Genomic DNA, 127,322 nt, shown 5'->3' with positions numbered 1-127,322 from the left:
AGTCCCTGGGATAAACCAAATATTTCATTGAAAGAGGGACAAAATAGATAGGTGGATCAGTGAATTTTCTTTCTCCTTAGTTCTTTAAAGCAATAAGCTGCTAATGCAAAGACACATCTGACATTAAATCAGACCTTCACTGTTTTGGATTGGTTGGAGATACCAAACCAATTCAGTTCTAGGAAAAATAACCTCATCTCCTCCAAGAACCATATTAAGGTTGGACCTTCTGATTGTGTGTTATTGTTTGAACAGATCAACACGGCATCTTTGAGCATCTGGAAATTAGAACCAAGACTGAAGACCAAGTCGTTTGCAGCTGTACAGTTATCTTCCAGATGTAACTGCTGACTAACTGATGTTAAACAGACAATAAGGCGGCATGGCAATAGTGTTAACATGTCAATAAACAGCTGCCATTAAAATAGAGATGGAGAATGTGTCAAACGATGCAAAATGTAATTAACTATTAGCACTGCTATTTACTGTACTTTGATGATTACTTGAAAACCTTCCACAGTTGTGCTCACACCAATACGAACTCACATTCTCCAGCTGTGTTGCTTATGTTTTTCAAGTCAGAGGTAATCATGATGTAATCTCCAATAACCAACCAACCAAAAATAAAAAAAGGCACAGCTTCCCTCCCAGCAAGCTCAGAAAAAGAAGGGATAAAGCAATGTTTTCCAAACCCAGATACTCTGGAACAAAATGTGAATGGCATATTTTATTTATGAACTATACCGCTGTGATGTATAAATATTTTTTTCCACGGGGTGATAGGGGCTTGCTGTGCCAAAGTCAGCTAGGGCTGATTTGCAATTTAGTTGTGGCAAGAAAATCCAAAAGTACTGGATTTGACATTGAGGAATAAACTGCGTATGAGACCTGTGATCGCGCCTGAAGATGAATAGGATTACCTTTTGTGACTGACTTAAAAGAAGAAGAAAAAAAAGGAAAATCAAATTAGTTTACTTGAAATTACAAGGAGGAAAAACTGTTTTTCAAACCTTCACCTGGTTAAACTTCATTTTTTCCCACCTCAACTCATTTACATTATTTACGACGCATACTGCAACAACATAATTGCAGAGTTAGGAGATTTAAACATGCAATTTTTAACAATCCCCATCCTTCCTTTCAGGGGTAAATTAGTAAGAACAGAGCCATAATAGGGGCCTCTTGAAAGGTCCACTGCAAGAACAGAGTAATTGGGAGAGAAGGAAAAATCATTTCAATCATGCTGTAGAAGAGGCAGCTTAACTCTGTCTTTGTTCTGTCTATTGATTCTGGTGTAGTCTGGGCTCTGTGTGCCAAGCTAGCGAACCACCCACCAGCTGTCCTTGCAATGTCAGAGATGTGAATAGCAGTTTGATAAAGCCACATATGGCATGCTGCTCCAACCTTTCCATGAGTGCCGTTTCTTTCTTTTGTGTTGTTGCACAAATAGGGCCGAAACACTTTCTAAAGCTGGAACTGAAAAGAATTGATTCGGGAGGAGAGGACGGATGTTCTCATGAAATTAATAATATGGAATTAGTGATGCAGGGAGGATTCGCCTCACTGAATGAGTTCAGTAACAAATGTCTTGAACCTTTAACAAGAAAACCTTCACTTCTTTTGTTGACAAATAAGTTTTGATAGAAGTATTTTTGAGACCTCTAACTTTACTTATTCTTTGAACTAATTACTCTATTGAGGGCATATATATATATATATAGCTTACTGTATTTTAAGCATTGTGTTGTACATTAACAAATCAAATGGGCATGTTTGTTTAGTTATTATAATTAGCTAAACTGAAAAGTCTAATGCATCAACTGTGATCTAATAACCATAAATTAGAGTGATAAATTCAGCTTTAAAGTATTAAATTGTAAATCTCTCAATGTTCTTTGACCGTTCTGACAGTTAACACACCAACTATGCAATGCTACTATCAACAATCTGCCTTCAATGCATCAACATTGATTTCATTTTCTTTATAAGCCTCACTGTGCCCTCTCAGTGTAAACTGCACTGCACTTTTAGGTCGGCATATCCATTCATTCAGGCTGCTGGATCACAGCAGATAACAGGAAGGTTAATCAGAGTACAGTATAGGTGCTCGGTTTTATAGTGTCGCATTTGGAAATAAAGAACTGCATTGTGGGTGTTTTTTTAAGGTCTTTTTTAAAGGATTTTTTTAAAGCTTTGAGATGTATAACAAGTGGAGATATACCACTTTACATACACTGAATAAAAAGACATATTTACATTTTTTTTTTCTGTTCAGTTAGAATTACCAAAATTACTTCTATTTACTAAATGGCAGAGAACTTAGACAGAGATGTTTTTAGATAACTTTCTGTAATTATCTTTGAATTCAGATGTTGACACATATTTGGTCAGAATCAGAGATAACTCTCTTATAATGCACGAGTTGGGTTAAACGGTTTCTTTTCGCAAACCTCCGACAGTTTAACTGGCACATTCGAGTTAATTTAAGGCACACTGGTGGATGCATTTTAAGACCAAACCTGGAGCACAATGCTTTCTTGTCTGACACGATTGGAAATTCAAAAGAAATCAGCCGAAGTATCAGGAAGAGAATTGTGGACCTGCACAAATCTGGGTCATCCTTGGGAACAATTTCCAGATGGCTGAATGTATTTTGCTTCAAAATGTACAGATGGACCCCATAACAAAGGCCAAAGACCTCGTGGAGATGCTGCCTGAAGCTGGCAGAGCAGTGTCATCCTCCACAATATTTGTATTTCTATGTGGCTTTTGTAAACTTCTGGTTTCAACTGTAAACTGAAAATATGTTTTTTTTTCTTTCCTCATCTGAATGGTTGATCATGATTCATATTAGAAACAGTGGCAATGTCATTTCGGATGAAGTGAAGAAAAGGTTTTTCCTCACTTAAAACAATGAGTGCTAGAAAAAAAATATTTAGAATTGTTGGTAGTTATAGTTCTTAAAATGAAGTCAGATAGTTAAAGTCGGTAAAATTGCTTTTCAAAATTGGAGATCAGGAAAAAGCAAAAAATAATAGTAACTGATCAGTTCATCTCTTGTGGTTTAGCTATTAAACCTCAAACATATTATATTATGTTTGAATCCACTAGTTTAAATATGATCCCTTCTTTCTCAAACAACTTCATTGTAACAATGAAGAATCTAATAATAAACGTTAATAAATAAATAACTACATACATTACCTGATGTTTGAGGTTTATGACAAAAAAACATTATTCTTCAGAAGCAAGTTATTATAGGGAACAAACTGTTGTAAAGCAAAATGGGACACACTGTCAGTCATTTAGCCAGGAGACTTGTCCATGCATCCTCCCAGGTCTGGTCAGCTTGCTTCAGCCAACTCAAAAACAAAGTTTAATAGGCAACAAATTATTTATTTTGAAAGAGGTTTGCATACGGCTCACTCATACACTAGAAATAAAGTGAACCTGAAAGGATTTAATTGTGGGTTATGTGCTGCAATGTAAAATAATTTCGTCCCACGAGGACAAATCACCTTCTAGCGCACATGTGTCAAACTCAAGGCCCGCGGGCCACATGCGGCCCGCCATGTAATTTTATGTGCCCCCACCCCCCAGCATTTTATAGGCCGATGATTGACTTAAAATAGGTTTTGAGCACGAATTGACTACAAACTACATCTCCCACAATGCATTCCGATTGTTACCAGCCAACATTACGGCTTCTCGCCACTAGAGAGCAGCAGAGTCACCTCAAACTGCTTATTGGTTTTCCCAGCGAATAAAACATCGACAAGCTAACATCAAAACGTCAAAGTAAAGAAAAATCGATTTACAAGTAAGACTGTGAATGAAGATGTGTGAGTTGGTGTCAGGGCGGCAGGTGACGCTAGACTTTTTTTTTGTTATCCCTTATCTTGACCGACAACATAAAAAAATCGGTCATGTACTATTTTTATCCGTGAAATTACAATCATATTAACATCGGCCATTTAGCCGCATTTTATGCGGTTTAGTTAATATCACCGTGAATCCAGATCCCATCACAAATTAAGCAGATAAATGTATCTACATTTTTCTCCGTAGTGACAAAATCCACCCCAATAACTTTTAATAAATTAAATTAAATTAAATTAGCATCACTTCACCCGCTGGGGTCTGAACGCACTTCCTCCTGGTTCCCATCTGCAGAAAAATCTGCGCTAATCCATCAGTCAGTTGGATCTGTCTGATCCAAACAGATTAACTGAACTCTGAGTGTTTTACCGATTTTTTATTTTTTATTTTTTGCGTGGTTTCGCTTCTCCAAAACGGACAGATGTTACGTCTGCAGCTCCTCCAGAGCGCCACTCTCCTGGGTAACGTGAACCCAGAAGGCTCCATTTGTTAAATCCGCTGGATGAGTTACTTCCAGCGGTTTCTAATTCTTCGACGTCCAGTGGTTGAGCAGCGGACTGCGCATGTTACAGTCTAATCAACTTATGCGTCGTCATTTATTTCCTCAAGATAAACTGCCGGCTCCTCAAATGGATTAACACTCTTTAGTTTTCTCTGGTCTATCATGGAGACTTGAATTTAACACGTCATTTCAACAAAAGGTTTGTAATGTGCTTCCTAACCATTTTTTATTTGTAAGTATTGATTTTATTTGTTACCAGTTATACATTTTGAACTGTTGATTTTATTTTTGAAACCTTTTTTATTGTAAAGTGTTGATTTTATTTTTGAACCCTTATTTATTTTGAAGTGGTGATTTTATTTTTGAAACCTTATTTATTGTGAAGTGTTGATTTTATTTTTGAACCCTTATTTATTTTGAAGTGTTGATTGTCTGAAAGACCTTAGACATGAATTGCCCCATACGGGGTTTGAACCGATGACCTCAGGATTACCAGCACCGTGCTCTAACCTGCTGAGCTAACTCACCTACCTTACAAACTGTTGAGTTTCCATCGATTTAAGAAGAACTTACATTATTTTACCACAATGAAGATTTGATAAAAGTGCTTATATTCTAATGTTTTTCAAAACAACATACATAATATTTTATTTTCCAGAGATTTTGTATTTTGAAGTGTTGACCATTTTTAATTTTCAAGTGTTGATTGTATTTCAGAGATATTTTTATTTTTAATGTGCTAATTTTATTTTTGAACCATTTTTTATTTGTAAGTATTGATTTTATTTTATAGCCATTTAGCCAAGTCTCTGTAGAACCATTTGTCTCTGCTAATGACATTTTCAATACAATTTTTTAATCCCAGGCTTAGTTTATGGACTGTAATGTGAAATTAGGCACAATTATAAGTCTGACAGTTTGTTCACTAAGTTACTGTGCTCTCTGAGAGGATCTGTAAGTATTTGACATTGTTCCATGCCCATCGTTGACATTAGTCTCTAACAAAATGTGGATCATCTACCAGGAACACTGTAAAGAGCCTGAGTTTCTGTAGTGTAGTGGTTATCACTTTTGCTTTACATGCAACAGGTCTCTGGTTCAAAACCAGACAGAAACAGATTTTGTATGTTCTATTCATCATAGGTGTTTACTAAAGGTCAACAAGGGTTCTGTGGCGTCATGGTCTGTACTCTGAATCCAGGCATCTGAGTGCAAACCTCAGTTGAAATTTTCATGCGTTGCATCTAACATCATCAACTTTGGAACCTCAAACTGAACCAAACCAGAGAAGTTCAGTTCCTGTAGTGTAGTGGTTATCACGTTTGCTTTACACGCAAAAGGTCTCTGGTTCAAAACCAGATAGAAACGGTTTTTGTCGGTTATGCATCTCTTGGGGTGCAGTGAGACAACAAGAGTCTTTCTCTTTCATGATGGTTCATTTGCCAATCGACTTCAATGTCGGCTTCTTTGAAATCGAAGCTACTTTACTTTAATTACCAATTGGCAGTTCAGTGGCGTAATGCACAGGTGTCAAACTCAAGGCCTGCAGGCCACATGTGGCCCCCAGCATTTTATAGGCCGATGATTGACTTAAAATAGGTTTTGAGCACAAATTGACTACAAACTACATTTCAACCAAAGGTTTGTAATGCGCTTCCTAACCAGACGCTCCAAAGCGTCCGGTCCATAACTCTTCAACTCGCTGTCAGCTCCCGGTCAGAAAGACGCATTTAGTTCAGAGACCATGAGATGATATTCAGAAAGGATTTTTAAATTAATTGATTTCAGTTGCCTCTGCGACTAAATCTATGCGTAAAGTCTATAATGTCTGCCCATGTGACTTGTTTTTATTATTTGTTTGCTTACCTTTAAACAACTGATTTAAATATTGTAATTTTTAAACTGAGCAGTAATTTTACATCCATGGAAACTCAAATGTAATATTTAAACTTCAATACATAAAATCAGTTATTTAACAATATGAGGTGTTTAATTTATTTTTAACATTGTATTTTATACATTTATGCTAGGGGTGCCCAAGTCTAGTTTTCCAGAGCTCCCATCTGCAGCTTTAGATGCGTTCCTTCTCTAACACACCTGGACCATTGACTCATTATAAGCCTCTACAGAACTGAATGAGGGAAGTCAACCTTTTGTCTGGGGTGTTTTATCAGGGATGCACTCCTGATCTGTACCGTCAATGTGGCCCGTTGAGGGGGGCCAATATGCTGAAGTGGCCCTCGGTGAAATTGAGTTTGACACCCCCTGTTCTAGCACCTGTAAGGTTAAAAAAAACTGGACCTTTTCAACAGAACTAAAGCAAGAGCTGAGAACTTTTATACGAGAACATCGTCGATGAAACTCCGTCTCCCTACTCTAAAAGTTCTGTACAGTGCTTTTAATTTTGTGCATGCAAACATTGTGCAACCGTATGTAACTTCTTCCTCAACTCGATGCCAGCATTTGCAAAGAAACTTTCTAGACAAACAAACTGACAAGCAAACAAATAAATAAATAAACTTTCATTCCCAGGCAGCGCACGCTCTTTGAGACCAGCTCGAACAGAAAAGAAAGTCTTTCTAACAACTGCAGCTCTCCATATGGAACCAGGCTGTCTTTATTTCTTGTCTTTCAGCAGGCGCTGAACCAAGGGGAAAAGTTTTTCCTGGTGACAGGGTCATGGACGAGTTCTTGATGAGTGAGAAATGAGAGCTGTGAGGACCTGCAGCCGCTTAGCTCCAGTTCTTCAGCGGGCGATGTAGATAAACATCCTGCTACTGGTGACCTAAATAGAAGCTTTGGTTTCCTCCAATCCTCTGATTTTAAACAGCTGGTGGAGGGGCTTTTGAAGGAGCGCTTCTGTCTCTATTTTAAGTGTGAAAACAATTAATATTCAAATTCTTGGCGATAAGTACAAAAATTTGATACGCTGGCACTTCTTACACGTGCCTTACAACGGTACTATTTACGGTGCTAAATGCTGGGAGAGGTTTCGCTTCTGTCCCAGGAGAGTTCTCGGTTCTGCTGCAGGCCATCTTCACCTCGGCTGAATATTGATATTGATTTGCAAATGAGCTGAGTGCTCCAGTCATGTTGCTGAGCCTCCTCTTTCCCAGACACTGAATACCCCTGAATGTCTTCTGTTACGTAACTTTTGTGCTGGTGCCACCAGCGCTGACGGCGGCAGAACACAAGGACTGCCTGTGTCTAAAAGTGTCCTCCTGATACCCCCTCCTGGGTCTCAGATGTGAAAAGAGGAAGGACAAGGAACTGCTGTGACACGGAACAGTGGGGAATGCAAGAGGTAAACAGAATTTGGTCTCTTTTTGTGGGGGGATGAGGGAACTCTGAATGTAGCCCCTTGAAAGAAGCCTCTTGCTGCATCTGCAAAACCAGAACAAATTTATCAAGCAAAAGAAATATTTTCAGCGCTGGCTCAAGCATTCTTTTTAAGAAAAAAAATATAAAAGCGTTTAAGTAACAGCGCACATGTTTCATCATATGTTAATGGTGATAAATTCATAAATTCCCCTTTCCTTTTTCACATCTTGTGACAGCATAACGAGAAACTTCGTTGTATTTTGTCGGGGTTTAAAAGAACAACACAAAAGAGTGTTCAACTCTGAAAGTGTAAGGATGTATGGGTTTGGATTTATTTTCAAACTAAAAGTGTGAGAAGTGCCGTATGGATGCTCGGTCAGCTCCCAAGAGATTTAGATCCAGAAATGAATGGAGGACATCTGCAAACACAGGGTCAGAGAGGGTTGGACAGCCTATTTCCCCTAATAAGAAAAACCATCATCTTAAACCTGCTTTCTGTATTTATCCAGGGTGTTTTAATGCATGACATTAAAATCCGTTTGATGATGTGAGATATTAAGGTGTGACCACAAAGCAAACACAAAAGAAATTTGTGAAAGTGGGAAATGGGTTTTATAGCAACGCATGAATAATTCGTCTACCACTTTTGCAGCTGGTAAAATGCAGTGTTGTTGCAGGTCAACGCTTGCAGCCAAAAGGGAAAAATGAATCTTAAAAATATTACTATTTGCACTATAAAAGACGAAGACCTTCAAAATGCTGCAGCAGCTTGTCCACTTATTGATGTTTTTTGTGCAGTCGATTGTCAACAAAGATACTGACTTCCAAATATGGCTAAAAGTTAAGCAATTAACCACAGTTTGGGTTTTTTTTCTAATTTAACGTCTGACCTGACAATTACCCCTAAGACATCCCTTAAAAATCACACAAATATGGATGTTGAGCATTTATTTATTTTTTTAAATAAAATGACAAACACATATTTATTACTTGTGTTATCTTTTGTAGATTTATGTTCATGACCAGCACTTGGGTTAACGCTTCCAAAAAAAAAATGTCACGTTTTCTTAAAAAATAACATCCATCCCTTTGTAAGTGGTTTTTATACAGTGGATTAATCCATGACAAACAGAATTTCCTAATCTCCAGAGTCTCATTCACAAAAAGGCTACTGCTTTCTATCAGAGACAGTGACGTTTAATGAGAGGCACTTACATTAAACTCTAGCACAATTAGGCGTTCCATGACAACCTCAGGAGTAAAATTAATCCCTTGAATAAAATTGGTCTCAGTTCTCAATATGTCACCCCGTGGGACGCAACGTCATTTCTATTCATTGACCCTCCATGAATTAGAGCTCATTTCCGGAGAGCACGGCTTTGTGGCGGCTCCCGCAGCAGGATGCATGGCTTTCATCTGCAGGAGCTCGGGAAAAAAAAAAAAAAATTCCCTTATTCTCGTTTGATTCGAGGATTAGATCTGATTACAGATTTGAGCTGGACAACCTCTGCAACGGCCACACAATATTCTTTCCTCCTCTTGTTAAATTTACATAAAACTGATGGGATTTCAATCCAGGATTCCTTCATAAGCACAACAGGGATGTGTTACAGAGGAGCCTGCTTATTATCAGCATCTGGTGCTTCAGAGGAATAGTCAATGATCAAAATTGATAGCTTTTAAACATCTTTTAAAATGACATTCAGTATTTGTAATTTGCCTGCATTTATCAGTGGACAATAAACAATTTTCTTCTTCACATTTTGTATCAAATGTTATGTTTCTGCCTAATAAAATTACTACTTTTCAACAAGACAAAAAACATGTTTTTTTTTCTTTTGCGCTTTGGTGGAAGTGTATTTTGTGGGCGTGTATGTAAACAAATTCTGACAGCAGCTCTCAGGCAACGAGAGCCATGTGTCCCACAAGCAAAAAAAAAAAAAAAAAAAAAAAAATAGTTTGAACACAACCAATTTCCTTAGTCACTCTTAGCCCACGTCTACTGAAGGACTGGTCAGCAGCAGTAGAAAACAAGTAATACATCATTTTTTTTGTTTGTTTTGCATAATCATGAAAATATCTGTTTTATAGAAAATTAAATACACTTACAGTATTTTACAACTTTTTTCGGATACATGTGAGCTCAAGCAATACTACAAAGCTTCTGAAAATGAAAAGATACTAGACTGGAAATTGTAGGGAGGGATTGGTAGTAATACATGTGCAGCTTTAGGCAAAACAACAGACACCCTGCAGCAGCAAAGTAAAATCACTAGGGCCACTAAAGCACAGGAAGGACTGGGGGCCTGATGGTGCTGGGCGGGGAGGCGGCCATGGTAGAAATGGAAGTATGAAAATGGGAGGCAGTGAGGCAAGATGTCGTAAAGTGATAGTTTAGATTTTTTATTTTTGGTGAGTCAGTGTGAAGACATTACCAGTAAAAGCTTCCATTCTTGCAGGAAACAGATTGTCATGTCACCATAATTTTTGTCAGAAAAGTGAGGAACTACTTAGAACAATGAAAGGCTAACAGCTAGTTAGCAGGGTCATCCATTTTAGCTTTTTAAAAAAATATAATTTAAAACATCTCCTGTTAATATTATTTGTAATTCTGGAATAAAACTGTGACTCAAACTGGTATCATGCGTGAATAATTGTATCAAACAAACAGAATGTCTGTTTGAAGGTTTTAATATCTTCAATACCTGATTTCAGATGTTTAGTATCATTAGCAGGACAGTGTCTGTGGTACTACCTAAAATAAAGTGGCTGCCTGCAATTTCAGATTGCCTGATCATCATCACCTCACCAGTCTGGTTAAAAGGGTTAACCCTTTTACACCTAAGTTTCAAGTGTCTGCCTATATATTTCTTTCTTATTTTAATTGTAAGTAGTTCTTTAAATGTCCTGTGAGATATTTACCCATTTATCCATAACAACTGGAACTTTCAATATCCAGCAAGTTATTTTCGCAATTTACCGTCTATTAAACGAGTGCCCCCCGGATTCATTTCACTTTCTGCAGCTGCAGCTGTGAAATTACCATAATAACCCGATATAGGCTGAAAGTGCAACGTCTCACCTTTCAGAAACCGTTGGAATTTTTCAGATAGCGCCAGGTGTGGCGGAATTACGGTACTGAAAATTTGGCCGTGTAGTCGGCGACACATTCCGGTTTAGAAAGGTTAAACTAGACAAGAGTTTGAGTAATAATTTTGATTTCCTGTCAGGCTGTCACTCGCCGCCTTAGTTTTCTGTCTGGTTAGCTTTTAGCCTTATTCATTACTTGCCATCCAACTTGTTTAACTGTGACATCAGAGTTCTGCAGATAAGGATACTATTACTTAACTACTTCAAAAATACCCAAACTATCTTTTTAAGAGATCTTGCTTCACTATATTTTCTCATTATACTTTAGATGATAACTAGGAATCTTGTGTCTTGTTTTTGTACAGTTTGTCACCAGAAACGGACTTGCGTCGTCTGAGCAGAGAATCTTCAGTCTCTCTAAGATGGGATACTAGAGAAAGACATTATCACAAAGCAAGAGCACCTACAGTCTTTTCATGTGAGGTTACAAAACAGTGTCTTTTTTTCACTGCGGTTTCCAGAAATCTTTTCGTCATTAAACCTGCTGCACTACTTTCTTCTTCGCCCACCAACTTGGTCTTGGCCATACAAAAAGAAGTTGCTTATACTGAGCACATTGTCCACACATTCTTTGTTTTTGTTTTGTTTGTTTTTTTTTCGTGTTCATAAGGATGAGAGTTCCTTCTCAGCATTTGTGGTCTTAGGGTTTTATTTGGAGGATTTTGGTTCAAGCCTCTCAGCAAAGAGAAACAACTGAAAGCAGGATCATTACAAGGGGAAAGAACAGCCGATGCTTTATGGGGTGATGATGGAGTGCTGCCCGTCCAGATAGCTGGTCATCACACTCTCCGGGACCCTGGCATCTAGCTCTCTCACACAGGACACCCGTGAAGCCCGGGGCACAGTGACACCGCTGGTGGTGGTGGCACGTGCCGCCGTTCTGACAGCGCAGCATCGCGTTGTCGCACACCCGAGCTGGAGAGACAAAGCAGAAAGGGCAGGAGAGGTAGACAGGAAGGCGTGATTAATAGATCACTCAGTGAAAGGGGCAGAACAGAACATCAACAAGCAGGTTCATAGGGCACAAGCTGCCTCTTCCTGTCCTGTCTGCACAACTCGGGAGTCCTTACTGAGTTGCAGGCAAGTCAGGAAGGGCCAAATCAAGGACAGCAAACAGTCTTGAAAAAGACAGAACAATCTTTTGTTTCCCTATGGGAAAATATTTGCACTAAACAGTTGTTGTTCGTAGAAGAATGTTAGCGGTAAACATCTTTCAAAGAAAGCATCACTGCATAGTGCAGCAAATACTTTCCTAGAAATTAACAGGTACTTTCCAAGAACTTTTCTGGAACTTTGCAGATACTTTGGTAGACCTTTTTGTGAAACCCACAGCGTAGTTTTCAAAAATCACCGCATGATGCCAGGAACTTACCAGGTACTTACCTGGAACTCACTGCACACCTTTCAGGAAGTAACCTGGAAATACTGTGCAATTTCCAAGGAAGTCTCCTATAAGTCTATAAGAAAGTTCCAGCAAAAGACTTAGTAGGTTCCTGTAAAGTTCACGAGTAGTACCTGATATATTTCAAAAATGTTCCAGGAAAGATCCAGGGCTGCACCTGGCTAACTTCAGAAGAGTTCAAATACGGTAGTTGATAAGCTCCAGTCTGTGCCTGGAACATTCGTGGAAAGTACCTGATGGTTGTTGTAAAGGACCCACAAGAAATCAACTGGTGAGTTTGGGGAAAATTTCTAGGCAAGCAGATATGAAGTTTCAAGAAAACTCTAGAAAGCCGTGAAAGGCTTTCTACAGTGGACTACATCTGTATGTGTAGCACTCCATAATATGGAGGTAAGGACCAGTGAATCAAAGGAAGTAGGGCAGGTTCATGTATCTACTATACTTTACAACGTCTAAAACAACAATATTGTGAATACTGAATTTAAGTCACAGCACTTCCTGGTCTATACATTTTTTGTTAAATGCTCAGTTTCTCCTAGCAATCTTGAATGGATCATTCCAAACCAACAGCCTGTCTGTGGCTTTGTGTTGGCTTTGAATTGTTAAAAATCACTTCTACTTTTGAGTTATGTGAAATGACGTCTACAAAGTGAATTGATTTTTTCCTACTGTTGGCAGAACATTATAAAGACGGTTTTCTGTATGTATGGGATAACCACTAACAGAATACTACAGCCTTTCCAGCTGGTGTTATTTTCATATTTGTAGTCAAGCTTTCAACAAAAAATACCACATTGTTAAAAAAAGGTTCCATTCCCAGTAATGGATTGCCTTAGTGCCCATCAAATCTTTATTTATTTGAATATAGAGCGAAGGGGATTACGTAAGATGATGCTCACGTTTTTCTTTTTTTAGATAAAACCTCACAACTCAATTATCTCAGGAAGCCTTTCCACTGGCAGAGGTGAAATCCGGGAAGAGGTAATGTTTGCACAAAGATTTCAGTGTAATTGGATATCTCCTCCTGCATAAATAGTAATCACATTTTTGGTTTTCAGTAGTGCAGCTCATGCATCAAAAAAAAAAGAACAAACAATCATTTTTCATGCCAAAACTGATTAAAAAGGCATTGGGGTTGCATCTAACTCAAAATCATTTACTAAGACACTGCTTGTGTTGTTTGCATGAATGGAAATTCCACCTGTGGATCCAGGTTTCTATCTTCAGTATGACATTTTGTTGTGTGCGATGATGGATGATTTTTCTGTTTTTATGTGTATTGAAATTTTATTTATAAAGGAACTGCATAGGCAAATATTGCACTATTTCCAGTCTGTCTTACTTAAAATGCACAAAAGTGACAGATTCTTTTCAGCATAATCCACAAACAGTGGTGCAAAATAATGTGGTTGCCAAGACAGACTAAACCAGACACCGAGACAGACACTTTGGACAGATTTAAACTATTTAATACCAAACTGTAAATGCTAAATAAGATGATAAAACATGTTGTTTAAATAATATAATTCAGCCTATGGGTGAGTGATGCTCTGTGTGTCCTGTGGCTGTGCCTCAGGACAGTGGTGTCCCTCAAAGCTGCCTAAAAATAGCTTTTGTCGTACAAGTCCATGTCAGCCATTTGGCTGGTTCTGTGTTAGAGGATGTAGGGAAATGAAAAAAAAAAAAAAAAGAGTGTCACTCAGAACATGATGTACATATCAAGAATTAAAATGTAAAAAAAAAATATACCGTATTTTCCGCACTATAAGGCGCACCTAAAAACCTTCAATTTCCTCAAAAGCCGACAGTGCGCCTTATAATCCGGTGCGCCTTATATATGGACCAATATTGAGCCACAACAGGTCCAGCAACGGACCTTACCACAGGGGCCGCGTTTCATTGGCTAATGCCCATTTTAGGTCACAGTGCAGCTACCACGTGCGTGACCGTCTCACAAACACAAGCTACAGTAGTAAACATATGCTAATGTACATTGTGGACCATCAAAACCATGAATGCCGACTTACCCAGCCTTGCAAGAACAATAGGCATCAGTGATCTTGTCCACAGCTATATTTATGCTGAGGGTGTGAGGATCTGCTGTTTTCCTCATCTATCGGTAGCTTTTAGCTGTGACGCGGAGGCATCCAGTGGCTCAAACACCTTGATGTTGTCCAAAAAAGATGACATGAACTTGTTGGTTCCCCTGTCCATTGCCGTGGCTGATATGTTGTGAAAATCCGGCAGAAATGCTACGCTAATTAACTCAGATCGAAATGAAAGACGTCATGTTTACACAGACATGCAGTAGGCTGCTTACGTAGTTGGTCCACTACGGTAAGCAGCCGCCAACTTCTTTTTCCCCCGTAGAAGAAGTAGTGCGCGGTGCATGCTGGGATAGTTGTCAGAACACTGGTTTGTTAATAAAGTTTGATAATACATTTAAAGGGGGGGAGGGGCAGGGGAAGAGAGACAGAGACTGCAGCGGCAGCTTGTCGGTTGGTCTGTGTTACCCAGAAAGCAGTTGGGCATAATATCGCAACACCAACACCGTGAGTGAAACAACGACTGGGCCAGCCTACTATATAAAGTACTCGGGGACCATTTCTTTATTAATGTGGATGTGTAATAATAGAGTATGAAGCGTCTATTCTATGCGCCTTATAATGCGGTGCGCCTAATGTATGAAAAAAGTCCTAAAATAGGCCATTCATTGAAGGTGCGCCTTATAATCCGGTGCGCCTTATAGTGCGGAAAATACGGTACATATAACTGCTAGATAAGGTCACAGATGAATGGAAGGATAGCAAGTTATTTCATCGTGAATCATCTTCCGTAGATCAGATGGACAATGAAATAAATAATAAAAAAAAGTCCTGTGTGAAATATAAAATTAATTTAAAACTTTGTAATGTATAGTGTTTGACACATTATGTTATTTAACTTACTTAAAAGGAAAACTACTATTTTTTAGGGTTTTTTCATGACTACAATATTTCAGAAATGGTCTGATTGTCTAAAAATCTAATTCTAATTGTCTTTTTGATGCATCCCAGAAGAACTTCCTAAAACCTTGAAATGACTATTTGATATGTTCAACTTTAGTGATAACTTCTAAATCTGCTGTATAATTTTTTTCTATAACTCATCCTCTTTATTACTGAACTGGAAACAAGTTGTCATGTGATTTTCAGATATGCCCTAATTTACAGCACAACAAAACTAGGCTTTTCAATAAAAAATAGACAAATATTGCATATTTACTTGAATTACAATCAGTATAGAATAGGTGAATTGTGTTTTTTTGACACAATGTTTCTGCTTGAATTTAAGTAAAATAGCTTTTTAGGACATTATTTACTCCTGAACTGGTGCCGGCAGCAGGGGAAGACAGGACCATGCAGCACACCCTCTGCAGACATATGTGTGCCGCACACCTCTGTCAGATGTGTGACATTTTAACAGTGTAACTGTTGTGACAGATCCGTCCTCGGGCCTCGGCGGTACATGAAGCAACAGGGAGAAAAATTCTCTACAGCAGCGCCACAACAGTGACACGAAGGACAAACATCTGACGCAATCGGAGGGCGTGTGTTTTAAATGTCATTGCATCTTGTGCACTCGGGTGTTTCTCCTTCGTGCAAAATGTTTTTGAGCCAATTAGAATAATATTGACTCATTAATAACCCAAATAAGTACATTTTGTGTGTTGGGAGGACAGGAAATGTTTTCAATTTGACAGATTTTCTAATCTTCTCATCTTTCTGAGGTCTTGATGTCCTCTGATACTCTGCAACTGAAGTCAGAGAGATACAGTGAACCACGGTATGATAAGAGGCTGGAAGTCACAAATCAATGCACTCAGTCATATCTCCTGCAACTCTTCTTTTTTCTTTTTTTTTGCAAAAGATCATGATCCGATGTGACCAAGGAAGTTATGTTGGCTACATGTGGCAAGCCGAGTTAAGTGTTTAATTTCAAAGCAACAAAACCAATATCATAAGAATCAAGTCTAATTCGTGAAGCTTGAAAAGGATAATTAAAGACAACCAAGACCCCACAGAGACAGCAGCACCTCCATTTAATTACATGTAAAAGGCAAAGTTAAATCATATCCACGCTGACGCATTTAATAAGTTTGAAAGGCGTTTATAACTACAGATTCACCAGTACAATTAATCATAACTGGAGATATTTTTCAGACACAGGATCTGCTAATTATATGCTTGGAGCAAGAACAGTGTTGCTTCAATTACACCCGGTCAATATCTTTTGCCATGATGTCGGTGTAAGCTGAAACGTCGCCGTCAGTCTTGCCTCCTCTTATTATATTAACATAAAGGCTTCATCATTAGTCAGTGATTTAAGGCTCTGAAGTTCAATATGCACCGCCAGTGTTATGATACACCACTTGACTGCGGAGGAGATATAAAATATCATCTCTAAAGACAGAATAGCAAATGCTTTCCATTTTTACGGGAGCGCTGCATTGGCTAATGCGTTTTAATTTGAAAGTGTGCATAAGTAAAGTTGTCTACTTCGTTTATGAGCAATGAAAAAGCCCGACACAATACAATTTTGTTTTAAGAAAGGGATCAAAGGAATACATCTATTATGAAATGCTGTGTTTTTTGGGGGGGCATGGGGGGGGATAATTTCTACCTTGGATTTAAAGTGAGATATGCAAAAATGTTTCTAAATGGCCAGTTTGGTTTAACATCAGAGATCTCATGCTTGACTGGCATTGTCCAAGCAAAAATAACAATCACAAATCCATATATTGGAAGCACATTTAGTCTTGTGTATTGGATTTTATTCATGGTGTTTATTAGGAACAAAAATGACATAATAGACACTTTGAATCTCAACTTGAGGCCTTGCTACTTTGCTATTTGTCAGAAAAAGCAAACAACACCAAATGACACACATTTCTTTGACTATTGATTGCTGTATTGTTTAGCAAGTCAACAAACAGGCACATCAGAGGAGAATAACTCACATAAATGGTCATGGTTATTACTATAAACTGACTGAACTGAGTGTATTTTTGGTAAAGTGCCTCAATTCAACATTTGTTGTAAACCTTTGTTATACAAATAAAACCGAATGCTGCGATTTCTTAGTCCTTTCAATATTTTTTAGATCATTCTTTGTGTCTTTTTATTTTGTTATGTGATGAACATGCATCATTTTAGCACATAATGGTGAAATGAAAATAATAAATGGTTTCCACAATTTTTCTCTGTGAAAGAAAATGTGGGGTTAGTTCTTTTTAGTTTGATGCCTCTAAAATAAATTCAGTGCAACCAAATGCACCAGAAGCAGCCTAATATATAAAAAATAATCCATCTGTGTGTGACTTAATCTGGGTATACAAACAACTGGAAAACATAATACATGGTGGAGGCAGCATCATGCTTTGGGGATGCCTTTCCTTAGCAAGGATAGGAAAGTTGTTCAGATTTGATGGGAAAATGAAATGAGCTAAATCCAAGGCAATCCTGGAAGAAAAGCTTTAAAAGCTGCACAAAAATTATGGACTAGTCAAAGTCTTAATCTAAACTGAATTTAGAATTTGTGGAAACATTTACAAACTGTTGTTTAATGTGCAATAACACTGCTGGTTATTAAGCAAACCGAACAAAACCATCATTCTCCAGATAAACCAAGCTGATAAAGACAAGCCCCAACAGATTAGCAGTTGTAATGGTAACGCAAAGTGATTCTACTAAGTACTAAAGTCACAGTGTTGGTATTAAATAACTCCACATTTTACATATTTTATGTCTTCTATTACTTTGTGTTGTTCTGTCAGATAAAATGTGAAAAATTATTTAAATTTGTTTAAAAAGTGTCTTTTTTATAGCATGTCACAAAGGCAGGTGAGAAGAAAGAAACATAGAATTTGCCCAGTCGGGTCTCAGCAGATTTTTATTTCTGAACTAGAAGACTCGGGGTCACACAGCCTACAATATTCATCAAACCAACTGAAGCCAACTGAACGCTTCGTTCTCACGAGGGCGACAGTTTGAAGCAAAACAAACTGACCTGCAGATATTAGAAGGCATCTGCAAGAATAGAAAAGACTCTACACATTCAGACAGACTGTATTTCTGTCCCCGACTACATCAAATCAAAGAGACGCTATTCAAAATAGGTACAGTTTATGACTATGTTTGTTTTGTAATTAATTTTACAATTTCATCTCATTCGAGGTTGTTTGCGACTTTTGTAGGAAGTTCTAATATTAGTTTTATTCTAAAAATTGCTTTTCAAGTTGCAGGATACTGGCTCTCGGGAACGGAAGTTGGGCAGCCGTGGTGTGGTGCATCTCCAGCTTCAAAAAGGTAATACACTTTGAAGCTCACCAAAGCTGACCCTGGATTTCTTCAAACTATTAGCCTAGTTTGTGTCACAATCTCTTCAACTTTAAATTTAGTTTGATATTTTTAGTCTGCTCGTACTACCTGTGTTTTTCATCCCTGCTTACACTTTTCTCTGTACCAGAGCCTCATGCTCAGTCACAGCTGTTCCTCATGTGTTTATTCTGCTGTATAGGATTCAGTAATCAGAGTAATCAGGTCCCTCCCATCGTTGTCTCAGCTTTTAAAACGACAGTTTTACATTACAGTCCAGTACAAACAGCTCTCATGCATCCCAAGTGGCTGGAAACCAGTGGAGGTGTGTTGTTTAAATAAAAATTGACTGTATATTATGATGGACATAATTGATTATTCTTTTAATTAGAGCACCTTTGACACAGTTTAACAAAGCAAATAAGCAGATTCATGTTCAGTTGATGTGTTGTAAATACAAGAAACAAGCAAATGTTAATCAGAATGAAGAGATTTTGGTTGATAAGACTGCATGTTTTGATCTTCACACTTATTTACATAGATCTATGTGGGCTTGCTGGGCTTTTGTTTGATCGGTTCATTTCGAAACCACACGCACGGAAATCCACATACTCTTCGGAGCTGTTTATAATTCATGAACATGTGCTAATTTGCTTGGTTTAATGAATCTGGCTCATATTTAATTTAAAGAACTCTTCTGTAGCACAAATAAAACGATTAGCTGTTCTGCTTTCATTTGAAATTCAAATATACTAGCTTTGACCACAGAAATGTTGTTCACTCTGAAATGTTTGGTGCATTAAGTGATAACCTCATCAGTTTGCTTTGAAAAAGTATGCACAGGAAACTTTTAGATGAATAATATGCCCTGACACCTTATGTTGAAACAATAGATTTAGAAAAATAAATAAATAAAGGGGAAATTTGTAGTTCTGTCAACACAACATTGTATTATCTACAAAAGCAAGATGAAAAAAAAGAACCCCTCCCTTTATTTTGGAAATCCTTAAAGTCTTAGTTTAATTTTTCTCCCTCCTCCTAGTTGTGAGAGCAGTGGTGCAGATGCGACTTAACACTCACTACACAGGATATCTGGGCCTGCGGATTAGCTGGAGATAGCTGGAGATCAATCTACATAAACCTCCCTGAAGCCTCTTTTCTCCTTCCTTCTCCTTCTCTGCGATTCCTTTTTTTTTTTTTTTTTTTATACTTCCTTTTTCTACCTTAAGAAGAAGGCAGAAAGGGTGCATCCCCAGAGAGCATTCTGGGTAATTAAAAAGAGGGCATGATCAAAGAGGTTAGAAGGCTGTGGACTCGGTGATCCTGAGGCACGCGGCCCGTTCCCTGCAGTGTTCTCACAACAAAAAAAGGTCTGCCTTGTAAGGACCAGCGTGTGTCTGTGGCGGCAGGATGAAAGGCAGCTTTGGTCAAAACAGCCTACTGATTTCTGTAATTTCCATTCCCACACAAAGGCTTTTCTCCGTTTTTTTTTTCTTTTTTAAACAGCCGATCAATAAGCAGTCAATTCTGTCTGTGAGTTGGTAATGTCATGCTGAAGTTACAAAACCTATAATCCTACCTTGGTTACGATTTGCAACACCGAGAGATGAAGCATTTGCTCGATCTGCGTGGAAATGGAGAGGGTATTTATTACATCAATTGTCATATAGTTCAACTTTCTATGCTTTTGAAAGCGGGGAGGGGGACAGCATGCATAGTCCAGTTTTATTTATTTATTTTTTTACAGTATTCTACATCTCATCTGTTTTATATCAGTTATTTGAAAGCTACAGCAGGACATTGGGGGTAATAAATGAGTTAATGCACAGACAGAGTAGCGTGCATGCAGCCAAAGTGAATTTTCCACAACAGAAAGGCAGGGAGGTCTATGCAGGGAAGTGGCTGTTGTTATTCAGCATGTGGAGTCACCTTCAGGCATCAACATGCATAGGGATGCGCGGCTGGAGCCACGTCTTCATAAAGAATGGCTTTTTCTTTGCTTTTGCTTTGGGCACATATTTGCGTGTGTGTGTGTGTGTGAGCACGTCTGAGTGTGTTTGAGCAAATATTCAGGAGTGTAAAAGCAGATATCTTTCTTTGTTGTGCTAATGCAGGGGCAATTGCAACATTAAAAAGAAAAGCTAATTAGTGAACAATGTACATTTTAACACAACTCAAACACACTTTTTGACTTTTTATAAAAAAAAAAAAAAAAACTAAAGTAGATGTAACATCCATGTAGCAGCGCTCTCTGAAAGTATGTACACCGTTTTCATCCCCCATTAGGTAAAAATGATTACTATATTTAGATTTCAAATAGAGCAACACAAAGTAATCCATTTAAAGTTTGTGACATGCATTTGTATTCATCCCCACAGACTGCAGAACAAACTTTCCCTGCAATAAAAGCTGCATGTTTTATGGGTTTGTTCTTTACAAAATGAAGGCAATATTTGCAAAAGAGCTGTAACTCTGGAAGATTTGCTACTGAGCCTCAGTAGGCAGCAGTTGTCAGGTTGCCATAGATTCTTAATTAGATGTAGGGTTGCACTTTGGTTGGGTCATTCTAAGGCATGAACAATTCTATTGTATCTCTGGCTTTATGTTCAATCATTCTTCTACTGGAAGGTAGCTTTCTCTTTAGTCTCAAGGATTTTTTTTAACATTCTCTAGATGTTTTTGTCCAGAACTTCCCTGTTCTAAGCTGCTCCCTTCAGCTCTGACCAGCTTTCTTGTCCGTGCACAAGAAAAGCATCCCGATGGAAAGATGATACCAACGTCATGTTTCTCAGTGGGGGTGGTGCATTCAGGGGGTTGGTATCACAGCTCACGTAGCATTTTCCATGGAGTCAAAAAGGTTCAATTTGATCTCTACTGACATCAGAACCATCTCAAACATGGCTGCTGTGTTCTCTGCATGGCTTCAGTCATTCAGAAGTGACAAAAACTTTTTGTCACTTCTTCCAACAACCGCTTTTTCTTGTTGGCACTCTTGCATAAATTTGCATAGTGCAAAATTAATTGTTCTGTTGAAAGACTATCCCACCTGAGCTGTTGGTCTCTGCAGCTCCTCCAGAGTTGCCATGAATTTCTTGACTGCTTGCCAGTTCTATCTGGTTGAATACAAATGCACATACCAATCAAACTTATTAGATTTGATTTATTTCTGGTTTATCTTTTTCAAACAAGAAATAACTTACCCTCTGCTTCACTGTTATTGTAAATACCATTTTACTAATTGAATATATAAAGTCTGATCAGAAGTTTGTGGTTGTAAGTTGACAAAATCTCAAATGGTTCAAATGGTATTAATACTTTTTGAGGCACTAACAAAGTCATGGTAAAGGCTTTGACCTAAAATCTTTTTTTCATTTATTTTTGTACAACAACAAAGCTATGAATTAAAAAATAAATCTTTATATGTCATCTGTTAATCCACTGTTTTCAGGCTCCATCATTTTGCTTGCTATTCTCCATAAAATTGTTCTGCTTTTATTTTCAAGAGGCTCAAAATGCAAAATTTTAAGAATAAGAAAGCCTGTTTACAGGAATTATCTTTTTTTTATTACATGGAAATATATAAGATCTAAAGCAAATCTCTCCTTTTTAAAACTTTTTGGGGTTTTTTAATCATTCCGGGCTTAAGTGCATATTATTCTCTTCATGAGAAGCACAAAAAAAAGTATTTTCTTCCCTCCATGCATTGGTCCACTTTCATTGATTAGCTGGGATATAAAATGTGCTGTTCTACAAGAATGTCTGGTGTAAATGGATTTTTCTGACCGTGTAAAACATGCTGATCACTGCTACACATGTGCCACAGTTTCTCACACCAACATCATCAGTTCAACAAGAGTTAGTCATGACTGGGGGAGGAAACCCATTAGTCAGCATGCCAATTAAAAAGCTCGAATAACTTACGCACTGGTCCATGATTGCTGGGAATGCCTGCGGAAAGAAAAGAGGGTGAGGGGGGAAATAAGTGTTTCATTCAAGTGTCAGCTTGTTTCACTTCATGTTTGATACATTAGTCATAAAATTGCAAGAGAAAGCATTTGGATGGTGTTTTTTTTTTTTTTTTGCCCTGCAAAGCCCAATGACACAACACTTATCCATTTGGCTTCTGCTGTGTCTGCTGATTAGCAGCAGTTCGAGAACCTGCTCCAAACTCCACCTTCTGCTGATGATAATTACGGGTCGGCCAGAGACAAAATGTCAAAGAATTCAAAGGCTCAATATAAAATAGAAATCTTTTCACCAGCATTTTTTTTTTTTTATTCATGTTTGGAAAAGTTCCTGGAGCATCCCTGCAGCATCTGTTTGCTCCATATGTTGTATCAGTATCTGGCTGTGGCTTTACCATCTCTGCATTGCATAATAATCATCAGTGAGTGATTCCCGGCCTACAATTAATTCAATTTCTGATCTTTTCACTTTGTCTTTTGCCATTTTTCATTTTTTATTTTTTTTTTGGGGGGGGGGAGGGGGAGTGGTTATTTTATGTTGTTTGTTTCCCATTCATCAATTCATTACCCCTCTGCGACTGGTGCAACAACTGCTGGCAGGAGCGAACCAACGCTGCAACCACAAATGGCCAGAATTTAAAGTCCAATTTGCAAGCCACTGAGCGAGGCCCAACAACAAAATAGTTCTTCTGTGTTTAGAGATAGAGGGCAAACAATGTTGACCTTTGGAGGTGTTTTTATGGTTTGATCAAACTCCTGCCTCAAACCCCTCTTAACCTCTGAACTTGTTTGGCAAAACAAGATGAGTTGACGCTGCTGGCAAAGTGGACTGTCAACAAAATTCTTGGAGTGATTCTTCTTTTACAAAGGCAACAAATTTATTTTCTTTCTTTCAGGGTTTATGCAAGTTTCAATGCAAAAAAAAAACAAAAAAAAAAACTTTTTGTGATTAAGTTTAAGACCAATAAGCTGTAAGACAAATTAACCTAAACGTTTACTCAATAACTTATTTTAATAACTTCAGCAAAGTAAGTGCTACTTTAATTACAAAAAAGCCTTATTGCAATATACAGCATGCTTTATAAGTTATTGATGTGTTTTAATCTATTATTTTACAACAAATGTACTTAAATCTCGTGAAATTATCCATACTCCGTGATATTTTCTATAATTTTTTTCCCCATGTAACAACCACAAATGTTGTGAAGAAGAAAAGTCTGAAAATACGGACATGCATTTTCCTCTCATAATCCTCATTAAAAGCTCATTCAACCGCACGCCTTTGGAGAATCTGTCAACAGCAAAACTATTAGTGGTGTACTCAATTCTGAAACTTGCAGGGCACAAAAAATTCTGACGTACAAAACGATCTACATGTGATTGTTTACACCTCGTAAACCATCAGAATCATGAAACTGGACCTGTTTGGAGTTAACCTGCCGATCCGAACCTCTTTTCTACTGCAGTGAGAATGAAAGTGCCTCTGAAAGGTAAAAGGATGTGAGAGCTTTTGCAAGTCACTGTACACTCGTCAATATGGTGACAAGGAGTAGATGGTAGAAAAAAATAACAGTATTTGATTTTAACTGCCTAAACACACAATTTCAAGCTTCCTTTCAGAAGCAGAACCAGTTTATGGTGATTGTGTTGTTTTTTTTTTGTTTTTTTTTGGCAGATACTGATTTCTGCAGCTTTTTTTTTTGTAGTTCTGGCTTGGTGGTTGCAATTTTGACCTATTCCTTTTTATTACAAGGAATACTGGATGAAAAGCGTGCAGCAACTTTTTGAAAGGAGTAATAGGTTTGAATCTATCAGATACTGAAGTAACTACAAGATTATCCCCACTGACAGATCAAGCATAAATGTCCCTGACCTTCATCTGATTTTTTTTATTAAACTAACACAAAAATAGGCATAAACATAAATGCAGTCGATTGATATGTTGACGGATTACAAACGTTGGTGAATTTTAGTTTTGATGGATTTAACAAACAGATTTCTCAGTATTTGAGCAGCTGATCACTGATCAGAACTGATCATGGAAAAATGTGTCCGATTCTGATCTCTAACCGATTGATTCAAGCATCTGGAATTATAGGATTTTTTCCCTCCAGTCGGTGTATAAAAACACTGGAATGTGTTCAACATGTTCATTTTTAAGCAAGCAAATAAAATTGATAGAATAAAAACTATAGTTTCAGACCTAACGTGGTGCATTTTGATACATTTCAGTGTTATCTTAAGGGATTGAAGCAAAAATAATAAAAAGTTTAAACTTTGTTTCTTTTTACAACCCTACTGATCCCATAAACCTTGAATTTCAGTCTTTCTTAGTCATGTCCTGATGCTGAAGGCTATGATTTTTTATTTTTTTTTCTGGCTGTAACTCATTTTATACCAGGCTTCCATGTACAGGGAAATAAATATGTAATAGACCCTACCCAGAGATTAATGACTGCCATGATAAAAGAGGAAGAGTTGCTGACAGATGAAACCTATTAAACCATAATTACGTGTTGCATGTTCAACGTATTTGTCCTGATACGAGCAGCTGTGTGTTTCATTTTGTTCATACCAAGCACTCTATGTAATAGATGAAGGCATGTTAAGTGTCTGAATCTGTTCTCAAGAGAAATAAGAATAATTCAAGACAAAATGTCCTCATTCAACACCTGGGGGACCAATATTGTTGCGTCACCTCCATGTATAATATTATTGCATTTTATGCCACAGCCAAACAAGCGCTAATATTGCTTTTGATATGGCTAGACCTCGGTTTCATCAGTTCAGGGCAGATGCGTCCTGGTGGTGGATTTTTTCTTCTTTCTTTTTTTTTTTTTTTAATAATGGCCTGTCAATCTGACAGCAAGCTCCACATTGCAGGGAGGCAAATAAGACAGAGGAGGTACAGGGGTAAATCCAGCAATATCTCCTTAGAGTTCAGCGTTTCTCGTAAACAGACTCCCGCACACAGTCTAGATGTGAGCACACTCAAAGGTCTGCGCACAAACATGCAAATGATTCATGGAGCATATATCCATACAAATCACTAGATAATTATCCGATTAATCAACATCAAATTAAAAACAACAAGAGCAGCGTTGCAGTAGGGGATCAATAGTAATATCATTTCCCCTTCAAACCTAATCAGAATTCAAGTCAGACGGTCAAAATGAGCAACTGAAAAACCTGCTATAAATCCTGGAGGACTGCTGCTGTGAGATTTGCAGACTGCAAGGCTGAGAAAAAAAAAGGGCCAAATCTGGGACTAGAGGGCTGGATCTTCCACCATCTGGCCACGCCTGGCCATCTACTGCCGCAACCCTACATAGCTGTGTTAGATTTATTGAGGCAATGAGCTTCCCTGCCCCCTGGCATGGGATTTGATAAATGTGACTCAACTCCTGTCCAAGATTATAATGGGGATAATGCAAAAGAGCACCTTCTGCCTAGTAGATACCTTGCAAACTCTTGTACCTTTAAGCTTGGGTTGCAAGACCTTTCTATTCAATTGATTAAAGAAAACTGTTGACCAGTGACGCAAAGTCCAAAAAGGCGACACACATACGTTGGACAAGTTTCATAAGTGGATGGTAATCCGTCATATTTAATGTTACCAGGAAACCAGCAGTAGTTACCTACTTGGTATTGCGCTCGCTTTTCTCAATTAACTAGAAAAACTCAAGGTAAGCACATAATAATTCTGGTTAAATCTTTCATTCTTTATACAAGGAAGAGCAGATATTATTTAAATTGCTTAGTTACTGCTATAAACTCGGTTTTGAAATACAGTGAATTTCTTTTTTTTTTATTAAAGTCCTGGCTATTTCAGAGGCTTAACGTAACACCGATTGATAACTCTAAAAAATAATAAAAATTAACACCTACTTACTGTATGTGTGAGTAAATAACAATAAAGCTGTTTGGCTACAATGACCAGAGGGAAGTTTAGAATAGTCGATGCATGTGATTGGGTGTGATTGACGGCACAAAAACCCTCCTGGCTCTGATTGGTTGTTTCTGACCTGAAGTGATCGATTTCTGCAAACGTCAGTAGGATCACTGCGAGGAATCTGAAGCACTTCACTTTCTTTTTTTTTTTTTTTTTACAAATTATTTGTTTGATATTCTGCTGTCAGGACATAGTGAAGTTTTAACAAATATGTAAAAAATAAATTTTTCTAAAAGTGACCTACTGCAGCTTTAAAGCCTCACTTCAAGTCTTCCAAAAACATTTTTCTGTCTTTATGGTCATAGAGTTAAAATTTTTATCACCATTGATCTTAAAATCTCCCTTCAAAAAGATTTTTTTATCTTGTTCACAGGTTTTCATTCAAATTTTATGTAACACTGTCCTTTGAGAACTGACACTGGACATTGACGCCTTAGGTGTAAATAAATTATTAATTTTTTTTGCTCGTTAACTTAATTAGATTCTGTGGTCTTCCACTTGAACATGATGTGATAGCAAAGGATTAAAGTCTGACACAAATTTTGACAAAACCTTTCTTGCTTTAGTTCATGTAGGATTACTAAAATGAATTGTACTCACTAAATAACAGAACAATGACACAAATACCTACATTTTAAAAATAAAACCACAGAACATATGAGCCAAAACGAAGCAGTTTATTTATCGCTGAGTGGTTTTTCAGCAAATGTCAGATGGGACTCGTTTCACTTTGGATAAAATCACTTAGCAGCTCTTTTTTAGAAATTGTGTCAAAGTATAGTCTAGATTTCCGGGCGTCCTTAATTATCTTATCTCATCTGATTTCTTTTCATTTTTCCTGTATGTCACATAATGAAGCATACAGTCTACTACTGTACTGTAACAGAAGCTTGACCCTGGTCATCTGGGCTAAAATGTTTAAATGAATAGTAACCTTAGAGGTAATGGTAAACGTCTGAATTTAAACAAAGCAAAGAAAGATTATCAAGCGAGTGAGATTTAATAACAAGCTGTGAAAAAAAATGCCCTTCTATGTAGAGCATAAAACTGTCTGGTTTTGATGGTAAATAGTCTACAGAGTTTGTCTAGTAAGATGTGACTTGGAGTCCCTTATGCATTATGGCTTTGCAGAAAACTTTGACACTTTAGTGGTTAGATATTTCATTGTCATATATTAGTACCGGCAATAAAAAAAAGACTGTGAATGATGTGTATTCAGCCAGTAAATTAGTTGCATAAGCAGTTTTTGGCCTACAGAAGACAGATATTTTCTACTTACATATATTTGCAGTTCCTTTGGGTATGGGGAGGTAGGAGCCCACGCTCCAGGCCCTGCCATGGTAGTGCCTCTTGCAGCGGCTGCAGTCGGGCCCTGTTGTGTTGTGTTCACACTCACAGCCCAGCTTCCCCTTGTCAAACACGCAGCTGTTGGCATGCAGGTTGCACTTGCACCTGAGACAAAAGAAAAAGCAACAAAAGACAAAGACTTGAATAGGCACTGAGCTGAATCCACCGAATCAATACGTTCTGTGGGGAATATACAGAGTCGGCCCTCACGGCAATTTTTATTTGTGCCTTTCAAATTTCTTTGACACGGGTAAATTGAAATCCTGGTGGGCTATCTGACTTGGATCATGCCTCCTCAAAGCTTCATTATACTCTCCTTAAAAACAGAAAACAAGACTTCATTTGTGGGCGCCCCAGCGGAGAGAACAGCATTGCAAATAAGGTCACTTTTGCCACTGTGAAAGCTAAATAAAAGACGCTCTGTTAGATTCACTAATTGAGCTTAAAACACGGCCTGTTAGAAAGATGATAGAAGAGGGGGAAAAAAAGCTGGGTATCCTGGGAATTTTCTTTGTTCTTTATCTTTAAAGTTGCATTGTTCGTTGAAGCCAGCCTTCAGCCTGGAAACTCAGATGGCGAGGCTGGTTTATTAGACTGAACTGCAGCAGAGCTGACAGACGCTCCTGCCAGGAGAAGAGAGAAGGCCTGACAGTTTTCTACAACGTCTTGGCCGAGTGAGAGAGCCATGCTTCCAGGCTTAGGTGAAAAACAAGATAGCTGCGGTTTCATTTAGAGTGACTTCAACCGTCGGAATAAGCAGAGAGCAAATTACACGTACTCAAAATATAACCTTTCTCCGCTGTGACTTGTGTTCACTCCCACGGAAAAGCTTCATCAGAGGCAGAGGAGGGCTGCGCTTGTTGCTATAGGAAAGATTACAGTTCATATTCCAGATATGTATTCCAAATATAGCTCTCTGTGTTTACAGTTACTCCCAGTCGGGTAAAAGGTTACACCTTGTGACCTCAGCTTCTTGTGAGGTGGGAGGAAAGTGAATCAGTTGGGAGGAGAGCATGAAGTGGATCTGACACTGTAGACCTCCCAGGAGGCTCGGGCGGCTCACGGTTTCACATCAAGCCCATGTTTGTTTTTACAAAGTGCTTCCGAGGGAAGACTCTTCCCGTTTAAGACCGATCAGGCTTTTTTTTTTCTCTTTTGCCAGCAGTGAACATGAGACAGAATAATGACAGCAGGAGCCCGAAATAAAGCTTTCTAATTGACTTCCTGGCCTTACTGTTAGATCCATCTTTATTAATGGAGGACAGGGAATGGAGCTGTACGCATGATTCATGGTTTGGTCTAGATAACAGCAAAACGAAGGAAATCCAGAAGGCTCCGTCTCTCTTCAGTTGTTCTGAGCAGAAAATTAGCCTCGCAAAAACAGACTCCTCAGTGAGGAAGTGAGGTAGCAGGCTACAGGTTGGTATCACTTTAAAATGTTAATAATGTTGGAAATATTCTCTAGAATGCTCTATGTCTAACCTAGAAATGGCAAGTGATATTAGGATATAATCGGGTCTTAAACAGGTTTCAAAGCTACTGAAGTTGTTGTATGAGATTTATTGTATGGAATGTAAATAAGTGACCCTTAAGAAAAAGTGTGTTATATATTTTTAAATCTGTAAGGTTTGATTTAGCAAGCCTTTTTTGGCTATTAGCACTATGGTACAACACATTAATTCACTGAAGGACAAAGCAAAATACTTTCTTTTTTTTTTTTTAACAAAAACAACAACAAAAAAAATTCTACTTTCCAATTTCTATTTTCATTTTCCAAAACTATTGCTCCAGTGCAGTCTCAGAGGTGCTTCAGGGAGTTGATATCTTTTCATCCGTTCAATAGGCTTTTCTCTTGTATGATCCGCTGAACAATACTTCCTTTGTTCTCTAGAATCTTCTCATTTACAAATGCGTCTGTGTGTGCAATGCCAGCTGCAAAGCAGCAAAGAAAACACTCCAAAGGGTCATGCCCACTGTCCAAAAGATTGCTGCATTCCCCGTTTCATCTCTGGATTATCTTTACTATTTCTATCAACTAAAAAAAAGGGAAATGACTCAAGCCGACCTCAGAGGCTTATCCCACCTTGGAGGATGCATTTCAGCAACTTCCCATCGGTACAGGAATAGAAAATAGATGCTATAGGCCAAAGGTGTGAAACCTTTTGGGATGAGATGTTCAATGACACATTTAGATAATCTGAAATGGAAAACAGAGAACTGCTTTCGTTTTAATGTTATAGTGAGTAGAGTCGTATGCATCCAGTGAATTGTGCCTCAAAAATAAACTTGGCCACACCCATTCAGTAACCTTTGCTACAAACAGCAAGGGCTTTCAAGGAAAGTTATCACTGGTGTTGACTAAACAAATGGAAAACATTCGATCCAAGTTTTATGAAAAACAAAAAAGCAGCTTTTATTAAGGCCCACAGTCCACAGGTTTGGACATACTAGAATTACCTTTTGTAATTCTAGAGTTTTCAACTCTGCCAGCTTTGGGCATCCAGAGATTGAAGGGTTTGCCAAAAAGTCTTTACAAAACATCTTAGCTTAATCAGAAAGGATAGAAAACCGATGGTCAGTATAGTAGAACTGCCATTTTCAAGTTATCTATGACCTAAACCCTGACCTATTTGGTCTGCTTCCTGTTCTTTGTGATTTTTTTGTTCACTGGTGTTCTTGAAATTAAATGTATAAGTATTAGAGTAAAAGGGTCTTAATATAGAGATGAAATAGACATTTACGTTTGAACATGAGGGGAGTGATCAAATTCATTTTGTCATGCTTGGTAATAATAAAAATAATAATATGTTTTAGAAGAACAGCATTAGAGTCATGAATAACATAAATCAAGAGCTGTAATACATAAGATTCATAAGCAGCATGGATTCTTACCCTAACAAAATACTCTTGTTACCCCACGCTCCCCATTGTCCTTAACTTTTTAATCAATTAAAGTCCCCGCTCCATAAAATTAATGACTGGGTGTAGCTCCTCTGCCATGCAGACAGCAGCGGCTCCCCGAAGTCAAGAGCGATGAGATTTGACCTTCCACTTAATTAAAAACCAGCAAAATCTGGCTCATCAGGCCCAACCGGCACGGCGAGCGGGCTGATAGAGGAGAGGATGTGGACTCAGGGGAGCTCTGGAATGCAATGCTTTTGCCGCCGGCATTGTCATATTGAAATCGGAGAACTTTTTTTTTTGTGTGGCTGCTGATATTGGTCACAAGAAGGGAGACATCCCTCGCCTCTTCCTTTGCTATTAATGCTATTCACTATTCAGACTCCAGCGATCGTGTAAATGCCTGCAAAACTGCCTGTTTTAATAAAGTCTGAACACACATTCATTATACGTTTAGCAAGGATTTTATTTGGCGCAACAAAAATGTTTGTGATCATTTAACCTTTCTAAAAAAGCACAATTTATTCAAAACTAAATGAGCCAAAACTCACTTAGTGGTTCCAACCGACTGGCACAAATTAAATTTAGTTCATAATAATCTGTTGTTGCTATACTGTAGCATAAAGTGCATTGCAAAAAAAAAAAAAAGTGTATCCTGTGTTTTTTTTTAGTTTTTTTTACAGCTTGTAAAAACAAATGTAATCCCTTTGTTGGGATTTTAAGTGACAAAACAACACAAAGTAGTTCATAATTATGAAGTGGGAGGATAATAATATGTCGTTTTTAAATATTTTCAGAAAAATATCGAATCTAGTGCAACTAATTTACCTGCCGATGCTCCCTCATGGATAAGAAGTCTTTTGTGCAAATTAAACTGCCGGGCTGAGCTAAGCTATAACTCTTGTGGAGTGATAGCAATCCACAGCGTGATTGCGTCTATTATCAGGACAACATAGTTGTGCACTTTACAAAGGAAGAGGAGCAACCAGAGAGATACTTTTGTAAATAATCATTTGTCCTTAATAACTCCTCTGGTTAAATAATAAATAAATAAATAAATAAATAAATAAATAAATAAAAAGTCATGAGACGTCTCGTTTACAGTTTGGTACAAGCCACTCTGGGATGTTGTGGACATATGGACATATGCTGCTGTCAAAATGTACAGTTTTGGCCTAAATACAAAAGTGTTTTGTAGTGTGTATTAACACTGCACATCATCCGAACACAATACCCCAAAGCTGAAACATTCCCCTTTTCATGCTCTGTCCGGGGCACCGGGGGGGATTTCTATGACTGATGAAAATCCAGGTTTTCATCGTTTCTCGGGGGGACCGATAGGCATACTTAAATGGACTGGCACAATGCTCGGAAGACGACAGCCTTTCTTTCATTTAACATCCACCAGGAGCGGCTGCCGGGTGGTTGGTTTGGAGTGAACGGCGGCAAAGTGGGTGGCAGAGCAGGTAGCATAAGGACCAAAAATCTATTTCAATTAAAAAAAAAAAACCTCCTTGGAGTAAACAGGAGATGCTTAACCTAGTAATCATATTGTTTAATCCTATTAGGGAAAATTAAGACGCAATGCAACTTGTTTTTCTTATCCTAACAGGTATCCTGCAAGTTTTTCTGCAAAACTGGACAAATTCATTTAGACAACTGAGGTGACATTTGTGTTGAGTTTGTGAAGATATTTTGAAGAAGACGGCAGAGGTGTCCTTTGTCTTCTGCCACCTACCAGCTGGCTGTTAGGCACTTAGCAGTGTGTTAAATGGCTCCCAGTGTCAAACACAATGTTTCGTCCTTGTGATAGATCATAAACTCCCTGATTTAAGACACTACAAAAAAATAAATAGACCAGAGAACTAGGAGTTCAAGAAAACTTTCTTTGTGCTAACCTCCGGGTCACACGTACACTGAGCTCCAAGGAAAACACTGATGGGTATTATTTAAAAAAAAAATGTTTTCCTAAATTATATCAGACACCAATGTCGCTAATTTATTACAAATGAAGCATTTAGAAATTACTGAATAAATCCTTTGACACAATAGTGATTATACATTTAGCCTAAGGTCATCACTTAAGAGTCAAACAACATAATAAGTAGATCATTTAAGACCAACGTATTTTTTTAAACACTAGATAATTCAAAATGTCAAAATCCAGCCAATCAGCATTCTTGGTGCTGATTGGCTGTACCTCCAAAAATGGAGTAGAGGAGCTTTGGTTCCTAATTCCCTCAAACACTGGGGGCCCACTGTATATTTAAGAACTCCCACTGTACAGTTAAGTCAGAAAAACAAGCATCGAAAGATATTTGTAATAATTTAGTTAATATTTGTGAATAACGATTACCAAACAGCTCTAAAGTGTCAAAGTGCAACAATTCACATTTTTTGTTTGACCATTTAAACTTTCTATCTTCACATTTCAGCTAAGTTGACATAGGAATTGTTGCATTTTATTTACGTACATACCGAGTTTAACTTGGTTTCTTTATCCCCCTCAGAAATGTTTTATGGAAATTCATTCTTCTTTTTACAACAGTGGAAAGATTTATTTGCCTAACCTTCCTCAGAGATGAAGCACACATGATGACAGTGTGCCTTTTTTTTTTTTTTTTTTTTTTTACAAAATCTTTATGGATAAAGACAAATAGGGAAGAGTAGCAGTTATATAAAAGAATTATATTTACTGAAATGTGTCGTCTCAAACTTTTTGTCTCAAAGTTGCGATATTTATGGAGACAATTGCTTGAAAAAAAAAACAACCTAATGTGCCCATTTTGACATTGACAGTATTTTTTTTTTCTTCAGAGATTCAACCCATGGCCGCCTCTCTGACTGATAAGAATGAGCGAAACAGCTTCCCTCAGGTCCGTATCTCACCTGCTCCCTCGAACAAGTCACCCATGGTCAGAGCTTGTAATGTGCCTCCATGCTGTATAAATACATACTGAGTTTCCCCGAAACTTTTCTCAACCAGACACTTCGCAGAGGCTCAGATATGCTAAGCAGTGATTGCTTTGAAAGATATGAAGAGATCAAGGCTGGTGAGCACAACTTTAACCTTGCTGCAAGTTTTAGAGTGTCAGTGCGTTACCTTGGACAAACTGGAGTAACTTGGCAACTCCTACTGGGTAACGGAGCGATGCTTTTGTCTCAAAAAGAAAACAAAAGCACTGTAGCACATGAAGCACTAATCAGTTTCAGAATTAGAAGGTGCTCTTGAGCATCTACTGAAAGTTTAAGCTGGCTTGCTTCTGCATTTTTTTTCCCATTAGCAACATCAGTATAATTTTGTGAGTCAGAATCTCAGAGAACATTTCTCTGTTTATCAAGAGTTTATCTTTAGTATATATCCTTGTTTAAATGTTTTGATGACGTAAATAAGTGCTCTAAAAACATACTTACATCTTTACAATGTGTTTTTTGTTCCTATTTTAACTCATGTGATGCAGCTCATCAAAAGAAAAGACAAAAACCTACCAAAACAAAATAAAACAACAAAAAAAGAATAGCAAACCCTTTTTTGTTGAATCATGAATTAATGCAATCCACCATATTTAACCACACTGGTACTGACTAACCAGTTAAGGAATCAACTCAATAGTATCTGTCAGACAACATGACGTAGGCTAAAAAACATCTAAAGTCATCACACACTGTCCTGATCTGAAGAAATTCAGGACAAAAGCAATATAAAATCATCATTTGTATGGCTTCATGATTCCAGCAACATGCACTGAGAGTCATTGTCCAATGAAATGTATATATACAAAACCATTTTCTCATTAAGAACATAGATTACTGTTCAAAAACACGACTCTCCAAGCTTCTATAAAACTATATTAGGGATAAAATGGCTTCCTCTTACAAAAACACGGATAATTTAAATTGTTCTTTGAATGGAACAAATTCTGTGTTCACGTTAAGACTCTGTTCGATACTACTCCCATCACTAGCATCAGACACAAAGCCCCACAACTCACAGGTGATGGAATGTTAATGATGATCAACAGTTTGTCTCATCAGATCAACAGAGACTAAAGAATTTGGTTTAGATTTGTTTAATAATTAGAATCACTTAGACAAGAACAAACTGTGGGCAATGTTGCAATTTTACCCCATTTTTTTATATAGATTGCACAGAAGCATTTCTAAATTTGATGGTGACTCACCAGCGAACCTTTAGGTTCACTTCGATTTCTTTGAGAAATAAACGTAGAATTTGCAAATATCTTTGAATCTTTTGAAAAGCGTGTCTCCCAAACGTCCACCTTTCTGTTCCGGTCCCGTTTGCTTTATTCTGGACCCAATCAGGACGATCAGCATCCCAACACCAACAGAGACGATTTCTGATTCTCGCTGCAAAACCACTCCAGCGTTTGCTGGTTAAAAATTTATATTATTTGAATTTGCTGTATGGTTACAAATGTTACATTTTTAAAGTTTAATCAGTAGACATTATTTACCTAATTTGCCTTCATATCTCTTTACTCTAAAACCCTAAATACATTCCTAATGTCTCAAAAAGATCGTGTGAATTTGATCTCTGTATAAATACCTCATCCCTATGAAGACATTAGAGGTTTATTAGTCAAAAATCCTGAAATACAGCAGACACATCAGGGATTGAACTCTGGAGAGGTTCTAGTAGTCAGATTACTAAACAATATCCCACGAACCATGAAGATTTATTAGAGAAGTGTTCAATCCATCAGCCAATCATATGAAGAGCATTACATCAGCCAAACCTTCCAAGAGATGACCAAATGGCCCATGGTAACTCTAGAGGAGGTGTAGAGATCAACCGCTCAGGTGGAAGAACTGTTAACTGAGCGTGCCACAATCCTAGCCTCAGGAAAATTGGCAAGAAGAAACCAGAAAGAAAGAAGTTCTTCCATCTGGTGTCCTATGGGAACCTACAAACATGTCATATTATGCTAAAAAACCCCTAACATCATGTCCAAGGTAAAATATGGTGGTGCAGCAGAAGGCTGAATAAACAAGCATCTCACATAAATATAAAATCTTTGTGTTCGTTTTCTTCCAGTTCACAGTTACACACTCCTTTGTATTAGTCTACGTAAACCACAGTTTGTTTTTGTCAGTTATGGCGCCTGTTTGATACTTTCCATCATCAAAGGTATATATTAAGGAAAGACATAAAACTCAACTTTCACAAAAAGGCTTGACAGCTCCTCTTTGCATTGCCTACTTTAACACTGCGGATGGTGTTGAGACGAGAAGGGAGAGTCACCTCATTACAGCAAGGTCTGTTACCGTGAAATTGAAGAGTCCGATTAGGTTTGTTTTTGTCGCTCCGTGTTGTGGCCAATTTTATCATCCTTGGTGGTGTAACGCAGTATCAGACAAATTGTTTGAGTCCCCCATCGACATATAAAGTATCCCCGCCAGAGCTCGCCAAATTATTGCAGAAATATTAGGAATGGATCACAAGTTAATTCCCCCTGCTCCAATTTTCTACCGCAGCAAAATGAAACCTAAATTTGCATAGCTCCGGGCCCTGCCCTCGAAAGCCTATGATTTGTTTCAATGACAGGAGCTATTATTGAGTAGTGCCTTGATGTAGTCGTACAGTATTCCAATGTCTAAGGCCCTAATCCCTCCCCAGCGATCGCAGTGGAGGGTTGTATTATTTGTGAGGTGATGTAGGCAGCTGAGAAGAGAAGGGAGCCCTGGAGAAATCAGCAAGAAAAAGAAATAGTATGTTAAGATGAAACTCGGAGGTTTTCTGAATGCGGCCCTGCCTACTGCAGATTCTTCAGCAGCAAGATTGAAAATACGAGCCGCGTGGAAAGTATTTCAATTTTGGAGCATGATGGGAATAAGTTTGTCACTTCATTAGAGAGTAAACACCCTCATAAACTCATGGAGGGACGTGCAGCACTAACCGTTAACAAGCCCCAACAAGCTTGTCTGCTTCACTTCGAGAAAACCTTGATCACAGAGCAACTGCAGCCAACGAGCAACTTGATGATTTTACAATTCATGGCTGCTTCCTCTTCAGAGACAGCTTATGTTGATGCACTTTCTCTGGCACCCATATATTATTTACAAAGACAGCCCGTCCCTTAATGAGCACTAATTAAACACTGGAGACTGGGAGATGACTGGCAGAAAACATCACAGCATGTGACAGACATCTGGTGGAAGACAAGTGATCAGATGACGGAGGAGCTGCAGAGAAAACTTACGGTGGAAAGCAAAAGCAACACTGGAGTCATGTGAACCTGCACTTGAACCTGACTTTGAAACTCTGTCAATCAAGCTGGCTACAGCTGTCATGGTTCATAGGGCATGAGCTTAGAGGACTGGGTATGTGCGTGCCGCATGTGAGAACCTGAATACGAGCCAAAAAGTGGTGTGTGTGTTTGTGTGTGTGTGTGGGGGTGTGTATGTGTACAGTTTGTGTTTTCCTTCTGTGGCGATATAAAGGGCAAGTCTGACAGAGGAAAGAAGAGTGAAACCTGTGCTACGTCTCAAATTCATCATTTCAGATTTAAGTCTGAGCTCACTTTGTTTTAAAGGTTTTTGAAATCAGATTTCGATCACGCAGCTAATAAATTAATAAACACAAACGTCACAAAACTGTATCAAACCTGGATGTTTAAATATCTGGTTTTACATTTTGTTTTCTTCTAAAACATTAAAGCTAATTTTTAAAGTGAACATACTACTAGCCTAAACAATTTAAACCCACCTAAAACCTGCTCTCTGCACAGTTTGCATATATTCTACTATGAAAGAAATCCTCTTCAACTGCAAAGAATATAGCGGTGAGAATTAGGTTTTAAAAAATGGCCCTAAAGGAACCACAGGCACCAGCTGATACTTTCCCAAAGCTTTTTAGTGAAAAATATTAGATTTCTATGTACCATAGTCCTGCTTGTCTTACAGTCTTTATAGATGTTTCAAGCTATACCGAGGTCTAAAAATGTTTCAGTTTCAAAAGTTTGACATTTTTGTCACACAATTTCTATAGTTTAAAGTCCTTCTAATGAGATTTCAGAGAAAGTGTCAAATTAAAATTATGCAGCACTGGACTCCTTCCCCATCTGTTGCTGAGCACTATCAGTCAGCTGGCTGAAAGCAGGCTAAAGCTTTTTCCCAATGCTTAAAAAAAACAAATTTGACTATTTAATAAATATTTTTGCAACAAAAAATTATGGGTATTCATAATATGGCAAGAAAAGGAACAACTACTATTTATTTCATGAAGCCGACAAGATTTTTAAGACGTTGAGAAACTGAGCTGCATATTTTAAGTAACTACCTAGCTGAGCCAGTAGACCAGCTAATTAATATTTAACTAATAGATCGTTATAACGCATATAATGGTGTTATATATGACATTATGACAAAAAATGTACCTGATCAACTATTTTAGCAACCATACATATATTTATTTTCTTTTTCTGTCAAATCATACATTTTTGTCTCAAATATTTGTGTCCATTTTGTGATCACTTGGTATTTCTGCTCAAAAGTTTAAACCATGGGAGCCATCCCATACATTCATGGCCTGTAAGAAATCTGAGATTTATTTTTTCCTGCAGTGTCTGAGCCAAATGGAGGAGTGAGAATCCAAACACTAAATCTAAGACATAGCTTACATTTTGCAAAATAAGCTGGCATAACACTCCATATATGAAGTTCTGAAAAAAGATGCATAAGATATAAGAAATTACTTTCATCAGAAGCAATCCAATGAAAAAAACAGAAGAATATTGGCATATTTTCCAAGTCAAATCCAAGTTTTACCAAGCATTTAAATGTGTTTTCTTAGTTTGTCCACCAATTTTCTGGTAAAACAACAACAACAAAAACCCAACACAAAACACATTATTTAATATATAAACTTATAATAAAAATACTTATTCTATAAGTATTTTTTAATAAAGCAAAGAGTCCATTTTGTAATCAAATTCTGAATCCACATTGAATATTTATTAGAAATCAAAAGTAGAAACCTTTTGCAATCAAAATGATCAATTACTTAAAAATACCACCAGTAAGATACTAAAAATAAATGTTAAAAATTACTTTCTCATCTACATTTCCATTTTTAAGGATAAAAACTGAATTGAATCATTTTGTATTTTTCTAGCAAATCTTAGTCTTTTGTCATCCAAAAAGGAAATCGTTTTTTGTTTGGCTCAGACTGAGTGACCTACTACCTTCCAGACCGCTAGAAGACATTCATAGGAAGGCCATGTGAACAACTCAGACACACTGAGTGGCTGGATGTTATAGTGTCACATCATTGTTTCAAAAACCCTATAATCCAACTTTTTGCATTACTTTGCAAAGCAAGGTTAAACCCCAATTCTTCTCAAAGTCTCAAAGGCTTTGGTGTGGGAATGAAACGCAGCTAAGAATGAACAAAATTTCCATCACGGTTCTAAACAACATCCTTTACAAAAACTGAGGAGGAATATTGATTGCTGTCCTCTTGCTGCATTCTGTCCTGCATTATAAACTAACAAGCTTGAAAGGAAGAATAAGGAAGACCTGTAAAGACAGGATGGAGGGTAACGCATCCAGATTGAAGGTTATATAGATGTCAGAAGTTAAAACAAGGGAAAGAAACGCTGGAGGACATTATACAGGAGATGTGAAGACTGTCCTTATAGTTTTCTGAAATCTCAGAGTGGATCCTGTGAATATGTAAATATCCTCAGCATCGAGGTGTTAAGGACATCGTGTAAATTCTCTGGCGAAGCTATGCTGAAATTTAGGTTTTCTTTAAAGTGCAACATTGAGCTGAAATCTGTAATGTAGTCTATTAGGATATTGGGGAAGCCATCGCAGTGGGAAATGCTAATTTTGTGGCCTGAGGAGAACTTTGGAAGCACAAAAACACAAGTAAAATGTTTCAAACTCTATCTTAAACCATTTATATATATATATATAAATGGTTATATGGTATATATATATATTTTTTTTTTTTTTTTTTTTTTAAGTTTACCATGAATTCCAAAGAGGGAAATTCCAGATGGAATAATGTTTTTGGTTTAAGAGGAGGTGTAACATCTGATTGTAACAAGTCAGCAGGGAATAAAAAAAACAAAACAGCCTTAAATATATTCAAGCCTGGAGTTATGTTGACATTAGACACTCAGTCGTTTTTATAGTATAAAAAACAGCATTTATATATTTATTTTTTCTAGTACTTTCTACTGCAGCTTTGTAGAAAGATGGTAAAAACATAATGACCTTTACTATTGCAATTTATTAGACACACTAGGCGTTAATAACATGGTAACAATTTTAAAAAAACTTTTAAATATATATTTAGTTTCAATGATGAATAAATGGCCATATAATAAAACTTTCTAACTTTACAGCTCTGTTGCATGATTGCTACTTCTGAATTTGGTAAGATTTAGGTGTTATAATGTTGGTTAAATTAGATAATATCATCTAGCAGTAGAAACAGTGGCTCAGTAACTTTATATCTCTTATTCATGGTTATCACAAGGGGAGCACCATACATATTTCCACTTCAGGTGGAAATGTGCATTTAATGCTTTTTTATACCTTAATGCAAATTTTTTCTATATTTGAATGGCATTTATAATTTTACACTCCTTTTTGCGTTATAATAACCATATTAAGAGTATTCCTAAAAGCCCTTTACATTTGCTCCTTTGAGGTATTTTTACATAACACCTACATACCACCTAAAAGACAAAATATGAGGAGACAAAAAAAAAAGGACAGACAGATTTGTAAAGGAAAAAACAAAAAGGAGAAAAATGACATTGGGGTGGAGCGAGATAAATAGCACATTAGCACTTATAGATTAACTGCCTCTTATTCCCAGGCACTGCTGCAGCCCTGCAGATGTGCAGCACTGACCGCACAACTACCCGGCAGCGGTCATGTCTTAATTAACAAGCCGACATCTGATCAATAATTGAGGAACAATGAAGGGGGGATGTGAGCGCCGTGACAGACTGCATGGTTCAAGGTTTTTGGTTTTCTGTTGATGTGAAATAACACCAGAAATCAATAGCGCAGACGGCCCCAACACACACCGACTTCCGACACGACATCAAAAAACAAACAAAAAAAAGGGATTATCCCAAGTGTATTCTTTTGCTCTCTTTTTGTCATGAAATATTTATAATATTTGAAAATGTATGAAACATTTGCAGCCAAATTGTACAGGGGGATTTCATGGGAAATTATAGATCAGAGTGCCATTTTCTAAATAGCAGGAGATATTTTCTCATGTTGCTTTACTAAATACTGTAATTGGAGATTATTTTAAAATTCTGAACTGCTTCAGTTCTGTGGCTAATTTCTTATGTTTGTGCAGCCAATACTGATTCCAGCCAATTTTAGCCAGTCTCCAACCATACAATGAAAATCCCACTGAAAAATAAATGTCTAGCTTTCTTACACCGCAGTTGTCATTAATTATTTGTATTAAAAGCACATTTTAAGTCAAAGACAAAATGGTTACGTAGTTCACATTTGACAAGTATTTACTATTATATTATTGATTCAGAAAGGCTAAAATTATTAAAACAGCTGTTTATATGACCCCTAAAATAATAAGCATCTACAAAAAGGGATAACATATCAAAATAAATTGTTTTATAGCAGACAGAAGTTAAAAGCTTGTAATGTTGAGAGAACAACTTTGCACCGAGTCCTTCAGCCTTTTATCTGTTTGAAAGTCTTTCTGTCTTTTGTTTTCTAGCTTCCTTAATGAACTGCAGACATTGCTCATATCATGCTGTATCAAATTGATTTTTTTGTAAATCACTTCTAACATTTTGATCCCTGCTCTGATCGTCATGATCCACCAGTTGTGATTTTGTTCTCTCTTGTGTTTGTAGTTACGCGTTTTAGTCTTATTAGTGTTTCTCCATATTAGTTTATTCTATTCCCTGCACTTTGGTTTATTTCTTGTGTTAGTTCTTAGCTTCTGGCAGATCATGTGTGTTTGATTCAGTTTCTCCTGTGCCCATTATTCAGCCTTCCCTCGGTCCCTGCTTAGATTCTCCCCCAGATGCTCTTCATTATGTTGATTGTATTTACCTGGTTTGCAGGCCACAATCGCTTCTCTGCAGCATTTAAGTACTAAAAAGTCATGATGTAGTGCTTGGATATCATGTGTTAACCGTTTTAACAAGAAAAACAGCATATTTCAGTTTTACCTGAGCTATCAGTCAGGGCCTGAATGAGTTGCAAATCAGCTGATTCCTGTCACTGGCTGTTTTCTAAATACATCTTTTACCTCAACATTAAAAAGTTTGTATTGTAGCAGCACCATAAGAAAATCAAACTGTTGAACATTTTTTGGCTTATATCAATCATTAACTTCTTCGGGTGTTTACGTGATATGAAATGACACAAGTAAAGAATAATATAGTCTGAGAGGCTTGTAGAAAAGCTGTTTTTCACTCAATCTACGGGACAAACGTGCATTTTTAAGTCATTCTTCTAAATACCCGCTGTTCTTAAAGCCTGGAAGGCCTGAAAGCTAACAGACCTTATTACATAAGACCTGTACCGGGACCAAACGCCATTTTGATTGAAAGGTGAAAATGAGTGCAGATTTCAGGTTAATATGACAAAACTTTAAGCAAGTGTGCACACAGTGGCAGCTTCAAAGATGTGTCACCTCTGCTACTATAAATCTAAAAATATTGAAGAAGTACCGAACAGTATTACTAAGTGCATTAGATTATGGTTACATATCCCAGAGCTCTACACTCATTAAAAGAAGACAAGACAGATGAAAAGGGCAATTTCATTTGGTTAGTTGCTTTGTGCAATTTTTGAATAGAGGCTTTTTAAAAAAAGAAGAACAATATACATAGGTATGTCATTGTTAGGCAGAAACACAAAATCTAATTTAATCTTAAAACCACCTAGTTTTACTTTTGTGTCTTTCAGACAGTGGAAAATGACAGAGGGAACATCTGCACTGCGTGGTTCTGAACGTGTTAACCAAAGCTCCATGTTGATAGAAAAGCATGTGACTGCTCGGATAAAGCTGTGAGGATGCAGTGTTACTTTATAAACCTTGTCAACACAGTGTTTAATTATCCATCCAACACAGAGTCATTTGCTTTTCCTTAAAACCAAAGGCCTGCATGATGCCCTTTTCTGCACAGTTGCCTGGCAGCCAGGAGGTTTATCCCCTTCTGTGTGGAATTTGCATGTGAGTATCTGTGGGTTTTCTCTCATCGTCTAAAAACTTGCATGATGGGAGACTGTTTTGTAACCTAACCTTGCCTTAAACTTCAATAACTATATCCATAACATGTTGGCTGTGTTTTAGTCTCCCTGATGCTGTTCATTCACTAAAGTTCTCTAACAAATCTTAGAGACCTTTAAGAACAAAGAGTAAAGTGACCTGAATGAAATGAATGACTGACTTAGTTTCTAATTGTAAAAAAACAAAACCAAAAAAATATTAAAGTGTTTTTTTTCTTTGTTTTTTTTTTCTCTCATAATTTTACTACTAGAAATAAAAATCTGAAACTCCGAACCATGGAGTTTACTTTGATACCCTTGAATAAAATCCATTGCAACCAAATGTCTTCAGGAAGTCTCTAAAACAAATAGGATCCAACTGTTTGTAATTTAATCTCAGCATATCTCAGTTTAAATCCAACTGTTCTCTGAATGCCTCACGGGATTGTTAAAGAACCATGAACAAACATAATGAAGACCAGGGAACAAAGCAGGCAGTTCATGGATAAAGATGTGGAAAAGTTTAAAGTATAGTTAGGCTATAAAACGGCACAGGGAGCTTTAATCATCTCCCAGAGCATTACTTCATCATCTGAAAATGGAAAGAGTTTGACACAGTTGTAGAACTACCAAAATTTGGCTATTCACCAAAACTGACAAGCCTCAAAGGAGGCACAGAAAAAGGACTTGATTGAGGACTGACAGTGGATTTTTTTTTACCACAAGCCATGGAGAGAGCGCACACCAGAAGACTCTGCTCTTGTCGGCCAAAATTCATGCAACATACTATATGTGATGGGAAAAACAACAACAAAAAAACAGTTTAAACAACAATTCCACTAACACAGCCAGAATGAAATACCTTTGATCAAAGTATAATGAGTCAAAATGGCCTAAACAAAGTAAATACATACCTATTTATGGACTGAGCTTGAACTGATTTTTAAATAATATTTAGTCTCTAGATATGTAAGACTGATATGGACATATCCCAAAAAAACTGTCAACTCAACAGGCTGTGAAGCAGGGCTCTGCGAAGTACTGACTCAGTGAATACATATGCATGTTGCACTTTTCTTGGTCTGTATTTAGCTTTATCTGTTGTATAATCAACTCTGATCAGCTTCCCTTTCTCTGGTGAAGAAAAGAATCCCTGCATCCTGAAGGGTGAATCTCAATACATTTGTAAAAAAAAAAAAAAAAAAAGAAGAAGAGAAAAACAGCAACAACACACAATTATGCACTACTTTGTCTGTCAAAAAAAAAAATCTCCAAAAAATCTATTGAAGTTTTGTGGTTGGAAAGCTACCAAATCTGAAAGTCTAATAGTGTGTGTGAGTCTTGCAAGGTTGTTTACTCTGGTGCTTCTCACTTTTGCTTCAATAAATAAATAAATAAATAAATAAATAAATAAATAAATAAATAAATAAATAAATAAAACATCTGGTTCAAAAACAACATTCATACAAACCAGTTATTTATTTTTATGACTGAAAATCTCTAAATCTCCACTGAAAGAAGTTCATGGCCTACTTCCAAATTTTCCTTTTGCAGTTACATTGCTTTTTACAACTTAATGACTTACCCCTTCCCAAACAGTCAGAGCCCTAGCACCCAATTGCTAAAAACCATCTGCAGCAAAACTGGACCTGTAAATATTCAGCTGTGTCTGCAAGGGAAAGTTTATCAGCCTTTATGGTATATTCTGGGAGTTTTCAGACAGGATGGCCATCCTGTGATAAGCCTTTCACATTCGGTGGTAGCCAGAAGGCTACTGAGGCTGCTGGAAACTCTAATCAGGCTCTGCCCACCTGCCTCCATCCTGCTCTTTCAAGTGAGTAACTGATCCACTTCTGGACAGAAATCATATGTTTATTTCCCTTTCTTTCTCATTGCAAACTTCTGCTCGAAAATTGAATTGGATGCCCTGGGGCAGGATGGAAAATTGTGCAAAAATAACTTATTTTCCCTACACTCAACCTTTTGCTACCCTAATGAATGGCAAAATAAGATAACAGTGGGATATGCTATTCCATGTCAGCTAGCCATCCTTTCAATTTAGAGCTCATCAATTCATGTTTAAAGTGGAAGCATCAATACTGGAAGATGGTGTGTGACTGCAAGAACATGAATCCCTCATGGAGGAAAATAAAATTACACTGTACTGTTATGCAAAACTTCTCCAGACATTAGATCAAACACATCAAATGCCACGAGACCTTGTCAGAATGTTTGTTGCACAGCATGGCAGCTCATTTTCACCCCGTGATTTAGTCAGATCAAAATTTATTATTTAAAAGCAGGAACATCATTGATTAAATCATAAATCCCCTCTTTACTGAACAGGGCAAGGGTAAATTTGGAGCCATAGTCTGGCAGCTTTAATATCGTCACATTTCACTGATGTGTCCCGGATAATTAGCATTTAATCAGCTGCAAATATTCCTAATTACAAGATTAATCTCTAACCAATTAGCCAACCTGCTAATGGTTTTACTCTACCATAGAAGTACACTGAATTCCAATTAGGGAGTAACAACCCTAATTTACCTAGAGGCCCATCTGATGGGTCATTACCAACCCAGTTACTTTCTGTATAAACTGAAGGCAGCAAGCAGCACAGATCCCATAGGAGAGCAGCTGTGGAAGCTTTATGGCCGACGTGTGAGGCATTTCCATGCATCACGGGACAATGTTTCTACTTTCTGAAAATAACAGAGTCATACTGATGATTCACTAATGAATATATGACGCTCAGCGAAACCGCAAGATCCGGAAACTAACATACGCGCTGGATTTGATCTCAGTTTAGTTCACTTACTGGGTGTTAAGTGTGATATTTGTTAATATAAAACATAATGTCGCAAGCAAGAATGGGGTGCTAGTCAGTAATTTAAAATTTAATTGAGTACAAGCACAAAGAGCATTAGCGTTTTATTAGTCAGCAGTACTACAGCTGATATCCAGGTCACTTTTGACGCAAGTGTTTCTGAAGTTGTGATTTGCCCCCAAAAAGTCTTGAATTATTAATCTTTTCCAAAAGCATTCACAGATTTTTTTTTTAATGAAGCTATATATTTGAAATAAACAAAATAGCAACTAAGTGCAAGTCTCAAAGACTTTTTAGTGGATCTTACCTGCCCTGTACCTTGATATCAGATATTGCGTAGAAGTATCTGGATAAATTGTTCTCATCCACCATGGTGGCTCCAGTAGCTGGCTTTAGTAGTCTAATCCTCAGATCTGTGATTGTGAAGAAATCTCTCAGGTTCTTAGTGGTATCCAGCTGGCCGTATAGTGAAGCCATGTTGTGTAGCCGAGGTCCAGCAAATAGAGCGAAGCGGTCCTTTATCTCAAAACGTACGGTCTTGTCGTTCTTCCACACGTAGCCTCGAGAGTACTCCTCAGTACAAATTATGTCCAGCAGGGTGCGCTGGGACAGGTCGTTCACTGTCTTGGGCTCCATGGTGAAAGCATCCAGGCAATCAGTGGCGTAGAACTGGTAAGGGGTCCAGGTGCGACCGTAGTCGAGCGACTTCTCCAGGACCATCTGCTCCGGCCGGCCTGACTCAAAGGTGATAACAATGTCATCAGTTAGCTCGATTGTCTTGTTCCAGGACAGCGTAATGTTGACTTGCAGAGGCTTTGGGTATTTCTTCCATGATGTCGATTGCCAGAACGTTGTGGGATTTCGACCTTCGAAGTCAAACATTAACTCAGGAGGATGAGCCAGCTCCTCAGTAGCAGCATCGCATTCGTTGTTGCACATGTAAGGATTCTCCTGAACGAAAACACAATAAAAACAAAAGTAAGTGAATTGTTTATAAAGTTTATTTGATAAGGACAGATACAAGAAACATAGATCAAGATAATCCGATCTCTGTAATCTCTGTCCCACAGGGACCGCTAACACTTTTTAACACAATAATTACATAAAGTGTTAAAATAATTTCCTCTGCTTTATGTTAGTGCTGAAACTGCTAAGTTTGACTTAAATGCAATTTTTACAAATGCTCTTTATTTTAATAAACGCAATGTTGGCAAAAGTTTTGAGTTAAGCTTGTAGGGATTAACATTAAATAAAAAAATAATTTTGAAATCAGATAAAGAAAAAAATAGATTTTAATGAAGATGAAATCCATTATTCTATTGTCATGGAGGTAATGTTGATCCTGGGGGATATAATGGGATATATATATACTGCTAAAAAAAATAAAGGGAACATTTCACTTTAATTTTGTGTGTGGCTCCAAATCCAGGCCTCCATTGGTTAATAAATTTGATTTCCATTGATGATTTTTGTGTGATTTTGTTGTCAGCACATTCAACTTTGTACAGAACAAAGTATTCAATGAGAATATTTCATTCATTCAGATCAAGGATGTGTTATTTGAGTGTTCCCTTTATATATATATATATATATATATATATATATATATATATATATATATATATATGTAGTTTGTTTTATTTATACTTTTTTTTTTTTTTACAAAAGGAGTTGCTACCGAGTTTGCATGGCCATGTTTAAACGTCTTTGATGAAGAAAGTGGTGAGGAACTATGAACTGTTCCTACAGCTACCTGAAGAGAACATATGTAACCACTCAGCAAACTAATAAAAGATGGATCAGAATTGATCGGAGCAGGAGTGAAAACAACCAAAACCCGAGGCTCAGGTTCAAAAACTAAAATGTTAACATGTCAATATGGTATTTAAAAAAAAAAGAAAGAAAACACAGAAGAAGATGAATTTTTGTAGCTACAGGAAATAATACTAAAAAATAGAATTACACAACAGTAACTAAATTTTTAAAAAAAATTTAAACTCAAACTAAATATTGTTCACTGTTCCTTTGCCTTGATGGTTTACAACTCTGCTCCACACAATTTCTATTCCAGTAAAGCCCATGTGCATGTCGTAATCTAGCAATGTCATTTCTAAGGCTGCAGGAGATGGTGACCCTCTCATTGAGATGATACTGTGGATACCGTATTCCTGATGAGCACCGTTCCAGCTCCGACCTGCCCCACAAATTGCCTGTGTAATTGATATTCTTGTGTGGTATTTCAGCTGGGATAGGAATGGAATCCCGATGAGCATTTCTTATGAAACACGCAAAGGGACATGCATTTTTCATGGGCCCGTGTTTGGTTTCTGCCATAGACATCCAGCGAGTTCGGGTGTTTGTGTGAGCGAGTTTGTGGGGAGAAAGAGCTGCGCTCTTGATGTGTTTGTGTTTGTTTGTGACAGGGATAGAGAGCTGTGAATGTGTTTGCCCATATGTGTGCACACAAGCGGTATGCACTGGTGTGTGTGTGCGTGTGTGTGTGGGTGTGGACAGGGTAGCAAAGGAACGATGAAAGAGCGAGAACTGAATTGGGGGCAGAGAGCACAAGGCTCTTTTCTAAAGACATTCCTCTCACCTGTTGGTCCAGGAACAATGAGGTTAAGTACCAGGAAGATTCATATCAACTGTAACATGATTCAATAATGAGCAATCATCTGGTACTCTACTCTGAAAATGATTTAAAGAGGAGAAAAGCCCCCCAAACTGTCAGGTTGTTAAGAAATTATCCGATTCCTCTGTGCCCCGGAAAAAATTCACATCACAGTCCAACAAAATATTTTAACCTTTAAAAAACAAAGTGACTAAATATCCAGTCTAAAATATTACTAAGACGTATATATTCTAATTATACCCAGTAGCACATACTGTACAGATTTAATAAATGCTACAAACATGCAAATAGTCAGAATTCAAACCCTGAATAGAAATAGAACATAATTCTGTTTAAGAGGCTTGAAACTAGTGATTTAAGGCAAAAACTTAGGAACAAAGCACTTTGTTTTTTCTATCTATCTATCTATCTATCTATCTATCTATCTATCTATCTATCTATCTATCTATCTATCTATCTATCTATCTATCTATCTATCATAGGTGAATTATTGCCTCCATCTCATGCCCCATGATGGGTTTAGGTCAGGCCCACCATTACATTTTTATCTGAAAAGACCAGTGGTTGCATTTGTCTTCAAGTGAGTTGCAAAACCTCTATTTCAGAAAAAAAAAAAAAAGTATTTTAAGGTTTATCTTCCTCTGAGAAAACGGTACGAAGACTTTGTTTAGATACACATCTCCAGAGTCTGTTTCATTTCCTATGCTATGCTATCTCCGACTTACTCTTCAGCCTGAAGAGATATAGCTGTGCTATCAAGAAGGACAAGACTGCAAGATATTGGTTCAGCTGACTCAAAGGAGCATAACATGATCCAATTAGAAGGGTAATGAGGGTTATGCTGCTAAGAGAGAATGTGAGAATAAGAAAGAGTGGGAGGTAGTGTGAATGTAAACCTTTTTAAGGAGCATCTCAGCTGCTAAAAGTATTCTCCTTTCACGCCCATGCACTCCCACACACATTCAACACTAACCCAAAGCTTAAAAGGCCACAGTGCAGCCTGAAACCAAAAACATAGGAAAAAAAATGGAGATTTCGAAATAGAGAGTTAAGGGGTAATAGGGAAAATGGTTGGCTGCCTGGGTTTTGCCACAGGGACAATAAATTGTACTCAAGTTCTCAGTTTACTGACAATGTGTTGCTGAGGGTCATTATAGTCACTGCTTTAGGTCTCTCAGAGAGGTTGATGGTACAGAGAAGGAGGAAAAGATGGAGTTTGTGAGAGGCACTGATTCACCTGTTGTTATTCAAGAGCATGAATTTTCAGTTATTTCTTTTATTGGTTCTTCGGTTTGGTTTCGTGAACGGTGGGGTGGCTGCCTTCGCATCAGCCGAGCAAGGACTCTTATTCACAGATGCTATGAGGAAGTGTGTGACAACAGCATCAGAGGATAATGGGTAAGCAATTTTCTAACAAAACAACGAGAAGAGCAGTAAATAGAAGCACTAAGCAGCAAAGTTTCACCAAACACTTCACCACGTTTGGCAAGTAAAGCAGCAGAGAGAAGCCACAAACTCTTGCAACGTTTTCTTGCTGTGTACGTCGACTTCAAACCTTCGGGGAAGCATATCATGTATGGTGCTTATTTGCTCCTCCTGAACTGCAGCATACCGTTATGCCTTTATACAGTCTAGTTTATGTGAAATGGGAGATTGAGAGAAATGTCAGCACCTTTTAGCAGATATCCTGTGGTGGTTATTTAACAACAAAAACAGTGCCCTATAAAGATCAATACCTTCCATGGTCATTTAAGACCAAGGCCTTCAGTGCTCTGCCAGGGGGCAGCTATTGAAAAACAATAAACCCTCTCAACTTGATCCTTTACCTGTGATCGTGGCTGTGGGAGAGGGGAAAAGTCAGTGGAGGATGTGAAAGAGGCAAGAATTTTGGACCAAAATGAAATATCGACCAGCTGAAAAATAGACTTGACCTTAAAAATAAAGAACTGCCATGTATTGGAATGTTGCTAAAGGGTTAGCTAAGCATTTCTTAATACCAAGCAACATATTTATGATGTTATACAGCTATTATGAAATGAACATGCAGAAATATATATATATATATACATATATATATATATCAAAAAACTGTCCTGCAAAGATATTCAATGTGTTTCATTAGGATTTTACAGTATAGACCACCAGATTAGAGACCAGATCAGGTTAAAAAATATATTTTAAATATAACAACCATGATGTAATATTTTAATGTTAAATGTTGTGCTTCAATATAATTTATTTCTCCATTTTTGACAGCAATTAACAGAAATTAATTAATTAAATCAAGGAATTTATAATCACGTGCTGATAAATGGTGACCAAAAAAGATATTCAATACTTATCCACTGTAATAACCAGTTAATAAATTGATAGTCATAAAATAACTGCGTCTGCATTTTTACATGGTAAGATTACATTTGTGAATTATAAAATAATCAAACTTTACCAGGAAACTCTTAGGTTTATATGAAACATACATTTTTTTGATTTCATTTTCACTGATTTGGTTTTACTTTTTTTTTTAATTCTTTCTGTTTTTGACAAAACCTAATTCCTCCTTGGCTTCCAGTCAGTATGATTCTTGTAATTTTGATCTATCTTTATTTAACCCACACTCCAAACGCCAATAAAGCTCACAGAAAGACAATCCATTTTATACCCAGTAATATATCTCCTTGCAATTCACACCAATTGACATACAGATCATGCCAACTTTGTGAACCTCTTAATGGCCCGTGTCTTATTGGTATTAGTGACATCTACATTCCTCCCATGACTGCAGTGTCATAGAGCCCAGCTGGCTTTATCTAAGCAACATGATCCATCCAGGGTGTCTGCTCGGTGCAGAAGACCTGAGCAGTGAATCTGCAGCTAATTATGTCCTGATCTGCAGCCCATAAGGTCAATCCAATATCAGGGACTGAACAAGGGGCACAGACAGATACAGGAGCTGCGGTTCTTTGTCATTTACTAGAATGTAAAGCAATCTGGACACTCAGCCATTCATATTGTCATGAAGGCTTTGTGGATGTTAAGTACCTTTCACGGTTGTCCTCAATGTTTTTTATTACATTTAGTATGACTGAATCAGCATATCGTACTAGTTTCGTACAAAAATCTGTGCAATATTCATTATGTATACCACATGTAATGCTCAGATTTTTACTCTAAATTCATTGTGTCCACTGAAAGAGCAAATAGTGTTTTACCCCCTTACGGAATTCTTGTGGGGGGTTTTTGTGACAGTTAAATGTTTTAGATAGTCAAACTAATCAGAATATCCAATGAGGTTATCAAATGATAACTTTATTTATTAAGAGGAAGCAAAAGAATCCAATCCAAATCAACCCGACTTGGGTGACAATATATTCCTCTCCTTGTTGAATCATGAATTACCTTTACTGTTATTATTACTATTATCAAATTGTTTTATATATATATATATATATATATATATATATATATATATATATATATATATATATATATATATATATATATATATATATATATATATATATATATATATTCTCTCTGAATATACCCATGGGTATCTTACTCTATGACTTCTGTGATTCCTCTGTGGCTGAGAGTAGTAGAGTAGTCATTCCCTCCAGACCAGAGGTGTTGCTAGATTAATCAGCCTATCATCTTGACCGGCCTTACACCTTCTAACCTGCCACATGACACCTGCCGACCTGTCACTGGCCCACTCTCTATCTCAATCACACCTCTGGATGCTCGTCCTCATTCATGGGGTGGGCTGGCTGGAGAGGGAGGAAATTTCACAAGTGGCTATTCAAGCAGCTGTTGGATTCGGTGTGTAGGGATTTGCTTTAGATAAACAAGACTAACAAGAAATGTTGTGGAAATGGGGTAATTGGTCCAACTAAGTAATACTCTGAGTGTTTTCCTGGGGACACTCAGGGCCTTAAAAATACAGGAAAATCTTGTTATTTAGGTACTTGACTTAAGTCAACATGCTTTGCATAACACATATGCCTCATTATAATTAATATGTATTAATAAGTTATAGATAACTATTTAAATAGCACCAATCTGCTGTAATAAATGTTTCTGTCATAGGAAAGACTTGTTAAAGGCTAAAAAAAATATGTTATATGTAAGTTTAATTAACACAGACATTCACAGAATCATCATCTAGAGATTTGGAGTAGAAGACTTTTGCAGAAGGCAGAATAACATTCTTCACTTTCTGCCTTTTTATTGCAGTTGAACTTGTGAGGTTTAAATACAGATGTATATGGATTTGCTTTTCAGTGCCACTCTGCTACTTATTCTTAGTACAGGACAATGATTTGAAGTATTGTGCCTGAATAGGACAAAATATACTGCATTCCAGATACTTCTAAAATGTCTTTCTCAGTGCCTCCAGTCAGACTGATCTGACACTAGGGCTGCATGGTGGTGAATTTGTTAGTACTGTTGCTTCACAGGAAAAAGATCAAGGAATTGCTCTCTCAACTGGGGCCTTTCTTTGTAGAGTTTGTGGGTGTGGGTTTTCTCCAGGTACTCCGGCTTTCATGCGTCATTCAAAAGCATGCAGGATAGGTTAATTGGCCATTTTAAATTGCCCTTGGATATGAGTGTACACATCAGTCCATCCATTTTTTATACTTGCATGACTGTGTGTGGGGATGGGAACTGGTTATACCTGTATTATTTAAAGGGAGAAAAACATTTCAGCCGGTGAAGACAATAAGAGTTGAAGGGAAGATTTATGAAGCTAAATAAGACACACATTGGAACACTGGCCCTAAACATGCAGCCAAATCTACAATGAAAGGGTTTAAATTAAAAACACTAACTTGAGAAATCTGTTTTTAGTACTGGCTCAAAGCTTATTTCCTTAGCTGTGTTTCTTTCCTGTATGTAACCAGAAATAAACCTACTTTCCATCAAATCTGCTTTAACATATTTAGCAAATTACACAAGCATCATAGGTTCTAGGTTTATTATTGTGTGTGTGTCTTCTCAAATCCAAAATCACTTGTGCCAGACAGCCCTCACATTGAGGCTTCTGCCTGTTGTGAGTTGTTGTTTTTTTTCTCACTGGTGACAGATACTTGCTCATGACCTCATTTGATAAAAATTTAAAAAAAAATTACCAACTGGCATACAAAAATAAACTAAACTGCATTACATTATGATGAGGATAAATTCACTTAAATCAAACTATTTGAATGTGTACGTGAATTTATTCAATGTAATAGAACAACACAAAGGTGTGTATACAGACAAGATTATGAAAATGTTTTCATGAATATGTATTTAACCCCCTTGCAGAAATACCTGTAGAAAAATCAAGTGCAACCTAGCTCCAGGGGTAAGCATGCTTCTGCAAGGCTAGATGATTTTATTTAATATGTAATGATGATTGTTTTGAACATCGGCAACATGGTCAATAAGGGTTTCCAATCAGGCATTAACGTGAACCTACTCAGTAGTGCTAGTGTTAGGGGTTAGGAATGTGGGAAGTGATACGGTGAGTTTTGTCATCTAATAATTGAATTCAATTTGCATTATTTATATTGCCCTATTCACGGCACATATTGTTTCAATGCAACTGTTTTGTTTAAATGGACATGAAGGCTGCGGGGCACAAAATAAATATTGTCAGAAGTAAACGATCATATTTTTCTAAGAATATATTGAGTTTGTCAACAGACTTAAAAAAGGGGAGTAAAAAAAATGTCATATTTATTTGTTGCCATGCTAGAAAGTTGTCGCTATGAGTGTAATGGGTGAGACTGAATAAAAATAAAATGAAAACAAATTCAGAAGGCAGGCATTTTACCTGAATATCACAGGGTGTAGAGGTGATTTCTGTAACCAGCTATTGAAGCTGATGTTTGATCAAAAAGAAAACACAAATTACTTCAAGCATTCACATTTCAATTTACTGCATGCCAAACACGCCGCCCTTTGGAACACAGCCCTCGCCAAAGCAGTCCCTTTGAGGGTTGCAGCACAGCCAGTCTGGCCTTTTGAAGTGCATCACTTGGCAGTTCAGCCGCACCAAGATGCAGGGCCGCAGCCTTGATTTGGATTCACGGGGCGTCAGCAAACGAGAGGAAACACACTCCACATTAATTAACACCTGGCCTCATTATCTATCCCATGTGGCAGAACTCCACTGGGGTAAATTTAACACCAATTTATTAAGGAAGGTAGTGCTGAGCTTTCATTAGTATATGCACTTAATCATGTGCATAAAATGTATTGCTTGAAGTCCTGAATCAAAGATATTTTGTATGTGTGCATTTGTTGTCACTGCGAGGATGTCACCTGTGTTTTTCCTCTTTATTTTTTGTGAGAGTGAACCAACACAATTTGTGTTGGCTTTGCTGCACGTGGACTTAGACTTCCCTTTCTGTGAACATCAAATAATAAATCTCAATATTATAACATTGCAAAAAAAACATGTCAACATCTGGATGTGTGAAAGACAAAACTTCACCAAGATTTTCAATAAGACAATTAATTTGTCAACTGCATCTCAGGTTGAAAATGTAACTGATTTGCATCATTATGTAATGAGTTAAACTACATCTGATCCTCTAACAGCAGACATGCAGCCACTCACTCCAGGAGGGATTTTATAACACACATCTTTTTACTGGTGTAAGAGAAACTTCAATTCCTTGCCATTTTGTGAGGTTTGCTCCACATAATTGACTGGAGAGCTAATTATATAATGAATTATTACATTTTTATGTGACTGTTAAGATATCCTGCACAGAAAACTTGCCATGTGGGTAACTGTGTTTGAAAGAACATCTCTGCTAGTTATGAACGTTTAATTCTGCCAAGTACACAGCTGTCCTGGATCATAAGTCTAAATGTCATTAGTGTCAACCTTGGCTAAAAACATGCATTTCCAAGAACACAACAGTAAAAAAGTGGTGAAGAGGGCTTTTGAGTCTTTGGCTCTGAATAAGTCTAACTATGCCTAGTAGTTATACACATATAGATTCTAGTCCATTTTATTCAAAGAACCAGAGTTTATGTATGAATTAAAGCTTAATTTTGAAGTTACATAAATTATTTGTCATATTTTCTTCAAAACTGAAATCCCTCTATCACTTCATCCATGGTCTATATCCACTTAGACCTTGCAAGGTCACAAGGTTTCTCTCTAGTGGTGACTGGGTGAGAGGCTTGGTAAACCCTGTACAGGTCACCCATGGTTACATGTACATCCATGTAACCATGGATATAATGCATGTAACCATGGATGCACACAAGCATACATAGGGGAATTTTAGAGAACCAGTTAACCTAATGGTGATGTTTTAGGACTATAAAAAGAAACTTGAAAACAAACAACGTGCAAATTCCATGCAGAAAAACCCTGAGCTGAAATTCAAATCTATCATCTGCCTGCTGCAAGGCAACAATGCATGCTGCCAGGGGCCAACAATTGTGTTGGCCCCTGGCAACTGAGCCGGAGAGACACTGAGAGTAACAGTGAAAGAGAGACTAATGAAGTGCATCATGCTGAATCTGTTCAATTCTGACACTAAAGAGGACAACTTTAGTGGTTGTACTGTGCTTAAGAAAAATGACTTTTCCCGGTAGAGGTTGCATTAAAAAAAGTATTTTCCATTTTTGACCATTTTTTCTTAAATTGTGAAAAATCTAAAGGCTATTTTGATGGATTACAAATCACATAACCGCTCATTTGATGCAGATGTGCAAATATTTCCAACTATACGTACAGAGTACATAAAAGAGGTGACTAAATTCCATCAATAAAGAAAATTCCCATCTCAGCTAAATGCCTCTTGAGAAGACTGTCAATAATCTGTATGCACAAAACATCTGTTGATGCACAGAAAAAGACACGGTAAGCTCCATTAACTGAAGAATGCACATATGACATATGATGTTATATGTACAATAAATGGAAGTCCAAATTCATTTATTTCTGACCGTTTTCATTATAAAAATCTTTGTACTTGGTAACTAAGATGTTTCACCAAGCTTAGTTTCTGATTGATTTTCTCAGTTTCATTACGATTTGGCCCTATAGTTTAAAACTAAATTAAAATCTAAGCATAATCCATCTGTCATCCCAGTATGCATTCAATCTAACGACGCACTAAAGAGCAGCCTCTAAATCGATGCGATATCGATTGTGAGTTGTTAGTTTCATTTAAGCACCTTCGAATCACACAGAAATGTTTCACTGGATCTGAGCAAATTGTCATTCAGCAGAAAATCAGAGGACACCCGCTCCGTCTGAGCCGTTTGAGATGCAAGGGTCATCTCAAATAAATTGATAGGAACTGGGATGAAATTGAGAGAGTGAAAGAAAGAAAAGCATGAGGACGAAATTGCGGCATTGTTCGTCAAGGCGCCAGCTCACAGTGTGTCAACTCGTCCTCCATCTTTTCAATCTGCATAGTTATTAGTCTTTTTATTAATTTGAAATGCCAAAGTGAGGAATAAAGCATTGCTGAAATGTCACCCATTCACTGAGAATGATAAAATCACACCATCACCTCTTTTGGTAACGAACATTCTTCCTTCGCTGTGTTTTCATCCCAAGCTCTCTGGCTTCTCTCCCTTCTGAAGCGCAGCCTCTTTCACTCTTTCTCAGAGATCAATATGGCCTGACAGCATGATGGCTGGGTTTCCTAAGGGTAGGTGGGTCGCAACAGTTGCCTGTCATCTTGCTACTATTTCTCCCTGTCAAGTCTTGCTCCTTTGACTTAGTGCATGAGTAGAGCAAAAATATTATAGATATATTCCAAATCAGTCCAGATTTCTGACCTTTTCAAATTTAGGATTTTACAGTAAACATGAAATGGTAACATGCTTTCTACCCGATGACTAGTTTTCTATTTCATTATTACAATGTATTGTATGTTCTCTGATATATATTTTGCAAAAGCCCGCCCAATGGACAGTTTAGTTCAGGTCTACATATCTAAAACAACTTATCCAAACACCTTCTAAATGGACTTTACAGACACAGGTGGAGTTTAAACCAGAGAATAGGGTTGGAAGTATTGCAGAGACAATGGCTACGAATGCAGAACACTATCCCCCCAAATAGGTTTCCAAGTAGATTTAGGTCTTTACTTTGATTAGACTGGTCTAATACATTAATATGCTTTGAGTTAAATCATCAAAATACCATCAAAAAGTAGAAACATGCAAAAAGCTTGTTAGTGCTTAAAAATGAGGTTTGATTGCAATAATCCTAATAAAGATTTTTCTTTTGATTATTGAAGAGGGTATACATAATTTTCAAAATCCTGTTTCAACAAATAAAAACAGACACCGCATTGTTTCTGTTATCTAAATGCTTCATCTAACTCAACTCTGAGACAAACACATTGGTTAGATAAAGCTGATTTTTTGATCAAAAAATACCAGGAATATGCATATTTTTGAGATTAATGTTAAAGTTAAATCAAACAAACATATGTATTTAGTAGAGCCATATAGTTTTGAAATATTTTATTTTCATTTGTAGGACCTAGAACACATAGAAGTATATTTGTGTTCTTAACTGAACACACAAGATTTGGAAAAAAAAATATGTGTTGTAAGTAAAGGTAACTTCATCAGCAAAGACTTGAAGCATTAAGAATTAAGTTAACATTTTACAGTGAGAAAGCAACTTGTAAATCAAACAAAGAAACATTTGGTAAAATTTACCTTAAAAATAAATTGATGAAGCACATGCTAATAATGTAGCAATGCGAACAGATTCTCAGTGAGGAAACATGCATTTAAATGTTAATCTTTCTTTAAAAGGTCTTTATGTCGAAGCCCGAAGCCCATCACTTTCTTTTATATCTCCATGCATAATTCATCTGTCTTTGTATTTACAGCCATCGAAGAATTAACCTGTCACAGAACCCAGAAAAGAAATGTCGGCATATCTCTATCTGTCAACTGCTCACCTGATATAGAGCAGCGAACCCCGACGTGTTCAAACAAGACTTGGATATTATGCATCATCAGCTGACAGAAAACAAGAAAGTGGGAAATTAAAAAGCCAGGAGACAATGAAGGTGGCAGCAAGTGAAAGAATAAATGATGATTCTCCCCCCCGTCCTGGAGCCAGGGGACATGTTGCATGTCATCTCGGTGTCTTGGTACGCACTGGTGCGGTGATGATGTGCTGGGCAGGGCCAGTTCACAACAGAGTCAAGGGCACCAAGGTGACGGCAAGTTAAACGCTCCAACTGTTCCCTGTCTCCAAACAAATACATGGATGAGTGAATCTCCCAGCGAGGAGAAAGGGTGCAGGGATCAAAGAGGGGCAATGACAGTTCCGCATTTAACCTCTGACCTGTTTGACATTTCAGCAGCATGAGGTAAACACACAGGTCATCATATAGACACTCAAACTGGCTTGAGGTAAAATCTGTGAAAGATTACAGTGCCCTGGAAATATATTTATACCTGTTAAACTTTTCACATTTTGTTGTGTTACAACCTACAATTAGTGCATAACTGTTAGGTGAATGTACAATAATGAAAGGTGTGCCAAATACAATCGCAAGTCCATTGACGTCCATCTTTACCAGCGTTGAGCATTCAAAAACCAAAGTTTTTGCCCATTCTCCTTTGCAAAATAGTGCGAGATTTCCTGAATAACATGTGGACATCAGCTTCCAATTAGATTTGGGTCTGGGCTTTGACTGAGCCAAGCCTAACACATCCGTCCATTTAATCTGACCTGCCGTCACCAACATGTTTCAGGGTGGGGAAACATGTTGGTGACGTGTTTTTGTGGTTTTGTTGTTGCAGTTTTTGCTTTCCTTCAAACATGGAAATTTGCACGTAAGGCACAAAGTTTAATTTTAGTTTCATCTAAACAGAGCACATTCTTCAGCATGATTGCTGTGTTTCCTACATGGCTTTTCTTCAACTGCAAGCAGAAGTTCTTATTGCTTTCCATTTGCTACTCTCCTGAAATAAATTTGAGATTTGTAGAGAGCACCATTAATAGGTTGGAATAATTGTTTAATAACCTACCTATCTTAATATTTTACCTAGATAAAGTTCAACTTTATCCCTGTGTCCTTTACTATTCTTCAAATTAATATACAAGGTTTTATTTACTACCTCTTCGGCTACAATTTTACAATTTGTAAGAAGGCATCTATATCAAAAGGGAAAAAGGGAAAATATAAAACAAAATGAACTTTTTGGTTATGAAGTAACCAAAAGATTTTAATAATTTTGCAAGACACTGCAAACTCTAAACATTAAAATAGTTTTGTATATATGAAAGGGGAAATGAATTAGCTGGGGAGCAATTTTCGACAGAACTATGGTTTATTAACAAGAGAGCCTGACGAATGTGACCAATCTTTCCATTTATTATCATCTGAGCAAATTAGTCAACCCGTCTCCTGAAAATGATCTTCTTATGCAATACAGAAGCAATAACAGTGCCGTTCTGCTTTGAGCTGGAAAGTCAATTTGTGTGTATTTCTTTCTTTTAAGCCCTGCTCTGATTCTCTCCGACAAGAATGTGTCATTGTTGCAAGTGTTTGGTATCTAAAAAGCTTTTTGGGTTTCAATGGCCGCACAACGGCCTCCTGGCCAGAAACAGAGGTTCAAGGGAGATGCAGTCCCTTGAATTTAAAATGGTTGACGTCTTCAAAAACTGAGAACATGATTGAAATTTTTTGAGACAAGTGTGATAAAAAAAACAATCTAAAATGAAAATGAAACCATTGCAACAATCTACAGTGTGCTTTCCAGAGGTCCACAAATCTTCAAAACCAAAATATGGTGCACTGGTGCAGTCAGAACCACCTGGAGCTTAGTGATGATGGTTGACCTCTGGAAAACACACCCCTCACTGCCTTCCTTAACCTTCCTCAACAACACTGGCTGCACTTCCATTGACCTGAAAATGGCACAAATTGAAATTATGAAAATAAAGTAGCATAATGGAAACACAGCAATTTAAAAAAAATAAAATAAATAAAACGTTTTTCAATAAAAAGTTTTTTTGTGCTACAATGAGATGGTATTTCAGCTGTACTGAAATTGGTTTTTCACAAAACTTCAATGGAAACACCTATTTGCATCACTTTACTTTGGAAAGAAACTGTGATAGGCAACATATCACGCAGCAATTTGTTTCCATAACCAAATGTAACTGGCAGAGCTCATACATAACATACATTCTGCAAATTTAGCATTTCTGTCAGCAAAGCTTCCAACCATTTTCTACGGTTTATAATCTATCTGTGCCTCTAAAGTCTATTTAGAAGATGCTAACATTAGTTGTTGTTGACATGTAAGACAAAGACTGAAAGTTCACAATGACTCCTTGTCAGAGATGAGTCGTCTGCACAGACGGCCAGTAATGTGTCGTCTCCAAGGAGCTTCGGGGAGCTCTCATTTCGCCTTTACATCTACAGACACAGCAGGAGATGTTGGAGTGAATTGGCAGCTACTTCTCTTCTCATCTATTCTCAGATAAGTGAGTAAAGTTTGAAAGAATTATAGGAATTTATTTGGTTTCATCCAGAGTAGCTGCCATAAGCATGATTACTTATACAGCCTTAGCAATGTTTACACAACTCCCTCAGTGACGTGAGTCAATGTGGCAGAGAGTTATGGAAAACACACGGGAGGATGATGCTTGAGTTTCAGCTCCCATTCATTCATTCATTCATTCAGTCTAGTTTCACAACTATAATGCAGGAAGGAACCAATTTGATAACTGCTTTGCCTATATGCATCCATGTGTGTCTAATTAGACTTTTGTTAATAATGAACATTTGAATAACTATTTTAATTACTTGCGACCAAAAGATGATGAATAAAATGATGAATTACATTCAACAGAAAAGTTGAAAAGTGCTTAGCACACCCAGTTTATTGGGTACTTTTTAGTTAAGTTGTAGTTTTGAGCTATGGACTGTATGGATCAGATGCGCAGCAGTGCAGATCAAAACTATATTGTTATTGCAGGTATTTTATGAAGGGGTTTATGCAGTTGAGGAGAACAAGTATTATGAACAGTGGCTGAAGGCCTTTGTCTAAAAAAAAGAGCAAATAAACAAATCAAATACGTTTTCGAATGGAGATTAACTACTCTCTTAGTGTTCATCTTAAGTTAGTACACAAAGTACCCTCAATGTATGGTTGGTGTTTTATGTAGTTTTTAGAACATTACACTGTAAACTCTGTGCCTTGCATTTCCGTTCATCCAGAGTTATGAGGGAACATGTTCATGTGGCTAACGATCACAGACTATGCTGTACTTGCTCCTCCTCCTTCAGCCAACTCTTCTCCTTCCAGACATGATTTGCGATCTTGCGGGTTCTGTTTCTGCACTGAACAACACCAGTCCCAAACTCCTACTTTTATAGGTGCCAATGAAATAAAAAGCAACAAAAGATCATCAGCCTTATGTTGAATTCAAAATAAAATCACTTTGTATTCGCAACTTAGTGATGAGCAGAAAGAGCTCATCTGCATGCTCCTCTCATGTCTAACACTGGTCACTTTCCGTTGGTGGTCCCTCATCCCAGAGGGATAAGCTCACTGGTGCCTGTCTGACTGTATGCCAGCAAAGTATACAAACAGATTAAACACACAACATCCATTTAAAGCAGTCCATATTGCTTTGTTCCTAATCATCCGATCAATGATCATTTCAAATCCATCCAAGTTGTAGAATTAGTCAATCTTGGCTTCTCTACATTTGACAGAATAAAAAATGTTCCTTGCGTATCTTAGTTTCATATTTTTCCAATGGTGAAACATTTGCTCATTTGAACGAATCATTTGAGTGACTGAACTGCTGCAAGTCACCAACCGATTTGTTCATTTCTCAGTTCAGATGAGGTCAGCGCGAAGAGTGGAAGTGGAAGTTTTGTGTTCTGAGAATGTATGAAAAAGAAAATCGCACAATGATGTATTTGCCTGACATTGTTAACAAACAATGTCAGGCAATGTCTGGCCTTTCTCTATGGACCTGGCTTGTCCTCTTTGTTCATGCATGAATTCTTACCAGGTACTAAGGCTTTCAGCCAAAGTCCAAATGTATGTACTTATATTTAGGCTAGTTGACATAATACTGCATTAGAGAAACATTTTAGTCATTTAGAAAATATTTCTGAGCACAATGTATTTTAGCTATGCCTGATATTATTTTATAATGCACTACTTAACTACTTAAGACTGTAAAACATGGAAAATTATGTTTTTTGAGACTAAACATCCTCTAAGCAAATGATGTTGAAGATTCTGACTCTTACCATAACCTTCTCTGATGCATTAGTGAGAAATGTTTTTAATCTTGGCCTATCACTTATTTTTGTCATTCTATGAAAATGCATTTCTTTCTTTTTCCATACAAAAGTTATTTTATTTGAGATATTTTTGTATCATAAAATACATTATGATATAAACCTGACTAACCTGAAGAATCAGAAATACTGAAGAAATTACGAACCATTACTCACTAATCCTCAGCCAACCCAGAATAACAAGGAAAGCACACACACACACGCACACACACACACACACACACACACACACACCACACGCAGACCTTCTCAAATAGCATTTTTGACACAAGCAATAAAATAACAAAAATCTGAATTCTTGCTCAATATTTTCACAATGTATTGCACAAACAGCTGATGCAATCTCACGTAATTACCTTCTTGTGTTTTTACTAAGTGATGCAATAGCTAGAGAGATTTTACCATAATACACTTTACACTTGTATTGATTAGAATAACTGTTTAAACCAGTTGAAAACGTAATGCCTCATAAACGTATTCACACCCCTTGAATATTTGGGCATTTTGTCACATTATAACCACAAACTTTAATGTATTTAGGTGGGCATTTTTGTGTGTAAAACTCCAAGTGGTGCCTGTGCTCAGCCTCCTTGACGCCACACTTTATATCCATCTTCCACTGGAAATGCTGCTGTAAGGCTCTAAGCTTATGTTCATTTACTTATCATGACCATATGACATGGAAAAGAACAAAAAAACATCAAATAAGAACAAAATGTAGCAGCAGCAGAAAAAATTTGCAATGGAAACCCAGCACCACTAAGAGTAGCAAAGTCACAACAATATTTTAGCACATTTTTCTCAAGTCAAACATAAGCACACACAGAAAATAAAACTTCCACCTATTCTTCTTGGGTAATGTATGTGAAGGGCAATCTTCAATTTTGCCGTTGACAACTGCTTTGTCTCTCAAGCTATATTAGAGGTATCGGAGTAAAGGGGTGTAAATGCAAATGCATGTCACATTATTCAGGACTGTATGTGCTAAAAATGCAAAAACCTTGTACCTTTTTATTTCATCTTTCACGGTTACGCACTGTTTTTGTTATTAAACTATCTGACTACGTAATTAGTTTATTGCACATACACAACAATGCCTAAACAAAATAAATGAAATAATTTCATAATTGTAATCACCAAAAATTTGGGGGAAAAAAAAGAAAATGAAGAAAGAAAATTGTACTAAAAGCATCCAGCTGGATGAGTAAAATTAGGAGGAAAAGGTCTTCATAAACTTGGCAACGGTATTCAGCTCTGTTTTGCTCATCCTGCTCCTTGTGTTGCGTTAATGTTGCACATTCAGATAAATTTACTGGGATGATGAAGGTTACACAGCTTGTTTTGACACAAGGCTCCAAAGAATATCACACATGAATACACCAGACTAACTCCTTTTTCATCCTACGGTGGCATTAAATGTCTCAATGCCATCTGGTGCAGGGAAAATAAAAAAAAAGTTTCACTTTTAAGGAAGACCATCCTAATTGGTAAATGTTTACTTGCTGCAGCTCTCAGTGGGCAGGCACACAGCTTTTAATGAGTCACTAAAGCCTATGGGCTCTTTAAGCTTACTTTAAGTGTGTTTCCAAACAAACTCAACCCGGGGATGAACTGTTGATAATGGCTTGTAAGGGGTGAAACACAGCACTGAGTGATCAAGCACGCACACAAGTACAATTACCCTTTTACTACTGTTGTGTGTGTGTTTTAGCAATTCTCACTTTGTAAGACCCATTTTCCAACAATTACTGCATTGTGAGGACCCATTATGGGGCAGAAAGCCCGGGCCCCTTAAAGAGAAGTTCTATTTTTGGGTTAGGGGTTGGGTTTAGAAATGAAATGGGAGTTAAGTTTAGGTTATGTGAAGGGTCAGGGTTAAGCTATAGGAATGACTGAACAATGAATGGAGGCCAATGCTGAGTCCTTGTGAAATTAGAAAGATATACTACATGTGTGCGTGCGTGTGTGTGCGTGCGTGTGCACAGTTTTGTTTGGTATTAATGCATGTCTTATAATATAATTCCATTCCCTGATGTTCCCTTTATGCTCTGGAAAACAACCGTTGGTAAGGGACTTCTAAGCATCTAAAGCAGGGGTGGGCAATCCTGGTCCTCGAGGGCCGGTGTCCTGCAACTCAGACGTCTCCCTGGTCCAACACACTTGAATCCAACAGCTGAATCACCTCCTATGTGCAGTCAAATTCTCCAGAGTCCTGCTAATGACCTCATTATTTGACTCAGGTGTGTTGAAGTAGAGACACATCTAAAAGTTGCAGGAGACCGGCCCTCTAGATCAGGAGTTGCCCACCCCTGATCTAGAGACTCCGACCTATCGTTGGAAGTAACAAAATCACCTGTATTATCCTAAAAATGCATCTGGAAATTCAAAGACAGTACGCTCGAAATTGTGTAATATGTTGGTTCATCAAAGAGTAACCTCCAAGTTATGAAATGTAACAAACATTTCAGTAAAGTAACCCTTTATTTCAGGAACGTAAACCTGTAACTTTTGGAAAGTATCCTTCAGGAAAAGTAACACCCGCCCAAGCATGGGCGATAACCTCTATGTTTTAGGAAAAGACAAGGTTATAATTCACCTCCTCAGTGTCAAAGAGCAGTCCGTAAGAGGTTGAGTAACCACGAAGTTAAAAAAAAACAAACAAACAAAAAAAGCATGGCAAAAACTTCTACAGGAGTTTCTTTTACGTTCCTGCAGTGCTTCCTCTAATTTCCATAAAGTTATATGTTGCAGGTAATAAAATCCAAGTGTGTAAATTCAGAATGTAATAAAACTGATTGGAAATAGAGAAAATCTAAATCCTAAATAAAGTTTGACAAAAAAAAAATAAAATCAAGTATTTAATGTGAACATACATTGTATCATTTCCTATTAACAGCTTTGTGAAATTACAGTTTCAACTTATGCATTTATGGTTATGTTTGCTTACTGTGCCTCAAGTTATATAAAAGACCTCCTCTAAATTGGGATCACTTACATCCGTCAGTATTTGCCAATTTATCTGAACTCATCTTTAATCTGTGTTTACGCATGTGGAAACGTGCGTATGTGCGCTCCGGCTGCACTTAGAACTTGTTTCCTATTGCTCACCGGGTCTATACACATTAATCTCTGCCTCCACGGCACCGTATTGCCTCATAGGCTCCGCTCTCTATCCCTGACCCAATATGCTGTGTGATCCTGCCTACAGCCTCATTTGTCTCCATCAGGGGACAAGCGAGGTTACGACTCACCAAAGCGCAGTACGTCTCAGGCGGATCTCCACACGTGATGTTTGGGGGGTCGAGGGCCACTCGCAGGTACTTTGTCATGTCGGTGGCTTCTGGTTGACAGGCCATGTAGTCCCATGCCAGGCCCTCCTCTGTATAGATCTGGGACTTGCACACGTCATAGTGTCCCCAGACTGCAGGGTAATGTTGCATAGCATGTGTCACACTGGTGCACACAGCCTGCAGGGTGAGTAATATAGGCCAAAACATTGCTGATCTTTTTCTTTGTGGCTTTTTTAGAATTCCTCTTCTAAGTTTTCTTTGTCTTTAAAGCTGCAACTGCCTCTTTGCTGTACCACAGGGAAGGCTCTAAATCACTTGAGGGTCTGAATGGTGCGATGAAGCATTTCGGAACAGTGGAAGCATCTTGAACTCGTGTGTGTGTGTGAGCAGATTCGGGCAACTATTAACGTCCACGTCGTTATTCTGGCTTTGATTGGCAGCACATCTGACTGGCTGATGAGATGTGCCAACAAGTGAGCTTTCTCAACAGTGCTGATCACTGATGAAAAGGTCAACAATCGGTCAGATGTGATGTTTAGAGAGGAGCAACACTTCTCATATGTCAGCAGATTCTGATCTTGATCGTCCGTCAATTGTGGGGTTTGCCACTGGCAGCATCCTAAAAGACAGGAGACGAAAAAAAAAGACAGTTGGAAAATGTTAGCACACTAAAATACTACAGACATAAAACCCTCATTGCCTATCCTCACATAATCATAGGGTGGTAAAACACAATCCAAGGTTCTTCTATCTGTACGTAATGCTCAGTAATGACCATGTCGAAACCACTGCATACAATTTAAATCGAACTTGCTCCGTAAAGCATAATCTCCATATGATTTTCATACAAAAAGCCTTATTTCCATGTCTCAAGTCCCTGAGTTTAAGTTATAGCTCTTTCCGACTCCTTCGACACCCTTTGTGCAGAGCAACATCTGTCTAAGCCCCGTTAGACGCATTTGGGATGCATTAAAGTAAAACAGTGAGACAGAAATGGTTTATTTGAGGTATTGTACGTTTCCCACAGCTTTCACAAGCCATCAGTCAGATGATGCAACTCATCAGGCAAAGGTGACTCGCAGCAGTCTTCAGAGACCTATATAATCTTAACATAAAGAGTGCATCAAGAAGAACAACTGCCTCTGAAATAGGAGATTTGGACTAGTGGAGTTATCCTCAGGGTCGTTTTGCTGTGATGAAAATGAGTTCTATATATTCAGTGCCAAAAACATAATTTTAGTAGCTTATTTTTACCACAGAGAAATTTAAATGTGAATTTTATTTTCATTTGGAAAAAAAATCTGATGCTAAAAAATAACAGTTTTCAACAAAGACACTAACTGTTGGCACATGTGACATCTATTTAAAAAGCTAAACGTGTCCATATCTAATGTTAGAACAAAATGAACATGTTAAGTAATGCTGCCCGAAGACCTGATGTTCCTGTCATCATGCCATGAAAGGACAGTAAGATGGCTATGGAAATCTCTATCAAGGGCAAACACATAGTAACATAGCCATAGCAACAAATAGGTGCTACCTGCTATCAATCTATTTGTAGAAAGCATCCCAGAAAAAAAATAAATAAATAAAAAATCTGCCCTACCTTTTGGTATTTGGCCAGATGAGGCCAAGATTAAGCATTTTTGGCAACAAAGACTTCAGGTTGGATAGCATGAAGCAAAAAATGAAGATGTGGAAAAGTAGCTTATGACCTTCTGAAAAAAAAGTAGCTTATGACTGTAGTTGGGAATGTGTTAGGCTATGAGTCTGTCAGACCTAAATCCTAAATGAAACTTGTGTGGTATGCTGAAAGAGCAAAGTATTGGTGAGAACCCAAAACTCCAGATGATGTAGTGAGATTGTGCAAAGAAAAATAATGAAAGCATCCCACTGTGCTCCAACCTTAATAAACGACTAAGAGTGTTTGTACAAGGAGACGGTAAAAAATAGCAGTATCAATAATCATGCCACCAGAGATTTTGTTGAAACAATAATTCATCAGTCATCTTAGCCGACTGAATATATGTAATCTGATTAAAGGTTGGGTTGGAAAAACTAATAGATCGTTTCAATTTAAGGTCAATTACCTCTCGAGTCTTTCACAGCATCTAAAATGTTTTCTTCCTGCTTTGCTGTGTTTTTAGCTCCATCTATCTTCCAATAGACTCTGATTAGCTTTCTTGCCCCTGCTGAATAAAATAATCCTCCAAGCATAATAATGCCAGCCCGATTCATTGGCATGATGTGCTTAGGGTGATGTGGAGTCTTACTTTGTCTCTAGACATGTAAACATTTTGGCCACAAGGTTCAATTTTGGTTGCATTTGCCCAGAGCACTGCCGGTCACATTTTCAAAGTCTTTATACTGAGAATGACTTAAAAATGTGCAGAGCATTAATTGGGAGCATGGACCTTGTTGAAGGATTTGATTTAAAAAATGAAGAACAAGAACTTACAACAACAAAAGAACATGGAGACAAGGGGAATGCAGTGAGCCAGAGTAGAATAAAAACCACAGGAATCCAAGAAATAAAGAGTGGCACAGAAACTACAGCAGGGATAACGAGGCATAACGGGAGGAACCAGGAAGGAGAGTGAGGAACAGAAGTGTTTAAGTAATGGGAGAGTGATCGCGGAACAATGGACCTGGGCTGATTGGCTAACGGCCTGCAGGTGTGAGGGGAGAGAGAGTGAGAAAGTGGCACAAGGGGCAACCGAGAGTACACAAGGCTCCAAGTCTAGGAAATGAATCTAACACTGAAGAATAACAAGACCTGACAAGCATAATTAAACTAGATGAACAAGGAATACCTGGACACAAGAACCAAAGTTCAGAGAGGACTGAACCAAAGTAAAAAAAAAAAAAAAAAGAAACATGGTCAGTCTAATCAAAGAAAAGGAACTAAACAACACAGGAAATAACAAAACCCAAAACCAACTCAAACGTGAACCGCAATGAAGTATGTTTATTTGAGTTATGAACTAGTGACAGCTGGCTAGACATGTCGATCCCTACAGGATTAAAGGACGGCAGCCTCCATTCTGAAAAGGAGAAAATCAGCCAAAGAAAGCCGAAAGAAATTTTATTTTAATATAGCTCCTGTCAAGCGAGAGGACACCCAACAAGAGGCCTGCTAGAAATTTGATAACACAGCTAGAACTCTGAGTGATGAATGAAACTCCCCATGAAAGAAACTTTTGCATTATTTTCAATGAATATAAATGTCAGTCTCTGATCATCGGAGATGCGCCACAGGATCAGCCTCTCTCATTTTCAACACACAAATATCTCTTCACACTTCATCAGGCTGCTTCATAATCCTAATGATGACGTTCACAATGCTCCATGTCAAATTAGGTATCAGCTGCGTGTAGGGGTGGTCACTTATCTTCTTATTTAAAAGAAACATTTATGATTAATAAGAGGCAGCAGTTGGATTCGCCATGAGAAGTTAAGAGTTAATCTTTCCCACGTTGAGTAATGACATCTTCACAGAACTACTATTAAGTAATGCAGGCTTGTGAAAAAAAAAATCGTCTAAAATGCAAAACAGTTCAAATTTATCTTTAGCATCATTACTTTACTCTGAGGCACACATTTCTGCAGGTATAGTGTAAAGACAGCACAACATATTACAGCCTCTGTTCAGAGTTTGATATTACCAAATATCGTCTTCTACTCCTGTTTTCCCCTTTTCTCATATCTCTGCCTCGGTGACACTGCTCAAAAATGCGGCGAGCAGCTCGGGAATGCCATAATTTCACCGCGAAAAAAAATACGAGGTCAGATTCTATATTAAAAGTCATAAATATTTAAGCACCTCTCCATATGCAGGGAGAGGAAGAGCCACCTCACCTCGATCGCTCTCCCACCCCTCTCACCATCTCTTTCACTTCACTTTTCCTTAAACCCCTGAAACACCCCCTTGTGTCTGCTTGCATCCTGTCCCCTGGGCAGCTCAAGCATAGCAGAGTGTTTTAAAAGTCAGCAGACGGCCTGTCGTGCCCCATGGCTCGTAATGGTTACGAACTCCCCCTGCTAGACTCTTAAGAATCATTCCGGATGGGTTTCATTCATTTTATAGTCATCCTGGTTAAGTACAGCTTTTGCCCCCTTCAACGACTGTGACTTTCTGATCTCAATGTGATAAGGGTCACATCCCTACCTGCAAGTATCCACAAAAGTTTGAAAAAGCAAACAAACAAAAAAAAAGCATCTTGATGAAACAGCCTGGCGCTTACTTTGTTGTTTATCTTTCAACAATTTTCCACCTGGTGAGGATTTTTGCTTGTACAAGCACATACATGCACAGACAAACACAAACACACACACACAATTCCTTTTCATTGTGTTTATTGATTGCATTGACTTCCAAGCAATCACTTCTGATCTGCTGCCAATTTAGGCAGACTGATGTGCTTTGCTTTGCTCTGGCTGATGAGAACAACAATAAATGGATAAATTCTCCCAACATCCTCAGAGCCAAAAGCCAACCCCTCAATATGAGTCACAGTGGGATCCATTGGCAAGCAGAAACACGTCTGTGTGGGAACATGTTTTTTTTTTTCCCTTTCCTTCTTCAGAATCTCACTTCTCACTAAGACCTCCATTCAAGATCTCATCCTTTTCTGTTTTAGTCACTTAACTGTTTCTCTCTGTGTGTGTCCCAAAAGCAAGTCCGTGCACTCGAACCACCTGCACATAAAAACACTATTACTGCTCCACCTTTAACTTCACCAACAACACCAGCCACATTAGCTCACTTGTTATTTGCAGGGAAGGTTTTTTTTTTTTTTTTCCCCCAGCACTTTTCTGCAGAAGAGCCACGATTTCACTGAGGGGACGTGAGTGATGTGGGGACAGTGTGATAGTCCTGCAGCCACAGCCAGACAGCTTATATTTGAAATATTCTGCCATGTATAATTCAAAGTTCTTCTTCTGGTCATCTAACATGCAAAGAAGCACACAGCATATTAGCAACAGGGGCGGGTGGGGGCATGTAAAACCCCTAAAGCTGTGTTTTTGCCTTTTTTTCCCCTCAAGATTCTGGGTCTGCAAAAGGGGGTTCATGATGGACTATCCATAGTAAAGCATGCAAACTATGCATAATATATAACATAAACATAAATAAATAAATAAGTAAAAAATGTTGCATTGAAGCTTGTATTTTTTGTTCCAAAAGTATTCAAAGATGGCTTTGAAAAAAATGTGCATAGATAACGAAGCAATACATACATGTTAAATTGAACACTACCTTCTATTTTATAGGAATATTCCATGTTCCTTTTCAAAATTTATAAAAACTCTGATGACCATTTACGGTTAGCAAGCAGTACACAAACGAGTACGTTTTACAGTGAAAAATAAATTGTCTGATCCTTTCCTGTATGCCAAAACTGTTTTAACCAAACTGACACGCTTTAGGGGTGACCATTGTTCCCCTTTGTGGCGGCTCGTTGGTGACGCCACTGGTTGGCAAAAACAAACACTATAAAAATCCGACACACATACAGTACATCTTTAAAACAGTGAGTCTGTGTATGTAAGAAAATAAAAAAGTGCCTTTTTTAGATTAGCCATGTACTCAAATTGATATGGATTTATCAACTGCTTAATTAATGTTGGCTTATTCTCGCACCAATCAGCTTTTTTTAATGTTCCGAGTCAGATTTTCCGCATTTACACATTTGTGCAACAGGTACTGAAGCAATATTTCTTTAATTAAATAACTGATAAGTTGATAGCTGTTGCTAATACCAAATTAGGTTAGGAATGTCATGAGTCTTAAAGGCTATACTATTACTATTTAATATGTCGTATACTGGCTTTTATTCAACTTTTGTCCTTTATAACGCTCATTCAGTATTATTTTCAGCTCCCGTATAACCTTTAAGCCTTTTAAAAAAACTCACTATAAAAGCAGAATCCCAATTAAACATAATTCATCTCCACAAAGCGACACTGTAAAAGCCACAACATGCAAAGACGGCCAAAACAATACTCACATTTAATTGCGCTCCCGGGACGAGCTGATTGTTCAACAAGTTATTTACAGCATTTGCTTAATGGATTCTCACTCGGAGCTGAAAGCCTTTTCTATAGTGTCTTTTTTGCTCTAACAGTGGCAAAATGATCTCGTGGCAAAAGAAAAGAAGTAACGCTGACGCATAACGCGTGAATTCACCCGGACACCCGCGACGTTTCTGTTTGCTCCAACTTTCCTTCAACTTTTCGGTGTCACTAACTAAGCGTATTTTCATCCGATTGTCATATCTTTTCTCTCGCTCACTCAGGACTTTTCCGAAAATCGACTGTGGTCCATTCAAGACTTTACGCAGCGTTGCTGCTTATTGGCGCTGTGTTCATCGGAATGGCGCACAGAAAAAAAAAGACCCCCCCCCGCTCCCTCTAGCAGCCACATCAGCTGAGGGGAGTCACTGATTGCTGGAAGTACATCCCGAAGCAGAGCGACTCTTGGGGGACAGGTTGCCAAATTTCTCAGCCCAGGCGACTTGCGAACAGAGGAGAGAGGAGAGAGATAAGCATCTCTCTGAAATGGAGCCACAATGTCCAGTTTCACGCGAACGCTCCGCCGGGTCCTAAAGATAATAGCGACAGGCAGTTGAGGCTAAACTCCTTTTCTTTCTTCAAAAGACTGCTGTGATTAGTTCACATTTCTGTGCAAAATGTGCGCAGAGTACTGCTAAACTTTGTTTTATGTTTGCTCTTTTTCAAACTTACAAACGCAATTTAGTTTTTTTTTTAAATTATTATTATTAGCTTTTTTTATATTGATTCATGATTGTTTATTCATGGCTATTATTTCGTTTCCGTGGAGTACATAGGACTTACAGGAAAACGCAGAGATGCATGTGTGATCATCAGTAATGTTCATACTTATGCAGCGAAGTCCAATAGGAGCGAATGCATTCCAGTACTATATGAACGTGAGCGGCGACCAGCCCACAACAGTTGCATGCTTCACGGTGTTTAACTGCGTGTTATCCCGGTAAAACCCATGAGTAAACTCAAAGTGAGTTTGGGTTATTTTCCAAACATAAAAACAGAAACAGAGTAAAGCTATCCAAAAGAAAACGCGTGTCCTAACCCAGGCATTGGACGTGCAAGTTCCAAAAGCGATCGGAGAGAGTGTTTAGTAATCAGTGAAGATTCCTTAGTCTTATTTAGGCTGGAGTCTGATCTTTTCCATTGGCGCTGATCACCCTTTCAGATCACAAACACTCCTTGTTTCGTGCATAACGCCTTAAGACTCAATGCATTCCAGGACAAACAACAAGGAAAGAAAAAAAAAAAGATCTTACCTTGCATGTGAGTGTATAGACATTCAAGCTGAACAAAACCCGATCAAGAGCGAGAGAGAGAGAGAGAAAAATACTGTCCTGAATCTGTAGAGTAATTAATCGGTGGGTTTTTTTGGAAGCAGCGCCGAAAGAACAAGTAGGCGCGCCTGCCGGGCTCCCTTGGCGCGGAGTCACAGATGTCACCCTCTCCCACTACAGGGTGCCGAACAGCGCGGCGAGCAGCCATGCTGACAGCTCGCTTTGAATACGCATTTTAATTGTGCCGTAATGCCAAACTGCTGCAGATTACCACACGATAAGAGCAGCCGCGCCCAGCTGAAGGTCATCACAGTCACTGAGCAAGATCCGTATCCCACTCTTTGGTGCTGCTGCACACATTTCCAAACTACACGGGTTCTTAGCAGAATAAGCAACTCTTTTTTCGTTTTATTAGACCTTTGTCTCTGTAGGTACTTTTGTGCCTCTGATCTTCTTAACCAGGTGCTGTAGAGTGCTTAAATACAAAATCCACCAAGCTTTCGCTTAGAAAAAAAAAACCAAAACACGTTTTTTTTTTAAAGTTTTTTCAGCACCATGGACAGCTTCATGTAGCCCACAACCATTGTAGTTTGAGTTTGAGTGCATTTAAAAAAAGTTTGTATTAATTCAGTTGAGATTCAACAAACTTGTTAGCTGTTTTTGTATTTGTCTTTTCTATGTCTTCTTTATATTTATTTAATTTTTAACTGTATTACTCTGTTTTCATACATTGCTTCACTGCACCCTGTGTTATTTAATCTCATGCTTCATTGTTTTATAAAACATATTTTTTACATTTGTTTTTATTACTGTTGTGCTGCACTAAAACATGTTATTTTTTTGTGAATGTGACACACTCGACCTGCAATCTTTACTGATTTTTTACTTTTAAAACCTTACCTGGTTTTAAACCTCCATCACTGAGGTGGAACTCAGTTCAGAGCTGCTGTTCTTCTTAATCAACAGAAGCCAGTGGAGGATGTCTCCGACTCTGATTATCATGTGTCTCTGGGAGGAGGGCTCTGGGTAAATCCAGAATCCTTTGGCCCATGGATGCCTTAAGATCCACTGAAATGACAGGAGAGTTAGGATAAAGAGAGGGATGTATGGGCCTCCCACATGGACTAGTTAAATCCATTGGTGGATTTACCTACATCATAAGATCAGCTCCTGAATCACTGGGCTAGATTGATAGATCGATAAATAGATGGACAAGTTTCCATACAACCATCACTGACATGGCATATTAGTTTGGGATTAATATCAGTTATTTTTATCCATTTAAAAAAAAACTGTTTAATTATTTGTGAGGGACAGTTGAAGACCTTCAACTGTCTTCAAGTTTTTTATATTCCACCCACATTGTGCAATGCAAACCACTGGAAGCATTATACCACACTCTCTCACCATGCCTAATAGTTGGTAGAGTGTTCCTGGATTTGAAGAGTCACCCTGACACCCTAAAACCTATTTAGTTTAATTTTTGTTAAATTCCTTAATCTTTCGTTAAACATTCCTCAAGTTCAACATTGGGGTAATGTAATGGACCCAATGGCAGCCCAATTTGAAATTTGATGCCAAGGCCTAGAAGGCAGGTCCAGCTTAAACTGTCAAATGCCTTGCTTCAAAATTACAGATTAAATAAATTCATATTAGTCCATAAGATGCTTGTTCATTAAAATGACTGAAGTTGCTTGGTGTATGATCATCCCACCCGGGAAAAAGAAAAGTTCAAATGTGTCTTTAAGTGGCCAAACGTAATACGGCATAAATTGTTAACAATGACGACATGCAAACTTCTGACCGGGATTGCAGACAGACAGAATGTCCCTTAAATCCCACCAGGAATCCCTTCATAACGCCTCCACTCCATAACTCATCCACTGTTTTCAGCTGAACACAACAGTGGATGACAAGGATCCAGAGGTGGAGTCTGCCCTCTCACCCTCTGCATGTCCTTTCCCTCTGCGCCACAGAGAGCCCGGGGCTGACAGAGATGGAGGGTTTGCTGTTTCATTCCGCTCCCAGGGGTCTATTGATGGTTTCAAAGTGGAGTCCACCTGCCACAGCTTTAATCATCCGTGACCCCAGCTGCATGTTGGAAGACCAACGAACGGTGGCGGGGGTGGGATCATGCAGTGCCTTTCTTGGATGTGTGAGCAGTCAAGAAAAAGGAAGCGAAGACAGACATAAAGAGAAGATGAAGAAAGATTTGGTACCTGCAGAGTTAAGAATGAGTGTTTTGAGTTTTTGTCTCCGTAGCCAGATGGATGCTTGAAATAACACTGATTTAGATACCACGTATATTTGGATTTATTTTTTTTCATAAGTAATTTATTTGGTCTAAATATATCATTAGTGTATTTAATTTCAACCAAAAGGTGGAGCACTGTGAATCAGCATGCAGGCACATCTCGTGGCTGCCAAATTAATTCAATTTATTCAAAAGCCTTTCTTAAGGCCAAGGTTGTAATCATGGCTTGCAATTAGATGGGACATAAATATTAGATGACTTCACTTTCCAAGTCCCTATGAAAGGCAAACCCAAGTATTTTTAAGCTGTTGTTGATTTCCATAAAGATATCAGGTGCTAGTGGCTATAATTAAAAGAAAATTGACACACAGTAGTGCACAAGTCTCCAATCTTTAAAGTGATCCATGATTAGTTGAACATGTTGGCCTAGTTATGTTGTAATTTTCCTATTAAATGAAAACTGCTGTTTGTGATATGTAAAAACTCATAATTACTTTAAAAACAATTATATCTTTCATTATATTTTTCACCCATGCAGTCCACCATTTTTTCATCTGCGCAGTGCATGCTGGGTTGAGGATGCTACAGAGGATGCTCTGTAGATTTCTGTAGTGAAATCTACAGAGCAAACACAAAAACTGGCAGGACCTGGCAGGTGGTCATTGACCCTTGAACAGTCATTTTACTGCTTAGTTCCTAAAATTGAGTAGGTAGCACCACTAGGGGGCGTCTCCTCTCTTTTTTTGTTGTTATCCACCGAGTAAGAATTTTCCCCATGTTTTTTGGTAAGTCAGAAAGGAAGGCGATGATGAGTTACAGAGCGGCGTAACTTCTGTTACTTTTCTCATTTATGAGAAGACAATGTAAGTTTAGTGCCATAGAGATCTGGTTTCGCATGGTCAACGTGAAATAAAGTAAAAGTGTGGGAAACTTTACCCCTGAGTTCTACATCATTCTTGTTAGAGTGGCTAACCACCGCTGCTAGCGGTGGAAAGACGCTGGGAGAAACAGCAGACATAGATAATGCTGGGAACTCTTTTAAATGATAACGGAGCTATTGCTACTGCCACCGGTACCAATTGTGGAACCACGACCGACAATGGACCGAAGACCGGACACAGAGCTACAGAACAACTTACCAGATCTCACAGTCAAACCAGAGGTAAGTGTCCTTCTAAGGCCAACTCTTTCCTCTTCCTTTGTTTGGTCCTCCTAATTTTTTATACCCCTTGTGATTTCTATGTTCCATCAATTTCAAAGCACTCCTGTTAAAATCTAAAAGGCCTAACGCTGTTATTCTTTGCTGTTTTTGGCTTGACGAGCGCAATCAGACCAAGGATACACCATTTACCCAAAATGCAATGCAGTTTAAACAACATGGCGATGTCCATGTGGCAATTTTATTAAAATTTATATTAACAAACAACCTACAGTATTATCTCTGTATTGCTTTTACAACTTAAATAAATATTTATCAAATAAAGTCTATTATTACAACTAATAATAGATCCCCATAAGGTCTTTTACCTTGTCCTATACATTTTTGTAAAGTAGCTGTGGCTATCCGCAGGTTCTCCAGACACTATTTATATACTAGGCGAATTTTTAGCAGAATAGTTTACACTTGGTTTAATTTAGGGGTATAAGAAGCAAAGGAGGCTAAAGACAAAGACATGCCACACATTTCAGAATTGTATTTGTGAAATCTATTGAAGACCATCTATTATTGTTTATCCAACTAATACTTTTGCACTACTTTGTCTAAACCCCAATTTAACCAAACAGAAAATTGTAGCTATAACAGATGTAGGGTGTAGGCAACATAGTGGCAGCTCGTCAGCCAGAAAGGCACAAGTGAATTTGAGTGCAAAAAAAAAAGTCTCTGTGTGCAAGGAATATTCTGTGCTTTCTGGGGAGTAAGAAAGTCACTGCAAGTTAATTTATATGAGGAAGTGATCAGGACAAGGAAGGAGATGGGAATCGCTCTTCAGGAATTGGGTAAAGTGGAGTTCTGTATTAATCCTTTTTTTCAGTATACTTGTGCACATGTTTGTTCAAGTTTGAGTAATGGTTGTTTGCAATACTGAAAGTTGCAGACAACTTGCTGGCTTAGATCATTCCAGATATATCTTTTTAAAAGTAAGTCCAGATACACTGAGAATGCATCACTGTTTTAACATGATTGTAGAGGTTGTTTCTACTTTAAGTATCAGATAACTAACAGGTTCTCACCTCCTCTAAAATTTCTTCAAGGTGGTTTATCGTGTAAGTAAATAAACCATGCATCTGCCCTAAGAGTGAACTGTCAAAATCAGATTTTTTGTCAAATTCAATTATTTTATTCCTGTTTGATTCAGTGATATTAGATTTTGATTAAATTACATTCGCTATCAATAAAATATTTCCGTGAAGTGAAAACTTTTTTTTTTTTTTTTTTACATATTATTCCACATGTAACATGTTTTAATTCAACTGAAAACACACAGTTGGCTTTTGTTAAAATACATCTTGATTCAATTTGAGCTTTCAGCTTTTTCAGTTTTCAATTGTGTTGAATTTAAACAACCTGAAACTGCATTTTCGAGACTTTTGTGCATTGCTTTTCTACCAGCAACAGAAACATTAGGAAAGTTTCATCATCACAGATGTCAGTGCTGTCTCTGACAAATAGAAATGTTTGACAATAGTGAGGATCAGCTCAGAGTAGATGGAAAGCTGCCCTTCTTTACCAGAAGAGATCTGTCCCAAAACCAGGACACATTAGCAGCAGGAACCCAGAATCTCTCCCCTTTGGAGCAGCGGGCAACATACCAAGCTCAGCGGGAGCTGTGCTAGATTTCACAACATGATGAATGGCACAAGACATTTTTTTTTTACCTGTAACAACGAATCAGTTCATCTACAACCCTCTTTATTATGTGAAAGGAGACAAAGCAGCCTTTAAAGACCAATCGTAATGAGACCATATCTGATCCCATCTGAGTGATGGGTCAGCCGACACATTCAAAGTGTTTCCTGCCCTCTAACTAGAGTAGAAATTAAATGATGAAATTGAGTATCTAAATGGGTTCACTTTGAACAGCTTTTTATTTCCATGGGCTTATTTAAAATTTTAGAATAAATGACCTTGAAAAGATCTTTATTCATAATGATTGAATCAAAGTAGTGGCGGTTTCACAGAATTAAGCTGAAATCAAAGCTTTGGATGTGAAAAAGAACATTCTTCAAACTAAAAGAGTCCTTGAATTTTTTTTTTTTTTTTTTTTTGCGGTGATAGTGTTAGGTTTTGATTTACATCTCAACAGACCCATGTGACCCTGTTGACATTTATTGGGAATGGCATGCCAGAAAGTCCCTTATTCTTTATATTCCCGGAGGTTCTTTTCATAGTGTCTGAACAAGGTTTTGACTTTTCAAGTGAAGCAAAGGGAACTTGAGGTTTTCCTTCCAAGATTTATTCTGGACTGACACGCCGATAGAGTTTCTCTTCTGCAATGGGTCTCCATGAGTCTGATTTTAAAAATAAAAGTACTTTTGCAATTTCTTACAAAAACAATTCAAAATGAGTGAACGAGACGGGTTGCTTGTGTTCTTCATATGCTTAGGCTAAAGAGGAGATCTACAAAAATACTAAGGAAGAAATCTCCCCAAAATCTTGTGGAAGAATGTGTTATAATCTCATGAAACTAAATATGAAATTTTGGACCACAATTCCGAAAGGTCACGGAACAGATCACAGAAAGATCTGATACCCACAATGACACGTAGGGGTGGAAATGACATGCTTTAGTGTTTCTTTTATATATGTGGATCTGATGGCTTTATCAAAGCAAGTGAAATCCCCAATAGTTCAAAATAGTAGTCATTTCTTTCCAAAAAACCTTCAGATATCTGATGAAAAGTCAGGGGGGAAGATGGGTTTAATTTTCCAACATCACAGTGAGTTTAGGCATGCATCCAGATCCACAAAGTGTTGGCTTAGTGGAAGAGTCCCGTGGGTAAGACAAATATAGTTGTTAAATATTACCACATCAAACATTTTGGGATTCCACTAGACCAATGAAGACGAAGTGCTGAATTTAAATTAAATTGTTTTTTAGTAAAGTACTTGTTAAGAGTGTGTACACTTATGCAACCATGTAATTGAACATCATTTAAATATTTAGCAGACTAGTGGAAATTTGAAATATGACACCTCACATTGTACTGTATGTGCACAAGGTTTGAGTTCAGATTTTTTTTAGAGATTAAAAACAATACAAATGTATATGATTAAAAAAACAACAAATTTGTGCAAAAAGAAATGATCTTTCAAATTTAGACTTTTTTTTTAAAACATAAAACTCATCAAACTAATACTTTAAAAGTAGGCAATGTGTATTAAAACATTGCAGAGTACTTGACCTCCAAATGTCTGTAGGCTCAGTAAATTTAAAATAAAAAAAATGAAGCTTGTGAAGTCTTTGGCTTTGTCTGTTTTATTTTTGGATAAAATACATTTGTTCCTCATTCAGTGAAGGATGCAGTGATGGTGGATATTTTTACTCAAGTAAGAGTAGTGATGATATTTCTCAAGCAAAACGTCCTGTGCAGTAAATCTTATCACATAAGTTCATTTGAACTGAGCAAATGTAACGAGTTACTAACCACATGCACATATGTACATTTGTGCATGTACATATGAAAAACCTGTGTCGACACCTTTGACAGGATGACCTGAGGATTGTGTTGCCTGCTGCCTTTAATACAAATTGGGAAGGAAGATCACCAGCCTTTTCCAGGCCAATCTAATCTTTTCTTGGCTGGAAATGTTTGTCTTGGAGCTTTTCAGTTGTGTGACCAGTAGCATACTTCCCAGAAGGCGAGTTGAGATGGACTGCATCCCAGAATCAATTATCTATAAATTGGATTATTTTATAGTGAACAGTACAGCTAAATATGACTTGTGGAGGAAGTGTGGAGACATTTTCCAGAGTGCAGCCAGCCAGAACTGGGCGCATGTTAACACAGCTTAGGACCGACCAGATTTTGCCACTGTCACTAATTAAATCCAAAGCAGTCGGTCATTATTATTTTTTCTTTCTCCAGGACAACAGGCATCGCTCTGTTTTACTGGGTGCAGTCTTGCGAGCGGTATTAATTGATTGGTGTTTTCTTGTGTCCTGTCTTACTCGTCATCTGACTATCAATTAAGTCTCTGCTGCCTGTACTTCTCATTCATCATGCCATTTGTGTCTGTCTTGTTGTGAGCGGTTCATTATTTCCTAAGTGGACCATTGGCAGCCAACAAGGTTGTCCCTGACCTCTACCTAATCTAGTTCTGATTGAAGGTATTATTTGATGATGAAAAGTCCACCTTCTAATGTTAAGGTGTTTTGAAGTGCGTTGACTCAACAGTTTGCCATTAGCATAAAAATAAAAATCATTGACTTGATTTATTCTTATAAAGGGTTGACTTAGGGCTCACTGAACCGTGTCTAATTTAATTTTATCAGGTTAATGCGCTGGGAGGTTAAGAACCACAGGGACGCTGGCTGCTTGTACTGAATCCTCAATCTGATATTTGAAAAAACCCCAGCAAGCTCAAACAATAACATGCCTTTGACTACAAGGATTTTGCCAGTGCAAAAGTGTCACTCTTTATTGTACTAAAACCACAAGTTGTATTGTGTTTCATTGGTGATTTATCTGATAGACAAAAAATTATGCAAAACTGACATAATTGATAGTGTATGAAGTATGATGTGTGCAGCACCCTTTAAGCTGATACAACTAAATAAAGTCCAGTTGAAGCAACACTTATTTGATAAATGAAAGGCTGTGAGACAGGACAGGGAGGGAGAGTTTTAGTCAATGAACCAGACTACAGGTGGTGCAGAGATGCACAGTTCAGGTAGAAGAATCTGTCAACCACCCAACTCTGTGCATCTAAAATTATGCCAGTTAAATTTATTGGCAAAGTTCAAAATTGCCCAGGTGCTTTCAATAGACAAAATACACAGCTGAGATAGAAAAATCTAAACAGTTAAATCAACAACCATGCCAACAGCGAAACACGACAGCGGCTTCTGCTTTGGGGCTGCTTCGTTTTCCCTGGCGATGGGAAATCGGCAGCATGTGTTGGGAAAGTTGAATTCAATCAAGTATCAAGAAATCCTGGCAGAAAATGTCTTGCTGTCTGTGACTTGGGAGTTACTGGACTTTCAAAGAGGACAATAAGCATTACTCGAATTCCACCAAGGCTGGGTTTACCAAAAAGTCACGGAAGATACAACAGTGGCCTCATATTTGCGTGGCTAACACCTAATTGAAAATCCACTGTGGGGTTTGGAAAAAGTCAGCTGCAGCGTACAGATTTGAGACTATTAATGAAACAAAGGTTTTTGGCCGTTTCCTAACATTTCTCAGGAAAACTACCAGAAGCTGGAATCTGTCTACGGATCGCATTAGCAGCAGACAATACCTGCTAAACGGTGCACAAGGCTAAAGTAGAAAAAAGGCTGCCATAAAGGTGTCAAACAACCTTGAGACTACAGCACTCGTTGAAAGTGAAGGTTGGCCTCCGTTTGCATCCCTTTGTTGTGGGCGTCAGTCTAACTGAAGAAGGGCCTTATTATATATTTTATTTATCTAATAAAGGAACTATTGTTGATTTTCCTGCTAAAATGCATCTTTCTATTTTTTTTATTGATCGAGAATTAAAAATGTCCCCTTAACTTTTTTCAATCCCAGTAGCAACTTCCTAACATCATTAACTTGTATAGCTGTTGAAAGATTATTTGTAGGATTCTTTCAATAATTACCTTTTGAATGATTCAAACGGTTTATTTATTTTACCTGCAAGCCACATATATTATTGACCATATATAGCAGGTGGCATAGTAGCAGTCTGGAGAGAAGTTGGTTTGTCTTTTCTTCCAATATTAACAGCTGCAACTTGCCTCCAGTGAAAGTATTTCATCAGAAAGTGGGTGATTAAAAGTTGAGGGAAGGCAGATTTTCGATTGATGGAATGTCTCAGCCACAGGTTTTCTGGAGCACAGCGTGAGAGCACTTTTATGTGTGAGATAGATGTCACTGCACATTTCTTTCTCTGCCAGTCTCCTCTTTTCCCCCACCCAAAGACATGATATTTTTGGAGATGGGAGCTACTGTATTTTACAAGCTTGTGTATCTACCTATATGGTTTGGCGTTTTCCATCTATACTACCCCTTATATTCATTGCGCCTTTATTTATTCCACCCACCTGAACTGTGGCATATGCAGACAGGCAGCTTGAGACCAACACACACCATACCAGCAACTAGACACATATTTGTTAACACCTCCATTAGACAGAGGCTTCTGTCTTTCTTTTCCCCAATTCTGGTCCTTGGGGTAACCTTTCTTATTCTGAAAATCTGCTGTGCAGGCTCCCTTCACTTAGGTATTTCTTGGGTGGGCAGGGTGGAGACTGCATTATTTATGATGCAAGTGATAGGCACCAAACAGATACAAGAACAGCCCCTCGTATCAGAGCGAAGCAATCAAACACAGTCCCAGCGCTATTAGGGATGCTTCGCGACAGCTCTTTTCATTTTGAACATAAAACATTGCATCCATCCCCTGCTGAGAGCCTCGGAGAGGACAAAAATAAGAGGCTTAAGAATTTGGAGTCCTAAGGGAGCTTGGCGGGATATCTTCCCCCTCCGAATGTTGGTTTTAAAAGCGCCGCAGCTGATTTGTCAGAAAAAGGGAAGAAGTGAGCGGGGCTCATGACAAAACATTTCCCTTGATGAAGAAAGACACATCTATCTCCACCCCTCATCTTGGAGAAAGCATCATTTTCCAAAGAGACAAAACATCCCATCACCGCTGAAGAAGCGAGGCTGCTCCCGCATACAGACAGATCTAATAAATTTGTATTACAATGCAAATAGTACCTGTCCATTATCACCCACCGCCGAATCGTCTTTGTTTGTCCGGATTTACATTAATCTCAGAATCCAAGGAGTGCCGGCAAAGGAGAGCGTCTTACTTATGATGTTCATGTTATGGAAGATGAATAAGGCATGAAGCTGAAGTGTTTGGGTGCAGACCAGGCTTTGCAGTGGGTGGATGGGAGCCTGCATCGAGGGTGGTGTGGGATGGAGGGTGCTGCAGAGGCCACAGGGTCCACAGGCCAGGTCTGCAGAGGAAAACTGAGTTTGTCTTCAGTATGCCAGGCAGGTGCTGAAATCCACCAACTCCTTAAATATTAAACGCCAACCACCTGCAGTTTTCTCTCTTTTTCTCCCTCTGTCTCATTCTATTTAATAATAGACAGCAGCCACCGAAGATGGCATGTTTCTATGTGTGAAACATAGACAATCACATAAAAAATAATTGATATTACAACATCGGAACATAAATAGCAAGTGTGTGTTTACTTACAAGGACTGTGAGTCAGAGGATAAATACAAAGTAAACTTTGAAAACTAGGGATAAAAATATCCTTCAAATTCTGTCCACTGCTATAATAATCAGGACTATTACATCTTGTCACATTAGAACCACAATGTCAATCTGTTTTACAGTGATTCTATGAAAAAGACGAACACAACGTACAACTTCTAAGTGGTTGAAGAATCCAAAGTAACAGTCCAATGGTTTAGATCAAAGCGGTTTTGTGTCAGAATCGTCCAGTCAAAATCGTGTCAAGATTTAATCTAATTAAATAATCCATAACTAATCTAATTAACTAATTCATTTTAATTTACAGTATCTGACTAAGCTCAAATGGGAAAAAACTAATTTATTCTAGCCATGTGGAAAGAGACAGAACACAAAACAGCTTGCAGCTGGGACCACAGGAAGGACTGACTTAGATATACTGAATAACGAAGCACATTTAGAGTTTTTTAAGTATAAAAAAAGAAAACCTTGTTTCATTTTCTTTGAACGTTATGGCCTACCAAATAATGCATGGATTGTGTTTCTCTATCACATAAAATCTTAATAAAGGCGATAAATGTTAGTGGTTACATTGTGACAAAATGTGAAAATGTTCAAAGGACATAAATACTTTTGTAAGGCAATGTCTGTGACGGCAATCACCTAACATGTAGACATTTCATTTAATTAGAAAATGTAGACTTTTCATTTGGCAGATACTTTGTTGATATTTTTATTTTTTTTCATTCTGTGAATTGACTCCAATCCCCAAAATGGATTTGGTGTTTTTCTGGAGGCCCACTGCTGGCCTCATTTCCTGATCAAAAGAGTTCTCTATTCCTGTCTGGGACAGATCTGGGATTAAATGACTATCTTTGATGACTCGCTTTACAAAATTACAACCCTCTCTCCAAAGATTACCCTCCCCCGCTGCTATCTCACACCCCCAATTTCCAAGTTAAAAGACTTCATTTGGCGTTATTTGGAAGAGTCGCAGCATAATTCTAAACATTTTATGTTAAATGGCGGAAACCACAGCAAAATGACTTTCCCATTTGAGTGTCAAAGAACATATAGATTTTTTTTAATACAAGCCATAATAAGTTTAGATAAGTTTAGATATAAAGTTATCAGGTGTTCCTCAGTATATAAGTATATTGTTATTTTTAAGTATATCTCTTGTGTATTAGTCCAAAAGGAAGATTTTAATATAGAAATGTTCTGCTACAGCCTGCTGACTCGGCAGCAGACAATCAAAGACCCCCCAGAAATGGCTGTTTTATAGCATGTTGGTGAATTTTCTTTAGAAACAAACAAAAACAGTTATAAGTGAATTTTGTAAGATTTGTTTTTTTGTTGTTGATTAAATTGTGTTTTTTTACTTTTAATATTGTCCAGCTACTGGTATTTCTTTTTTTTAATAAAATAAGTGTTTTTGATGTTTTTCTTTCAAATGTTTCCCGTTTTTGCATTTTATTATGTGAAGAAAAAAGGTCCAGCATAAATAATACTTATCAACATGTTTATGTTGTTTTGCTACGCTACAACAACGTTTTGTTGTCATAGTGTTACGTATTTTCTTTTGGTGAATTTTCTTTTTTTGTTTTTCAAATGATGAAACTAATTTGAGTTCACTTGAGGGCAACCTTATATAGCTGTTGTCCAGATGACCTGCGACTCAATCTTCCCATCCAGTTGCTTGCATTTTCTTTTTCTACATTTTTCAAGAGAAACTTGGAAGCTGTGTGGTGGCGGTGCAGCAGGGAGGAGCTCTGTGAGGCGGAAGCTCTTGTGGAGGCAGCAGCTGCAAGGAGAAGCTTTGTGGAACTATAGGAGCTGCAATGTGGCAACTGTAAGAGTTGCCACAGGAGATTCAAGGATTTCTCAATCATGGATGAGAGAATCAAGGCAACACTCCAGGTATGTTTGTGATGAGGGAATAATATTGTTACCTCCCTTTTAAGCAAAAAATGTATGTAAGCTTGTGTGACTGTGAAGCGATAACCCAGAACCCAGTGCACAGAAGAGGAACAAGCATTATTGACAGCGGTTTGAATTCACACCCATGGGGACTCGAACAGGATGTTTCCTAAGGTGTATTGTATCTTTATGAAAGAAAAGTCAACAACATCTCCTTTAGCTAGAGAGTCCAAAGAATTTACCCCCCAAATAGGTCTACATCAGATGTGTGCTTGAAAGTTAATCCCATTCTGAGGACCAATTGTAAATGTGACACAATAGTGATAGGCCATAAAGCCTTCTCTGAGGTCGGGTTGTAGTGGTAACAAGGTCCAACGGGGCACTGTAAAGGTGCATTTCAAATGCCACCCTTATGTCATCCTTTTGCCTCACAGCTGTGAGTAGCAGAGTCAGAAGGGTCATAACAGAGAATTTCATCCGCTCTCTGACGAGGGGTGAGCTGAGACATGTGCACCCCTGTCAAGACAGACCTGAGCTCGTCTGACGGATAACTGATACCTGGGCTTTAAAAGAAATGAGAGCAAGAGCAAGTCTAGGGCATCATAATCCCTTTGGAAAGGCTTTCCATCTCTCACAAATGCTGGTGACTGGGCTTGGGTAATTTCCCCACAGGATTTAGAGAGAACATTAAAAAAAGAGCCTTGTAATATTCCACCTACCTCAAAGAGGCTGGAAGGTGCACTGCTGAACCGCTGCCAGTTTTGGAAGGATATTAGGAATGTCCTCTGTTATTTCACACTAAAAGCCCAGTCCTACCTCACAAAAGTGTTCACACCCCTTGAAATCTTACCCTGTACTTAGCTCTCTATCCATCTACTCTATCATCTTTCCTTATCGTTATAATGAGATTCAATTACACCAAGACAGACTCTTATGCAGCTTATTGCACTGGATTTTATTAAGGGACACCAGAGTAAATTTGACTGATTACAAATCCATAACAGTCTTGTAAGATTTTTATTCATAAAAAAAATAATAGAGAACTGTTTAAAACTTATGTTACAGAAAATCACAATAAAATACTTAGATATTTGTTGTTGTAATGTGACAAAATGATAAGGCACAACTTAAACTTTGTGCATACAAATTTGGATACCCCACTGGTCCCAACACTTGCTGTAAGATGCTGCAAATTAAGATGTAGCCTCGGACAAATTGACTGCAGGGTCAGGGGTGACTGGAACTCATTGCCCCCAACAAGGCTCTCTGCCTTCTGTAATTGGATACAGCATCACAAATGGAGTTGTTGCACTGAAAGAAGGGAACCCTGCTCTGACAAGTGACTTGCCTGTGGCTTATATTAATAAGCCATTCCCTCCTTGTGTGTTAGGGGCGCTCGGAACACTTTTAGAGGAGTTTTTCTTTCATATGTGGCGTTTTTCATCTTTCTCTTAATTCACAATAGGCCCTTTGGCTGCAAGTCTTCCCACATGATGTGTTCCAGAGCAAAATGTAATAGTTTCACAAGAATGTCTTTGAAACTGTTGAGAAGCTCAGTTGTAAATTTCTTATGGTTTTGTAATTTTTTTTTCTTTTGATGAGTAATTCAGTTACCTTTTTCTCTGTATTAAAAACTTTGTTCAGAGTCTTATAAACTAATTACTTTTTTATTGGACGCTAAATTACTGAATGTACTCAAGTGAGGGAGCAAACTGACTGCACTCACCATCCATTTCATTAAGCAAACCAGTTCAAATGATTGCTAACACAATTTAGGCGGAAAACGTCCATCACATGTTAATAACTCATTTTATTTTTTCATCTAGACATGTTGAATTGCTGAAGTTCATCAGAATGAGGAAAATAGAATAGTTTTGTTTCCCAGGTCACGGGAGAAACGGCAGATTGGTTTGAAACAACAGAAAGGCAGCAGTAATCAAATAACCCTTTGTCTCTACCGTAGAATGGATACTAAGTGCCACTTCTGTGGAAACTTTCATTATAATCTGCACGAGCTCATCAAAACTGGACAATAAGAGATTAGAAAAATGCTGCCTTCACCAACCTGTCTCCATTTTATTAACAATACTCAGATCGTAAGGTTTTATCAATTGATCAGGTTGTTGCTGGTGGTGTAATGAAGAGGAGATGTACATTTTGATCCTTTTCCCACCTAAAGAAAAGTAGCCTACCTGACTATATTACTGACAGTATTTGTTAATTTATGACCACAAAGTTCCTGTTCTCTGATGATGACGACTTACAGCAGCATAATCCAAATAAATTACATACATCAACAACATATCAGAGCATGATCTCAGAGGAATGTTTCCAAAACCATGTTGAATTTGTGCCATAAAGACAAAAGAGGGAGCCAGTAAGTGTATTTAGTTTTCAATTTTCAAAGTCACGTTTGTGTGTTTTGGAAAATAAAACCAAAAATATCATGGGCATACATGTTAAATGAAAATCCCCGACTGTTCTGAATGCAAACTTTACAAATCACTGCAAACCACACTATTCTTGTGCTTATCCATAAACTTTAATGCTCCTATTGTCTCTGTGAGACTCTCTGGGTTTTGAACTGTTGTTTCACTTCTTGTGCTGGTTTTGCTTTCCACCACCTACTATTTGGCAACTAGGATAACTGGTGGGTGGAATTTGCTGTTTCAGAGCAGGTGATATGAAGACCTGTGGGCTAACAGGAGACCTGCAGATGTGAGAGGTAGACACCAGGGCCTCTTGTGCAGTGCTCTGAGTCAAACCTTGTGTAATCCTCTGAAGGCTTCTGCCACATTCTCTAAGTAAAACAAAATGTGAGGAAGACTAGATCTACTTGTTGGTCAGTGTGGGGACGTCCGCTGATAGAAAATAGCAACAAAGACCGAGTTAAGGGTCAAAAATTGAGCTAAGCTAAGTAAATGCATTTCACTCACTAAGCCTCACTTGGACCTTCAGATACTTATATGGGGACTGTTTTCTGATTTTTCAGAGTACATATAATTCATGAACATGTTGTTTAAACCCTGGATATTGTTCTCGCAATATGTTGCTATGAACCTCTTAGGTCTCTGCTGTTATAAGACAGAGATCTAAGTTTAGTAATAGCTAGCTAAACTTAGCTATTACTAAATATACAGTTAACAACTTGGGTAACTACACTTCAATTAATACAGGGCACAAAAAGCTTGACTCAATGACAAAGTGATTTAAATTAACCCATGAAGAACTGTTCCTCTGCCTGAGTATACCACTCAGTAGTAATAGTTTGTCATGAGAACCCTAAAACAATTACATAGTTGATCCAAAAATATGTTCCTCTTCTATTATTAATTTTGTGGCAAAAAGTTCAGCTAGTAAACTACAATAATTTTTTTACTACAAAATATAAACCCCTCATTGCTGCATTGATCCAGCACTTAAGACCCGCTTTCTTCCTTTAACTAAACAGGTAAATATGCCTCAGAATAGCAATGGGGGTAACAGTGCGTGGCCCTGAAATTATGCCTGTCTGACGCTCACCCCTGAGACACAGTTGAACAGTTCAGTGCTGAAGCAGAGCAGAACAGCGTGAATGAATATGCACTTTGACTGGGAGTGTGGAAACCATAACCCCCTCATCCCAGCAGTCTGACAGCCTCCTGCTGTTCAGCACTTGACTTCTGGCAGCTTACAAAGTTTTTTTTTCTTCTTTTTTTTTTTCTGGTGAATCACAACTTGGCTACTCTTAAATAAGATGAGCGAAACTCTATTAAGAGTTGAAAAGCCAGCTTCATTTTCGGGTTTATAATTTGGAGTAAGCACAGAAATGATGTCCAGGCTTTCTATTCTCCTGTTTTGTGTCCAGATACTACATACACACATCAGGAAAAAAAAATGTTTTGCACTGGAAAGCTCATGTTTTCATTACCTATCCCTTACAACAACATCGAGAGAATTCTTTGTGACATCTCATTCTGAAATCTTGTTGAACTAGAGTTGTTGAGGGAAAAAACGGTGAAGTCATAAGTTCAAGCTGTCTCAGAATAAGGAGGAAACGATGCAAACACTGACTAGAAAAGTATTTCTTGCTATTTTTAAAATTCCTTTTGAACAGACAGGTACAATATTGAACAAACTAAATCCCATCTTTGGGAAGTGGAGAGGAAAGAAAATTATTCTTCCATACAACGCGTGTTACAGGAACAAATTTGTCACATTATAAAAACAATTAAACATATATATTTACTTAAACTGTATAAAAAACTGTTTTTTTTTCTCATTCTCCAACTTTAAGGCAGACTGAACTTTTCTTCCTTTAGTTAAGGTGACAAAAATGATCAATTTCAACTAAATGCCCAAATAATGAGACTAGAGTCAAATATTTTTGGTATCCATTCTTAGGCTTCTATGTTTTTTACTTATGATCATCCTAATTTATATCTTGCCTCATTTATTTTTTTTTCCACAACGTGACACAACAAAGGACTGTGGTTGTAGTTACTCAATAAAAATCTATTTATAGGTGAGCCTTTATTTAACTTAAATACCTTGCTTTAAGAAGCTTACATCATTGCCCGAGCTTTCCAAAATGGTTTAAGTTAAATTTAAAGATGTATTAAGTTTACTCTCAGTTTACAGTTTACATTTATCTGTTATTGATTTAGCAAATGGCAATAATTTCAGTAATCTTTACTAACTTATAGCAGAAAATAGTTTAATCAATGAAAAAAGGTTGGTTTATGTTTATACAACTTTCATTTCTAACCTTGTTGAACATTTTGTCATCTGTTCTATTTTTTTTTCTTTTAACTATGAAACATTGTTTAAACTGTGCTATTACTAAATATAGAGTTAATAACTTGGATAACTATACCTCAATTAATATAGTAAACAGACCTTTGTTGGTATATTACTAATTTTACCCATTGGATCAATTTACCATAATGTGCCGTTTTGTTTGACTTAAACTCTGAAGAAAAACTGAAGCTACATTTCAAATTGCTATAAAAAACATAAGTACAGCTGGTAAACATACTAGGGCTCAGCCACAGTCAGCCATGCTCAGAACATCACCTGAAGAGTATTTCAGAGAAGAATTTAGAGCACAGAACAGAGGATTTAGTGATTTAGATGCAGCTGTTAAACATTTGGCGGCTGCTGCTGCTAAATGCGCGCATTGGCAGTTGGAAGAAAAAGCATGAAACTAAACTCCTTCAAAGGGTATTTACATATTTTATTCTTGTCAATCAGCTCTCCTTTTTATAAATACCAGTGAGATTTTATATTATGGGGATTCCTTATTACTTATTTTATATGGAGTACAACTTGTATGAGGTACAACTTGTAATCGTCAACTGACTAACAGAGAAATCCATGTGGGTAGTATGTACAGAAAATTGCCAAAATCCCTCACGGTATTCTGTCAGTCTTGTTTTGAGTTGCTCGGTGAACTGGACGTGATTAAAATTACTTTTATTTATTTCACATGATGTGAGTTATCGTGCTCATACTTATAACTTTAGTTCATCTAGTAATTTGAAATGATCTTTCTCTTTAGTGTTTTTTTTTTTCTCAATTTTGAAAAACAGTGGCATAAATTTTCGGCTTACAGAGCTCAGTTTGAAACTCTTACAGTAAGCGGGGACTGTACCGTACACACCATAAGAATGACTTAATGTTGAGCAGAGTGAGTGGGGAGTCAAACTCAGGGTATCTTGGTTGGAGGACTAAGTTTAGGCGTTATACAGAGACAGGAGGAGACCCCATGGGAAAGGTACACACCATTGCAGTTCATGAATTGGCTCCAGATGGAAAGTGGCAAGTGGGAAAAGCGGAAGGGAATTGTATCGACAGGTTGCGTAGGGGAAGGCCCTGAGCCGAGGCCATTAGCCATGTTGCCGAGTCACCGGGGGAAAGCTCAGTCACTTCAAGTTTTCACTTTTCCTGCGTGTTGATAGGAGCACTCCTCGGCCACCCTGGATGGCAGCCCAGCATCGGGTCACAACATGAATCAAGATGCTGATGAGTTGAGTCCCGCAAAGCTCCAGTAATAAATACCTTTAATGTGGGGAAGACATGGGGATAATTGTCTTGTCCCTGAGCCCAACTCTTTCTTTTTAATGAGATTATTACAAGGTCTTATTACCAAAATGACTTTCTCTGTCTCTCTTTAACATTTAATTTACACCATTTATTGCTGGTAAGTGAAAGTTTGGAGCCTATTAACACCAGAGGGCTCAGCAGGAGAGCAGTTGTACTTTGTAAGTTACTTTCTCTTGGTGTTTAAAGAGGAGAGACCTGAATGACAAGAAAAAAGGTTGTTATGGCTAAATGTGGATTTTGTTTAGGGTCAAGTTCAAATATAAATGGGAACAAAGGAAAGACCTGCCAGGATCACAGGCAGCGTGCTTCATGCTGTGAGTTTATAGGTAATAATTAGTCAGTTAAAATTCACACAAAATTAAAATCCATATGTTTTATTGTTTGTACTCTTTGTATTCCAAAAAACTTTTTGTCTGTCCATCTCTCTGTGGCTGGGAACTTTTAGGGAACGAGCATGCACGATTTGTGGTCATTGCTCTGATGATGTTTGCAGTGACACTCGACAATGGAGAACCAATAAATTGTGTTTTTGACTGACTCAAATAAACCCAGATATTTTTTTTTGTTTTATAAACATTCATTGCTGACCCAAACATAATGGTTGGCTTGTCATTTTGATATTCATACAAATGTATTTATATTGGGAGACTTGAATTTTATTTCTTTAATCGTGCAATCACTTGGCTTAGGTAGTACAGTCTCAAGATAAAAAGAAAGAAAAGAAAATTCCAAACAAATACCAAAATCCACATCACGCCAAACTAGAACTGTAACTCCAACAAAATGTTGACCAAAGCTGCACAGTTTCTCATTTCTTCATTGCGTGCCTGTTCTTCCAAAAGACGTGCTGCTTGAGGGCTGTGAAATCACGGTCATTCTGCTTCAAAATTTGACAACCATTCCTGCAGTAGCTCAAGATTAAACTCATACATACTCTCTTCCATACTGCGCGGCTCTTTGATAGCAGATTGCATGTAGCATGCTCACTGGTCCACTGTGGTGGTTGAGATGTTGTTTGAAGTTTGAAGTGACATAAAACATGCACCAATCAAGGAATTCAGCCTGCTGTCAATCAAATCGCTTTTGCACAATGCCCTGGCGCAATACAGTATGGCGCAATACAATGGGTTCAGCCATTTCAGTTCAAACGTTTGTGTTATTTGTGGTTGCGTTTCAGGTTTTCCAACCGATGAAATCACATAACGTATATTTTGTCTCATCATGACTTAGCATGCACTTTAATGTCGGCCCTGTGAGAAGAGAGAAACTGACAAACTCAGGAGTTTAACAAGATGTTACAGGCCATTGCCACGTTGCAAAGTGAGCATCTAACTGCAGTCCCCACTTTTTGACAGTGGTGACACACTCTGATGTGGAGCTCGCCTAGCTGTGCCGGGAGAGGCGTCTATTCTTATTAGCTCCACGCGAAGCAGGATATTTGGAGTGAACACTGTCAAAACCCTTTGCAGTCTTCATCTCAGCTGAAGACAACCCGTGCCACAGCGCATCCATCAGGGAGAGGCCCCGCTACCTCTGTCTCCACAAAGACTTTATGGTGTGAGAATGTGAATGCATAAAAGTTTCCAATGACAGTTTCCTTTAAAGCGGTACCAATACATCTGAGCAGACAAGCTTTAATTAATTTTTAATAATGCCCAGGAAAGTAAAAGTTAGGAGTTATATGTCACCAAGTAGGGTATAAGTTATGCTTTGTAGAACTTTGAATGTTTGCACATGTTTTGAGTGACAAACTATGTAGCAATATTGAGCTGCAATATTCTATTAATGTCCATATACTACCAAAATCAATCAAGCAGTACATTGTATGAGAAATGAAGAAGGGATTTTTTTTTTGCCTTTCTGTAGAGTGATCCTTATCATAAAAAAGAATACAGGGCTTTCTGTCTTTGTCATGTTATGATTCAGTTTTTTCACCCACATGAAGAGAAAACACAGAGATTGGGCTTGGTTTTTAGACGATACATTGTGATAGAAACAGTTGGGTTCTGTAGGAGTGCAAAGAAAAGAATCATGAATAGCCAAGAACAAAAATTGCGCAAAACCTCAAGTGGAACTTGTAGGTTTCACTGGTGTTGCAGGTGAAAACTTACGTCTAGAAAAGGCAGGCCTTGCAAGAAAATGACTTTCATCATGTCAACATAGACTCATTTTTTATGCTAATAGGATTGTATGAATAATACCAGACTTCTAACCTAGAATTACATTTGCGGTTCATTTATCAGTGACTGCATCTTCATGGCGGTGCCAGTATCTGCTCATGTTTGTGTCTCTTACCTGATATGATGTGTATGAATGTGTTGCTCCTCTTCTCGGTTGTCTTTCACCATGTGTTGGTGTGAGCCACTGTGTGTACGCATGTGTTTCCTGTCTGAATCCATAAGCCAGTGGAGTCAAGGGAGTTGTCAGAAGGTGGTTGCCCTGGTTTCCTGAGGAAGAAAGATGAGTATCTCCTCTACAAACCCATAAGAAAGAGGCAAGCTGCTAGAGTCTAGCAAGAAGAAGTAAACAATGGAGAGACCACTGGTAATATTCACCAATAACAGCATTTAAAAGTGGGCAGAATGCATTTGACTGTTTTGACATTAGGAAACATCGGTGTTGTTCCTTCCTTAGACTTTGAAATGTGTGCATTATTTCCTTTTAAGAAGCAGCAATAACGTAATAAGCTCTTCTCCAGTTTGATTGCTCGACTCCCAGATCTCTCCGCCAGCTGATGGATTTTTCAGATAGAGCTAACAGTCTCCTCAGGCTTTGCTAAATGAATTAGGGAGGCCTGAATTTTTAGCTCCATGTACTAGATGCACAATATACTGAGCTGCTGAAAGCCTAAATACCTGCTGGGCCTCAAAATTACCATTCAATTGCCATCAAGAGCCCCACAGAGAGGTCGTAGAGGTTGAAAGACTGCACTGGATAGAAAGAGCATACAGAAAGAGAGGCTGGTGACAGCAAAATCAATTCCTTAAATGAGCGAACAACTCAAGCAAGGATTGAGTTTCACTGCTGTGATAAAACAAAGAGCGCATTATATTATAAATTGAGCTAGAAAATATGAGTTAAGCAGCCAGTGATCCAGCATCCAGCAGCGATGGCAAGTGGATTCCCTCTTTCGCTGCTGGGCCTCTGGCTGCAGAACAATAAAACTACAAAGTCTTGCTGCTCTTTGCTGCAGCTAATACTGGTAGTGCTGCACCAGGAGAGGCCTTTGATTTATTTCTCAAGGAAGTTCCATTCCACATCAATATTTAAGGTTGTTTATGTTTAGCTGTCCTGGCCATGCTCCATGTACTTTTAGATTTTCTTTACTCATCTTTGTTTTTCTTTAATGCAACAGCTCTAAGGCAGCAGACTTTGTGCTGCTTTGTCTGGAAATGATTTTCAGATGGTGGCTGAACACTGTGGATGATTCCAACCACACAAACGTTTTTTCAAATCCCTTTTAAAGATTGAAAATAGTATCCCAATATTTTTTGCACCCAAAGACTGTTTTCCTGGGTGTACTTCAGAGAGCCTGCATTTTAAATATTATCTTAGATTCTAAATGGGTAACAATAGAAACATAAATAGAGGACAAAATAACGTGAGGATATATGTTTTGGGGCTCTCCTTTATCCCATTAATTCTGAAGAATAGCAAGATATATCATCACAAAATTGTGAAAAGGAAGAAAAATGACAGTCATGTAAAAAACATAGGTTACCAATTCAATATTTATAGTAACTGAGATGAAATGCTTCGCATAGCCATCTGCTATGACAGCAATCACAGGAAACATTGTCCCACTACTCCTTTTCAGCTGTGAGGTGTGTGCAGTCCCTTTCAACTAACCCCACGGCAACTCCATCAGAACAAGATCTTTAGTTTGACTCAGCCCAGGACTTTCCATTCATTCTCAGCCAGTCCTTGGTGGATTCACTGGTGGATTTTTGGTCATTGTAATGTTACAGGATGCAATTCTGCTTGAACGTTGAGGCTTTTTTTTTTTTTCTTTTTACAGACGGTCCCACATTTTTCTCAAGTACTCTCTGACGCACATAGAATGGGTCCTGATGCTTCTCCAAATCATGACACTTCCTGCTCTAAAGTTCAGAGTTGGTATGAGATTCTTCTCTTAGAATGTTGAATTTGGTTTATCCAAGACATTCTCTGTAAAATTGTATTAAATTTTACAATCATTAATCCAGACGTTCTGGTATTTGCAAGGTTTACATTAATTACAGAAGCAACCAAGAGGCTTCTGGTGACTCTGGAGGAGCTGCAAAGCTTCACAAATCAAGTGCCATACCCTGATAGGAAAACTATAAGTGGCGTACTTTACAATATTGGCCATTATGGGAGAGTGGGAGGAAGAACTAAAACAATAGCCATGATAATAAAGGAACCATTGTTTCATTGTTTGAAAAATGGAATTTAAAATCCCCCCCCTCCAAGCACAACAAATGTGTGAAAACAGGTCTTGTGTTCAGATTAAACCAAGATTGCTGGCAGAAAACTGATGGTACACACCACCTGTATCATGCTATGGGGATGCTTTTATTTTTTGGCTGCCCCATAAAGGCTTATTGGTAATGAAGACATCCAAACCCCAACTAGATCAAACCACTGATGTAATTTCCTCTTTAATCAGTTCTTTAATGTTTAACCTTCTAACTGTTTGCTCTGATCATGCCTAATGTTTCTGTTCACTCTTATACTCAAAATGCGTATAGAAAAATATGTAACACGTATGCCATGATCTGCTTTCAGTTGCTTTTAAATATCTTTTCCCCACTTTCCCTCCTGATATATAGTTAGCACTTTTTTTCAACCTTGTAAAAAATCCCTACCTACTAAAAGCAGGCGCAAAATCTCCCTAAGCACTATATGTTGGTCTTACCTTGCTTAATACTTTCTTATTTGAACTCTAATTGCGTACAATTCTACAACTTTTAAAAATGTTATTGGTTTGCCACAAGTTTCATCCACAATCGAGATAGGGCAAGATAACCAGATCACAGGTGCACTACATCAGTCTCTGCCAATGTCAATGGCATTACCTGTCCTCTGTAGCCTGAGCTGAACAGAGGGAGGGATACAGCAAATAAGCTGGGGAAATAGGTCAAGTACACCGATATGGGCAGGTGTTCTTTTGAAGATGTCTCAACAGTCTCCAGGGAACGCAGCATAGTAAAACATTCCCGCTTTGATATAAAAGTGAGTTTCTGTTAGAACCAACACAGAGGTACAAAAGGTTCTGTTCCAAATATTTGGTTTAATTTGGTGCAGATCTGAGCCATTTGGGTTAACTTTTTCAATTTGAAAGATGAACAGTCCATTTTCAAGGCAACTGTAGTCTCATTTTGCACAACGAAAGAAGTTTAAAGGGGCGGTGTTATGTATTTTGTAGATATATAGTACAGTTTCATAGCACAGTCAAGTAGCTGTTATTTTCAGTTGTTATAAAAATGATGTACATATCAAACATGACTTAAAAGAAAATTGAGTTTCTAACTTGACACTTTGAAATTGGACTCTCTCTTTTTAAGAAACTCCTGACTGCAACAATAATAGGCAATTACTATTTGATTTCATTGTGCAAAAAATAATAATAATAATAATAAAATATAATAAGACATTATTGGTAGATTATAATGCCAGGAATTGACATGCCAAGCTTCAGCCCTCAGTACTTAGGATGGTGCCCCTGCCTCTTTATTCTTGGAAAGGTATTGTGATGGTTTGCCGTCGATATTGCCCAGTTACTCCCAACCATCCCTTAAAATCAATTTGCCATGAAAGACTGAACCAGGACCCAAGGCTGTGGACATTACCCATGAGAAAAGACAAACTGGATGTTTTAATAATGGCTCTTCATTTATAGAGAAACAAGCGGACACAAAACCTTCTGTCAGAAGCTTTCACAAAGCAGCTTCAGAACTTGTTATGCAAATGCAAACAATCCTAATTATCCAGTCTTTTAATGAAGCCCCTGCTTATAACACAGAACATTTACAATGGACTTTTACTAAATGTGCCTGAGTCCACCTTAACAAGACAAGTTCCCAAGTGTAGCCAGCGGGATGATGTCACTGGGATGAAAGACAAAGTGGTCATGCCTTTCATGTTAGAAATCTCTGTATTAAATAACAGATGAAAGAGCTGCTAAAGAGAAAAAAGGCCTCGTCACGCTGGCTACAAAAGACAAAGCTAAAGCCCCGAACAGGATTTCAAGGACAGGTGGCCTTGTAACTTAGCGAAGAGGCCGAATCTGTCGACCCCTCCATCATCTTGGGAAGTAGCTTTGACCTTGATGATGGATTTTGCATCTGGCATTCTTTTGACTTTCCTTCAGTGCCAACATGAAATAGAATCTAGATCCTTTGAAGTTAGGTGTCAAAACACAAGTCCTCACTTGATAGGGAATATGACAGAACTTCATGTGGTCAAAGTTTCACTCTTCAAGGTTTGCTTATTTGTGAAGAATTTAAAAGCACATATGTCAACATACAGGAAATAAGAATATCATGTAATGATCATTAATTGCAATTAAAATGGCAAGAGGATAACCAATCATTAGCTTCTGTGGTAAAAAAAAAAATAAAATAAAAAATAAAATAAAAAAAATTCCCCTCTCACCCTCCGTGGGTGGTCTCTTTCATCCTCTGAGCTCGGGTCCTCTACCAGAGGCCTGGGAGCTTGAGGGTTCTGCGCAGTATCTTGGCTGTGCCTAGAACTGCACATTTCTGGACTGAGATGTCTGATGTTGTTCCTGGGATCTGTTTGAGCCACTGCTCCAGTTTGGGGGTGACTGCCCCGAGGGCCCCGATGACCACAGGCACCACTGTGGTCTTCACCTTCCAGGCCTTCTCCAGTTCCTCTCTGAGGCCCTGGTATTTCTCCAGTTTCTCATGCTCCTTTTTCCTGATGTTGTGGTCACTTGGTATTGCTACATCCACCACAACGGCTTTCCTCTGTTCTTTATCCACCACCACAATGTCCGGTTGGTTCTCCGTTACCATCTTGTCTGTCTGGATCTGGAAGTCCCACAGGATCTTAGCTCGGTCATTCTCCACCACCTTTGGGGGTGTCCCCCATTTTGACCTCGGGGCTTCCAGTCCATATTCTGCACAGATGTTCCTGTACACTATGCCCGCCACTTGGTTATGTCGTTCCATGTACGCTTTCCCTGCCAGCATCTTGCACCCTGCTGTTATGTGCTGGACTGTCTCAGAGGCCTCCTTGCACAACCTACACCTTGGGTCTTGTCTGGTGTGGTAGATCTGAGCCTCTATTGCTCTGGTGTTTAGGGCCTGTTCCTGGGCGGCCAGGATGAGGGCCTCCGTGCTGTCCTTGAGTCCAGCTTTCTCCAGCCATTGGTAGGATTTCCTGATATCAGCCACTTCAGTTATTTGTCGGTGGTACATCCCATGTAGGGGCTTGTCTTCCCATGATGGTTCCTCCAGCACCTTGTCCTCTGTTATATATATATATATATATATATATATATATATATATATATATTCTACAGTTTGGACATACTTGATATGTTTCTGTGTTCTAGCAATCTACATCTGGATAACATCTGTCTAATAAAATGCCAATAATACATAAAGCAATCTTAATAAATAACCTTTCATTTATTAATGAATAATGTTCTGGACTTCCTCATCCAGAGGAAATCCAGAACATTTCCTCTGGATGAACATTTCAACATCCAGAGGAAATGTTCTGGGTGTGTTAATTCTGCATAAAAGCAACATTTTACATTTCTATAGAGTTCATTTATATAACACCAAGTCGCATCAAAAAAGCTCCATCAAGGAACATGACACAGTCAAAAAGAAACAACGGAAACAAAGACTAAACAACTATGCAAGGTTATTACCAAAGATAACTCCACTAAAGTGTTGAGAATAAATAATTGTGTTTTTCCTCTATCTCTTTTAGCTAGTTGCAAAGTTAAAGCTTAAAGGAACACAACATAATGTAGATGAATATTGGTAATTAAATACCCATATTTGGATTGCACGTGATATTTATATGCAAATAACTAGTCATAAATGAAACCAGGTTACTTGTGTTAGTGTGGTACTTGGTGGTGCCAGTATAAGACATCTTTGCCTACTGGACAAATGTCATTTATCAAGTCATTGATGGAGAGATGCTGTTCATTTTGCAAACAAAACACATTAAAAAAATGTAAACATTATGCATGAGCAGAAGTCAAGGTATATATGTATAAACCCTTTAGGCACATATCTTTTTGGTATTATCAAGAAAGTAATTATAATATTGTATAACAACTTAGTTTACAAAGATATAATTGACTGCCTTCGCAGAGTCAGTGAATGCTGCTTGTCTGCTACAACCCCCCTGTTTACTGCATCTCCACACTCCCTTCCCGCCCCCTCATTAAGGGAATCATTTTGTGAGATGCTCTAATGGCTCCTAAATTGTTTATGGGGCAATTTAATTTGTGTGTAAGGAATCCTAATAAACACTCCTGGCACAAAGAGAAGTAATTACGTGTTTGGTTAAACAGATAATTGAATGAGCTTGAAGATAGATTCATGTCTGAATAATGCTCAGAAACACAGACATCGGAAGACATCCAAATCCAGGAATGCCCAGCAAATAGATCAGATTTGCAAGCAAACAACAACAGGAAATATAATTCACAGTGTTTTTCAGATAGAGGAAAAACTGTTGGTCCTCAGCAAAGAGCAAATATTGGGCCAGCTTTGGTCGATGTTGGAGAGCCATTGTATATCTTCATTCAATAAGACAAACTCTCCCTGGAAATCTCACATATTGTTCCAGTATTGTTTCAGTTCACAGAGGAATACTAACCTCAGACAAAGAAGCCATCACATCGGTGCTGAGGTCAAGCACAATATTTGCAGCAAAAGTCTCAAAGAGGCTTTGATGTGCTAGAATTGATTTAATAATTCATTTGTACTAAGGCGCATTTATTTATCTTTTTTTTTTTCTTTTTTTTTTGTATTGACTATTTTAGTGACTTCTCCAGTAAGGCTGACTAAAATGACTAAACAACCCTAGCAGCTTGGTGTGATACACGTCAGGCATCCTTCATAGGTTTTATAAAAGTGCCGATTGGAAGATGGAGTAAAACCAGACTGACCGTTTTAGCACATCAGCTGTGACATGGGCCTTCTGTCAGGTTCCCTGAAAGTTTTCATCAGTGGAGCATCAAACAGCCTGGGACTGTGTCAAACCGAAATCTCCGTGCTGCAGAGCCTGAATGATTTATGCATTTGTCATTTCTCATTTGCTGAAACAAGGTGTCAACATTTTTGTTTTACCGCACCAGCCAAGGCCACAAAGACGAAAACGTAAGGATGGAGCAGATGTCCTTGATGAGAAAAGCAAAGTCAGATGGACAATTTGTTTAACTCTGCTTATGTTTTTTCCTTGGTGACTTCATTCTGAAGTTGCAGTTACAACCACCTTCACACTTATTTCTTTAATGGCCCTCAAATAGTCGGCGTCTGCATAAAGAAGCGTCTGCTGTTTTAAAAAGGAAATATGCTAATTCCTCTTTAAATATTCCCACCCATAGCCGACTGACTCAATGCTTTGATCCACTTACTTCTCAATAAATAATTTCCATATTGGTCCAAAAATAGGACAACCTGGGTTATGAGACGACTTTTGCTTAAAAAGTGATTTTTGAGTCTCAGAAGCACTTTGATACACGTCCTACTGAGATTATGTGTAAAAGATTTGTTTCACTTTACTCTCCTGCACATGAAATATGAAATACAGTCACACTCACATTTGTATATCCTGCGTTTCAGTCATACATTCTGAATGTTTAATGCTAAGCTCTTGAGAAAATCCTTTACTCTTCCTTTACTTCTCAGGCTTTTAACCTTATTGTCTGTCAGCTTATACAATAAAAAGGTCCTTGCATACATGTGAAAACCCGTAGTCTAAAACTTTGCTGAAACATGTTTTCTTTTATTTTCGTTTTTTTTTTTTCCACTGAAAATTTGAGGCAAATTTAAAAAAAATTGTTGGCAGTCATCATATTTTATCATTCCATCTGCTCTGTGCAATTCACCAGTTCCACTGGCAATAAAAGTGTACCTTCATCATGTTGCTGCCACCACAGTGCCTCACTGCTGATTCTGTTATAGTAACACTTCAGTCTTAGTCTTGTCTGACTATACAACTTTTTTCCTGGAGGTAGTTGGCTTTGCCTAATTGACAGCTACAAATTTAAGTTGTGCTACCACGTGTTAATTTTGGACGAGGCCGATTTTTCTTGGTTGTCACTGTCTCAATCATTCCCATAATGAATGCATGTTAACCTCTGACCAGAGCTGTAGCTAAGCAATTAGTAAAGAAAGAAATATCTAAATATACCATTTTGAAAGATGCTCCCATGTGACTCATCTCTTATATGATTCAAAATATGCGACAACCTGAAATGTTCAGCTTCTAAATATTGTCACTAGCAATTAAAGTTTTTGCTACAATTTGAGAATAACTTAGCAGACTGATTTCAGATTTTACCCTGGAGCACAATCCAATATACGAGACAATTTCAGATTGAAAAGAATCTAAGGCTGAGTTAGTGAAATGTCAAAGTGGGTTTTAGGTATTGCTCATGCATTTACAGGGAAGGACAGGATGTTAAAAGTTTATACATTTGGTTTGTTGTCTTGTTTCCCCAGCAGCAGGGAGTTCTAAGGCTCTGCCATCTCACACGTGGTTTCGCCTGGGGCTTTTTCAAACCCCTCCACATCATACACACACACACACACACATATATATATATGCACACACACACACACACCTACACTCTCTTTCCCTTTCTCATGGTTTCTTCTTTTTCTGTCTGTCAGTCTCTCTTACTTTGCCCTCTCCCTTTCTTCCCCTGTTCAGTGTTCAGTTTGAGAGTCCCTCTAGTCTGTACCAGACCACTTCCTTTGACACACACAGCAAAAGCCTGTCTGTCAATTCCTGCACTGACAGGATGAGGCCATGCTTGCCAAAAAGTTTAGCAACTATGTAAAATATATTTTAAACTGTAGTGTAAAAATACACTTTTTTTCTATTGTGTGCTACATTTAAATATCTATATGACATTTATATTGTATGTCAAAACATATAATAATCACAAATAAACTGCATTGTTAAACCCTTATGACCAGATTACATGACATCAGTTTTAGTTTTCCTTTTAGAGGACTCTGTTACTTCCAGCCTTTACTACACTTGGGTTCTTTCTCAGCCTACACAACACAACATAATTACCTCGACGTAACCGTGTTGGCTGTTCCTTGTAGCAGTAGTCAGCCTCCTGAGTTTCATTTGCTCTTGTATTTCCATCCTCCTGTTTTACATCCTGTAGATGTTTTAATGATGTTCAACACTCTACAAGTTGGCTTCTCTAACAATCAAATTGGCACAAACAGAACAAAGTGGCAATGCAGCATTAGTATCTGTAAAATCAGTAACCGTTTCAGCAGATTTATATGTAAACAAACTTGAAAAAATAAACTGGTTGAAAGGCTGGAGACTTGACTTTTGCTCAAAGATTTGAGTGAGCTTTATCATTCTCTTTCTCCCGCTTTAAAAGAGCATCCTCCCTGGTGCCATGTATTTGAAGATTCGGGTGACGACACTTTACTAGATCTGAATGGTTTTCTCTACGGCATCTTAGTTTGTTTTTGATCATCTTCAGCTTTGAAAATGATCTCTCCACAGAAACTTTAGGTCACACTAAGTGAGTAATTGTTATAAACCTGAGTAACCGGTGAACTGCATCTTAAATTAATTATACCCAGAAAAAGAGCTATAAAATCTTTACAGTGGACTGTAGTTGTAAGACAACTGTGGATGTGCTCACTGAAATAAACAAAATATGCTTGATAAACTTATGTAACTAGTTCTATTACTAAATAAACTACAACTATGTCCTAATTAGGTACATGTGTGCAAACCTCCATGTAGCTTCATAATGAAACCAAAAGCACATCATATGCTTGTAAGACGAATGATATACCCCCATGTATGTTGCCTGTGTGGTATATTACAGAAATTATTCTTAAAAGTAAGATTAATGAGATAACTACAAAACTTATAAGATTCTTGCATGAAATCTTATTCATGCAAGTTTCTCCAGTTCAGTGAAAGAAAATTAACTTCCAACTGGAAAAGGAAGTGCTGTTGTCCTCGGTCCATGTGTCCTTTTGTGAAGCACTACCCCAGACTAATAGTTTGCTTAGATTAAAAGGCTGTGGAAATTCATCACACATTACGGTAGTTCTATCAGTTAAAAAAGTGTTATCGTTAGTAAGATTTATATCCAACAGCATCTATAGCTACATCAGTGATTAAAACAAAGTATTTTTGTAGGACAAGATAAAATAACATAAAGCTTGTTGTTAAAGTGTATTTTGTTCATAAGAACAGAGTCGAAGTCATTTCCTTCTAATGGTATTAATCTTGTCATTATGCCTTTTCAAATCAGTCTTACATTGATGTTTTTAACAATAAAGTGACTTTATTTATAGGTTTACTGTCTGTATATTCTTAAATAACTATCATTATTCCCTGAAAGGCTAACATATTTAGATTCCAGTTTGTCTATGAGGGATGTGACTCACTGTTACTCAGGTGGAAATAACAACATAAAGACCCAAGAACTGAATTTCTTAGGCTTACAGTGTCTTTATTATAACGTTTTCTTTTTTTTATTATAAGGATTTCCCTTTTTTCTGTTTAATTTTTCTGTATGAGCTACTAATTAAACCACTTTGTATACATAAAGCACAAAACATAAACACTGGTGCAATTTAGTGTTAACTGTGAGTAAAACATCATTCAAATAGTGCTGCAACCTTTTGTCTAAAATGATGGTGCACAACAATGACACACAGTAAGCCAATTTATAGTCACTGGGCTGAAACATTACTTTCAGTTGTTGCAGCTTAATCAACAACTTAGCAAACTTTGGTGTACCAAAATGGAATAAATGTAGTACCTACAGGCACATAGATGGCCCGGAAGTTTGAATACATATTAAAATAAAAACTCTTCAAGAAACAAGAGAAGTTCAGGTCTTAAGTGCTTGGAATATGACAGAAAGTGAAAACAAATTCTGCAGGAGACAATAAACGTTTATTTTACGAACCAACTTACTATGGTATTTAGAAACATAAAATCTATGTCTGATCACAAGTTTGCTATGGATTCTTTATTTATGGTCAGAAATTTAAAAGAATGTAACGGTTTTATGCTTTGGCCAAATACTAACCTCCAGTTGTCCTCTACTGAATCTATAAGGGTCATTCAGATGTGTTGAAATGCTGAGTAATGTGTTGGCTGTGCCAAGAAACGAACACTGTAACACATGATCACAGAGGTGATGGAACATTTCTTAGGACAGAGAGACGAGATACTTTGAAAGTCAGAAGTACAAGGACATTAGGAAATGGTTCCAGCACAATGGCAGTCTTTCAGTGTTCAATTATTGCTGATGAAAGGCACATTTTGTGGGGCGGATATCAGAAAGCAGGATTAGTGCAAGTGATTTCCTTGTCCTGGGTTGTTTTACAATGTCTGCTTGTAATCCTCTTGGAAACTTTTCCTGGCCTTTTATTTATTTATTTATTTTTATTGAACGGAGGATGACAAGATAAGACGTAGCAGTGAAAGTGCATAAGATTGAGCAAATACATGACCAAAAATCCCTATTACACTGGTTTCTTATTATTTTGGATAAAGAAGAGATGCCTGTAAAATGTCCAAGAATTGACATGGCTCTTTTGCTGATTAAATAAAGCAATAAAATCAAGTTAATTCAGTTCAAATATTTCATGAAATAATCGTAAGCGTTCCAAAGTGTCCACCTCTAATTCTACAATTGTTCATTATGTTGATAACCAGCTTTGATATTTCCTTTTCAGATTAATTAATGACTTTTTCCCGTTTGAAATTGATTCCTGAACTCAATACTTTCAATGACATAATCTTTACAAATGTTTTTTAAAAAATGGATCTTGTGTGTGATCTGGTCTCACCCAGGCACTGAAGCGCGCCAATGGGATCCTGAGTCTGAAGGATTTAATAAAACATAGAAACATTCGACAGGCTGTCAGCATTTGAATAAGGCAGGATTATAAAAATGAACGATCCTGGTAGTGGTGAGATTTTGGCCGCCTGGAGCGATCTCAGAGGGAAGATTTACCACATAATGTCCTTTCTGACAGGAGTTGACAAAATAAGACTGTCTTTCCATTTCAAAGGGGAATGTACATTTCAAACTCTGAAAAATGAACTTACGCAACCTAACTCAACATTGAAGAAGTTCTTTTTTACACCTATTAAGTATATGGCTATTAAGATGCTATTAAAAATACCAACCCTGGCAACGTACCTCCAGATGCCCATGATTGAGAGTTTTGAGCATCCACAGTGCTTGTATTTGTCTGTGCTTTGTCATATCTTTTAACTTGGAGCTTAGTGGTGTTGTTGTCATAAATTCATTATTTATTTGGTTCATTTCAGGTTTTCCTCTACACAGAGCACAAATTTAAATTTGAAATGATAAAGGAAAAAAAAATCAACTGACAAACGTAGAAACAAGTAACAGGGTTATATTCAAAATGAATCAATGTGCATTTTGACAATATCTGAAGGCCAAAAATCATTTATATTGGCACACAATGAGACACGGGCTTTCAAAGCAGACTGAGGTAATAATGTGGGTGGGTTGACGTGATTTTTTTTTTTTCCAACCATCTGTCCTAAACAATATTCAAAAGACATCTGCATGACAAGTGCAAAGTAACATAAAGGTTATGTGGATGATGACTAAGACCCTAAGAGCGGAATTTAAATAGTTTACTTCTTCATATTCACAGAAATTGACAATTTCTGAATTATGAGCAAAGAGGCAGTTGGATTTATAAAGAGACAGAGATGATCAGTAGAATCACTGAGTGAAAACTATTGATCTTGTCTTGACCCTGAGGACATAGAGCCCAATGTTCTGACAGATGGAGCAGTTGGTATTAAAGTGACCAATTTCCTGAACGTCTTTCTGTGCATCTTCTAGAAGGTCACAAACCAGAATCATTATGATGGTTTTAAGTTACGTATTCTGTTAGTTTATAGGCAATTTTAATGTCTGTCTTTACATTTTCACTCATTTATTAGCATAGTCAGCATTTGTTTAATTGAAACAATAGCAAACATAGAATAAGTGTAGAACAAATGGAAACGTGCACATTTATGCAAGTTGTATAGACGGTAAAGAAGCTGTAGTTGCAAATAGCCATTCTAAAAGTATTGTGTCGGAGGAAATAAATTGAGCACTATCTTACAGCGCTCTGTCGCAAAAAAATCCAATCTAAACATTCTGAAATGAGTTGATATAAGATGACCAAATGTGAAAAAAAGTTTGCTGTTCAGGTACATCTCAAGAAATTAGAAAATCTTGTAAAACTTCAGTAACGTCACTCATTTCACAAAATGAAACTCATGTATTTTTTTACAGAGTAAAAAATAGAGCCTTAATTTGGAGGATTCTGGCATATCAAAAGTGAAAACCTAAAGTTTAGTATATCAGATAATTGGAAAAATGTGTAAAAAGTTAAATATCGGAAATAATGGTGTCTCTTTCTTATCAGATAACTCAACCAAAATACCTGGAAAAGATCCCTGAGCTTTTAAATGCCCTTTCAGTCTGGATTAGTCAGCTACACAATCATGGGGAAGACTTATGACATGGCTGATGTTCAGAAGACCGTCACTGAAACCCTCCACAAGGAGTGTAAGCCACAGAACGTAATTGCTAAAAACGCTGGATGTTTGCAGAGAGCTGTATACAAATATCTTCATAGAAAGTTGGGTGGAAAGAAAATTTGTGTGGAAAAATGTGCACAAGCAACCAGGATAACCACAGCCTTGAGAAAATTGTCAAGCAAAATACATAAAAAAATTTGTGGGAATTTCACAAGGAATGATCTAAATCTGGAGTCACTGCATTAGGAGCCACTACGCTCATCCAGCATGGGGTCAGGTGTGCCACCAGGAGTTTTGGGCCCCATGACAAAAAAAAGTCTAATTAGGCTCCTCTTATCACATCTCTAGAATCTTAAATGGTGTTTTAAAGGATAGGTTGTATACGAAGGCCCTGCGTCAGGGATTTAAACTAAACAGCTTTTTTGCTGAATGTCCGGCGTCCTCTTTTGAAAGTAAAGTTTACATTTCAGAAATGAAGGTCCCAGAATCTGAAGGAAGAGTGATGAAGCACAGAATCCAGGTGGCTTGAAGTCCAGTGTGAAGTTAGTCAGTGATGATTTGGAGTGTCATGTAACCTGCAGGTGTTAGTCCACTCTGTTTTCTGAAGTCCACTGTCTACCAGGACATTTTAAGACCCCTCATGCGTCTCTCTGCGGACAAGTTTTATGGAAATGCAGATTTGATTTTTCAGCATTATTTGTCACTTCCCCATATTGCTAAAGACACCAAAATTTTATTTTTTGAGTTACCACATTTCAGATTTTCATAATTTTTGTTCAATTTTAATCCATCATCAGAACAATTACTAGGCTTGAAATACTTTACTGTGTTCAAGTAAGCTACATATTAGTTTAACTTCCTGAAGTAGGTGGCAACAAGCATTACATTTCTACATGATATTCCTTTTATTTTAGTTGTACCTGTGTATTGTACCCCTTTTTTATCAATTAGTTGTCATTTAAAAGTACTAGAACTCTTACATATATTTAAGGACCAAGGCCCGAATGAAGAGCATTTGTGGCATAGTATGTGTCATTTTCTTTGAGATAAAGGTGGGTAACTGTTTTAATCTTCCCACTGGATTAAAATGCCAAAGACAGTCCGGGCAAATCCATAGCTCTCTATTCACAGACATGTGCTTGCCCCTGTGCATATCTACAATCTGCTTAGTATTCCAAGGCAGGTGCAGTGCATTTTTTTAGATGCTGATCTCTTTCCAGTCCATCCATTGAATTGTAATAGGATATTTGAATGATGTTGCACATTAGGGGTGTAGAAACAAATTTATGGTAGCCATTATCCCCCATAATAACAGAGGGAACACCCCGCTACGACATACTGTATAGTCTTGTCTGGTGGCAAATCGCTGTTTAAGTTAATTTGCACAGTGGTAACATTGGAATCCATAAACTGATATGTTCTTAAACAGTGGGTATTATCTCTGTGGACAGTCTAAATGTGCATAAATAAAATTTACATCTTAATTTACCCAACGGTACAATATAACTTCCACATGCTCAAAACAAACCTTTTCCCATCCAGTAAAAGTCAAGGTTTTTCTAGTTCAGTGAGTTTTTGAGATATCTGTAGCTAGCTTTTAATATGATGTTTTTTTACAAAGATAAGAATATATATCTAAATATTTATGTGTATATATATATATATATATATATATATATATATATATATATATATATATATATATATATATATATATATATATATATATATATATATATAATGAGAGACTTTGTGGCATGTAAAAACTACCTGAGTCATGCTGCTGCTCTCCAGTAATTTTCCAATTTCAGTAAATTACATGTCAGACAGGTGGTTACAGTAAGAAAGAAAACTGGCGAAATAGTTAAAGAAATTATCTCCTTTCGGTTGACCTCTTTTGAAAATATCAGCAGGTTAATTATAGTAAATCAAATCAGTATATAGGGAATGAGGAAAAGATGTGTGCTGAACTAAAATCATACTTGCACTGAACTGCAATGTTTTTTTTCCTCTAGCTTCGTGACTAGTGGTTCAAGCAGTATTAGTTTTAGACCAAAGAGTGAATTGACTTTAGCTGTTATTAAGTGTTGGATTATCAGTGTTGTCTTGTGCTCATACTTCTCTTTTAGAGAACATCTGTCTGAATGCAGGCTCAGTCTGCCTAACTACCTTGAATACACTGCTTTCACACGTTTCCTACTCAGTGCGCCTGTAGCTAAAACGTATCCATGTGCTTCACAAGTCATTATAAACAGCTGGTAATTCATTTTATTTTTGGCAATGATTTGTATGTAATAGTATAAATGAACTTGTGCATAAAATTCAGAAGTAGTTGTATGAACAACTGCAAATAACTCATCTATGAACATATGCTTTGGAAAATGTCTCAAAAATGTATTGAAGCTATTTTAAAGCATGTTTGTGTTTACTTTATCTGCGCCTTGTTTATTCTTTCAGGAACTTTTCTACAGCTTCTGTACCAGAAGGCATGATTCCATCAGAAAAAAAAAATCAAATATACACCATAATCCATCAATGGCAGGTAGGATGGGAATGTAAAGAAATTGACTCTGACAAGAACAGACAGGTTGGCTGGTAATTACCCCAGTGCCTTTGTGAGCAAACAAAAAACACCTTCTCTGAGATAGTTGATCCAGCTTCTCATATGCCTTTCATACCTCTAAAAAAAGTGAAAGATGAAAACAAAATGGTGTCTGCAAAACATTTTAGAACAGTGCAAGATGTCATTCATTAAATGTAAGCAACATTACAATAAAATCTATTTGAACCTTAGGACCTCTACAATTCCTCCAGATGTTTTTTAGCATCTGCATTCTGCTAAGAGGCCGGATAATATCTCATCTACTGTTAACCATTCTCTTAGTTTATTCACTTTTTTTGTAGTGATATTTGTGATCCAGTACATATCAAATATGTAGAGCAAATCAATCACAACAAGGTTATTATTTGAGGTTGCAAATTAACATCAACAAACACCTGGACTGAAGTGTTCAAAAGATCCTTCCATATTACAGCCAGGGGTGGCTTTACAGAGCAGAGTAAAATAAAGGTTATGTGGCAGCAAACCACTACTTAGAGGGGCCACGTCTGTGTGCTGCTCACAATGTTAGCACTTTAAAATTAATTATGAAGATTGTTGGATTCCTATTTATCATAAAAAAATGACTTATTTGCTGTTTTTAAGGTCTAATCTGTTGTTCCAGATTTACTATTCTTTGACTGCTTCACCCTGAACTGGATTACTCAACTCTGAGGAGAGATTTGTGAGAACATCTTGACTGAGACAACTGTGGAAAACCCCTCAAAGTTATTTTTCTAACAGTCATTCACATGCCTACTCCTGATGTTCTAATCAATCAGTTTTAGACTCGTGTCCAAATAACATCATTCCAGAAAGTCTGGACTTTGTCTCCATTCTCTATGGCAAACTGGTATAAACTGTTCTTCATAGAAAGGTTTGCTCCCGTAAAAGTTAAGCATGTGCACTCTCTTTCTAATTGCACTGCAGCAGAGTTTCATATGGTCAACATGGGCAGTTGCCCAGAGCAGCATTAGAAAGGGGATATTACTATATCTTAGTTGTGCCCTGAATTAATTTTGCATTGCATTTATTGCATGGACAGTGAGTGAGGAGTTGACGCCCCCCGGTGTTGTCAAGGTGCACTTTTTGCCACTGACAGAGGAAAAGTATTACCTTAATGAGCTGCACAGCATTTTGCCCCGCCCACATCTGAAGGCATTTCCTGGAATTTGATTGATTTTCAGGAAGTATGGTTGTTTGGTGACGTCAGTCGTGTGTAACAAATGATAGAGTGGAGCACAAGCTGACCTGTTACCTCCTCTCTAGCGTTAGCCACAAAGCCTCTGTGCTAAGTTAAGTGAGATGCTTGTTTCCTTGGATGTTTGCATTGTGGAAGTAGAACATCATGAGGACAAAAAGGAGCGCTAACAGGTCTGTTGCTAGCTATTAACAGGATGTTGTATTGCAGCTGGATGGAGTTCCAAATCAGCGAAGAACCAAGAATGATGCTATACAAACATGCAAAGAGCGAGACGATTATTTAAGGTGAACTGGTATTTATTTGTTGTGTAGTTGGCAGTGGCAGTTCTAGACCACATTTATCATGGGGGCAGAGTGGACCAGTGTTTATCTCATGGGGGCACAGAGCAAAAATAATGAAACAAAATACAGGGCAATATTTCTTTGTTTAATAAATTAATAGAGCCACAAAGCCACTTGCAGCTCCACAGCTGTAGGCTGCAGACTTCTGATCTTGCAATTGAATCTACCAGTTCTGCAGAGGCACTGGCCTTTGTTGGTCTGGATCTCTTGATAGATCTAGCAACAAGAACTGTCCGTTTTATGGCTTCCTTATGAAGACAGAAGGAATTCTATCACTGTTTTTCTAAGAGATAAACAGAAAAAAGTATCTGCGGTAATTTTTTTGTCAAATTACACAGTTTTTTCTCTGTCTTTATTTTTCTTTAATTGCGTAAGGATTGCTTACTTTACTACAGACCACAAAGCTCATCATCTGAGCTCCTGACCCATCAGTTAAATCAGGCTTCAGTCTTTTTCTTTTTGTTTTAAATTGATGTTCACCATTCCCAACATGGCATGCATTCCAAATATGTCACGACTAACGCATGAGGGAGCCTTTGTCACATCTGTCTCCCACACAAAAGTCAACTAATCATCAGGGAACCTTTGTGAATTTGTCAGGAACTGAATTTTGCACTACAAGAATACACGATTAAAATGATTATATGAAGATAAGCATTCTTTCATGAGATGATATTTAAGGTCTGTGTGCAAAAAGGAAGACCCCATGTGTATACTCTTAGGAAAACATACTAAGAAGAGATGGAGTCAGCTGTGCCACATTTTAGCAAGGATATGTTATCTCCAGCCTTTTGCTTGTGCTGTGACTCAAAGCAAACTAAGAAAAACAAATATAACTATGTGTAAATACCATATTTTGCTGTATTCCATATCCACTGTAGTGAGAAGGCATTTCCTAAGCCAACAATTTTCCAATCTTCCAAATAGTTACTCAATGAACAGTATTTATTTAATAACAAGAAGGTCTAGGGAAAGAAAATAAGAAAATAAGCATCAGTTTTGTTAAATGATGAGTTTTTTACTGTGTAATTTATAATTTACCTACAGCTCTTTAGTTTCTTTAACAAGAAACTGTAAAAGATATTTTCATAATGGTTCTAAAAGTGATTGCTAACTGCTTTTAAGCATTTGCTAATATATATATATATATATATATATATATTTTTTTTTTTTTTTTTTTTTTTTGCAACAAGATTATTAACCTATTAAGATTTTAATAACTTATTCTAGCCACACCAGATCTTCCGTTGCTTTAAGACATGACAAACTGCTTTGTCCTGCAATTTTAAGTTGTTCTGCATTTGGAGCCATATGCTTAAGTCAGTTTTATATATTGTTTAACCAGGTTCAGAAAATCAACATGGTTAAATCTTTTTACGACACTGCAGCATGGAAAAAACAGAAGGTGACTAAAAATGAGATTTGCTGCTCTGTTTGCTAAAGTCAAAAATTCTTATTGGTGATTGACAGCTATAAACACCTACATACATAAATTGCAGTTCAAAGGGGTTCATTTGCATCCACAACAAGATGGTTTTTGACAATTTCCCAGCTGCTCGCTGTGGGAAACTTCCCGGAGATAATGATATCCTGCCTGACAGATTTGGTGCAATCAAACTCGATTCTGCAGGTTTTCCTCATTGTGCATACTCCACCCCGACAAGGACGTTTTCAGCTAAAAAGTGATGGATTGTGCAACTATGGGGAAACTTGTGCGTCCAAGAAAAAAATGAAAATCAAAAAATCAAAAGACTGACTCTGTAAGGATGGGAAACTTTGTGAAATTACTCCAGGGAGATGCAACATTCTGAAATCATTGGCGCATGGGCTAAACAGTCGCTTCCAAATTGTGTCCAGCATTTTTTTATTTTTTTATTTTTTTTTACAGTGCATTGTAAAGGTTCTTGTACCCCCAGTGCCTGCTTATATAAAAACAATCTTAGAGCACGAGGTGTTCTACTGGGTTGTTGTGTAGCCAATAAAAGCCATAAATAATTGCAAAAGCAGAATGAAAATGGTGCATGGGTTTTGTTGCTTCATATGTGTTCAGCCCCTTTACTCTAAATAAATCCAATATAAACACATGGAAAATAAAGACCGTTTGTGTGTAATTTATTCTCAGTATATCCAGCTGTTCTGCGTAGACCTGAGAGGTTTGTTAGAAAACAATAGTGAGCAAATCCTGTTCATTTATTCATCCGAAAATGAGGACAAAATGGTGCAACTGCAGCCCTCTGCCTGAGCTGACACATGAAGGCAAGGTCATAGATCCTTTGAATCTCTAAAAGAACTGTAGTGGTGTAAAAGAGAACAACAATTATGTGTAGTCATATGAAAATTACTTTTTCTTTTTTTGTTTCTGCGTTAACACCGTCTATGACAGAAAATTAACACTGTCCATAAACCAAAAGATGCCATAGCATGGTAGTAGCAGCATTATGCTGTGGGGATGCTTCTGTAAAGCTGCAGGGTGGATGACGCTACTGGAAAAGCCTAAACATACACACATTTTAGTCTTTTGAGGAGCAAAGTCATTGAAGGTAAACCCTCAAAAGATGCGCAGCAAAAGGTGGTTCTATTAAGTATTGAATCAGAGGGACTTAATGCTGTCCACACTTTTCAGATTTGTATTTTTAAAACACCTTGAAATAGTTTTCTTTCTTTATAATTTTGTGCTATTTTATACGTATCACATAAAATCCAAATAAATTACATATCAGTTTGTTTGTTACATGTAAGAATGTAAAAATAGCCGTAGAGTGTCGATACTTGCAATGCACGTTAAAATAAATGAATAAAAAGGAATAAAATCAGTGACAGCCCAGGACAGAGGGACTGTAGCTGGCAATTGTGTGCTTATTTGAAGTTTTGGTAGCAGAGGAAAAAATAAGGCAAAGAAAGAGACAGAAAGCTGACGGGTAGAAATGAGACATGTCAGTAATTCATACTACATCAATGAGTGTTGTGATGATGTGCTGGGGGGGGAGAGAACTTCACTGCAAGAACGGTTGCATTGTTGTTGTCTTGATCATTATTCCAGCCACATGTGGTCTGCATGTTGATGTGGTGCTGTGTTAATGTTTGATATAGAGGACCTCACATCCCAGCTGGGGAAAATAACCGACTAATGGCATGAGCAGGTTTGAGCAAATAGCCACCGAAAATGAAAAGATGAGCAGATACCCGGCTTATTATTGCATTACGTTGCATATTACAAATACAATTCTACTTGACATGCCTATTGTTTGTTTGATGGATGTTAAAAAAGCTGATTTAGCTGAAATATTTTCATACTACATATCTCAATCTACTTTTATTCATATTTCAACAAACTAGTTCATGGCCAATGTATGTAACCATTATGCATCAGCATATTTTTCTTTAAAGCTATGTAACCTTTCTGAATGAGCTAAAACAACACGCCAGGTATAAGATAAAGGAACGACATGCAAAGCTCAAAAAGTCGATTTTGCACTCTGCCCTCATGCTTCCCCTCTAAGGTTATTGTTGCTGTGTGCATTTGCAAACTGTTTTTCTATCTTCATGACATCTTTAGCGTTTCTTCTGGGATTGATTTTTGCATATTTCTCACTGTAATATTTACATTTTGGAATGGCGAGATTTAAAATTCATTTCCCCATATGTCATGGCTGATTTGTTTCAAGTCATTTCATTGAGCTCACACCAGAGGGGATGTATTTCACAGTGCCCTTAAAATACATCCACAAGTGGTACTTTGCTTAACCCAAATGATAAATTAACCTATCAGAAGCATAAAAAGCCATGACATCATCTAGGCTTTCAAAACTTATATAAAGATATAGTAATTGGAGTATATGTAAGGTTTAGCATCTAAAAAAAATAGCTAAATGTTATGTTAATATTTTTCTTCCTCGTTATGCTGGCATTTGTGAAATAAAAATGGTGTAATACTGACGTCTGATTCAGTGTCTAACAATGAGAAACTAACTTTTATACCGTTCTCTGGTTTTAGCTGCATAAAGGTCATGGCTTCTTTCATCAATTAGCATATCAATTATGTCATCATGCAGCATTTGCATCCTGACATTTTAAGTTTTCCTTTTTTTATATGTTTTATTCACTGCTGCTCTCCTTGGTTACATAAACTGTACTTAATTCGGATCAAATTCCCATGAAGTTGCTCTCATTCACATATCGCAATTCTTTTGTTGCTGGAAAGCAAAATGAGGCCAACATTTTGACTGAAGAGTCATTCATTAAAACTAATTGCTGCCCTTTTCAAGGCATTTTGAGTCTTCTTTCTATTTAAGGAGAACCAAAATCGTCACACACTTAAATTAATGATGTTTGTGCTGTTAATGGGCTACTTACCTGTACTGTGTTCTGAGAGAAAAGCCTTAAACTCTTGCTTCATTCACCTGCTTATCTCATAGCTGCAAAACCCACCTTGAGACTTCTGCCCAGTAACGACAAAATCGGAATGCAAAAGAAAAAAAAATCTTTTTTGATGTATATGTTTAAATGAACTTCAGTTTATGTTTTAAAGAATCAAATTTAAAGTGTGGAGTGAGGCATGCATCACTAAGTGTGTGTGCGTGTGTGTGTGTGTGTGTGTGTGTGTGTTAGTGGTTGTGTAACGGCTGTGCATGTCCCCACACAGGCAGACATACAGGAGTGGATCGAACTCTTGCCGTGGAGCGGAAAGGTTGGAGCACTTTTCTGCATTAAGTAAAAAAAATAAATAAATACAGTTTACATCTTTCATTCACTCCTGAATAGAAGATATTTTACTGATACTCGGAAAAGCTGTCCTCACTCCTACTGACTCAGGAAGAGTGAGTGAGTGCACAATACTGACTATGAATATAAACCAAAATAACATTTGCGCAGTTTTAGAAGTTTAAAAATATTTTTTATTTATTGAAATCAAGCCATACCTGATAGTCTTTTATTAAAATTAAAGCTAAAAAGTGCACTTTAAACATCTGAACAGAAGGACAGTCTAATCCTCGCTGGCTGTGTCGCAGGTTAAATAAGCTGTCAGAGTTGTTGGTAATTTACACGCCTCTAATTAAATAAAAGGTTTTCTTGTTTGTGAATCGGCACTAATTTCTGCTTCTCTTAGCAGATTTGTGTCGTCATGGATTTGATTAATTAACATTAATTGTGCCGACCCTACCCCCAAAGAGTCTGAGACTCCGCTCTTTGGTTTTTAATAATTTAACTGAGCATCGCAGCATTGACATGTAAAAATGCTCCAAACTGCTTAAACTTTTACAACAGTGGTCACATGTACTGATGATCAGTTAATCAAGGGCTTTTAATTAAAAAAAAAAGCTGCTGATTAGTCTCAGTCCCTGTGGAAGCAAAGCAGTGCTAAACCTGGAGTTAATGTAGAGTTATCTCCACCACCGCAGAGGTTGTAAGTCAAACACAGTGCCGACACAGATGCAAAAACAGAATGAAACAAGCACACCGTTTTATTCCATGGGTTAAAAATGGCTCAATTAAATAATGACGATGAAAGTAGCAGAAAAAACTGGTTCAGAAAGGTTTTCTGGTTGTTGTAGGGAGGAGGTAGTGATTCCATTGTTCCATATTACCTGCTCAGCTAATAACCTCTGAGAGGATAAACAAGGTCACACAGATTATACATAACAATGGAGAAAAAAGATGTTCACATTCACACCTAATGAGAGTTTTAGAAGTACCAACTTTTCCTGTCTGAGGAAATGTGACTACTTGTTTAAAACCCACAGAAACATTTAAAGCCTAATTTTAAAGGGGCAGCAACATGTATTTTCTATGGATCATAAGGCCATTTCATAGCACAGAGTGTCTTTCCAACACTCTGCCTTCAGCATCATGACAACAACATTTCTCCATTAAGCCTGTTCATAGGAACTTTGCTCTTGTATAAGTTCAGCAGACACGCAGTTTCACCAGGTGTGTCCTAATTGCTGCTGCCGCTAGTCTTGGGAGCTGAAGAGAGCGTTGCACAGGAGGGATGCTTTGTGAGGCAGAAGCTGGGCTTGGAGACTGCAGCTCTGAGGAATTTAGGCATTTTGGCACCCATAAATTGTTGCCACAGGATATTAAAGGTTTCCTCAACCATGCATGAAAACAATCAAAACAACACTCCAGGTATATTTTTGATGAGCTAATAACATTAAGACATAATATTAAGCTCAAAAAAGTTGATTTTACATAATACCCCCACTTTAGCTGTATTTAAATTTAGTTTACTTTATAAAAAATGCTAATGAGATCCAGCCAGATCTTGAACTGACTAGTTTACATTTTAAAGGAAAGCGTGGTATTATGTGAAGCGATTCTGTCTGTTTGTGCCATGCTTTTTCCATCTGTGGATGAAAAAAGCATCCACAGATGCTCCCAAGAAAATCAAAATAAAAAATAAAAATCGTAGCAAAATCTAGACTTATTTCATGTGACTGAGGTCAAACTGTTGTGTTCACAGCCAAACAGACTTTAAAAAGAAACTGGAAGAACAGTTAAAAGGAAATAAACAATATCATAAACAAATAAATAAACAAGCTGGGGATATTGCATTATGAGCTAACTCGGCTTTGACGAACCTGTCCCTGAACTGTGGCCCTCGCTGTTCACAGTGCTGCTTGTTCACTAAAGTTGTCTAACAAACTTTACGGAAGAGCTTCATTTGTACTGTGATTAGATGACACACAAATGGTGTGACTTCTGAAGGTAATTGATTAAAATATCTATTTACATGTAGGGGTATCAGATTAAAACCATGTATCACTTTCCTTCTCTCAAATTTATACACCACCAGGAATTGGTCTAGCATAAAATCTCAATAAAATACATTGAGGCTCGTGATGGTTGTAATGTGGGGGGAAAAAAACGAGAAGTAGTGTCAATTTGCAGGGCATGGAAGAAACAAACTACATACATTACTTCCAGGTTTGGCAGCGTTAGCATTTGCATGTGCAGTATGAGTTCATTTGCAGCTTTATGGGATTCCTGAGCATCACAAGAGATGTAGGTTCTCTTGGCCTCAGTGCCGGAAAGAAAATATCTCTGACGCATAATTCCACCAGTCTAGACAGAACTTTTTAAAAAATAAAGACAGAGCCCATGAAACTCTGTATGAACGCTAATGGTTGCAGTAGAAATGTGAAACAAATACTTTATTTTTCCCAGTTCGACTGAATCTTCACATCACAATCCTTTCCCAAACACAGCCCAGCCAATCGACAGCATAATTGATTTCCTGATTAATGTCCTGGCCCACCTACGAGTACTGCAGCCTAGAGACATAATTTTCTCTTCAGCATGATCAATAGCTGCATCAACATAAATAAAAGCTGAGAAGAATGGAATTTGGTTTAGTCACAGCACTGAAAGCTTTCTTTCCAACTTTAGGACTTGTAGTGAGCTTTTTCATAGAAATATGTACTAAACCAAAAAATACAACTACATTAAACACTTAGAAATGAATGTTTCATGTTAGTAATATTCAAAATGTAGTAAATACTGATCATTTATTTTTTCAAATTCAAAGACAACAGCAAGGAAGCAAAACTTTCCTAGCGTAAACTTGACAGAGCTCAGGTTGAGCGACATATTTAGTGGTGAGACTGAAGCCTGGCAGAGGAAGAGCTGCTGCAGTGCTGGACTGCTGACCTCTCACTAACTTGCCTCTTTATGATGAGCAGTGATTAAATATGTAGTGTGCAGTCATCCTATTTTAGCTTCTTGCTCCTTCATCATTTTCTGAATTTTGGGTTGAGAAAAAAGTCATCCAGACTCATTAATGCCTCGTACAGATAATCTTGGATGTATCTACGTTTCACGTAATTGTACCATATCATGGTATGTAAATAATAGTGAAACATATTTTTAAAATGGGTGGGTAGTTTATTTGATTGTCAGCCACCAGGTTCCTGCTTTTCTCGTCCTTCTGCACACGAAGGATCATCTACTTCCACTTAAATTTTTAGATAACATTAGGGATTGGACCTTTGCGAGTACTGGAAGCACATACTTTGTTTTGCATTTATTAAGTACACAAACCATAAAGCTTTGCTTATTGAAACGTACATCAGCATCTTGATGTACGTTGGTGTAACTCTTTGATATTAGTTTTGCTTTATTCGTTTTGCAGACTTTTCGTGATGCTTTTTTTTTGTTTTTTGGTTGAGCTGTTGCAAGTTTGGGCAAATATTCTCTCTGGTTTTGAATGCCGTGTAGCTGTAAGGATTTTTTACTCTTGCTTTTTGACTTTTGAACAGTAGCTATGATGCTTAACCGTGGTAACAAGGTCTTGTTTTTACATTTGGGAGCAGCTGATTAGCATCTCAACAGCTCAAATAATACCTGAACTACAACCCCTAATACCTGAACTTCAGCCTATAATCCCAGAGGAGTTGAGAAAGAGGCTTCATGAATGCAGAGTAGGACCAACGAACAGAGAGGGAAGGAGGAAGTTCAAAACATCTCTTCCATCGATTTATGCTGGGCACTGCCTGGCTTTCTGACCATACGGCCAGACAGAGATTCAAAGAGAAGTGGTAAAAGCAAACGAGGGGAAATAGCAGATCCTGCAAACAACTGAAAGTGTCATCTGGAGCATTTTGCTGTGGAATATCATCTCTGCTGCCTGGAAATTGAATTGTTGGAATGTCACTGTACTGTCATCTTGCAGCAGCCTTTAGCCTTTAGCTTCTTAAAGAAGCCTTTTGCTTCTTAAAGTAGCCTTTAGCTTCTTTAAGAGTTACCACTAGTGGAGATCCATGCTACCCAGAGCATCACCATCATTATGGCTCTTTGATACTTTGACTACATAAGTTAATTCGATATTTATTTTCCCCTTTGGGATAAAATAGTTTGTAGTTGAATTCAATTTTACCCCTTTTTTTATTCACAGGGATCAATAATATTAAATTTGCAACATCCAAAAACATTGCTAGAAAGCTCATAACTCTCCACTTGAGTTTTTAAAAAAACATTTCCATTTACCCTTTGCCACTTTAGTCCAATTCAGATGGCATTTATCTGAGTATTTCTTGTAATTAAAGCTTTATTTATCTTTAGCTGTGACATTCAGCTTACAATGTGAATGACACTTGTGTACCTTTGTGCACAGAGTGTGTAACACTAGCATATTCAGAGCAGTTATTCAAACTGTCGCTGGGGAAAGAGAGAGGCTTTCATTTCATTGAGAGATTTATCAGAAATTTCTTTCTGTTTTTCTTTCTACAAGTATAGAAAGTACACATGGGTAATTTACCGTCAAGCCCTAGTAAATCATTTGAAAGAACCAACTAATTTATTTGTAGTAGATGCCATCCACATATGACTTTGAAAGAATAATTAAAGTTTTGGCTAAGTGTAGCTCTGGGATATTTTACATTCTGGAGAAGTGATGGGATGGTAAAGCGGCCAGAGATATTGATTACTGCTGGGATTACAACACCATGAGCATCGCTCTCAGTCCAACAATGTAATCATCAGCCCTCTGCTTGTAATGCACAGGTCGCCTCGGCCCCCCCACCGAGGGAGGGGAGGAGAGGCAGAGGGAGAAGTGCGGTCGGACACAGAACAGATGGACAATGTTTCATTTGACATTGTCCTTCGGCAAATGAAAACTTTAAGGTTGAAATTTTCCAATCAGGATTTTGGCTTAAGATTATTTTGAAAACGGCTGCAACTTCTTGGATATAGATGTGTGTATTTAGTGGAGTATTTTCAGGAAATTTTTTTTTTTTTTTTTTACTTCCACCTTGAAAATGAATTTTATTCATCTTGACGGAACAAGAATGAGAACGAGAAAGAGATTGAGATTGCTTCTTCTTTCGGTGAAAGCTCTCATCGGTGCTTGCTGTAGATTAGATTCCTGAATGTGAAGAGGTAGATGCTATAGAGAAAATGTGGATTTAATTTTATTTTTTTAAATCTGTGACTGCACATACCTAAAAACTATTTCACTGCTGTATGGATCTTATAACTTTTTTGTACCAAATCAAAACTCTCTGTTGATTAGCCTTTATGTCTTTCACATTAAGTTAAATCGCAATATAGAAAGCTTTAGTTACCTTTCTGAAAAAAAAAAAGCTAAATTCTAGTTGACATTATTGTGGCTTCAGCAGAGCTGGCTCAGTAACGGCTCTTTGTTAGAATGCCTTTTTACTGTGAAGTGAAAAGTGCTCTTAAGACGGTCAAGGGTGTATTTTCCAGTTCTTTGAGGCCCCGTAGCCCTAGGGCGTCCCTTGAAGCAACTCCCCCGTCTGAGTCACAGGAGCCAGTACATCTGAAGTATAGTGGGCCAGGTGACATCATGGTGTTTCTGTATTCTCTGAAGCAAAATGTCACATTGACAAACTTTTCGGAAACTTCCTAACAATAAAAAGCCTTGCTATTTTTTTCCTCTTTGGATTTGTCTGTGCATTTATCCTTCCGAGACCGTGTTCATACAGAACAAACATTTGAATTTGCACTTATGTTTTAAACGCGTTTGCTTACTTCAAAAATTGAGAATTAAGATGTTGACTTTGATCAACTTCTGAAACAGTTTCATACAACAGTGTGAGGTGTTTTAATTGTGTAAATGTGAATGTCTTGCAAACTGCTAGATACCATGCAGAATAGGTCCAACAACAAAATCAGAATAAATATTCCCACACTTTCATATTCAAACTGACCAATGAGCACGCAAGACGGTGAACACCGATACATAATTGTACCAAAAGCTTAATAGACTCTGGCCTGGAGCATTTGATTAAATATTAAGATATTTTGTGGATCACAGCATATACCATAAATGATTATTTCCCAGAAGTTCTTGAAAAATTGGTGTGAAAGCAATACACTGTAAATACAAAATCAGTTAATGAAATGAACAAAATGCATAACCAGAAATGCATGAAATAAAAATTACTAACACATTAAGACGTATAATTGAACTTAAGTGAATGCGGAAAATAAGGTTCCAATAGGAAAGTTCATTAAAACGTCACAAGAACTAATAGTCTTTGAACTTGATGGGTCCTTATTCATTGATGTGGGGGGGAAAAAAGAAAAAAAAAACCTTTTCCAGAACATTCTTCAATGGAGACAATGGAAGAATTTCTTCTGATTGGCCTCCTCCTTTGAGAGGTTGGGATATTTCAGCTGTAGGTGAAATCAGCATTTGTCAAAGCTGGTACAAAATGTCTAAAACGCAGGTACACATTTAAGTAGAACTGGTATGAAGTGACCTTTTGAAAATTGTCCACTTTTTTATGCCTGAAACAGTCGGGTACAAAAAGACAGAAACAGCAAAAGTAGCAAATAACAATTTGATGAAATGACCAGCACTCGTCAGAATTGTCAAGAAGCTGGATCACTCTTGGCCAGGGGTCTCTAACTCCAGTCCTCAAGACTTGCTGTCCTGCAACTTTCATTGCGTCCATGACTCATTACCTGGCCTTGGCAAAATGTAATGACGTGCTGAGGCAGGGCATTAGCTATTTGTTTCAGGTGTGCTGGAGCAGGAATGCATCTTAAAGTTGCAGGAGAGAAGCTCTGAAGGACAGTACATTTTGCAATTCATTTTTATTAGTAAGATTTTACTTTTTGAGCAGTAAATCTTAATTTGTATCACCTAACTAACTTATTGAAATAAATCAGTCCTTGAATATATTGCACCTGTGTATAGAAATACCTGTAAAAGGTATTCTTTGTCATCTCAATACACCAAGAACTAAAACAGAAGTGCCAGCTGCGCGTTTGGTCCAGCCTTTTACAGATGCCAGTCAGTGAGAACATTTTGTTTTGTATTGACAGGCTAAAAGGATAAACTCAAACAAAATGGAAATGAAAAGCCACCTCGGTTTGCACCCCATTGCCTGTTTGTGCTGGCAGCAGAAAACAAGGACAACTGGCACAATATTGACAATCATCAAACACAGATGTTCAAACCGAAGCGAAGGTTCAGTTCACCCGGCAGTGGTTCAGTTTGCAGAGTTCGATAAGTATAATAATAAAAAAAAAAATTAAGATCTAATTGCAAAATACTGTTTTCTAATAAAGGCATAAAGTCAAAGTAATTTATTTGCATTAAAATGTGTTTTTTTTTTATTCCCAGACTGTTTTTATGTTTCTTTCATGGTGTAATTACATGTGGAGAAATATACTTTTTCAAAAAAAAAAAACCCTAAAGGTTTTCAAACTGTACTTAAGTTTTACTGTGCATTGAAAAGGGTGCCATAGAATTTAATGGGCTTTGGGTTCAATAACGGCCCAGTTAAAAAGAGACAGCCATGTTTTCTATTTCTTTATTTGGTACAAAGTGCATCTACAGGGCTTTTCTAAGGTGGTACTTAGCACGTAAAGGGAGATAACTAGGGCCGCAGCACATAAGTAAATCTAAAGACCTCCATAAAGCTGAAGTCAGGAGAGGAGGAGGAGGACGACGAAGACAGGTATTACTCCATCCATCATTTCCAGTGGCTTCAAATAACCAGCACAGGCTCATCCCTAGATCATTGAGGACTGGAGGTGGCGAGTGAGAAGCATCTCCTGTGTGAATTAAGTAAAATCTATTTTTGGAGCAGCCACATCCATTCTGCTGTTAAAATGTAACATTTTACAAAATGCCAGCATTGTTAGAAGGATGTGTCAAGAATAAATAACAGCTTTTTCTATTTCAGTGCCATTTTGTTATTTCATAGTCTCCCAGCTTACAACCAAGTTAGCTGTATTTGAAAATCTTGTCATTGGGGGCCACTTATTTAAGAAGATGACCTCCATAACTAATAGGTTTGAAACACCACATATTATATTTTGAGCAACTTTTCTTTCTTATATATGTTCACCTTACTTGCTCAGAAAGGTTTTCTTCAAGGTATTGTGTTACCAAAATATTTTATTGGTGAGCCATTTAGTGAGTGGAAGCAGCTAAAAGTCTCACTTTTACTCACATAATCTTGCAAATCTTATTAAAACAACACATGTTCTTATAGACAGTAGTGTTTACACACACTACCTATGGTTACATTGTTCATTTGGCTGACTCTATTAAAACTAAGGTTTGTTGATTCCTCTGGAACCAAGATCCTCCATAAGACTGGGACACTTTTTGCCCCAGTCTTATGGGCACTTTTGAATAAAAAACACTGCTTATGCATACGTTTTTTTTGTTTTTGTTTTTTTGTAAGTAAGTGTGAATTCCACTCTCTTCCTCTATAGACTTTCCCAAATCTCATCCACTTTCCCTGTTTTTGGGGAAAATGAGCATGTTCACACCAGCATCTTTCAGTATTGCCAGCAAGCAGCACCGTTAGTTCATTAACCTTTTGAGGTTTAAGTTGCCATCTTTATAAAACCTCTTTTAGCCTGTGCAGCTTGTAAAATTAATAAAATGCTAATGTCATTCACAAATTCTTAGTAAAAATTCTAGGGCTGAAACAAATATGTGGTTTGTAACACCTGAATATTCCACTCTGTGTGACTTTCTTATCTTTTTGTGTGCAGAATACAATAAAGCCTAAAACAGAGAGGTGCATCTGATACCTGGGGAAACTGTCTGCCCTCTATCCACTGGCTTGCAGAGAAAAGGTTGGATGAATATAACTCTGTTTTGATTCAAAACCAAAACTGAGAAATGTAGGAAGATTCCTACATCTGCATTGCATCAAAACTGTTTTTCAGCATTGCTTTAAACCTCTTGTATGATTAGCACTTATGTTAGTTTTTGCTTCAATTTTTAAGCCTTATTAAATTTAGAGATTCATACAATGAGTTATTTGCAAATAAAAAGATTGTGTAATGAGCCAATATACATCACTATTCAAGCTACAACATCTGTTGGTGTATCACCAGATTTAAAAAAAAAAAAAAAGGAATCTTATGAGTGAGGAAAAAGCAAACATTATGGCAGGGGTCTTCAAATCCAGTCCTCCACGGCTGGAGTCTTGGTACTTTTAGATTCGTCCCTGGTCCAACACACTGGAATCAAATGACTGATTTACCTCCTCGGGATGCAGTGAAGTTTTCCAGAGTTCTGCTAATGACCTGGTTATTTGATTCAGGTGTGTTGAAGCAGAGACACATCTAAAAGTGCTGGACATTTTTAGATGCTGGACCAGTCCAAGCCCTAGAGGTTTGGATTAGAAGGCCCCTTGCCTTAGAATATCAAGTAAGACAAGAGCAAAAGGCACAGATGGAGGTAAAGGTCTAACAGTAGTGCAGAGCATTACAGATGGAAAATTCAAAGTTTGGTGCAGATATTTACAAACACCTTATTTAGATATCGGGATAAAAAGACAAACTTTCTCCAACTTGATGTCAGTTAGGTTTATCAAATTTATTTCTGTTTGTCCAATGCCAGAATAATTATGATGATTTAAAAATGATCTTTGAATTCAGACGTTTACACTCCTTTGCTTAGTAATTGTTACAATTTTCTTTCCAAAAATATGACTTGGGTCTGGGATTTTGGGTGCACTTTCAAAAACTTCTCTCAATATTTTTTTGAACATTTATTTGTTCCTTTCTTCCTTTTATTGGTCACATTGTGGACACACACACCCTTTCAGGTCTGTCCAAAAATATTGAATGAAACTGGGAATTATGACTTTATGATGGCCACTTAATCTTAACATTCTTAAGGGAGTGTGTAACAAGTTTGGTGGTATGTTTGTGGTTTTGGTCCATTTGGAAAACCCATTTGTGCCCCAGCTTTAACTTCATGGCTGATGACATTAGATGTTGCTTTTATATTTCCACATAATATTTTTCCTCATTCACTTTGTGAGTTTCACCAATCACTTTGGCAGTAAAATACTCCCATAAAATCACTCTTCCACACTTTCATTTCACAGTTTGGCTGGAGTTTTCAAACTTTCAGCGTTTCCATTTTCCACTCTAAACGTGGCGATGGTCATTATGGTCAAACACACTTTATACTTTAGAAAAACGACCAGGTTTCTTGAAAAGGAGCATTTGTTTCCATTTATCCAGGAACCTGCAAAATGGTCCAGCAGTCACATTGAGTGACCCACACAATATTGCACTCCTCAGATTATAGCTGTGCCTGTTTTTGCTCTAATCTTGTCCACTTTGTTTGCCTCTAATCTCACCTTCCCATGACAATTGACTGAAGAAAATCTTTTAAATTCTTCCTTATGGCTTTCCGTTTTGCCCTCGCTGTACATCAATAATGTTTTTATTTGTACGGACTTTTAGATTTGGGTTCCTACTCCAGCTATTAACAGGCTTTTAAAAGCTTAATTAGCAGCTCCCACATGTAAACAACTTTCTTAATGTTACGGTAATTGCACATTAGG

General features: G+C 37.7%; 1 protein-coding gene across 1 annotated transcript; it reads right to left on the bottom strand.

The window, feature by feature from the left end:
• Positions 1-11,483: 11,483 nt before the first annotated feature.
• On the bottom strand, positions 11,484-77,038 carry LOC106907133 (netrin-G1). Its single transcript, XM_014972687.2, has 8 exons — positions 76,831-77,038; positions 74,338-74,505; positions 66,056-66,713; positions 46,156-46,799; positions 27,807-27,979; positions 22,532-22,558; positions 20,190-20,234; positions 11,484-11,767 (listed from the first exon to the last, which is right to left on the bottom strand). The coding sequence occupies exons 3-8, from the start codon at positions 66,299-66,301 to the stop codon at positions 11,529-11,531; spliced, it is 1,374 nt and encodes a 457-aa protein (XP_014828173.1). The 5' UTR covers positions 66,302-66,713; positions 74,338-74,505; positions 76,831-77,038; the 3' UTR covers positions 11,484-11,528.
• Positions 77,039-127,322: the final 50,284 nt, after the last annotated feature.

This window comes from Poecilia mexicana, unplaced genomic scaffold (genome assembly GCF_051168715.1).
Source record: "Poecilia mexicana isolate PSO_F unplaced genomic scaffold, ASM5116871v1 scaffold_17, whole genome shotgun sequence".
Lineage (NCBI taxonomy): Eukaryota > Metazoa > Chordata > Actinopteri > Cyprinodontiformes > Poeciliidae > Poecilia > Poecilia mexicana.
The sequence above is the reverse complement of the archived record's forward strand: the minus strand, read 5'-3'. Positions and strand labels throughout refer to the sequence as shown.

Excerpts from the sequence above, each read along its gene's own strand:
- LOC106907133 (XM_014972687.2), bottom strand. The coding sequence starts at position 66,301 with ATGTTTTGGCCTATATTACTCACCCTGCAGGCTGTGTGCACCAGTGTG. Across the intron at positions 27,980-46,155 it reads GATATCAAGGTACAGGGCAG|GTGCAAGTGCAACCTGCATG; the intron begins GTAAGATCCACT and ends CTTTTGTCTCAG. Across the intron at positions 11,768-20,189 it reads TGTTGCAAATCGTAACCAAG|CTCGGGTGTGCGACAACGCG; the intron begins GTAGGATTATAG and ends TTGTCTCTCCAG.